Source organism: Biomphalaria glabrata, chromosome 2, assembly GCF_947242115.1.
Source record: "Biomphalaria glabrata chromosome 2, xgBioGlab47.1, whole genome shotgun sequence".
Lineage (NCBI taxonomy): Eukaryota > Metazoa > Mollusca > Gastropoda > Planorbidae > Biomphalaria > Biomphalaria glabrata.
The window spans coordinates 37,282,254-37,418,398 of NC_074712.1; the positions used below are offsets into that span (position 1 = coordinate 37,282,254).

At 33.5% G+C, this 136,145-nt stretch overlaps 4 protein-coding genes across 5 annotated transcripts; 2 read left to right on the forward strand and 2 right to left on the reverse strand.

Moving 5' to 3' along the window:
- Positions 1-3,032: 3,032 nt before the first annotated feature.
- Positions 3,033-42,202, reverse strand: LOC106067759 (cadherin-23-like). Its single transcript, XM_013227123.2, has 42 exons — positions 41,833-42,202; positions 38,094-38,141; positions 36,882-36,908; positions 36,693-36,770; positions 36,169-36,299; positions 35,738-35,818; positions 34,908-35,006; positions 34,635-34,772; positions 34,246-34,380; positions 33,217-33,348; positions 33,002-33,083; positions 32,403-32,533; positions 31,810-32,016; positions 31,351-31,515; positions 31,013-31,174; positions 30,616-30,689; positions 29,648-29,771; positions 29,408-29,527; positions 28,640-28,803; positions 28,450-28,528; positions 27,446-27,518; positions 22,232-22,410; positions 21,330-21,456; positions 20,752-20,900; positions 19,441-19,573; positions 19,045-19,242; positions 18,239-18,399; positions 17,775-17,927; positions 17,108-17,269; positions 16,712-16,904; positions 15,682-15,911; positions 15,332-15,523; positions 13,970-14,104; positions 12,376-12,514; positions 11,621-11,884; positions 10,414-10,697; positions 9,931-10,019; positions 8,069-8,143; positions 6,523-6,664; positions 5,611-5,744; positions 5,452-5,483; positions 3,033-4,090 (listed from the first exon to the last, which is right to left on the reverse strand). Exons 2-42 carry the CDS (start codon positions 38,125-38,127, stop codon positions 4,074-4,076), a joined length of 5,424 nt encoding a protein of 1,807 aa, XP_013082577.2. The 5' UTR covers positions 38,128-38,141; positions 41,833-42,202; the 3' UTR covers positions 3,033-4,073.
- A 97-nt stretch (positions 42,203-42,299) lies between these two features.
- On the forward strand, positions 42,300-97,243 carry LOC106067590 (cadherin-87A-like). 2 transcript variants are annotated; one of them, XM_056020347.1, is made up of 43 exons: positions 42,309-42,454; positions 44,982-45,053; positions 56,252-56,308; positions 57,040-57,129; positions 57,489-57,637; positions 65,949-65,996; positions 66,488-66,574; positions 68,660-68,758; positions 69,104-69,238; positions 70,193-70,306; positions 70,612-70,690; positions 71,967-72,082; positions 72,274-72,480; positions 73,722-73,868; positions 74,116-74,277; positions 74,626-74,699; positions 75,820-76,090; positions 77,159-77,319; positions 77,567-77,636; positions 79,094-79,166; positions 79,656-79,867; positions 80,094-80,223; positions 81,449-81,588; positions 83,750-83,882; positions 84,318-84,527; positions 85,055-85,212; positions 85,513-85,662; positions 87,199-87,321; positions 87,608-87,794; positions 88,016-88,239; positions 89,731-89,928; positions 90,525-90,632; positions 91,557-91,710; positions 92,534-92,782; positions 93,202-93,434; positions 93,855-93,943; positions 94,060-94,155; positions 94,275-94,410; positions 94,767-94,894; positions 95,070-95,124; positions 95,445-95,612; positions 95,794-95,956; positions 96,258-97,243. In XM_056020347.1, exons 3-43 carry the CDS (start codon positions 56,272-56,274, stop codon positions 96,356-96,358), a joined length of 5,664 nt encoding a protein of 1,887 aa, XP_055876322.1. In that variant the 5' UTR covers positions 42,309-42,454; positions 44,982-45,053; positions 56,252-56,271; the 3' UTR covers positions 96,359-97,243. The 2 variants fall into 2 exon arrangements, with proteins under 2 accessions (XP_055876321.1, XP_055876322.1); XM_056020346.1 differs by lacking the exon at positions 44,982-45,053 and having other exon boundaries at positions 42,300-42,454.
- Positions 97,244-98,860: 1,617 nt separating this feature from the next.
- LOC106067498 (WD repeat domain phosphoinositide-interacting protein 3-like) lies at positions 98,861-112,730 on the reverse strand. Its single transcript, XM_013226715.2, has 10 exons — positions 112,550-112,730; positions 109,584-109,658; positions 108,358-108,459; positions 107,898-107,985; positions 107,300-107,394; positions 106,987-107,177; positions 105,402-105,487; positions 104,479-104,580; positions 103,999-104,120; positions 98,861-102,113 (listed from the first exon to the last, which is right to left on the reverse strand). Exons 1-10 carry the CDS (start codon positions 112,614-112,616, stop codon positions 102,007-102,009), a joined length of 1,035 nt encoding a protein of 344 aa, XP_013082169.1. The 5' UTR covers positions 112,617-112,730; the 3' UTR covers positions 98,861-102,006.
- Positions 112,731-119,869: 7,139 nt separating this feature from the next.
- Positions 119,870-132,561, forward strand: LOC106067399 (transmembrane protein 72-like). The gene is made up of 6 exons (XM_013226609.2): positions 119,870-120,052; positions 127,043-127,103; positions 127,256-127,327; positions 127,701-127,837; positions 128,380-128,485; positions 128,996-132,561. Exons 1-6 carry the CDS (start codon positions 119,974-119,976, stop codon positions 129,102-129,104), a joined length of 564 nt encoding a protein of 187 aa, XP_013082063.2. The 5' UTR covers positions 119,870-119,973; the 3' UTR covers positions 129,105-132,561.
- Positions 132,562-136,145: the final 3,584 nt, after the last annotated feature.

Genomic DNA, 136,145 nt, shown 5'->3' on the forward strand with positions numbered 1-136,145 from the left:
CCACATTCCCAGCCATCCGGCTTTTTGTTTACTATCGGCACCAGCTAACGGTCCTTTGAAACAAAAGCTCACCTGCTGTTGAAACCTTAAAAACTCTTGATACAGATCTTTAGCATTCCAATTCAAGATTGGTTGCTCAAAATAAAAAGAAGCCATTATTAGATTAATAAAAACCTTTGTCTGGACAGCTTTTTAAGTTTTATTCTGACACCATGTAGAATATTCGTGTTACACAAATAACAAACTAGTGTTTAAGAGGGAAGACATTTTAGGAACTCCGTTTATTACGTAAACACAAGCGGTGTTGCACTGACGCGCTAGTGTGCAAATGTACATATAATACTATTATGTTATACTCAGAACCCCCTGGCTGCGCTCATCGAATTTGTTGACTGTAGTTTTCAGTTAGTTTGTTTTATTGGACAGGTTTGAACTTCAAAACTCTCTTGGTTACGCTCATGTATTATTTCCTGTATATATAAATTTAAAAAAAAAGCTTATTTGGAGGTGCATTTTCACGTTACTCTTCTAATAACTGTAAGTCAAAAAACAAATCTGCTATTCACTGCACTTTATTAATGGAGCCCAGCGACTGGTAGTAATTGATAACTAAAGTTTTGGCTTAGTTTTTTATTGGAGGAGGAAAGGGTAACTACACTCATGAAATTGAGTATTTGTAGCTTTGCTTTTCCTTTGTTGGAAAGAGTTTACCCCAAAACCCCTCTTTGCTACGCCGCTCATGAAATTTGGGGACTAGTTTTTTTTTTTGTTTTTTTTTAACGAAAATGGAATCTGTTAAACTTAAAACCATCTGGAGGGGATTTGTAACTCAAAACCACCTTGGCTACGCTCGTAGACTTTGGTGACATCCGCGGTGTCTAAAGCAAATAAAACAAACGAAGGTAACACTCAACGAAGGCCGAACAATCGATAGAAGTTAGTCGACGCTGATACTGAACAACAAGTTTAATAACAACGAAGGGAACCCGTAAGCTAACTCTCGACGTCCATAACCAGCTTCCTATCTCTAAGGCGTAATGGAAGTAGGCTGATATTTCGCCATGTCTAAAACCTAGTCTTGTTTTTACTAGTCACCTCATTGTCTCTAAGTAAAAAATTCCCCTATGTCCGAAACAAATAACTAATGAGGTAGTTCCGGATCTCTTCGCAGTCACGTGGGTGTGTTGTTTACATTAATGACCTCATTGTAATTTAAACAGGAAAATAGTCTAGATCTATACATCTTTAAGTAATAAAAAGTATGTTACAGTAATTCACTATTTTGTATGATTATTTAGTAGGACTACTAGATCTAGGCTAGCACTAAATCTAGATCTACATCTTATCATAGGAAGATATTGCCATTATTGCCATGTATAAGACCACAGTCACGTGACTTTTTATAAAGTAGGTCAGAGATTCGGAACTACTTCATTCCTAATCCCGCCATAACATAGGAAAGTTATCCAACGTTCAAAAGAGGGAGCCCATCATCTGGTAAACATTTCTACAATAACAGTGAGCTAATAAATATGGGGCCGGTAGATTTTGGTAATAAATCCAGTAGGCCTAACCTGCAGTTGTTAAATCATCCAAGATTGAGTCTCTCTCCTACTTTATGTGACATAGTTTGGATTAATTGATCACATATTGTTTTAGAAAAATAGGCTATTATGACTATATGTGACACCTGATACTTATGTTATAATTTTGCTCTAAGTTTCAGTAATATAAGAAAATAGATTTTACATATTTTGGATGTTCCTTCAGTATGGAAGATTGTACATCGTAGCCTAAACCTACAGCAGGGTGGCGGAGGTGAGGCGGGAAAGGTTCGAACCAGGGATCATCGAGACGAGACTGTAAACAATAAATCTAAATCAAAGGTCAGAAATATCGTCTGCTGGCTCCTTCGAACTGCAAAAGTTTAAGAATGTAGCGGAGAAACGCCTAGAAATTCTTTGAGAACGTTTAAAGAACCAGAAATGATACTTTACACTTTCCATTTCAATTACAAATAAGAATGCAATAATTTTTAAATGATTGGAATTGCTGGCATTAGATTTCAAAAATGATTAGCACTATAGTTCAGTAGAAATGTGACGATCATTGGTATAATGTTTTGGGTGTCGCCCATTCTCTCGAGAGCCTAAACGAAAGCTTATGTTAGATAAATATATTACTGATAATATTATTGTACCACAGATTTCCTTTGGAATGATTAAGATATTACTATTATTAAGATGGGCTAATAGTCAATGTTTGACACTGCCAGGTCCAAGACGAGTTAAAGGAAAACAAAACAAAGAAGTAGATGGTCGATTGGACTCCCTTCTCTTGTCTGTTAGTCCAGGCATATCCTAGTATAGGCTACAACTGAGCATTCTCTATAAGCATGAAAGATGCTCTATATAATAAAGGGCTACATTATGTAAAAGTCACTTCCCATGAATAGATGTCATTGTGTCTACTTGAGAGACACTGCTTTACAGTGTCAAGTGTTGAACTATGACCTCAGCTGTCATTAAGAATTGTCATGTTAGTTCCCAAGCAACTAGAGCAACATGTTTTCTTTTGAAATAGGAAATTCATAAGATTTAGTAGATAGGATTCTGAGTCAATTCCAGTTTACTGTAAAAGGACATTTAAATGAGAAGCTATTTCAGAAATATGAAAGCATTTTCAGAGACTAAATTAAAGAATTGAAAAAAAAAAAAAAAAAGATTATTTCTATATCATAAGCACAAGACAATTTTATTTGTGATTTAACAAGAGTTGACAGAAGTACCCAGGTAACCCAATGAATAAACAATAAGTCAATAATTGAATTAATGATTTGTCAAACACAAGTGGAAAAAAAATACATTTTTGAATGGTTATTACACTAGAATCTGCTATTTTATTTTTGTTGTTGGTTTTTACCTTTAAGTACAAGCTGTACATTTACAAATGTGGATAATGAAAGAATGAAGAAATAAATACAAGATATCAGGTATTGTATTTTAACCAAGAAATAAAAACAAATATTCATCTGTGTAGACATGATTTTATTTACATGGAATGGTATATTTGTAGAAAAAAAAACACAGAAAAATCTAGACAGTCAACACATTCAACAGATTGGATACATTGTAATTGGCTTATCAACTAATGGCATTAAGGTCATGAACAACAACAACAACAACAAAAATTCATAACAATATTTTATCTTATCCAAGTTTTTTAATTAATTTTATCATGTCTTTTTTTTTACCTGAGATCTTTGGCCATTTCATTAATTTTTTGTATGTAGGTTATTGACAAAAACCTGTTCTGCTACTATGACAAAGTATTTATGTTCCTGATCTTTGGAAAGTAAAAATAATACAAAATGTTCTCAGCAGCTAAACTGTACACAGTTGAGAAAATATTGTTTTTTGTTTTTATAAAGTAAAGAAATTTGCACTAGCTTGATCATGTAATCTTTCAAACATTCATTCCAAATATGAACTATAGACATAAACTTTACTATCAAAATTATGTTGAAAGTAAAGACACAAGTTTAGAAAGGTATCAAATACATAACACAGAAATGTAAAAAATATAAATACAAATGAAATGTACACAGAATTACATCAACACAACAAATTCCTACATGAGAGTTGAATAAGGATTTGTTTTAGGAGGAGGGGGAGCTAATCAATCTCAATGTTATCAATTTCTTGACCAATTTTATTGGACACTAATAAAACAAATTTGGGGACTTAATGTATCATCAGAAACAGAAATCACAGAAATTGTCTAAGAACAATTTACTAAGGCACACAAGGTTCAGCAAACTTTCTGAGTCAGTCATGAAGTGAAGTATCTAAACCGGTGATCCACACAAAATGTTCATTTATTCAAACATCTTCATGTTTTAGCTAAACTCACTTGACCATATATCACAACACTAATTCATAGTTCCCGAGTTACATAGGCTGAGAAAAAGACAATCCTTATAAATAGTTCTCGCTGTTCTGTCCATGAAATTCATATTCTAAAGTGGGTTGTGTCCCTTTACTATTCAACAAACAAAACAACTTGTCAATTCATCACTGGGAAACTAAATCTGTTGAGAAATAAGACACAAAAAAACAACAACATAAAGTGAATGAAAGAATAATTTTAAAAAGATAATGACAACTTAACTTACAGTTAAAGTGTATTGTAAGACAGATGAGTGTGATCATGTTATTTGAATGTGCTGCGCCTGACATAAATTCATTGTGATGCTTTTAATGTTTCATATATATAGCACTTTGTGGAATGATACACTGAAGGTGATTAGATACACTGAAGGTGTATCAACTAAATGTAGAGAGCTACAGTCCAGAGTGTATTAACTAAATGTAGAGAGCTACAGTCAAGAGTGTATCAACTAAATGTAGAGAGCTACAGTCCAGAGTGTATCAACTAAATGTAGAGAGCTACAGAGCAGAGTGTATCAACTAAATGTAGAGAGCTACAGTCCAGAGTGTATCAACTAAATGTAGAGAGCTACAGAGCAGAGTGTATCAACTAAATGTAGAGAAATACATTACAGACCAGAAAGTTACAGTTTGATTATTAACATTAACCTTAAGGGTTTTAACAGAAAAAAAAATTATAACTGTAATCACTGAAAGTAAATCATCAACATCAAAATACATTGAAGTGAAAGTTTGAGAAGCTCAAGTCCTCCCTTTAAACATTCCAGGATAAACCAGTGAGCTAATGGTAAACCAGTGAGCTAATGTTCAACCAGTGAGCTAATGATAAACCAGTGAGCTAATGTTGAAACTTTGGGTTCTGTCCACCTCAAAGTGCTTTACATTGTTTTAAAATAATTACAAGAAAATAATAACACATTTAATGATGGCTTATCAAAGAGAGCACATATTTTGAAAAAGATATTACATTTTATAACATTTCCTTTTTAAGTCATTTAAATTATTAGTAAGTGAAAATTAATGTAAAAATTGATTTTATATAAAATTGTGTCAATTTTAGTCATGAACATTTCATTACTTTTAAGAAAAATAGTCAGAGAAAAATACTATTTTTTCTAACAATTTTTTATCTAAAATTTTTTTTATTAAATTTTAGATTTTACTTTAAGTTACTAAATTGAATTGAAGGCATTTTTACTATTTCATAGGCCATCATTTAATATTATTATTATAGCTTTTATATAGCGCTACTTTCATGCTTATAGCATGCTCAGAGCACTTTTAGTCCAATCTCATTTGTGGACCGGTGGCGGGGAAGGGGTATCTAGGAGTTGGTTTTCCGTGCTGCCTTTAGGAGCTCAGTAAACACAACTCTGCCAGAGTCGGGTGTCGAACCTCGAGCCCCCTTCTAGGTAGCCAAGCCAAGCCAAGTTCAAGCGCACTTGGCCTCTCGACCACGCTACCCACCGTGAATTCCCATATGTGAATATTTAGCACTTACAAGTTTTTCTTGTGGTCATGTAACTTTTATATCTGAAATACACATAGAGAGAAGTTTAGTTAAAGACTTTGCAATATTTGAACAAAGTTTTGATTCCTTCCTATTATTTTAAACAAACAATACAGATCCTATGTAAATTAAAGAGTATTTAAGACTCACCTGTCATAAAGTATAGCAACCAATATGATCAAAATCACACAGCAGACAAAGATGAATATAGCCAGAGCAACCAGGACCCACCACAAGTCTCTCCACTTGACATTTTTTTCTGATGACTCAGAGGGGAAGCATTGCTAGACGAAATAATGGTTGGTACAAATTACTAGCTACACAAAATAACAGTTGGTACAGGTAACTAGCTAGACAATATGATACTAAAATAATGTTACTATTTATAACAATGGAGACTATTCAAATATATTTAATAAATTAATGACCAACAAGATGTATTTCAATATGAAAGAACACTTCTTAGGCCCATCAGTTTGGCCACTGTATATTCTAGTGAAATGCCTGTCCTTGAATTCTAGAAGCTCATAACTATATCCAATATTTGTACTACAAGACTGTTGAGATATTTGATATATGAGTATATAAAAAAAAATGTGTCAATCTAGAACTAGAGCAGCATCTTATTTAGAATAACCCCCTCTTTACAATCCATATTAATATTTTCCCCCACCCCAGATCTGTGAAGAATATACATAAATAACAAATTGGAACAAACGTTAAGCCCCAAAAAAGGGTTCATAAGTGCTTAAGCGGAAGGAATTATTGTTTTGTACTTTAGACATTAAAATACATAGTTAATACAAATTGCAAATAAAAATTCATTTTTGGTAAATTTAACTGATGTGGTTTCAATCTTCAAAATGGCTTACTTGTCCTAAGCTTCAATTAAGTAAGAATAGGTTAAAGGTTCATATTTTATTGTCCATGGCAAGTGGGTGAATTAGTGATTATGAGTGATCAGGAGTAAGAATTTAAATAATAGATCTTAAGTTTTCAACAAAGCCAATTGCTGAAGAAGTTCTTGTTCATTAAGTTAATCAACTCAAATCCTGTTATTACCCCTCTGTCCACTGCCTTGTAAACTGGCAGCCTCCAGACATCAGTGAACTTGTTCTGATCTAACAGATCTTCTACATCTCTTAAACTTAGGATGGCCTTTGGTTCAGAGTCAACTTTCACTACCAAGAAGCAAACATTAGTCCTGTAGACATTGACAAATAGAGAATAAAACCAGTTAGAGATTTGTTTCAAACATTGGGCCTGTAGACATGGACAAATAGAGAATAAAACCAGTTAGAGATTTGTTTCAAACATTGGGCCTGTAGACATTGACAAATAGAGAATAAAACTAATAAGAGATTTGTTTCAATTAAAAAGTAGAAAATAAAACTAGTTAGAGATTTGTTTCAAACATTGGGCCTAAGGACAGGGAAGAATAAAACTAGTTGGAGAATTGTTTAAAACTCGAGCACATTCATAGACAACAGAGTTATATCTGTTTAATTCTTCAAATTCTATTACTGTCTAATTTGTTGTTATGAACCATCATATTTCACAAAATGAAGATCTAACACACTGTACAAAAGCCTTTGATGAATATATCCAGCTATAGTTGGCCTTGCAATCAAATAGTTTATAAACATTTGATAGCTACATTTAAGATTTTTTAAAGAAGAATCTTGCCAGGTAGTTTCTCTTTTGAATATTAAAAAAAAATAATTTGATGGCTATTTTTTGTTTATAACTTTCCCTATTTAGAAATGGAGAATCAGCAACATTTAATTAATTGTTAATAAACTGTTACTTCATGAAAATTTAACTTCAGTTCTTTAGTAGTTGCCAAAAACTTTTTTTCTTCAAAAAGAACATTTGTTAATTAGATGTTATGAAGCTGTGAGTGTTTAAGTATCAGGCTCTGGACCAGCAAGTGAATGGTCAATTAGAATTCAAACTGAACTAAGCCCAACCAAATCAAACCCTAATTCTGATCAAAGATTATGAGATTATATCTATCTTTCATAAAAATGAAGAGCTTCAGGATAAAATTAATTTTTAGTAAAGTTAAAAACATTGCAATTAAGGATAAATGACAAAAATACAGAATACAGAGGAGAAATGTCAAGATAAAAAATTACTTAGCAGTATATCAAGTAAAGTAAAAAATGAAACTCCTTCTCATTGGACAAAAATCTCTGTATGTGTTTTAAAAAAGCTAATCAAAATATAGTATTATTTTAAAAATGTTTGTTGCAATTCACCTTCATAGCCATGTGGATACAAAACAGTGACTAATTTTTAAATTTAAAAAATTTGTTTCAACTCAAATCATATCATAATAGCCTGCTTTTAAGCAATTAACAAAGGGAAACTACTTTCCTCAACTCTTATGATCTTAAAAATCAAACTATTGATTAAAGCCGAAACATTACTGCATCAAAAACATCTGAGTTGACTTTTTCTTTTTTCTTCTCATTTTCATGTTTCTTTTTGTAGTTTCAATTATTGCTTCTATTCTATATACACCATATCTATAAACTGACACCAGTTGGTTCATACATTAGTTTCATACTAAGATTTACATGAAACTATTGTAGATTGCACTCACATGTCTGATGAGGAGCTGTCTCCTGAGGCTTGAATGTACGAAAAGTAATAAGATGAAGAAACCTCGGCCAGTTGTCTGAAATAGAAAGTTTCATACAAATGTAGATACAAATTGATTTTTTTTTACAATCTATGCAACTATAAATATATTGAATACAATATTAGAAAAATTTATAAATACAGTTTATTAAGATCAAAACAGAATTATTACACTTTGTCTTTATAAGACATTCATTTCAGTTTACAAAAGAAATATGAACATTTACTTCACCAAATCATTTAGACAACAAGGTTACAAAGACAGTTTGTGTGGAAACACAAACTCAAAATCGGCCCCCGAAGTGGTCCACCCAGGCAGGTATCAATATTTTCAGAAAGAACATCAGAATTAAATTCTATCAAAGACAAATGACAGAGAAGAATGGAGAAAGAAGATTGACAGATCTTGTGTGGTGCCACAGCGGTCCAGCAGACCAAAGGATAGGTGAAAGTGAATGTGAAGTTAGATGTGAACCTAGCCTAACTGATGTCTTATAATGAATATCTAATTGATCTAATTGTTTTGTAAAGGGTCAATCTCTTATTCAAATCCTCAAAAAAAAAAGAAAAAAAATATTAAAAAAAAAATAAAAAAATCCTTTAGTTAAGTGTTCTTTAGTTCTATTGTGGCACTGCAGTTCATGACATAATATGAAAACCAACTTATTAATTGTTGTTTTAAATTATGTCCAACTTATATGCATACTAAAAAGCTTTTATTCCTCTTAAAAAAAAATAAACATGATTTTTGGGTAAACGTAGTAGTTAGTAGGACAGAACTTACATAATACAAATGTAAAAAATTTTTTTGATAAATATGTTAAAAATATGGTAAATATAAATCTCCCCTACTAACGAGCTTTGTATGTTTGTTACTATTAATAGTGAATAGTTGTAAAAGTGATGTATTTTTATGAAAAAAACTGCTTGCATAAGTGATATAAAAAATAGATTTTTCGCTTTTAGAAAATAAAAAAGTAACCATTGCATGGACTAAAATATTATCCTGTCAGATTTTCACTATCTTTTCTAGTTTACAAGAGCTAAACGGGACGGACGGACGGATAGACATTTAATAATAATTTTATTTATAAAGCGCTGTTAACAAACATTTCACACAAAACTAATAGTGTCTTTTCCCCTTTCAGGGCCGCTAAAAAAAAAGAATGAAAAGTACACAGTATTTTTTTTTTTTTAAAAAAAAAAAAAACAAAGCTTATATTCAGTGTAATTATGTCAATTAGTTTGGATCTCATTTAATTATACTTATGACTAACATAATAAATCTGTGCAATTAGAAATATTTTTACCAATTGTTCTTGTTTAGATTTTAGCTTCTCAATGTGCTATATGATCCTTATCCCTTGTCTGGACCATTTAGGAAAGGGGTGAGGGAGAAAGAAGGAGGTATCTTTGTGAATGTTTACATGATCATTTTTAAATGCATAAAAAAAAAGTTCACTAAGGTTTCAAGAGTCCTCAAGGGAACTAATTCAACTTATGCCACCACATGTCAAGTATGATTTCTTTACCTTGTTCAAGATACCAAACACAATAATTAATTACCAATAGTTAATTAATTCATTGGTTAATTTATTTTATTGATTCTTTTTTTATCAGGTAAAAGAAATAATCATACACAATTTCAGCTTATTCTGAGAATGGGTGTGGGGAAAATAATGTGTACAAAGTTTTTGCCAGACAGACAGAAGAAGATCTATGATGATATAAAGATAAATACTTTGGAAGTCATACACAAATTAGGATACAGGAAATTTGTTTAAACCCTAGAATTGTATATGAAACATAATGAATAATACTGACCTGACAAGAGCATGAGATTTGGTGAATCCATCTGCAGGTGGAAGGTTCAAGATCATTTTCAAAGCTTGTTTCGAGTCATAAATAAAGATCTGAAAAAAAAATGTAATATCTGTGGTCAACTTTGCTACACTTAAATTTCTTTGATGTAGCAGACAGTTTGATAGTAGGTCAGGATTCAATGATTTTGTTGCTTTCTTACTCATTCTCACAGAACCATATAAGGTTAATTTCTTTGTGATGCCAAAGTAATGGTTCTTAAACTTTGAAAATATATCAGAAGGTTAAACTGTTAGCAGCTTTGTACATTTTGAAGAATTTCATTTCTACATTGTGTTTGGTGGTAGTAAGTAGTAGCTTAGATATTTTAATATAATTTCAATTGTAAGAATTCTAAACAAAAGTAAAGCTAACTTACGTAACAAAGTTTGTTTAGAGGAATTGGAAATATTTCTATGAAATGGAAGTACAAGTAGAAATACTTACATTCACAGTTTGTTTCGATGAAATGGAGGTATTGGTTGGATCAGAAGCAACAACAGTAATTTCAAAGTGTCCTCCAATGTAATCTCCATAGTTGGAGTAGGCTGGGTAAATAGCTTTCTTGTCACCACGAAGGATGAAGGCCCCAGTTACAGGTTTTGGAGAACCATCCACAGGATAGAAAATTGAATTTTCAATTCGATACAATATTTCATTGTTACCAGGACCATCTAGATCTACAGCATCCAATTGTAGAACTGGACCAGCCTTGGGATCCGTTTCAACAGCTGGAATGGATCACAACATGACTCACACTATTAACTAAAGCAGCAATTATTCATATTCTAAAACTATGGACAAAGTTAAAACCATGGTAAAGCAAAGCGCAAGCAAAGTTCCCCCCTTTCAGACCATGCAGTCTATAGGGCAGAAGATGTTAAGATCAACTGTATCTTTGGACAACAATTAAGGAGCAGGGTGTAATGTGACCAGCACAATGACCAACAGCCTTTACTTTCCCAACTAAAGTCAAATACCCATTAGAGTTGGGTGGACTCCGGTGCGCCCTAAAAATCCCTGGTGCGCCCTAAAAATCCCTAAGTTTAAAATCCCAGTCTTCACCGAGATTTGAACCCAGGACCCCAGGTTTGGAAGCCAAGCGCTGAACCACTCAGACACCATACCTGCCAACCAAGGTAAAGATATTAAAACTGTTGGCAGGGTAAAGATATTAAAACTATGTCATCAAATAGTGCTATATCTTTAGGTCCCTAGCAGTAGTATACTGATAGAACCGAAACTACTAAAAACATACCCAATACAAATTGTCAGACACACTAAAGTAATTATGATAGTTATAAGAGAATTAAACAAAATATTTCTGAATTGACTGTGTCACCTAAGATGTGCATTGATTCTTCATCAGTTAGGACATTAGGATTAGGATAGTTAGAGCTGTCAATAAAACATACAAACTCAGATGCTTAAATATACAGAAAACAATGAATAATACAGTGAAATTGTTTTGGATCGTTAAACATTTAACATGAACTTAGACCTAAATGTTGTAAATCATAACCAAGAAAATCAAGTTAAACATTTAACATGAACTTAGACCTAAATGTTGTAAATCATAACCAAGAAAATCAAGTTAAACATTTAACATGAGCTTAGACCTAAATGTTGTGAATCAAAACCAATACAAACTTACCACCAAAGGCATTAGGTTTTGGGAATGAAGGTCCATTATCATTCAAATCTATTATCTGTATATTCAAATAGGCCACATTGTCCAAAGAACTATTCACTTTGCTCATGTCAAATGATCTTTTCTTGCGCCCCTGAATGGGTTTGGCTGAAACTGCTTCAACACAGAGGTTATATTCTTTATTTTGCTCATAGTCTATAATACGTCTGGTGATTAGTACTCCGTTGCTATCCACAGTTATGTCAGAAATGTTGTTTTGTTGATAACCTAAATGTAAAGAAGTTACACAAAGCAATAATTAATCAAATGAATAAGGGAAACAAGCTGGCTGTTGGTAAGAGTATTTGGTTTGAAAAAAAAAAAGATGAGCTTAAACTTGGAATACTTGGTACTTGACATCTGATATTAAAAATGAACAAAAAGTCACACCATAATAAAATGTATTGTTAAAATGAATGATCTGCATATAGGAGAATTAATACAGATCTGTCTCAAGCATGGTGTGGTCCACAAAAGTACAGAGATGGTATCTTAGTGAATAATGCATGAGGGGGATATACTAGTTGACCTCAAACCCAAAAAGTTGATACTTCCTGGTCTGTACATCACTCTTCCATTCATTTTTTTTTTTCAAAAACAAACTTTTGATGTTGGCAACTACTGATGTAAGTAAACCTAATATTAGGACAATATCTCTATTCAAAAATGTGATTAAAGATCTAAGTTTCATTACCAGCAATGTGCAACTAATTACTTACAATAATCACTACTGCCGTTGTAAAGCCTATAGAGAATGCCGTTATTGCCTGGACCATCTGGATCACATGCTTTGAGTGTATACACTGAGACATTGGCTGGTGTGTTTTCTCTGACACTTATAACCAATGGACGATCAATCTGAAAGCATTAAACATCAGAAATAGAAACCTCCAAGTAAAGAACACCTATCCATGTTAATAGTCTTTAGTTTCCTTGACTTAAAAACTGTGCAGGACATTTACAAAGAAAGATTTATATTTATTTCATTTCTTTCTGAATATTTTATATAACTAATATGTATTTGTGAGTTTTGACTGATTATGTTAGTCTAGATTGTCTAGTCTAGTCTGATCATTTTACTTTTGCTTCACTGTCAATTGAAATACCTGTGACTCATCTTACAGCTCCCTTTATCTTTGTTCTATTTTTAATTCTGTTTTCTAGACATTCATAAAGAGGAGGCTAATTAATAATAATAATAAAAAATAGCACTGTTACTAAACATAATATAGGCTAAAGTCGCCCTGAAAACAAAAGAACATTTGAACAGAGTTAAAATGGCAAACTAATCTAAATAAATGTTGCACAGATAAGTCCTAATGTTCTTCTTGAATGTAGTGAAGCATAAAGTTTGTCTGAGGTTAATGGGAAGCAAGTTCCAAACATTTGATCCAAGTAATGAAAAGTATAGGGTTTGATGTTAATTAATTAATTCCCTTTTTTTTTCAGAAACTTAAGAACAATGTTTCCATTATTTCAATAATGTGAGGACTCCCTGAGAGTAATTTTTCTTTAATGATAATATCACAGTTTTTCTTTAATTTTGGTTGAAGTCATAGTTCTACCTATGAATTAGATTAGTAATGTTTTACTTTCACAGATAATAGTGTTAACTTGTTGACATTATTGTTATTTATCCTTTACTAAATGACACACTTTAATAAACTTAACAATTTTCAGTTTCATAATATTTTTTTTTAAAATATTTTGGCCTAAGTTTTTTCTTTATTTCCTAATTCTGAACATAAAATACATTCTTTTACTCCAAGGCTATTATTAGTTCAGTCATTTATGTGTACCATAAACCAGCATTGAGCATAAGATGTTTTTTTTAAAGAAACTCCTTTGTTTAGTTATTTAACTTAGATATTTTAATATTCTTTCTTTCTATAAAAAGTACTAGATTAATGGAACTAGTGCACCAGAAGTGTCAAAACACTAAAATGTTGAATGTAAAGAATGCCTTAGAAAAGTTAAATAAAATGTCATCTAGATCTAGTAATTATTTACTACTCCTTTGAACAATTATCTTTTAAAATGATCTAAATTCCCAAAGGCTGTATTTGTGTGTGGTTAGAACATTCTGGGTGAATATGTGAACATGTTCTTAGGTTTTACAAAGGATTATAGTTTCATTGGTAAGATTTTTTCACCTTTTATACAGTAGGGCCTTAATGGTCCCAATGACTCAGTGAGTAGTTTCATAACATACATTATCAGTAATGCTATTGACTGATATATAACCAGTCATCTTAAAGTGGTCACAGTGAAACCATGTCTTAAGTAATACTGAGATACAATCACATTGCATACCCTGAGACATCCTTCATAGTTTTTAGGATTAGTGAAAGTAGCTTCATTGTCATCGATGTCAGTTAGTGTAACATAGAATTGACGACCTGTTTTGTAAGCAGTTCCATTAAACATATCCACAGCGTTAATCAGCAGCTGTTGATATAAACAATGACAGTAATAATATGCTTTCATTTTAAGATACTTGGTCAATAAATACAATCATAATATGTAATTAGTGATAGAGGCAATGTAAAATAACAACATAGATTCTTTCATTCAAAACAAAGTGAAGACTGAAAAAGAGTCAAATGTTGGATAAAAGTTCCATAGAAAAATGTGTTGATGAAAACAAAAATCAAGCTTAAAATTCAGTTTCTTATGTTATAAAATACAGACATTAATTTAAAAAAGAAAATGTTTACGTCCTACACGTCATGCATGTTAACCAATGACTTAAATTCTGCCAAGTTTTTGGTTTTCCTGGCTAGCTCAGGCAACCCATTCCAAGCTCTAATAGCCCTAGGGAAGAAGGAGCTTTTGTATAAATTCGTCCTAGCATATAGAATGAGGAATTTGCCTTTATCTTAGTATCTTTCTGAGTATTTTATTAGGTTTTGTTTTTGTATTTGAAGATTATGGTTCAGTATTTTATGTATAATTGTTACTTTACTTTTAAATCTTCTATCCTGAAGGCTTTCTAAATTAATGATTTTACTAAAGGTGTTACTCTAATCAAATGTGAATATTCATTTATTATGAATCTCACTGCTCTATTTTGTGTCTATTCTAGTTTCTTACTGAGGGTCCCAAACAGAGGATGCATATTCTATTAAAGGCATAAACAAGGTTACATAAAATTTTAGTTTTATGTTCTTATTTGATTTGTAGAATTTTTTAAAAATAAACCCTGATGGTTTTACTTGGTAGACATTAAGAAAGAAACTTGTAATCAACATTCAATAAAATATTATTAATGGAGAAAATTGTTATGCTAAACATCTAGTACTATCGTCATGTCATAATGTAATCCATGGCTAGCTGCTTACACACAGGAATTAAATCTAAATGGCCAGTTGCCCACACAAAGGAATTTAAATCGAAATGGCCAGTTGCTCACAGAGTTCAATCTACATGGCCAGTTGCAATCTACATGGACTGACAAAGAGCAGTGTTTTTTTGTGACGGTAGGCACCAGTACGGTGTACCTGCACCTTTTTCAATTTGGGGAAAAAATTATTACTTTTCTTGAGTTTTAACATTTATTATTAATTTATTAGTAGTTAAAAGTTAGGCAATCCATCACTGAGTGCCAGCACCTATATTTTTTTTACAAAAAAAGCACTGACAAAGAGTATAACTTAACTTTGGGCTGAAACTTACATTGTATGTCTCTTGTTTTTCTCTGTCTAATCTGTCCACTACAGTGATTTCTCCAGTTGTACTGTTCACTTTAAAACTTTTGGCATCAGGACCTAATGGTGACAGCTCATATGTGGTGACATTGCCACGGCGAGGGATGACTTCAAAAATCTTTGTATTCCCATTGACATTCAGAACATAATTTGGAGTCTCCTGATCAACAAATACAAAAATTGTTATCTAGCAGTGATGACAGATTAAGAAGTGACTAATAATAATTAGAGCTAGATACTTTGTATATTATTAAAGAAAGACTTTATGCATTCATTTTGTGTGTAATTTAGTTCATTGATCTTAGAGTTCCTACTAACCTCAGGAGCATAAAGCACAAACCCAACAGATGGGTAGATCCACTTAGGGTTGCCGTCATCATTCTCTGTACTCAGAACATAAATGTCCACTGGTATCTGGGAACAATTTGGCACATCTCCTCCATCGCAGGCACGCACATACATGCTATACTTCTTACCACCAAGACCAAGTAGAGAACGCATCACATTGATGGTTCCAGTGTTAGGCAATAGAGAAAACAGCTGCATCCCTGAACGATACAGATAATGGATAGTTATGTTATATATTCTCTCATTTTATTGTCTGCAATCAGGTCATTTCTATGAATGACTAAATTTAGGTTAATATCAATAAATCATCAAAGAATTTTACTCAAATTGAGGATTCTTCTTGAGTCACAAGTATGACATCCACACAAATTGCACATATGTGTGTGTGTGTGGAGTTTATGCCTCCATTGTTAAAAACAATGACATTTCTAAATTTGTTAGGCAGGGGAAGATTTAGTAACTTTGAAAGGAGCCAAAGGACAATGATTTCCTAACATTTATTGTGAAAACAGAACATTAAAAAAAGGAAATAAATACAATATTCCTAGTACAAAAATTATCTGAAACTTGACATGTAAATAAGACTAGGCAAGGCAGACTCAATACAACTAGTGCCTAAAAAAGTGAGTAACTGTAAAATTACAATTGCAAAGTAGCAATTATTAGAAAGAACAAATCTCTTCTCTCAGTGCCAGCTGTAAAAGCCTATCTCCTATTTTAACTGGCCATCCAACTAATTGCTGATTGTTGCCTAAATAGATTAGCAAATGAAGCAAAAGCAAAGACAATCATTGCTATCAGAGGGTAGCCACTTTCAAACAACCTTAGAATGAGGGTAGATGCTTTAAATAAATAATACCAGTTTTGTGAAATGTGTAAACACACACATAGAGGTAAGCACACTAATGTGTAAATAAAAACAAACATGGGCTTGTTCAAGAGGATACACAACAAGAAATTAAAATTCTCTGTGATTTTTCCTAACATTACTTTATCTCACCAGTTAGACTGTCAACAGAGCCACTTGACACAAATTCGTATGTTATTTCTCCATTTCGTCCACGATCCTCATCAGTGGCAACTATCGTTGCAATGCTCAAGCCTAGCTCAGCTGTTTCAGGCACAGAAATGGATCGACTATTTTCTTTGAAGGTAGGCGAATTATTATTTTCATCTATAACAGTGATTTTAAGCTGCAATTAAAAATTGTCTGTTTATGGTAAACTATTCACAAATATAATTATGTAAACATAATTAAACTATAATTTAAAAAAAAAAAAAAAAATTTTAAAGAAAAATTGGCAATCATATAACTATAATATTAATGTATTTTTTAACAGAACTTTGAAACAATTTATTCTCACATTTGACTGAAAAAAATGTTTCAGTAACTTACTGTAGCTGTGTCATACAAACGAATGCTAGAATACAACAAATCATCATTGTCTCCAACAAGAAGGGTCAAGTCATACTGACTGCGCTGATTGTAATCCAATCTTTTGCCTTCTGCAACTATGACATGAGCTCTTCTGTTTGTTAATGCTCCAGATGGTACAGGCTGAGGAGTGCAGTCAGACATTTAGAGATGAGCAGACAATTTTCTTAAAATAATTCATACACACTTCTTCCAAAAAAATTCCAAAAATAATCAAAACATAGTTTCAAGTTAATAAGAAATTAAAATTCTTTGAAGTCTTCTTCATTGTCCTGCTAAGCCATTTACCACTCAGCCACCATGTCCTCCTTTGAGCTTTGGCTCCTTCACTATTTACTTATTTTATACATTTCAAACAAATAATTTCCTGACTTTTAGTTATAAGGAAGTGGCAGGACAGCAGTGCTGGGAATCCCCTAAATGAGTTCTATTTTTGCGCAACACTAGATACTCTGATTTTGTGCACACATTTTAAAATGATTCATATGCAGATGTGAAAAAACACATCTTATTTTATAACAAAGAAAAGCAAAAAGTTTCTAAAAATAAAATGTTCCTGTAAACTATAATCATATTTCCAAAGTTTAAAGATGCTCTGAAAAAAAGAGAGATTGAACAGTTCACTTACTTCATGGAAAAGAGAAAAGTAATCTGAGTCCACACCTCCTGAGATTGTAAACCTTAAAGGCCCATAACTCTTGCTGTCAGCATCAGTGGCATAGATTGATATAATATCAGTTGGATAGAGGGATGACTCGGACACAAAAGCTTCATAGTTATGCTGGAAATATATCAACAATAGTGTAAGCAATACAAATATCAAAAAGCCCAGTAGACTTTGGTCAACAGAGAATATCAGAGTTTCTAGTGACAAAAAATTAACTACAAGACAATGACAAGCTACACAAGTCCTGCTGCCACTGTTGTCTAAGACAGTGTCTGGTAGACAAATGTATTAATGCTAGCAGGCATACATTTTAAATAAATTTACTAATAAAAAAAAATAAAAATTATTTATACAAACAAATAGCAGTCACTTAATTCAAAAATGATTTGTATTTATTTAAATGTCACATGTATTACCAAACTTACATTTTGAAAAACTGGTGCATTGTCATTTATATCAACAATAGATATGGTGACAGAACATGTAGCACTGTTATTTCCAAGGTAAGCTCCAACCACTATCCGATGTAAATGATCTGCCATTGCATCATTCTCATAGTCTAGTTTCTTTTGCAGTACGATTCTCCCTAAAAAAAATTAACCATTGTAAAAAGAAATTTTCACATTTTAATCTAGGAAAGAGATCATAGGGATATCCCATGCATTATGTTTCTCTCTTGATTTTGCAAACAACTTAATTGCAGAGGCATCATATGGTAAACCTAAATGGTTCCCTTTCAACTTCTGATTTTCCCTTTGGTTCGCCTCAAGATGACCTTGGAATAAGGGTACTGGGTCCAAGAAGGATCATTTTAATTAGATGACAAGTTCCATCTGCTCTTGGTTTGAAAAGTGTCATCTACTTCCACTCTCATCAGTGAGAGCAGTTCTGTCTGGTTGAGTACTTTAACCACAATAGCAGGTCAACTGCTGGACTTGGTTTTGTAGAAACTGGTAGAGGCAAAATCTGTTGAGGAGTATTTTAATGATACTGGAAAGCCATTAACACCCCAGGTATAGCTAATTTGATTGATTCATTATTCATATTTAATTACAATTAAGACTAGGATTTTGTTAACTATTGTGCCTGATTTAGTTCTAATTGAAGATCCATTACATTTTTATGTGATGTGTTCCTGTGCATTCATTTACAAAACTGCATCATTGCACCTACTCATTGGGACAAAATGTTCATGTTATTAAGAAAAAATAGCTATGAGACAGTAATTTACCTGTCAATTTTTCAACAAAAAAATAATCTGATCCACTCAGCTTGGTATAGTTATTGACTGGAATATTATTGGGATCACGCACTGTCACAGTGATGGGGCTGTTGTTAATGTTAGCATCTTCATTAATAAATATTTGATTGACAGGATCACAAAAGATGCCATTCTCAGCCCTGCCAGTGATACTTAGAGCTATCTGTGCTGATTAAACAAGAGACAAAGAAATTCAAACATAAGGTGGTAAATAACAGTTTCATATCTATCTAATTTAATTTCTCTCTCTGTATATGCATATGTATAGATAGTGATAGATAGATAGAATAGATAGGGTATATATTTATATATTGTTTTATTTTTTTGAATCAACAAAAAGTCCACACGTGCATACAGTTTACTTACTATTGCCTGTACCAATTCCCTTCTGAGTGTATAGGTCACGACAATTGAGAGTGAATTGAATGTTTTGGGCCAGGTTCTTGTTCAAGGTACTTTTAACATAGATATCGCCATTAGCTTTTACATCAAAGGCATTCTGGAAAACACAACATACATACATGTATAACAACATATACAGATATACAGAGTGTGACTTATATATATGGGAAGACAGATATACAGAGTGTGACTTATATATATGGGAGGGAGGGAGGGAGGGAGGGAGAGAGAGAGAGACAGAGAGAGAGACAGAGAGAGTTTGAGAGAGAGAGAGAGAGAGAGAGAGAAAGAGAGTGTGTGTGTGTATGTGACTTCTTAGACGTGTGGAATGCAGAAGGCTAGGATGTAATGTGATCTTCATTATCTTTCTGTCCTGCAGAAGGCTAGGATGTAATGTGATCTTCATTATCTTTCTGTCCTGCAGAAGGCTAGGATGTAATGTGATCTTCATTATCTTTCTGTCCTGCAGAAGGCTAGGATGTAATGTAGTGATCTTCATTATCTTTCAATGGACAGAACTACAAGGGGAACATCTCTAAGCATAGATTTCTTGACAAGAAGTTAACTTTACTATGCCACTGTAAGCACTTTTTACAGTCAGAAACAACAGGAGTAGCCCCATTAAAACGTGAAGATAACTATGCATCAGCATTGTCAGCCCCAGGAGACAAAGACATATTGCTTAATTTAAACCTTGTTGAAAACATAGTAGATATAGATGTACAAGAAAAAGAAATCCAAAAACTATTAGCTAGTATAAATAAAGCATCTGGATTGCTCAAAGTACTAAGCCACTAGCTAGCATCAGTGTTCAAAATACTTTTTAGGCATCACTTTCTCAGGGTAGCGTACCGTGAGAATTGAAAGAAACTTTTGTTACTCCTCTATTTAATAAAAAGAGCACAATCTGATCCAGATAACTATAGACCAGTATCAACAACCAGAATCACAAGTAAAATATTAGAACACATAATATGTAGGAACATCATAAATCACAAACATAATGTCCTCACTCCATACAAACAATTTAGTTTTTAGCTAAAATGGAGACCAAAATAACATTACCCTTATTTATGTAAAAATGTAATATCTAAGCCGAGTTAGAACATCATTTACAAATCAATCATTGATTTACTGACTACAAAACACAGTATCATATTGTTATTGTTTTGGTAAGACTTAAGTTTGACTCTAAATTATTTTTTTGGAACATCAAAACAAATGAAAAGAAAAAAAAATTCAGCAGCATTAGCTTTAATACTATTGTGTCAGTACCTTGTAATTGTATTGACTGGTTGTGGTAAGCAGGTTTCCATTGCTGTCGTAGGCAATGATGGTGTTGGCCTCCACATTGTAAGTCAAGCTGTTGTTTGAATCCTGATCTGTAGCAGTTACACTCAGGATTACAGTGTTAACTGGAGTCACTGAAAGGATAAAGTCAGGCACAGGATTGAAACTTAATTTGACAAAGTTGTTGTTGTGTATTGAAAGAAACTCATATTGATTGGATTCATCATACATGCTAGGCTGCTTACATTTATCTAACATATCATTTTGGTCCTAATAGTTTTGTGGACATATTCCAGGATGTATTGCAACAGAATATAATATTTAAATGTTTATATGACCTTTATTGGTAAATGTAGAAACAAAAATGTGTTTGGCTTACAAAACTTTACTCCCTGAGCTTATTGAAATCCTGTTAATAGTTCTAAAACAAAAAAAACTAATTTTAAAATTATTGCAGTCTTTTTTTTTTTAGACATAAGTGTAATTATATTAGTAGTCTTAATCTTCTTTTATATTCTATTGGGACAAACAGTTAGCTACTTAGAAAAAAATTTAACTCCTACATTCATCAACTTCTTTGACATAAATGAGATCTTTGAAAACTGGGTCCTTATTGTTTGCATCAGTTATATACACAGTCACAGTGGCAGTTGCAGATCTCTGTGGTGCTCCACCATCCGCAGCATAAATCTTTAGGAGAACAAAAATGTTTATTAACATTGTAAAATGAGGTGAAGTACCAGTAAGTAATGCAAATTGTTCTTTTAAAAGTTATATTTATAAATATCTTTACTCAATTTTTTGAGGTTTTTAAAAGTCTCCATCAACTCCCAAGCAAAGGAAAGTAATTCTTAGACATTAAATAATATCAAATATTTTTTTTCCCAAAAAACACTCATTTAGTTAATTTCTTTTAATTAAGTAATGAAATAATAAATTTAATTTTCGAAAAATGTGTACTTTCAAAAAATTTAGAACAGGACAAAGCTTTATAAACACTCCATTTCTATGGTTGACCTTATACACTGATGTATCAGAACTTTTATAGAAGAAACAAAATGAAAATAGTGTATCTATAAATATCAATTTACTAAAACAAAACGTCTGTCTTCTTGTTCTGTATGAGACAAAAAGAGCTCTTCTAATACAAATATTAAAAAACTACTAGCATTGTACAGCATTAGAAGTTAACCAAAAAATGTAGCTTTTTTTGATATTAAAAAAAGTTGCTTTTTTTTTAAACTTTTAAATCATTATCATCATCATCATCATCATCAAAACTCCTTGTGAGTTAGGGCTTTAGAGGCTCAAATCCACTCTTCTGAGTCTTAGACAAAAAAATCTGCCTTTGTGGGCAATGCAAGTAAATTATTATACATGTCAAGAGCAGCTTCCCAAACAAAATTCAACAAGTATTTACTACATAAGCTACAGTAATAAAAATATGCAAAAATATTTTACTCACAATAAATGAATAGCTCTTTGCAATATCATAATCAAAAGCACTGTTTAAATTAACAGTAACTAGGCCACTGTTGGGGTCAACAAAGAAATTGTCTGATTGACCTGGGCCAAGCCTGTAAGTAACCTTTCCAAAGTCACCACCATCTAGATCTATGGCGGATAACTGAGCAATGGATGTGCCTGAAATTTAAACAGTCAAAATATTTTTAAAAAGTAGAATGTGTAATATTTGAAACTCTGTATTGCCTCTATTCAAATAACATATTTCTCTGACTGAATATGATAAGCATGTGAAGGATAAAAATAAATATACATTGATAAGTCATTTTCTTCTCTGTGCATATACATCCGTTATGAGTAGAGTCAGACCAATTAGATCCCATTATAACGATAGACCTACCTATAGCAGAAACAATATTAAAAGTGTCTCAAGCTAATTAAATTAAACCTTTTAAAAAATTATAATAGAACTCGTGGGCTAAAGCCTTCCCAGGCTTCACAAGCCAAGAGGATAACCACTCAGCTAGTGAAGACCGTATGAACATGGAAGATCGTATAGTTATCTATTGTTTCTATTTCATGTTTGTATTCACTTAGTCTCAGACGATGATCTATAATGAGAACTAATTCAGCTTATCATCACTTCAGTTAAGTACAACTCTTTCCCTTGTTCAAGATACCATAACGAAATGATTAATTACCAATAGTTAATTAACTTTTTTTATTGATTCTTGTGTTATCAGCTAAAAGAAATAATTATACACAAAATGACCAGACATACAGAGTAAGTTGATTAGAGCTTTGTAAAAAAAAAAAGGTAAAACAAAAAGCTATTTGCCTGTAGCCATAAAGGAAAAAAAAACTTATTTGAATTCAATGAAAAGTAATAACAATGAAAAACAACTGGAAGTGGCAAACAAAGTTCAAAAGAGAAAGTGTCCACACTTATCTACCTTTATATGTGTGGATACCTGGTAGTCAATCCGGGAAAAGGTTAGTTGGCTATCTGCCAGCCAGTGTCCCCTCAAGAAGTATCAGAGCAAAATGTTTAGGTAAATAAACAATACAGTTTACACAAAAATAACAACTTTAAATAAATAATCACTTGGCCACAGGGACATGTATTTCTGACAGTTTACAAAAAAATCAAACATGTTTTGAACATTATCATAATTATTAATCCAGTATCACAATATTTCTTTCCAAAAGTCAGATAACTAACTTTGATAATCATTTGATAAGAAAGAATGAAAACAGTTTGTTCTTTATTATTAAATCAAAAGATATGACAACAGGAGTAGTGTTGATGGAATGTTATGCCCCTTTCACTCACATAATATTGTAGATTACCCCCCTTTTAGGTATATTGTAGATAGTAGGAAGAGTTATGCCCATTCATAGGGGACACTATTCTGTGAGCCAAGATGGCTATTAAAGGGAAACTCCGATAGTTTTTCAAATTTTAGTTATTGACATATTTAAATTCTGCGTAAAAAGTTGTAATAGTAAACATTATATCCTTTTTTATTTAAATGCTCGGAAAATTTTATATTTAATAAATTAGACAGAAAATTCTTCACGCCCCCCAAAAAACGTGGTTCTGCGAGATGTTTTTAGTTTTTAAAAAAGTGATGTCACAAGGGTGCTGGCTAAATTTAGATCTAGACCTATATAACCGATAAACTCTCTAGTCTAGATCTAGACCTATCGGATCGCATTTATTGTTACGCTTCACAGCTAGATCTAGTCTCCACGTTGATTTATAATCGGTCATTGTTTATAAATAATATTCTAGATCTAAACCTCTACTTCTACTTGAAGAAAATTAAATATTGTTCTTCAGCTTGTTGCAGTACTTCCAATCCCAAAGATAAAATCAGCAAGTATGCTGATACAGAAATTAGTGTCTCTTTTCATTTGTTTCCAAGAGATGAAGTTTTAAAGGGAAAATGGGAAAAATTTATTCGCCTGAACAACAAATATTTTACAAAGGCATTAGCTAATTCCTGTTTATGCTCAAACCATTTTGAGAGAAGCTGTTTCAGCAACTTCATTGCTGTGGAAATGGGATTTGAAAAAAATTGAAGTTAATACCAGGTGCAGTACCAACAATACATTGGATTTCCAGGCCAAAGAATGAGGTAGTTCCTTATTTCTGACCTACTTTAACCAAAGTCACTTGATTGTTGGACAACAAAGAGAAGAATGGCCTTGTCTTCTTATATTTCCATTGCTGTTGCCCCTCTATTTTTACGAAATTTTACATTTACAAACATTTTAAAATATATAGAGTACATCAACGAACTCCCTGAATTTTCAAATAACTTTACGAATGTTTTCATAAAGGGCCAAGAACTGTTTAAGGATAGGTTTAAATTATCAATTTATAGTCATGACAAGCGTCAACACTTTGCCGATGATACATTCACATACAGAATAAGATGTTTTTACAAACGTTCTTGTAAGATTAAAAAAAGGCTTGGTATAAACTACACAAAAAACACACACACGCATGCACACACACACACACATTCATACATGCATAGATATATATATATTTTTTTATTTATTTATTTTTATTTATTTATATTTATAGGCCTATATATGGGATAATATGCATATTAGTTGAAACATTGTTATTTTCATAAACTTCAGCTATTTTTTAACGTTATATGTATTTCATATTCCGCTAATCGTAAATAAATTATGCACATCGATAACATTAAGAATTATTTTTTGTGTTGGATACATGATGCATTATTATGTTATTGAAAGTTCTATCATTTTTAAGAAATTCACAAAATGTTACATTAAAGTTTCAAAAATGCGTTGACGAAACAGATCTAGATCCATTTTATTACTTAGAAACCAAATTGAACAATGAAAGGGCGGGGTAAGACACATTTGGCCTGTGTAACTGTAAGAGTAGATCTAGATTTATCCTTGACTATCAGATGTGTTATTTGTTCGCTAAACAACTCAAGCCTATTACGCACAAGGAAAACTCATGGCAGTCTTTTTATCTTTTATAACAACTAGTCGACATATGGACTACACACTAGACTTGCCCTAGAGCTATCTGACCAATACACACTGGTCTGCTGTCCAACTTTTAGTGTTCTACTCAAGTTCAAGCTTGTTTACTTTTGGGCAGAGGAAAAGAGGGGGGGGGGATGAAAGTGTTACTTTTTTTTTTCTAGGACTGGTTACCCGAATGCTAAGAACTGTAAGTGTAGTCATTCATTGTAGATCAAGAAATCTTGATCTCAGTATGGCAGATTATAGGCCAACATAACTATCTAAGGTAACCAGGTATATTTCTAGATGAACAACTCCCTCCCCCTTTTATTTGTTTAGCCCATCACATTGAGTTCATTGATTGACAGGTGACCCCAAGTCAGATACGATGGACGTAAGCACTCTCTAGAGGTCACACGAGGGAACTAGGTTTGTTATTGAAAGGGGGGGGGGGGTGGACTAGACTTTCAATTATAAATTCGTATTACATACGTAGCAGCAATGTCTGGCACATTTTAAAAGCTTGTCTTGACCTTTGAGTGGTCTTGTAAACACGTAATATTCCTTAACTACGTCATGCTGATAATCTGTCTAGATGTGCGAGTATATCTCCAGAGGTAGAGATGAGCACCCCCACCTCCTTTTGTTTGTTTAGTCCATAACATTGAGTTCACGGAAAAAAGGCCAGGTTAGCTGAATCCAGTTTGTGGGACTGTTTTGATGAATTGGTGGCACAAGAAGAAGCTAGTGTACCAACGGTAGTCAAAGTACAAAGCCAGCAAGATATGGTTAATGAAGAGCTGTCCAAATACCTGAGTGAGCCACTGATTCATCGAAAAGATGATCCAGTTTTATGGTGGAAGGTTAATGCCAGTAGATTTCCTGGATTAGCAAAGGTTGCTCAAATCTATCTAGCACCACCTCCAACCAGTGTGCCATCGGAGAGACTGTTCAGCGTCGCTGGACGAATTATCAATGACTATCGTACAAAACTTATACCAGACAATGCTGAAAAACTTATTTTTCTGAAATATAACTCATCTTTAATATAACAAACAACTAATGAATTCATTTGAAACCTAGTTCTTGTCATACAGATTCATTTTCTTTTTGCTGTGCTTCAATGCTTTAACTTTTAAAGGATGTGTATATTATTATTATATTAAATTAGCATTATGTATTATTTTGTAAATAAATAAATAAATATTACTGTTGAATTACTTTTTCTAACGTGTTAACTTTAAATCTTACTCTTGTGTTATGCGTGTCTTGATTGAATCACAATATTCTTAATAATAATTTAAGAGTGTTAAGTAACTCCTCGTTATTACTGTAATTACTTAAGATATTTACTAAGCCATTATCTGTATTAGATACAAACCAGAAGCGGTTGTGGCCTTTAAAACACGAGCCTAATGACAAGTTGATGGTGTCAAATACATGAACACAAACATCTACCCACTATACAACCTAGATTGTACTTACGAAAGATTTACGCTATAAAACCAAGAGTGAACTTTACCTTTGAAAGATTTACATTAGTTACATATATGTTTATATATTCTGCATGAGTTATCCCACATTCTACTTTACAATACATACGCACACACCATCTCATGTTACAAAGATTAGTTTATGATAAGCATATCTGTAAAAAAAAATGCTGTTCATTTTAATTTATCAATCAGTGATAGAGTTTAAAGTAAGAAAGTAAATAACAATATAATATGAATATAGGTATGTTATATAGAAGATTTGCAAGAACTTCAGTAAAATGAGCTGTTTGAGTCATGTAGGTATCCGGCTCCGGCCGAATATCTAATTTTACTATCCGGTTATATCCGGCTCCGGTCGGATATCAAAAAGTACTATCCGGTGCACCCCTAGTACTAACGAAAATTTTTTTTATCAAAGATATTTTTTTTTCGCCTCCCTATCTATAGGATTTGAGTGCACACTCGTGACGTCACACAGAAATTCAGTGAAAATCTGACTGTTCTGGATGCGCAGAAAAATTATGTCACAAAAACATCAATTACTAAGTTATTCTTGCAAATAAAAAAAAAAGAAGAATATATTCATTATCTATAAATCAAAACACATATTATATCAAAAATTGTCAAAACCATCGGAGTTTCCCTTTAAAGAAGTGCAAGCAAGAATGTAAGAATGCAGAATAAATAAATACAAATATTACCAGAAGGAGCTATTTCTGAGATTGTCTTTGTAAATTGTGTCACAGTCATAGTTGGAGCATGGTTGTTCTCATCCTAAAAAAAAATAAATGTGTGAATATATAAATGTAAAGGTGAATAAAATATTACTAATAGAAATGTTTTTAGAAAGTTTTCTTAATTAGATAGTTAATAACATTGGGAAATATTGAGCATTTGGTTTGAAATCATGAAATTAAAAAAAAAAATTAACAATTTATAATTATTACTGTAAGCAATACAAAATTTAAAACAATATAAAAAAAAATTAATTGAAAAAAAAATTTTTTTATGAAACAAATAGAATCGGACAAATGTTCTATATAGTTCTATTGTAAGTCATGACTTGTATATAAAACAAAAGTATACTATTTTTTATTTAGTTTGGACCAGTTGAGAATTTTTTAGGAATAGGTTGTCAGGATGAAGTACACCTCTAGAACATTATGCAGTTTCCTTTAGTTACGCAAAACATGCCACAACTAATTGTTTTAGTTAGCATTTGTAAAGTTGGCAAGACATTTTTAGGCCTCAATTTATTAAATTCCAATTAGATCTACATGTCTTTTTTTAAAAGAAAATGTTCTATATTGTTAAGCTACATTCTAGTCCAATGCTAGGGCTACAATAGTGACTGAGAATCACAGCAACACTTTAAATATTAAACATTTTATTGAATAAACTATTATAATCAATAGTTCAAGTTCAAGGACAGTGAAAATTGGTTTAGTAAAAATATTTCTTTTAAGGTAGCATTTCTGAATTTTGTATTTCTGAGGCCCCCATTTTCCATATGAAATTGATATACACCTTCTTCCTGTCATCATATCAGCCCCCCATTGGTTGAGAATAGCTGACTTAATCAAATAATGAATAAACATCCAATAGAAAACTCAATGAAAACTATTATTCTGTGAAGATACCAATCTGAGATACATAAGTTATAATTTATAGATTCTAAATTTATACATTAGAGGACTAAACTTACAATAACATTGACTATAACTTCAACTTGATTTGTCTGTGGTGGGACGCCATTATCTGAAGCTTCAATTTTTAACACAAAACTGATAAACAAAACCAAGAAAAGAAAAAAAAACAGTAATCAATGACTTAATTTAAAGTGCATGAAAATTTCTATGATAAGAATCCTTAAGCCACACATTAGCTGTACTTACAATGACGTTCTTTTTCCAGTCGCGTCAAGAGGTGTGTCATCAAAATTGAGATAATCCCTCAGGCTCAGAACACCAGAAATTGGGTTCAGGACAAAGGCATTATTTGGACTTTGCCCACTAACTATTCTGTAGGTCACATTGGAACCAACATCATTATCCACAGCCTGGTCAGGAAAGAAAATTTTTCATTAGGACTAAAACAGAAAGATTTAAAAACTTTATCCCATTTTCAGTCAGAATGTTGCAAGATCATCTGTCATCACTGAGAAGTACAGAGAAACCTAAGTCATAAAGAGCTGGTTGTAAGTGTGAGTATGTATGTCTTCTGTGTGTGAATGTTGTTCATATTGGCATCTACATTGTTATTGTAAGTGTGAGTATGTATGCCTTCTGTGTGTGAATGTTGTTCATATTGGCATCTACATTGTTATTGTAAGTGTGAGTATGTATGCCTTCTGTGTGTGAATGTTGTTCATATTGGTTGGCATCTATATTGTTATTGTAAGTGTGAGTATGTATGTCTTCTGTGTGTGAATGTTGTTCATATTGGCATCTATATTGTTATTGTAATTGTAATCAAACTGAATTTCCATTTGTTTGGACCAATAAAATTATGTTCTTATCCTAAAATATTGAATTACTTTAAAATGAAAATAATAATCCATGATTTAATAATGCTATTAATTATGATTTTAATTCTGAATAATCTACTTGACCATGCACAATCCATATATTAAAAGAATTAGATATAAAAGCTAAGAAACCTACATGCACAATGACAGGAGTCTGGAATACCAGACTGCTTTCATTACATGCTGTTTGATAGTTTGGGAGGTCAAATACAGGGCCCTGGTCATTGAAGTCCAGGATATTCACAACAACTTGTGCCTGGAAAAAAAACAAAAAAACAAACAATAGCATAATTTTCAGTGCAGATTATACATGTTAGTGTTAGCAAAATCAAAATGCCTCTAAACAATGAAATTTTAAAAAAAGGTGATGCTTTACTGAGGCCGACTTTGGTGGATTTCCTTGATCAGTGGCATACACCATGAAGACATAGACTTGAGTTGATTCATAATCCAAATCACCATTCACTGACAATAAGCCTGTAACACTATCAATGGTAAACCTGAAACATGTTCAAACTACAGGTATTGACTCAATTCATTTTGTGACTACACCTTCAAAAAAAAACTAAGCAAAACTTTTTCAATCACTAGAAAGGAGTAAATTGCATGATAGACAAATTTGTCAATAAATTGAAAAAAAAAACTAAGAAAAAACAAAACGTTTAGATAACAAATTAAAAATTAGCTATTCGGTGAGGAAGTTGTGTATTAAAATGAATCACTTTATGTTAACATGTAGAAAAATTAAAAAGTAAAAGATAAATTATATTTGTAACTAATGAGAGATAAGCACATTACATAAAGCTAAAAGACAATAGCAGAGTGATAGTTATTTAGATGTGATCAACCATAACCAATGCAAGGTTCCCAGAGGCCATGGTTGAACAAAAGCATTGCAAGGCAGTGCTCTGGCCACTGGTGACTACTCTGGACATTGGCGACTACTCTAACACTTTTCCTGTAATAAATGGAGTGAAGCAACATTATTGACTGTAATGTGCACCTCAAAGTTAACAGATGTTGTCCAAGTTGAACAAACACAGCAATAGACATTTGATATCCCACAGATACTGGTCTTTTCAACACATAGACAAATTTGATTGCATTAGAGAAGCATTATTTTTCAATAACTGTATCCTAAATGCAAAACTTACACACACACACAAATAAACATTCATCAATTTTTTTAGTATTCATGCAAATAGCTTTGTAACCAAACCATTAATGGCAGTAAAATGACAACTAAAACATTCTGCTTTGGTGCAGATGTTTTGTATAAAAAAAAATTTTAAAGCAACATTCAATGAAATGTTAAGCGACTAAGAGGATACATGATTTACTTACTTTGGAATGTAAAATGACTCTCCTTCTAGTCTATAAGTAATATTACTATTACTTCCAGAATCTATATCAGTTGCCTGAAAAGAAACACAAATAAATATTTTCTAATCTGATGAACTTAACACTGTAACTCTTCAATATCATTGTCTTACAATATTAGCTTGATCATCATCAACACAACCTGCTGCCCTGTCTCTGAAGCTGATGTACTTGGTGATGCATGACATAAGTATCATTAAGTTTGTAAACAAGTTTGGGGGGGGGGGGGGGGAGAGAGGGGTATAGTTATAAAGTTCTCTTTTTTTTTTTTCAGTATTTCATTAAAATGCAACATTGTAACAAATAAAACATTTTTTTTTCACATGAAAACAAAATAAAGATACTTATACAAATGACTTACTTTGATATAAGAAAAATTGAAAGACTTCACATTTTCAGGTACACTGAAGTTATATGTATGTAGTGTGAACTCTGGGGCATTATCATTGATGTCTAGTAGATTGATGTTCACTGTAGTTGAACCAGTAAACTGTTCTATAGTATTGACTTCTTTAGCGAGCAGCTGAAAAAAAAAAAAATTCTGTAATACCAAGACCCTTTAATACTGCATTAAATTTTTAAAAATTTAAAGACATCAAATAGTTAAACTATTTAGCCAATACACCAACTGAAAAAAAGAAAACAAAATCAGACAAATTTAAAAAAAAACAACAACAAATGATCAAAATGTAGACTTACAACTACAGTCTGGCGTCGGTAGGCTGGAATGTCATAGTCCAAATAAATAGGGTTGTCTACTTTCAGATACATGCTCACGTTACCAATGAAAGTGATTTGAGGAGTTACACTGAATGCTGGGTAGGTTTGTGAAATCACTGTTACATTGTATCGCGCATTGGAAGGCTGAAATAGTAATAACAAAATATTATTTAAATATGATTATTATAATATAATCATAATATATTTATGTAAAAAATGTTGTGACCTATGAGAATCCCTATTTGTCCCAAGTCACGACAAAATTGAAAATTAGTTCAGACCTACTAGTGCTATTGTTTAAAAAACAACTTTACAACAGATACAAACAAAATATTAAATAAGTTCTAATGTTGTGGGACAAACTGCAGAACATTGATTTAAGATAAGTGGTGATCAAAAGGATAAAAGAATTAGTTAGAAATAAACTACTTAGCACACCTCATCAATATCTGTACAGGTAATATGCAACTCTGTCAGCTGTATTGTACTGACTGTATTGACTGAATTTATTTCTGGGATATTTATATTGTACACAGGAGATCCAAAAGTTGGTGCATTGTCATTGACATCTGTGACAAAGACAGTGTAGGTTGCTGTAGCAGTGGCAGTAGTCCGATTTCTTGTCACCTTGTCCAGCTCAGTCACCTGAAAAATGATGTTAGACTGTCATCTGATGTCACTTTTCAATTATTAGACTAAATATTTGTTACAGTATCAGTATTGATTTTGAGTTAGATAACAAGATAAAATAAAAATATCACTAGGATAGTTCATTAATTAAGGTTTTAGTTTAAACAATTTTTAGAACTACAAAACTAAACTTAATTTGATTTACTTATATAGAAATAATTTTAGAACCACTAAAAAAATTATGCTAATGTCATTTTAAAAAATCAACTCTTTTATTTACATATTGATTTAAATAAAGGAGTTGATCTTTTTTATGATTTCAACATAATTTTGTAAACAACTAAACAAAATGTATAGCATGGAAGACCACTAGGAAAACTATTTGCAATACTTGTAATTACCTGTGTAACAAATGTATAAGCTCCCTGTAGTGTCTCTCTGTCTAGCTGGTTGTTTACAATTAGTTGAGCTTCATAGACTCCATCAATAAAGGATGGCACAGTAGAATTCAGTCTGAAGGCACTTAATGAATCTTTTAAAGAAAAAAAAATGCCATAAAATTTAATTATAAATTTGTAAGCAGTGTTGCCACTAAATTAACCTTTCAAATGATTATTTAATTAAAACTGAATTCTTGGCTGATGGTTTCTTTACTCATATAGAGTTGAAAATCGGATGCTGAACTCCAAAAGAATAAGTCAAACATTTGAGAGTTAATGCTATATAAAAAACTGCTGGGTGTCAGATATCAGAAAAAGTAAACAAAATAAGTTTGAATTTTACAAGTCAACATTCTGGAATGAAGAAAGAGTCATACAGAGAAATGCTGGCTGGACAATATGAAAGAATTAACCAGTCTTCTGTCTACTATGGACAGCTACTGGCGAGGAAAAAAGGAGAAAATTTTAGTACGTAAGCTGACACATTACCCCTACATGCAAGTCAAGGATAAATGATGATGATGATAATATATTAATAAAATTTGTGTGAGTTTATTTACCATTAAGGATTTCAATTACAACTGGCCTTTTATCCCCTGTATCTCCATCTCTAGCAGATATGGCAAAATTAAGTGGGCTACCCTACAAACAAAAAAAAAACAATGATGAAAGTATAATAGTAATCAAATTACAAAAGTGAGAGATGCATACGCATCAAAAGATTTTATTATAAAAATAAGATGAGTCAGAATATCTAAGAGCACACATTACTTACGATGGTAGCACCTTCACTGACACTTGTAGAGGCTCCAGCATTGGTGAAAACAGGGGGCACATCCTGAGCATCTTGGACATTTATCTGAACGTTGACAGTAGTTGTGAATTGTGGCGTCACTCCAGGAGCATCCTATGAAGAAATCAACCAATTTTTTTTAAATATAAAAAATAATCATCAAGCTCATGGAACAGAAAATTCAACTAAAAAATGAAATTGCAAAATTATAAGCTATTAGGTTCCGCAAGGTTGTCATTGCCGGAAGTGGTAATGGATGTAAGCAATCCACTACCTATAAAATGCTTCCCAATGGCATGCGTCTCAAATAGCATCTGACAACCAGTCCAACTCCTGGCCTTCACATGTGTTTCAGATATTGAGTCCATGGCCTCACTAACATGAGAAGGGGCAAAGGCGAGTAACTGGCGCCTTAACCAGTAAGCTTCGGCAGGAGGGGCTTGTTCGTCATGGCTGGCTACCCACTTAGGAGAAGGAAATCTCTGAATTCAAACCTCTGTTGTCTTGCAGCTATATCCAATCACGAGAAAGGCTTCGGGAGTCAACCCTGAGGAAAAATCAGGAGCTGGGGACCCTAAGGCAGTGTGCAGCACCCAGTGCTACACTCTGGCAGAACCTGCAACGCCACTGACCCCAAATTGTATTACACTGCCATTTCTTTGGATATATCAGCAGCCTGGAGAGGGGGGAACTGATGTGTGGGCGACATCGTTCTGACCTAAGCTAATGCCCAGGCATTCATCTCATTTCCATGCAATGATCCATAGTTGCTTTGCAACTGAAGGAGGCCATAAAAAAAAAAATAAGCTGTTTATTTAATTAATATTTGGTTTTGACTTGGCAATAAAAATTAGACATCAAAACTTCTTTACAAGGAAATTATTAAGTAAACATATCATAATCAACCATTTTCTTATAATGAATATTATAGATATAATCAACTTTTTATTTCTATTTCCTTATATATACACATCTAAAAAGTAATGAACAATTTTCGCCCAAGCTACTTACAATAGCCACAAGTTTAGTTGTATACACAGGTCTGGATTCATAATCCAGTGGAGATATTAGACTGAGATTGGCAATGTACAGACCTTCTGATTCTTGCTTATAGTCAATTTTAAAGTGCACACATGTGGCTATGCTCTGTAAATAATTAGACATACAATGAAAGATGTTAAACAAGTGGCAATCCACTATCTACTAAAACTCATAATAAGCTGCTTTACTATTAAAGTAGGTAGCTGTTCTATGAAAAAATGAACAGTTGTATTTACTCTTAAAGGCATTTAGCAGAAGGTTAACTTTGAAGTAAAAAAAAAACACAAGTGATGCAATTCAATGTTTTTATTTGTAAGATCTTTAACTACTTTATGCCTTCAATGTCACAGTGTACTTACACTTTCAGGTAGACCTATGAGCTCATTAGAGAAGGGACTATTACAAATGATATACAGCTTATCAATCCTGGCATTCACTGTTCTGTCTAAATCTCTGATTCTTATTGATGGAGTCAAGACTGTATTTATTGGAGCATCCTGTAGAGAAAAAGTCATACTTATTTGTATCTAATAAATTACCAACAACTTCAGAATGAGGAAATCATCTGTAAAAGGAAAGCAAAGCTAAATAAATATAAACTAGTATAAATAAACATTTATAGCAAAGTTTACCTCAGGAATGGAAAATGAATAGCCATCTTTATTGTCGACTTCAAATTTGGGAGGATTATCATTAGCATCATCAACACTGATTTGAACACGTGTTTCAACCTAAAATCATAGTAAAAGTACAAGACAACTAAAACAGATTTACTAAATTAAATGCCTGACTTAACTATGAAAGAAAAAAAGATTGTACAACAAGTTTTCCTGTAACTTAACATCTTTTTAAATGTTTATTTACTAGTCAAGTCTTTTAGAATATTCAATCAAGTATCAGAATTCAGAACCAAAGTGTTAATATTCTAATATTCCTTCTGAAATAAAGATTCTTACATCCTAGCCCAATGCTTCAGCAGGAAAACAAGGGATGAAAGTTTATAGATTTCAAACTAGGGACCATTGTGATGACAGTATAAAGCACACAATACTTAAATCAAATGAGGAAAGAAATGATATCTTCTCTATTATGCTAGCTTAGGCTTAGGTATTTCGAATGCCATTTGTGCATAGGGTGGCAAGCTCTCTCCTCAGGGATTGGTAAATAAAATTATCTTTATGTTTGATATTAGTTGGGGAAAAGTAAAGGCGGTTGGTCATTGTGCTGGCCACATAACTTTTTAACCATGGGGCACAGAAACAAATGACCTTTACATTGTCTACTTAGAGAGGTCTGAAAGTGGAACTTCACCTTTTTATGTTTCTGTAGCAATTGAGGTTTTACAGAGTGGAGAAGCTAGCCCCACTCCGAACCCTCCTACTTTGCCATTCTGGATCTTTGTATACATTTATCCCTAGCAGTGTTTTATTATCCCCCATAAAACATAAAAGAATGAGTGTACCGGTATATGCAGTTGATATCCTGTAGTACTGTTAACATCAACACATGTAAATGTCAAATCATAGCCAAAGGTATCCTTTGCCTACAAACAAAGAGATGAATGAACATTTTTAAGTATGCAGAAACATTTTTAACAAATAATTTAAAAGCTAAGTAAGAACCAGATTTCTATTTGACATCCATATATGAAGAGCAACAAAAATGTAGCTTTTTAAAAAAAATAATTAATCATCACCTGCAAAATCCAAATATTAGAATCAGTTTTAAAAGAGAATGATTTGATTAAACAATTCTAAATAATAATGTCAGAGTAAAATTCTGCTTAAGAAGGACGAAAAAAGTTAGTACCCAGCAAAAAGTGATATAACCATGTCACAGAAAATGTATAATTCAATAAGTGAAACATTAGTCTACTACAAGTTCTAATTGTACCTCAAAATCCAAGGCAACAGCAAGCTTAACCTCACCAGTGTAAGAAACTGTAACTGCTTTACCAGACTTTAAATAATAATTTATAGGGTCTCCATCAGGATCAATACATTGTAAATCTGCCAGTTTTGTGCCTGAGATAATTTTAAATATACAGGCTTCAAATCTACGATTTGATTTGAACAAAGATTCTAAGTAAATATATTAATAGTAAAAATGTAAAACAAAAGCAAACACATAATTGTAATTGTCAATCTTAGTTATTTATTTGTGCTTTGGGTTGTTTTGCTGACAACTAAGATTTTTATAATCCATCCTTTTTTTATTTATAGACTGCACAAGGAAAAAACTTGTCTACTTTTGAAGAAAATTACATTTGAGAAAAAAAACTTTTCTAAAAGAAGAATTACTAATGATTATCACTTTGTAAAATCTAAAAATAATAATGTTTTATACAATAGTGATTTATAAAACATTTGCATATTGTCAAAAGAAATAGCGCTGTATCTTCTGGATGTAGTACTTACCAACTGGGGTAGCTTCACTAACACCTTGGAAAAATATGTTTACTGAGGCTATATTCCAGGTTGGAGGCTGGTTTTCAGCTATAGAGAAAACAAACTTAAAAATTACAAATACAGTAAACATTTAAGAAGTCATACACAAAGCTTATTTAATATTAGCATCTAAAATACAATTTTCAAAATCATTCTTACCTTTAACAAAAGTTGCTAAACAGACAGCTGAAAAAAAAAGGAAGCAATGTTACCCTATGTTTATGCAGTCAATATTAAAAAAAAAAAGTATTAAAGGATTCCAAATTAAAAATATAGTTTTGATAGCATAACAAATAAAAACATTTGAAAGGGAAGCTGACATGAAATGGTAGCTCTTTGAAACAACAAATTCTTTTGTTTATAGTACTTCTTTCAACTTTAGACAAAAAATATTTTTATCTTTAGAAATAACTCAATAATTTTAAGTATAACAAAGGTTGTGAGTTAATTCAACACCAACATACAAATGTCTGAAATCCAATCCAACTGTCTAGAGTTTGTTGAGAACAAATGCTATATTAATTACTAGGATACTTATAACAGACAATGCAGATCTGAACATGGTAGACATTGGTCAAGATGGTGAACTGAACGTATGTGACGATTTACTGAAAAATAACCTGAAGATGTTTAAAGAAATTGTATTAGAAGGCACCCACAGAGAGCTAGATGGAACCTCTCTGGCTGAGTATATTGTTTCTATAGTCTGTTCTTCAGCTTCGATACTTTGTCTGGTTCTGACCTTGATGACCTATGTGCTGTTTAGTGAACTGAGAACAGAGGCGGGTCTGAATAACATGTTTTCAGTAGTAGTCTTCTCTTGGCTCAAGTTTGTCTAATCATTACCTCCCATATGTAAGTAAAAACAGTTAGACGCAAAAAAAAATCATTCATTCCAAAAGTCGTTTCTTTTCTCTTTACCAGTTTTATTATTGACTTGCCAAATATGACCCCTGGTCTGCTGGCCTTAGTTTGTGTATCACTAACCTAGCAACATATTACATTACATAGCTAACATAAAATGCTGTATAAATAGGTCTACTCGATTTGTTACAAGTTTCATTCTTCAATAGAGATAAATTTATGTTGGGTTGTTTTTTGTTTTCTTATTTTAGGGCCTACCGGTTATGGGACATTAAACATTCATGCCAAATATGATCAAGATTTGTCAAACAGTTTTGATTTCTGTGCGGGACATACATACATACATCTTACTTTGTACTATATATATTAGATATCTTATTCCACCAAGTGATTTTTAAAAAATAGTTTTTACATCAGCTTAGACGTTTTCTTTATAAATGTAAACAAAAATTAATAATAATAACAACAGAAGAAAATCCTGACACACACCAAAATATGTCAGATTACCTGCTAAACTTAACAGCAATTTAATAAAATCCATTGATCTGGATATTTCTGGAAGAAGAAGAAAAAATTAAGTTATAAACAATGGCTCATGAAACATCTATTTCATTTGTATAAAAAAAATCTTGTTTCTTTTACTCATACATACAATTTATGACTAGGTGACAGATTTAGCTATAGTATTAACAACTTTTATATGAAACAAATATATAAAGAAAAAAAAAATTCTCCCAGTGAAACAATCATCAGCTTTAAATCTAATGTATTTTTTTATTTAAAAAAAAGTAAATACTTATTACAATTACAATAGACCAGTTAAAGATTGGGAAATAGTTCTATGTCAGGTTGTGAGGGGGGGGGACAGAGAAACACATCTCAGCTTCAGATAAATCTTGAATGACGATTCTCAGAATTTAACTTCAGAACCTTAGTTCAACAGCCAAGGATGGCTGCCTCTTATGCGCTTAAGACTTGATGGTCCCAGGTTTGAAACATGGCCACTCAGCATGCTACAGTTAAGTTAAAAGGAACATCTGAAAAAACATCCTACAAACAAACAAAACAAGTTGTTATGCCACTCAGAGACTAAAATCCAAAATGCCTAAAAAAAAACAATGCTTATCAAAAACTGCAAGGCAAATTTGCTATTGAACATTTTAATATCTTTAGAAGAGTTATTTTTATGGGATTATGACAACCTGATCCTATCAACTGGTTCCCCTGACAGTTCTAGTTCACTGACAATTATTATTGTATGAATCTCTTATTTTAGTCAATAAAAAATAGTGACAATAACATTATGACAAAAAAAAAAAGATATCTAAACTTTGAAAAATGAGCAGCAAGATCTACATAAAACTGGAGAAGATCTATAATGAAGTGTCAAAGATAAAGCTGCTGAAATAGCGCAATCTTGGGTTGTTGATCCTGTTTTTGTTCCACTCAATTGTGGAAAGTTAAAAAATAATCTGATGAGCCTACTGATGAGCCTACCAATGACTAGTGTGAAGAGAATATTCTAGATGCAGAGAAGACTTTCAAAATCAACAATTTAGGTCGTGACGTCAGAAACAGTTATTAAGAGAATAGGAAATACTTATTTAGGATATTAAAGCATTAGGGGATGTTTTGTGATACTGTTTGTATCCAAAAATAGTGCATGTATATAACATTAAATACTGCAGACATTTTAATTTCTCTAACGTACCCCCTTGAAAGTCAAGAAAACACTATATTTCTTTACTAACTTTCATTAAAGAAATTAATTTTTCAAAAGTTGCATTTATGTTACAACACTATAAATGACCTATAACTCTTTCGTGTAGAAATAACTATAGCTCTGAAACTGGTTCCAACTTGATCACTACACGTTTTCCTATTCAAATCCAATTAGATGTTGTTTATTTACAAAATTAATGATGTTAATTGGTCCCTCCCAGCTACTTGTTTTTATTGATTTATCGAACTGTTAAACAATGAATTGCAAATCATAAGATGCTGTCTTTACCGAAACTGAACAGTATTTGAAACCAAAAATGTTATGTTAAGAATTTGCATGGCAATTGGTATCATATTGTTACGTCTCTCCTACTATCCAGGCTCTCTTCAAACTGCACCACACGACACAACGAACTTAAAGAACCTCACAACTCAGGGCTCCAAAGTAACAGTAGCAATTTAATTTCAAATACATTACAACACTGTACAGTTGGCAACAATATTACAATAACTGTCAAAAAAAACTAGCCTTGCTCCACCTGACTTCACACACCATGCTGGTTCTCGCCTCGTACTGGTCACATTGCGAGGTAACGTGAAGTGAAGTGATTCTGACACACTCGCTCTTATATAGTGTCTCTACTGCCCTCGAACCTTCTTGACCACTCCAGTTGATCACTTTCGCAGTGACTTGTGTGCGTAATATTTACGACACTGGTCCTTGCCAAACTGGCGTGTACTGTCACTGGTCACAGTTGACAGCTCGTCCTGCGCTGGACTGTGGCGATTTGGGTAGGCTAAAAACACACAGCACTACCCCCATCTGTGTCACCACCAGGTTTACAACAATATAGATGCCAGGAAGGCTTCCAAAGTATTGAGTAACAAATCCTGGTTAATGAGATTGTGCAGTTGAAGGTAACAAGAAAATCTACTATTGAGCCCCCCCCCCCCCATTCAGGCACAGGGCCTGGGGTGGTTGTCCCACTTGCCACCCCCTAGAGCCACTATTGCCTATCATATAACGGTATAAGTATAATAAAGTATTTGATCTAACTTATTATAAAGTAGATATAGATCTAGATTCAATATAATAATGAATATTGAAATTAATTACTCCTTACACTAAGACTAGTTACACTACAGCTACAAAATACATGTAGATCTAATATTGAGCTATCTTTTTTTTTCTGTGTATTATCTATAGACTAGATCGAGACATCATAATTCAAATAATTCAATTAATTATATTCTCAGTCTGATTATTGATCATAATAATCTATATACATAATTCTCTTCATGGCTCAACCACTCATGACACCACCAAGAAGTCATGGAACAACCAGAGTTACCCCATATAACTTTAGCGGGGAAAAAAAGAGAGTCGAGGAGGGGGAGAACAAGTAATCTACTCTGTATTCACCTGTCACTAAATAGCAGGGCCGGACTTAACCATTGTGGGGCCCTATGCAAAACAGATTTCATGGGGCCAAGTTTGGGTAAGGATATGAATAATAAGTGAAAATTAAGAGTTTGTATTAGAAAAGAAATTCGTCTTTGCATTTTATTCATTCTTTACTATGTACAAAATTACTTTACGAGCCTTGCATGTAGCGAAGTCATAAAGTATATCATAAAAATTCTGTTTCCTACATAGATCACGTTCAATAGCAAGAATTACCAAATGTTTCAATCTATCTACGAGAATTGTTGACCTCAAGTAATTCTTCATTAGTTTGAAGCGTGAGAAGCTTCTTTCACCAGATTCCACAATGCCATTTTAGTTTATTGCGCTTAGGATTGGCATTTTCCATACTGAATGACACCCCAAAATGACAATTTTTGTCTATATATTTCAGGAGATTTTTATGAGTTTTCAAAAGATTTTAATAATTTCCGGAGATTTCCAGGACTTTTGCAGTGGCCCAAGGCCGGCCCTGCAAAATAGCGGCGTATGCGACGCCATGGGTCGACTAGTAATTTATTGAATAGATATAAATAGAGTCTAGATCTAGAAATAATATTGACATTATGAATGATTATCTTTACTTTATGATTATCATTATTGATGATTTACTCATTTAGATATCCTAGTCTAGATCGAGAGGTAGAGACAATGTCACTATAGTGACTATATCAATAGACAAATGAATATTCATATTAGTATTAGAGTAGAATAGTAAGATGATCATGATCTAATGATTAATCTAGAGATTCTAGATGAGTATATCATGATCTATATCTACTATCTACATCTAGATAGTAGATCTAATTGATCTAGTCAATGATAATATGATACTGTATATCATCATATGATATATCACCAGTATATGTCTGAGTGTATAGACTAAGACTCTAATTATAATAATAATAAATCTGATTCTGTTGTTTATTAAATTAATAGATCTAGATCTAGATTTAAATAATAAATCAATAAAAAAATATCATTATAAATTAAAATGATTATTAGATCTATTATTTAAAAATATTTGATAATGATAACGCAAATTAAATTTCAACTTACATGTGTATTTTTGAATAAATATGGATCTACTAGATCTTTATAAATCATGCCATTAAAACCTGTAGGCTGTACTCCTATCAACAAGCACACCCTTGTTCCAGTATAGATTCTCTGTACACACTTTACTTTTAGTTAATTCATTATTACCGGTTTGACAAGTCCAAAAATAGATCACAACATTTAAAGAAATCCATCATTTTAACTAGGGATGCTTGTTAAAAATACGAAATAAATAATAAACGAAATTTTAAAAATTAAATATTAGTATTAGATCAATAGATCTACTTTGAAAAAAATTATTTAGTCTAAAAGTATTAAAGATTTAACTAGATATATGAGGCCTCAATTAATGAAAATAAACTAGTACTTTGAACCCTATAACACGGGTCTTAGAGAAAAAAAAAGCCAATGGCGATTCTCATAAAAGCCGCCCAACCGGTTTTTCTTCCCTACCCTACATACGTTACTGTAAATAGATACCTCGATTTAGTCTCGTTTGATTGTAGTTCTTGTTTAGCTGCACGTTATAGAATAATTGTGTTTAGAAATATGGGTGTGTAATTTAATTGTAAGAAACAGTTGGTTTGCTCTAAGATCAGGACTAGTTTATGGTATGACTATGGTAAGCGTTTTATTATCTATCTCACATATAGTATGATACAGACAGAAATTATGAAGGAATTAGAATAAAAAGAATATAGATCTTAATAATATTTAGATTCTTGAATCTAGATAAATTCTATAGGCTTTTATATGTAGGTCTATAAATTACATCAATAATATTATTAATCGCTTAATGATAAGTTAATGTGTAGACCCCTATAATAAGAAGCACTGTATAGGTACGTATGTAGTCCTGCAGGCTACTACATTATTTCGGAAAATGTGTTCGATTAGTCCCGCCCTAATACATTGCAAATCACGACGTGCTCCTTTATAAAAGAATATTATAAAATATTTCCACACTTTCAAAGGGTCATCTACCTTACAAACTTTTTTTGTTTTTAACATTTTAGACTATTTAATGTATTCAAGTGATGTATTTGATCATAGGAGCACATAATATGCCTTCAAAAAAATATTTTAAAATGAAATTCAACATATTCTCACTGTCAACAACACAACAGACAATAAAATTAACATTAAATGACAGCCCTAAATATCTTGGAGTCACCTATGACCCGAGATTAACCTAGAAAAACCAAACAGATAAAACACAGAGTAAAGGCATCCAGAGACTATCTCTTATGAAAAAAATTAGCTGGCTCAGATTGGGGAGCTAATCACAACATCCTGAAAAAGACATATACCAGTTACGTAAGACCTGTTCTAGAATATGATGCCACAGCATGGAGCTCAACCAACCTAAGATAAATAGACAAGGTTCAAAATATTGGTCTAAGCCCTAAGGATAATGACAGGAGCAATCAAAACAACACCCATAAGAGCTATGGAGAATTCGCTGCCCTGATCTCTCTGGATGAAAGAAGAGAAATAAAAATCCTTTCCCAATTCACTAAATTGGAAACCTTGGAGAGGCACCCACTCAAAACAAAAATCCACAAAACTGGCACTAAAAACCGTCTCAAAAGGGCCAATATCATACAGGAATCTCTAAAGCTAAAAAAAGAACACCATTTTGAAAAAATAACTCTGGAATCCACGATACGTCATAATGATTCTCCACCTTGGGACGAAAGCTCTCTTCCTAATATAAGAGACCATATTGAAAACATAACAAAAAATCTGATTACAATCCAACCGAGCTCAAGGAAATAGTGAACTTTTTTCTACAAACTCATTATCCTAGCAATCAGTGGATCAGAGTTTACACGGATGACTCATCCCATAAAGCCACCACAAATGGAGGAGCTGGAAAACTCATCGAATGGCCAGATGGATAAAAACTAGAAAAAATCCATTGCAACTGGAGAGCTCTCTGACAACCACAGAGCAGAAAGGGAAGTACTAGCATTAGCTGCTACCATGCTAGCAAATCATCCAAGTACCCCATACAGTCACTGTCTTTCTAACCGATGCAAAAACAACCTTCCAAAGCTTGGAAAACTCTGATTCCTCTTATATAAAAAGTCTCAGGACAGCACTTACAAAGCTCAACAACAACGGCAACAAAAAATGTTATTCAATGGATACCAGCTCATATACAACTAGAAGGAAATGAGAAGGCTGACACACTCGCCAAGAGTGAGAGAACAAACTCACAATTAAACTCTGCACTCTATCCAGAAGAAATAAAGAAACTAATGGACCTCTTTCACCAATCGTAAACAAACAACATTTAGCCACGTGGTGCTTTAACTCTTCTATATAATTTACGATCTCATGTTTAATTCATTATGGTTGTCACGTGACAGTTTTATTCCATTGTTTTATCAATAAGATCACGTGACTAAATGTTGTTTGTTTACGATTGGTGAATGAGGTCCATTGTAAATAAAATAAATGAGAAATGGTCAAGCTCTCATCCACATCACAAGAAAGATGATGCTTATCATAAGCTATCCCGGCAAGATCAACATCTAATCTTTCGACTCAGGACCGGACACAATAGAATGCGAAAACAGTGAAATCTGCCCATGTGGAGTGTCACCAGAGAATGCCGACCATGTCCTCCAAAACTGCTCTCTTTACCAAGAGGCCCGTACAAGACATTGGCCCTAAAACACCCCAATAGAAAGAAAACTATATGGAGAGCTCCCTGATTTGGAAACCACTGCGCAGTTCATCTCATGTATTGGTCTAGTCATCTGAATGCCCCAATATAAAAAGGACAACGAAGAAAAAGAAGAAGAAGAAAATAATATTATAAAATATTTCCACACTTTAATACAAGTCTTAGTGGTATCAATGCGGCTCTTTCACTGTCCCTTTCGATCCTATTGGGTACCGTCCCACCGGGCATTTGCCCGAAAGCCCATATATAGCCAGTCCCGACAGTCCGTCCTTCATGCTTACCAAACAGCAGACCTACAACGACCCGTGAGTCATGTCTATTCACTGGCCCACTACTAATAGTCTATTCGGCGACCTTTCTATACAGGAATAGCATTTCTAATAGGCCTACTAAGGGTGTTTTAGTAAGCAAATGAAAAACAGATATCTTTTTTTTTATCTCTGTTTATTTGTAGGAGAGTATTCTATAACACTATTACATAAGATCTGAGCGAAGTGGTCGTCTCCTTTCCATTAGAACTAAAACAGTAAGTTTTCTTCATCCCACTGTCGGTCAGAGTGTTACAAGATCATCTGTCATCACCGAGAAGTTCATAGAAGTCTGATTCATAAAGCGCTGGTTATGAATGTGTATGTGTTTCGTGTGTGTATGTTGTTCGTATTTGCATCTATAATGTTATTGTTACAGTACAAGTTACAATTTTATACTCATTTCTTCCCGCCTTACAATTCCATCATTGATCCATATACAATTTGACCTGACTTAGACCACGTGATTTTATTAATTATTTCTCTCTTCACCAGCTGATCAGCTAGTTGTTTATATCATTTTTTTCCTCCAGGGTAAAACTTTACATCGCAGGACCCTTATGAAGAATGTTACGCAAGTGGCAGCACCGCGCTGTCTATCGCTACGGTAATCAGGTCACAAGGTCACTACCGGCTAGACGGTGTCGGTAGTATCATGTAGGCCTAATAGTTCGTGATAGATCTAGTCATTCGCTAATGATATGAAAACTCTGGATCTATATTATGTAATAAAAAAAATATTTAAAAGGCTATAAAAAATAAATAATGAGAATGAATTAATCTTTATTTTTTTAATTTGTTTTTTTTTTGTTTGTGTCACAAATGTATGGTACCGTTATCCTATATATGTACGGGTTATAGGCCTATATTTATATATTTTTGCTGACACTATTTTTTTTTCATTTGTAATGTTTTACAGACCTAAATTATTATTTTTTAATTTATTGATTTAATGTAATTTTACTTTAAAATTAAAGTAAACCATAGTCTATGAAGTAAACCAATCATATTGGGTTTCGTATATGTGCAACATATTCTTTATTTTATTTTCAAATTAAATTAAACTGAATGGGTTTCCTTATAAGTACAGATATTTATCTGAAATCCACGCATTTTCAATAACAGTAGCTAGATGGGTATACCGCTAGATGTTTATGAAGAGTAGTGTGTAGCCTAGCATATGCTCGCCCCTCCTCCTTTCACATTCTGGACTTGGAACCAGACAACGGAGGAGTTACCGGCATTTTAACTAAAATGTAACTGTTTGTTTTTTTTTATATATTTAAAGCCGGTAGAGGAGACATATGCTATACAATACAAAGGCTCAGTGCTGATGTAAATGAAATAAGTTGCAGTTGCATTTAAACCGTATAAACGAATATAGATATAAAAAAAAGAGATGAAAGCTAAGCCTAAACTAGAAGATGTTCAAATATAAGAATATTTGTGATTCAGTTCTAACGTGTGGCTCTCAAGCATAAAATTTAAGAAAGTAGGCCTACACTGGAGTCACAGTGGAAATAACACGCTAAAAATTTACCCCACAACTAAAAAAAATCCAGTTTCATTGAACAGTGGTCTTATTTCTGCCAGATCTCTACAAATCTTTTTTTTTTTTTTTATTATTTCAAGTTGTGAAATCCACCGTAAAACATACAACGCTCAAATATTAATTGTATAGAGGCTTTTGTGTAAAGAAAGATACATAGATTACCATGACCATGATGTCCACTTTTGTCTTCGGGAACCGATAATAAATGAGCGCTCGGTATTAATTTGGGATAGACATAGTTTCAAGCTACATCATTAGTTGTATGTATGAAGAATGATCTATTGAAACTAGAGCGACTACTTTTAGGTCCACATAGACTTCGCAAATGTCATAATTACATTAAATACTTATTTCAGCTACACTAGAGTGAGACTAGAAGCAACTCTAAGGCTTTTACATAAAACCAGTGAAGTGAATTGATATCAACTGTATTAATAGATAATGATAACATATGTCTCCCCATTTTCTACACTGATGTTTAAGTGAATTACAGCTAGGTACCAATTTATGATCAAAGAAATATTTATAGAGACAAAGTCAAGTGACGTAAGTTGTAACTTCCAATGTAATAAAGTAAGCATTAAGTGAATAGGAAACTATGAAAAAAATAATCAGTTGGGAAAGTGAGAAGCAGATAAGCTAACGGAATCTATTATGTCATGACATGAAACTATATGAGACAACTAAAGAATTGAAAAGATTGAAACTCACACTGGGTTTTGTATCCGAATCAATCAGGAATAAAAAAATTGAAAGCGACGATGCGATGTTCACTGTTGGATAGCTTGATAATAAACTGCCCTAACTAAAACGTGGACACGTGACTTAAGACAAACAAACCAATCATGCAAATCTGTCGTGGGTTATCCAAATGTGTGTGATTTGACCATTTAAGTGAGGGTTACATGAAAAAACAGCAGGGGGTGTGATAGGAAGGGATGGGTGGATGTTGACAGTCTAGCATGTGGCGAGGGAGTTACGCAACATGTCCATCTGTTTTATATGGCCTGCGGGCTCATGATGTATTGTATGTATTGAGTATGTAAACCTACATTTAGTACTTAAATAGATTCATGTATCTTCAACTGTATAGCTTTTAAAAAGAAACATTTTAGATATATAGACAGAGATGAGGTAGAGAGATAAAGGATAGATAGATAGATGGATAGAGAGATAAATAGATAGAGAGAGAGATAAGTTAGACAGAGAGAGGATAGATAGGTAGAGAGAGGGATAGATAGGTAGAGAGAGGGATAGATAGAGAGATAGAGATAAGTTAGACAGAGAGAGGATAGATAGGTAGAGAGAGGGATAGATAGATATATAGATAGAGATAAGTTAGACAGAGAGAGGATAGATAGAGAGAGAGGGACAGATAGAGAAAGGATAGATAGATAGAGAGAGATAAGTTAGACAGAGAGAGGATAGATAGGTAGAGAGAGAGATGGATAGATAGAGAGAGAGATGGATAGATAGCGAGAGATAAGTTAGACAGAGAGAGGATAGATAGGTAGAGAGAGAGAGAGAGAGGGATAGATAGATAGAGATAAGTTAGACAGAGAGAGGATAGATAGGTAGAGAGAGAGAGGGAGGGATAGATAGAGAAAGGATAGATAGATAGAGAAAGGATAGATAGATAGAGAGGGATAGATAGAGAGAGAGAGAGAGAAGTTAGACAGAGAGAGGATAGATAAATGGATGCATAGAAAGAGAGATACGTAGATTTTGTTTATTTATCTAGCTAATTATAAGAATAATTAAATAAAAAGTGTGTTTATTTAAATAAACTATATAAAAATCCCATTTGTATACTTATTTGAAACATTTTCACCATTTCCTATTTATTTGCTACGCGCGTGCTTTACTGCCCCGTCGGCGTTGTGTCTTACCATAACCAACGTATAGGATCTCTGTTCTCCGGCGCAATAGTTCTTCTCACGTCTGCTATCAAACTCGCTAGACGGTCGGCCATAAAACACGGACATATTGACCCCCCCCCCCCCCCCAATAAAAAGTGGGGTCAATTAGCCTGGTAAGGGGATGGTATCAGCATCATACTTACTTCTATTCGGTGCTTTTTTTTTTTTCTAAAGAAATAGGTGCCGGTACTCACTAATAAATTAATAATAAACGTTAAAATACAAGAGAAGTAATATTTTTTCCCAAAATTGAAAAAGGTGCCGGTACGTCGTATATACATTCTATTTACATACATGCGAATGTTTGCTCTTTCCCTACGGCTATGTGGCTATCGCCCTCTAATCTTGTCCACTTTTTTTTAACATATCTATGCCATCCAGCAATTAAGGTCAATCCTCTTAATACCTACGTCGTTCCTTTCCTCCATTTCTCCCCATTGGACAGTTTGGCACATGACATAGCGCTAGACAGAATGGAGCCCCCCCCCCACCACCTACCAACCCCGACCCACCCTCACAGACACCTAAGTAATAATCTCATTTGTAAGTGATACATTTTGTTCAACAGGCCTGTTTGTAACTTTGTTTTGTTACAGAACTATAATTCCAAGCTCTAAACAAAAAAAAAAATGTGGGAGGAGAAATTAAGTGGACCAATTAGATTATACTCTAAATTTTTGGCAATTTTAGGATTCAAGCATAAATTGTGAGTGATAGTCCCAAATGTATTAATACAATAGAAAATATCAGATTGAGTAAAGGTTGCAAATAGGCGACTAGATAAAGTATATTAGGGTTCAGAACTCATCTCAATTTTTACTCTTATACTGAATAATTTTGTATAAATTCTAAATTTTCCAAAAGAAAGTTTTTCTTAAAATAGAGCTAAGCAGAAAATGGAAGAGAGATAAGAAGCAATAGCGGCCATAGGGTGTAGCTAATGGGGCAAGCACCCCAGGCCCTACGTCTGAGGGGGGGGGGCGCGATCGGAGATTTTATTGTCACAAACGTGATCACTACATATTTTCAGCCTAAGTGTTTTATAGGCTACTGTGCATAGACACGTTTAACCAAGCTACGACATTAATCCGAGAGTGGGTACATGGCAAGTGGTTGAAATCCTGGGATGGCTCCAACAAAGCCCGTGGAGTCTGGCAACATTTGCGTCGCCCGGACCGCGACGATCCATGGTGGTGGCTAAAAAGGTCGAAACAATCTATCATTGCGCAGTGTAAAACGGGGCACTGCCCTGTTGGTGCTTACTTTGCCAGGTTCCGGCCAAATTTTGATGCCCGTTGCCGACACTGTGGAGAGTCTCTTCTGTACACCTGGCCACCAGAAATGATGGCTTGATAGAGTTTCTTGTGCCCTCCTTCTTTCTTTCTTCCATTCTTCCTTTCTTGCCCAGACATAAATCTGGGGCAAGTAGTTTTTTTTTTCTGTTGTCCATAGACAATTGTGGCTGTTCATCACTTGTGCTCCCCACCCGCCATCGAGTCCAACAAGGGTCAGGGCTATACCGGTGCTATTTTCCATACTGATTCTCGGTGGACACTATCAAACGCTTTCTTAAAGTCTACGAAACTGATCGTTAGCCATTATTGGTTCTCAATACTTTGTTCTATGATATTTCGTAGAACGAAGATCTGCTCTGCACATGTTCTGCCTCTTTGGAAGCCTGCTTGTTCTTCTCTGAGCCTCTCATCTACAGATTGTTGAAGCCGATAAAGGCACTTTTCTTATTCAATATGCTTGGACAAAAGTATTCAAATGCCCTGTCTTTCACCGTGACTGAGCAGGGCCTGAGATATCTGCGTTTCACCACCAATATACCCGGCAAATTCAGTTGATTCATAATGCTCTTGCTCGTATTTTTTATTTATTTATTCCAAATCAACGTTTTGACTCGTACGAAGTTGAAGAACTTTCTAATATTCAAACCTTTTATAGTGCAAAGAATTGCAAGCCTATTATTAGATGTACATGGTTGGCCATCATCATCTCATCTCTGCCTGTGGTTCCTTATGGGACATAGGCCACCAGCCAGCTTCTTCAAGGCGTCTCGGTTCTGGGCGTGTCTCTCCAACTGTCCCCACGTCTTGCCCATCTGCTTCCTAATTGCGGCGCCATATATTCCTGGGCCGTCCCTATCTTTCTCTTTTTAAGTCTGTCGAGTATGATGATAGTCAGTCTGTTGTAAATATTATCCTTCTCTTCCTCTTCACTGTCATTTGTTGTTAAGACAATATCTAAGTTAATCCTCTTCTTCACTGAATGGAATGAGGCTGTTATTATCCGTGCTCCATGCGCTTCTCATCCTATAAGTGCCCTCTGAGCCCGCTTAGACAGCATTATACCGTAATGTGTAATTCTTGGAGGATCGTGTTTCAAATCAGGAGCTTTGAAACTGGATACAACAGCTCCCTGATTGACCCTTTAGGTTGATGACCTATGCTGGTAGCTCAGCTTCAATACTCACAACGTCATCGCAGGAGACTTTAATGCTAAGTCTCAGCAGTGGGGCTATGATTCAACCGACTCGTCGGGACATAAAATCCACGAACTTCTAAATAATTCTAATTTGTTCTGTCTGCAAAATAAACATACTCCCCCAACTCTATACCATACCGGAAATGGCAGCCAATCTAGACCAGACCTTACTCTAATCACAGCTAATTTAGAATCACATACTCAGTTTCAAGTCCTAGATGACATTGGAAGCGACCATAGACCCATACTAGTCACAATTGCCCTCTCAGAGGCCAGTGGTGTAACCCCAAAAGCCCCGCGTAGATGGAGTTACACCAAGGCGAACTGGCCAGTCTACGAGGCTGTCCTGTACACTTTTCATAGCCTTTCTTAATGATTTGCCAAGCTCACTACGGTCCAAATATGCTGACGATATTGTCCTCTGGTCAACCGGGAAGAAAGCCGACCAAATCCAGGCGGCACTTCAAGCAGACCTCCATACCATCTCCTCGTATTGCGACAAATGGCAGATTCAGATAAACGTTGCCAAAACGACCTGGTCCCTGTTCAGCCTAGGAATCGACATCCTTAAGGCTCCATTCGAGCTTCAACTCGGTGGGCTGCGACTCCAGCGTGAAAATACGCCAAAATATCTAGGGGTGACCCTGGATAGAAAACTGTCAATGCTCCAGCACGTCCAGGAAGTTGAACGAAAAGCCTCGGAGAAGTTAGCGTTACTAAGAAAGCTGGCCAGCACAAAGTGGGGCGCCAAAGCTGACATGCTACGCACATTGTATCTAGGGGCAGTCAGATCACAAATCGAATACAGCTATACAGCTCAAGTATACGCTAGTAAAACTGCTCTCGAATCACTCGACCGGGTACAAGCACAGGCCCTACGGTTCATTTGTGACACCTTTAGGACAAGCCCAACAAACGCTGCTGAAATCTTTACTAACGTGGCACCCTTACATCTTAGGAGGGAGAGGGCAGTACTTACGGCCTACGAGCGCTACAAAAGGGGCGACTCTAGGCTACCCACCTCAATCTTAGTGCGACAGTGGAGAGAGAGGAACCGCATCAAAATGCGATCGTTCCTACATATAGCGGTCAATTTGTCAAATTCAGCTGGACTCTCCACTGATAGAATCCCTATTAGGAGAATCAGTACGTGCCCTCCGTGGAGGAGATTGCCGGCCCCACAAATAAACCTGTCCCTGATAGGGCAAGAGGGAGCCACCAAGAGGCGATTAACACCTGCCATTCTCCAAAATTTGGCATCCATAACTATAAAATCCTACCCATCAGATGCCATATTCTGTTATACCGATGGGTCGGTAATGAGGGACCCCGATAGATCGGGGTATGGGGCCCTTATTGTCTACCCCGACCGGACTGAACCAGATAGGCTCTCTGGTCCATGCGGCTACGCTGCATGCTCCATGGATGCCGAACTTACAGGGATAACTAGGGCGTTCGAGGCCATTAGGGCCCGAATGCTCCAACGCGAGACTAGCGCCACTACGGTGGTGTTGGTCACTGACTCTCGCTCCAGTCTCCTAGTTATGGGTGGCGGCGGGGGAGGGTCGCCCGTAATAGAAGAGGCAATCGGCGCCGCAGATAACATCCGCCGAGCTATTGGAGCTGTCGTTTTTATGCAGTGGGCGCCTTCACATTGCGGCGTGTGGGGCAATGAAACGGCAGACGCCCTCGCAAGGGAGGGTGCAATGGCAGCCACACACCTCGAAGCACCAAGCACGTACTTACAAGCAACGGCACAAATCCGAGCACTCATTCATGAGAAGTGGTTAAAATCCTGGGAGGAATCCGACAGAGCACGTGGTGTCTGGCAGCGCATGCGTCACCCAGATCGCGACGATCCATGGTGGCGACTGAGGAGGTCAGAGCAGTCAATAGTTGCGCAGTGCAGGACGGAACATTGTCCTATTGGGGCATACTTTGCCCGGTTCCGCAATAAAACTTTGACTCCCGATGCCGTCACTGTGGAGAGAGCGTCGAAACAGTGTCGCATGTCTTGTACGAGTGTCCCCAGCTCCGCGAGCTAAGGGGGGACTTGCCTGTGCAGTCACTCGACTTGTATGGTAGCTATGAGGCACTACGCCGGACGGCTAAGTTTCTTGCCAGAGCACTACGGGAGGACTAGTCCTTCCTGCTCTGATTTTTCAATAGGAGTTCATCTCAGGTAGCTCAGCTCGACCAGCCGATTGACTCAGAGCGGGCCATCTGGGCTACAGGACTAGAGGAACTTTGAACCATTTTTTTGACGCACCCTGTAGTTTACCCTTACGGCTCAGGCCCATCCCCCCCCCCCACAAGATACCCGCCCAGGTCCCCGCGCACTGCTGGATTTGAATTTTTCCATTCACTCCAAGCACACCAAAAGTTACCTAATTTAGTTGGCGTCTATAAACCTTTGCATTTTATACTAGGTTCACAAACTAGAAAACGCACAGCTTTGTAAACATTTTATAGAGATTTTTGGACGTGTATCTTAGTTTATTTCGGCTTAGCTTAGTCGAGGAGTAGAGAAAATCTCAAATATTTGGAAGTAGCCTATTCCGTAAAAAAATTATCTACTTATATGATGCTAGGGTCACTTGACCTAAACAATAAAGAACTTGAAAAACCAAACAGCGGACCTGGAAGAAGATGGATCTCCAGCTGTTCGGCGCCAGGATTATCCGACCTTCACCATCATCAGTACAAGGAACGTCAAGACCATTTACGAGACTGAGAAAACTGCAAGTGGCAGCAAAGATGAGAAACATAAACCTTCATCTTAAGAATCAGCGAGTCAAGTTAGACTCTCTCCAACTGTCCCCACGTCTTGCCCATCTGCTTGACATCTGCTTCCAAATTGCGGCACCATATATTCCTGGGCCGTCCCTATCTTGACGACTACAGGTATAAACAAATAGTTTGAGAACATCGCGCAGGATGGACAACAGGACAAACTGAGCGTGCTGGTACGAACCTCGCCGATAGCGAAAGAAATGAAGTTGCCATAAAAAAGGGGATGCACAAAAAAGCAGCCCTGTTAGATAGCCCTAAAACAGGAGCATTCAGACATACGAACAGTGGCTAACTTTGCCGCTTCGGAATCGGCTTACTTAGTAGGATCCGATTGTTCGTGGACTCAAAAAGAAACACAAACTAGTTTTTCATGTGAGTACATTATTTACATCCTTTGTCTTTCAAGACAGAAGGAGACATATTACGGTCGGCAACTTCGTCATGGTTAACAAAATGTCCATTTGTAGCGTACTCGTAATATAAAAATCCAGTTATGGATTTACGGCAGTACGTCAACCCTGTCCTGTGCCTATATTTCCGCAAACTACACATTTTTTGCTTGCATATTTAATAATTATAATTATTTTTAAAGTAGAAAAATAAGATTACATACTCTAAAAAAAAAAAAAACGAGAGCAGAAAAAAATGTATTTCAATACGTATTTAAAAGAAACAAAACAGTTAACACACGATTAGATTTATCACGATTAGATTTATAATATTATTTTTTTAGCAAAGATACGTAGGTCTGTAATTAATTAATAATATATTAATTAAAATTCCCCAATTAAAAACATAAAATACCATTTAAACATTAATAGTTATTCCAAGAATAATTTGTACAAAAAAAATCTAAATCTATATTACATAGATCTACGATTTAACGTACTAAAAGAAGAGAGAGAGAGAGGGCAGTGACCGGGCGCGCTCTGCGCGCGAGCAGGTGAGGTCACGTCAGTACGTCATCATACGTGCGGATAGACAGCTGCCAAATAATTGACCTGAAAAACTAGGGTCCTGCGATGTAAAAAATCCTGGACTTGTAAACCTATAACTCTACCCATTCATGACTGGTAATTGCAATAATTAATAATTCAAAGTTGATTAGCTGTTTATTTGAGTTTGAGTTTTTGGGACATCGGCACAATATAAGCCATAGGTCGTGCCCGTAATCCCTCAAGGGTTACTCTCCCTTCATACCACAAGAGCTAAATTTTATATAGTTAAGCCATTCAAACCAAGGTCCATTCACGGTTAAAATAGTAAAGGTAGTAAAAAATTAATAATTTAATAAAAATCTTTTATAAATATTATATATTCACGATTTCACAAATCAAACCTTCGCAGACAACCCCACCTCCCGGACAAAGCCCAGTACCTTCCTTGGGTCGCCACTGTCGAACATTGTAAGTTGTGCGCTCTAAAAAATTTCCCCCTGGCCCTGGTATCCTGGTATCTGGGGCAATCAATGGATATGTTCCACAGTGAGACGAGATTCAGCTGTTTATTTAAAAAACGGAAAAGGGATGGGGCCGTCTGATATTTAGCTTCGACTTTTTGTAATTGATTAATAGACAGTTAAACAGTACAGACATTTTTGTTCTATCTTGTTGTGTTTGATGAGCAGAGTGCCTAATGGGTGCACGGGAGTCTTCTCCCAGATACTCGCCCAATTAGCGCTCTGAGCATGTATAAAAGTTGCACTATATAAAGGTAATTTGAAATATTATTTTAAACACATGACAAAAGATTTCCTCTAGTACTGTATCTAGTGGTAACTTATTGATAGAACCACGAAAGAACATGAGTAAAGTGGCTTAGACATAAGAGGTCAAATGTAAAAAAAAAATAAAAAATTTCCAAATCAAATCTGACTTTTGCATACAATTTTCACAAAATATTGTAATGGAAAAGAAAGATAAATGTATTTAGGAATTTGTTGACTGTCAATCTGTCTAGTCCTAGATCTACCTGCTGATGGCTATGGGATTACTGAATGCTGTAAAGTGTATTTATACAAAATGGTTAAAAAAGTTAAAATCTAGCTTGTAAAAGGGCCTTTCAGTTATTGCTAGACCAGGCAGCTAATAATAAGTTATGCCCCCAATACTTTTTTTTAGTTCCAAGTGTTTCTTCTTCTATGATGTTTTATCTCTTTCTAGTGACTAGACCAGCTAACTAATAGAAAAAATATGTTCTCAATTGTTTCAATTTTGTTCTAAGTATCTCTTGCCTCTGTTTTTTTTTTTTTTTTTGTCAACACAAAGAAATAAGAGCATTTCGCATTTGAGAAAGTTTTATTTTTTTCTAAGGGTAAAAAAATGAATAGTTAGGAAAAATAAATTGATGATAATCAAATTTTATATCATTGTATTGTAGACAAATTGGCCAAAATAATTGTCTGTTTTTTTTTTATTGTAATGATGATGATGATGAATCTCATGTTGACCACCAATAAAACCTTTATTTAGAAGTAGCTGCCTACTTTAAAAGTTGTTTGGTCTATTTTGGAGGTTGTTGAAAAACTCACTATAAATTTGGCCTAGCCTTCCTTTTTCAATAAAATCTTGTACATCCCATTTTATTATTTTTTTTTTTATGTTTAAGTCTGAATTTTCAATCATTCTGATAGTTTCATCTTATTTTTGTTTCATCATTCTAGGATTACTGATTATCTGAAACATGCAGTTCATATTTATTGTGCTGGTGTCCTCATTTGGTAAGCATATTATGCATAAAAACTAAAATCTAAAAAGATGGCATATTTACTGCATTTTGTCCTCATTGCTCATGTAAAAAAAAAAACAACTATTCATCCCTGTAATTAAAGATTATATATTTAGATATTTGTCTGTACATTTTTGTAAACATTTTTTTTTAATGGTAGTCATTTGTCCATGTTCAGCATTTTTCACCAATTTGAATCAGTCAATGTTGATTCTATATTTATATCACTATTATTAACAGTTTTTTAATAATAATCTTAATATTTAAGCAGACCCGGCAGCTTTGACCACATATTTTGTCATTAGCTTAGACAATAAAGTATTCCTTAAGAAGCTTAATTAAGTTCTTTTACTGTAGTTAAAAAATCTTTGGGTTATAAATTTCTGTTATCCCAGAAACTATAAAAATACAGTCCACTTTGGTTTTCACTAGAATATAACCATTAATTGTGAATAGTTTTTATACCCATAATTGTAAATAGGCACTTTTAGGGAAGTCATTTTAGTTTTTTAATTCTCTTCTAACTATATTTCCATATTGTACATAAAAGTACATAAAAGCATTCAAGTTCAAAAGAGCTATGACCTTTTTTAAAAAACAGCTTACCAACACATCTCTAACCTTTTTAGTTTCATGTTGTAAATCTTTAAGAGTTTATGGTCATGAATATTTATGAGTGTTTGTTTTATTTCACATCCTAATCTTAATATTTATCTTTTTCAGTTGTGTTGGCATATGGGCAGAGATCAGTCCCTGTATTTTTAGATTATTCTGCTTTAAATGGCAGATTCTTATCGGAATCTCAGCCAAAAGGTAATAGTTTTAATTAATTTTATTTCCATTTTTAAATGTAATTAACATGCTAAGTCTTAAATTAGTCAAAGTTATAGAGGGTACCATTATCCCTCATACATTTAGACAAGAATGAATATGCCAAAATTAAATGTTTTGTTTCAATAAACGAACGAGCACATATTACTTTAAATTTCCAATGTCAGGAAAATCCCCCACCTCCCAATTAAATTTATTATAGGACTGGCAAATAAATCTAAAGCAAGTTATAAAAATAATTGTTTAAACTGTAAAAACTGTCAATAAAAAATCATATACAATTTTTATTATACTATTAGTTATAAGAATATTACAGTGGCTCTTATCTGTTTTTGTTTTAGATTCCTATATCGGTCAAATTAGTGCTACTGATCCAGATGGTACAAGTGTAAATTATTTTATCGATGGACAAGGTGGTGAATATTTTGCTATAGACCAAAAAACTGGAATCGTTACTTTGAAAAAACTTTTGGATTATGAAATATCTGTGGTAAGTATATCATTATTGTAGAATATTTGTATTACACAAATAACAAACTAGTGTTTAAGAGGGAAGACATATTAGGAACTCCATTTATTACGTAAACACAAGCGGTGTTGCACTGACGCGCTAGTGTGCAAATGTACATATAATACTATTATGTTACATCTCTCTTCTTTAATTCAGAAAATCTATTTATCAGAATAACTAACAAACTAGTCAACTAAAAAGTCTAATCAGTTCATCACAAATCAAGTCTCTTGGGTTTGTTAACTATTCTGCCTGAGCGTGTTACATAAGGTTCATTTGGTCTAAAGGTGTTAGAAGAAGCAGTGTGTAGTGGCGGCTCAAAATCTAGTGTAGTTTGTAATCTTGGACTCTCTAGATCTAGTGGTTCTGGTTGTTCTGAGATGTCATCTGGAAAGTCATAATTGTTGTCAAATCTGTTTGCTTTCTCAGAAGACTTTCTGATGTGTTTTCTGTTTCTTCTGTAGACCTTATTTCCACTTTTGACATTATATGATCTAGGCTTAGAATGCTTCGAAACTACTGTTCCTGGTTTCCACTTAGAATTAAGTTGCATTCTGACTGCCGTTCCGTCTTGTAGTGGATTATGACTCTTAACTCCTTTCCTCTTATCATAATAATGTTTCTGAGACTGTTTCTCGGAGTCAAAGTGTTTCTTCACCACCTTGAGATCTGGTGTCTTGGTAGGTATTAGCGGTTCTGACACATTTTGATTCTGATGTTCAGCACACCTGCTACAATCCCTAACTGTCACTTCAATGTCTGCATTCATGCCTGGCCAATACATGACTTCTCTGGCTCGCTGCTTACACTTGACTATTCCTAAGTGAGACTTGTGAATCAGATTTAGCATGTATTTACGTAAGCTTGGTGGCATGACTATTCTCAGACCTTTGTATATAATACCATCAGAAGTTGATAACTGGTCTCTTGAATCCCAATATGGCCTAACTTTAATTGGAGTCTCGCTTCTTGTGTCTGGCCAACCAGTCATAATTACTTCCAGAAGCATTGAAAGTTCCTTGCTTGTACAGTCTTGAATTTCACTGTATTTCGAATCACTTACAGAGATCATATGCACTGAATCATCTGTAAATTCACATGTCTGTGTATCAGTATTTGGTAGATGTGCACGAGAAAGTGTATCGGAGATAAACATTTCCTTGCCTTTTCTGTAACAGACTTTCAGATCATACCACTGTAGTCTTATTAGCATCTTCTGTATTCTCATTGGTGCTGACAATAGAGGTTTCTTGAAGATTTGCTCCAGAGGTTTGTGATCATTATAAACTGTTACTTCCTTACCAAATATGTAGCAGTGAAATTTGCTTGTACTATACACAATTGAGAGCATTTCCTTCTCAATCTGAGCATATCTTGTTTCTGTATCTGTGAGAGCTCTTGATGCGTATGCAATTAAACGGCCTTCCTGGAGTAATACTGCTCCCAGTCCATCTTTACTTGCATCACATTCTATCTCTATGTTCTTGTTGACATCATAATATGACAAAACTGGATGGTTTGTACAAAGATGTTTCAATTCTTCAAAACTCTTGTTTTGTTCATGATTCCATTGAAATTCTGCATCATTTTTTAGAAGCTTTCGTATTGGAGCATCTGCTTGACTTAGATTAGGAATAAATTTTGCTAGGTACTGAATTAAACCTAGAAATCTTCTGATTCCATCTTTGTCTTGAGGAGCTGGCATGTCAATAATTGCCTTTATCTTTGCTGGATCTGGTTCTAAACCTTTCTCTGACAAGATGTGACCCATATAAGGTACTCTGTTTTGCCTTATCTTGCACTTGTCATAGTTCAGCTTTAGATTGTACTCCGTTGCTCTTTGCATGACTTGTTTCAAAATGTGATCATGATGTTCAACATCTCTACCAGCTACTAGAATGTCGTCTATGATGACATATGCTCCTTCAATACCTTGAAGCATTTCATCCATAATTCTTTGGTAAATTTCTGGCGCTGATTTGATTCCAAAAGGTAATCGTAACCATCTATATCTTCCCAGAGGTGTGTTGAAAGTTGTGAGAAATGAAGATTCTCTTTCAAGCTTTATTTGCATAAACCCTGACTTGGCATCGAGAACTGAGAATATCTTCGAATCTGGAATATTAGTGATCACATCTTCAATAGTTTTCATCGGGTGATGTTCCCGTCTGATTGCTTTATTGAGATCTTTTGGATCAATACATATTCTCACTTTGTCATTCCTGAACGAAACAACCATGGTGCTAACCCATTCAGTAGGTTCATGTACTGGAGTAATAAATCCATCAGCTTGCATTTCTTTAAGTTTTTCTTCAACTTTATTGCGTAGTGATGCTGCTAAGCGACGTGGTGGATGGATAACTCCTTTAGCATTTTCCTGTAACTGAATCTTGTATTCTCCTGGCAGTGTTCCAGTTGTTTTAAGCATTTCAGGAAACTCTCTTTGTAACTCGTCTTCTGCCTTGGATTCTATGCTGTCAATCCGTTGTAGTAGTCCTAAACATTCTGCTGTGTCACCACTCAAAATGTTCTCTTGACTAATGTCTACTACCTCAAACCTTGCTTTCACCTCTTGGATATTATTTTTCAAAGGTAGCACCACTGCTCCTAAAGTCTTAATAACATGATTAGAGTAAGACTTGAGCGACTTTGCTGAATAAGCAAGTTTTACTTTGTCTTTGAGCTTTTCAAACTCTGACTTGACAAGAATGTTACATCTTGCACCAGTGTCGATACGAAAAATTAATGTCTTGCCATGCACGACTAGTTTTACAGTCCACTTGTCTTCAACGACATTGATATTCTCAATATTACCCTTTTTATACTGGCTACTTGCAGTGCTAACAGGTATAACAGGTTGCGTCTTTTTCTGCACATTTGAAACCAGTGGTTTTTCTTTTTGCAGAAATTGCATGTGGTTCCTATTGCTGGACATTTTCCCTTTTCGTGGTTCTTGCCGCATTTACTACATAATTTATCTGAGTTGTCTTTAGACTTCTGCTTGAGTACATTGTGTGACTGTCTCTTGATTGCTAGAACTTCTTGGCCCCTAAACATTTTCACTTGGCTTTGTGACAATTCATATTGTTGTCCAATTTCTATAGCCTTGCTAAGGGTCAACTTCTGTCCCTGATCAAGTAGTCTTAATTGTACCTTTTCGTGTATGACTCCACTAATAATCAAATCAATAAACATATCGTCTGGGTTGTCATACTCACAGTCCATAATGAGAAGCTTTAGGTCTTTAACAAAGTTATCAAAACTTTCTCCTTCTTCCTGCTTTCTCTGATGTGCTCTAAATCTAGACACTCGTTTATTTTGTCTTGGCCTTATGTAGTCTTCTATTTTTTTTAATAGCAATTGCGGATCTCCCTCTTCACTATCAGTAATATTTAGAGTTTTGTAAACTTCTCGGCCCTGTTGACCTATCCACATTCCCAGCCATCCGGCTTTTTGTTTACTATCGGCACCAGCTAACGGTCCTTTGAAACAAAAGCTCACCTGCTGTTGAAATCTTATAAACTCTTGATACAGATCTTTAGCATTCCAATTCAAGATTGGTTGCTCAAAATAAAAAGAAGCCATTATTAGATTAATAAAAACCTTTGTCTGGACAGCTTTTTAAGTTTTATTCTGACACCATGTAGAATATTCGTGTTACACAAATAACAAACTAGTGTTTAAGAGGGAAGACATATTAGGAACTCCATTTATTACGTAAACACAAGCGGTGTTGCACTGACGCGCTAGTGTGCAAATGTACATATAATACTATTATGTGACAATTATCATGTTGCATTATTGATTGTTAGCAGCTATACAGATCAGAAAAAAAATATGTTCATCACTCTTTGAAAGTCAATATCTTAAGAACAAAAGAAAATACAATTCTTAAGAAGAAAAAAACATAAATTTTTGCATAGGTGGAGAAATATTGAATATCACCAAAAAGCCATCCTTTTGCGTCTGTTCAAAACCAATCAACATCTTTCAGTGTCTCTGGTGCGATAGCGTCCTACAACTCTCTGTTATTTTCTTATTTCATATTAAGTGTAACTGGCTTTCAACTATAAACTTTATTTTTACTATTTCTTCAATTGCTAGAAGTTAATAAAAGGTACTGAAAAGTATGTCTTAAACATATCTATCTTGCAGGTAGATTCTCATTAAAATAAGTTTAAAACGACAAGTAGGCTGGAAACTTGCACCAAGCAACAAAAGAAGAAAAATTAAACTGAAAAAGAAAATCCCTGTCATGCGACTGGCCACTTGGAATGTCAGGACAATGTGTCCTGGTCTCACTGATGATCTAAGGCAGATCGATGATGCAAGGAAGACGGCAGTTATAAACAACGAGTTAAAAAGGCTACATATTGACATTGCAGCCCTGCAAGAAACCCGACTGGCCGAAAACGGCATGCTCCGCGAGACTGACTACACTTTCTTTTGGAAAGGGAAAGCACAGGATGAGACTCGAATACATGGTGTGGGCTTTGCTGTCAAGAACAGTCTTTTTCCCATGATAGTCCCTCCAGTTGGTGGCTCGGAACGGCTACTAAGCATAAGTATGATGACAGCATCTGGAAAAGTCACTCTAATTAGTGCCTATGCCCCCACACTATGCTCGCTTCAGGAGGACAAAGACAAGTTCTATGAAGACCTCAAAGAAGCCATTGCAAACATTCCTCAAAAAGAACATATGATCCTTCTAGGTGACTTCAATGCCAGAGTAGGATCAGATCACACTACCTGGCCAGACTGTCTTGGGCTTTTTGGAATCGGAAAGATGAATGAGAACGGACAAAGACTGCTTGAATTCTGCACATACCATAAGCTCTGCATTACCAACACATACTTCAGAACAAAACCACAGCACTGTGTCTCATGGAGGCACCCTAGGTCTGGGCACTGGCACCAGCTGGATATGATACTGACACGAAAAAAGGACATTGGAAATATACTGCTGACACGTAGCTACCAAAGCGCGGATTGTGATACTGATCATACTTTAGTGTCATGCCGGACAAGACTGCTGCCAACTAAGATCCACACTTCACAGGGAAAAAGAAAATCACGCCTGAATACTACTAGCACAAAAAATCCTGATCTTTGCACCGAATTTGAGAACAAATTAGAGGAAGCTTTTAAAAACTTCTCTGCGACTGAGGTAGAAAAAAGCTGGACGTCTATGCGTGATACAATCTACCAAACATCATCACTGGTCTTTGGAAACAAAACCAAGAAAAGCGAAGACTGGTTTGAAGCTAGTCTACCAGAAATGGAAACTGCCACTACGAACAAGAGAGCAGCCATGCTAATCTACAAGAAGGATCCCACCCCAAGCAACTTAAAAAGGCTCAGAGCTGCACGTAACAATGCCCAAAGAGTAGCGAGACAATGTGCTAACAAATACTGGCAGGAGCTATGCGAAGATATTCAATCTTGTGCCGACTGTGGTAACATAAGAGGACTATATGAGGGCATGAGAAAAGCCTTTGGACCTCACACCAGCAAGTGTGCTCCGCTCAAGTCAAAAGATGGCTCAATCATCAGCGATCGTGTGCTGCAAATGGAACGATGGGTAGAACACTATGCAGAACTCTACCAGATTGAAAACGCCATCTCACCAAATGCTGTTTCCAACTTCCCATCACTTCCAGTTTTGACGGAATTAGACGAAACGCCCTCAGTAAAGGAGCTGAGCATTGCCATTGACATGCTTGCACATGGGAAAACACCCGGAGGAGATGGCATTCCTGCTGAAGTAATTCAGGCTGGAAAACATGCCCTAATCAAACCACTCCATGAACTGCTAAGCTTGTGCTGGGAACAAGGAATGGTCCCCCAGGAATTGAAAGACTCCAACATTGTTACAATTTATAAAAATAAAGGCGACCGCTCTGATTGTAACAATTACAGAGGCATCTCACTGCTTAGCATAGTCGGAAAGGCTTTTGCTAGAGTGTTACTAAAGCGATTACAGATCCTGGCAGATCGTGTTTATCCAGAGTCGCAGTGTGGCTTTAGGGCAGGAAGATCTACAACAGATATGATTTTCTCTCTGCGGCAGCTACAGGAGAAGAGCAGAGAACAAAAGCAGCCCCTCTTCATAGCTTTTATTGATTTGACCAAGGCCTTTGACCTTGTTAGCAGAAGCGGTCTGTTTGCTGTACTAGAGAGAATCGGCTGTCCAAATAAGTTAAGAAAACTAGTGTCAGCTTTTCACGAAAATATGCAGGGCACCGTTCAGTTTGAAAGTTCTTCCTCCAGGCCATTCTCCATTAAGAGCGGTGTAAAACAAGGATGTGTACTGGCCCCTACACTATTTGGCATCTTCTTCTCAGTCGTACTATCCAGTGCTTTTAAATCCCTGGAAGACGGAATATACATCCATAGCAGATCCGATGGAAGGCTCTTTAACCTGGCACGTCTTAAAGCCAAAACGAAAAGGCGTCGTATCTTGATAAGGGAGCTGCTGTTTGCCGATGACGCGGCACTCGTATCTCACTCACAAGGAGGTCTACAGAAGCTAGTGAACGCCTTAGCAGCTGCTTGTCAAGAGTTTAGCCTTACTATAAGTCTCTCCAAGACCGAAATCCTGGCACAAGACGTTGCAGAAATACCTATAATACAAATTGGGAACCACACCCTTTCAGTGGTGCAGGAATTTACCTACTTGGGTTCAACAATTGTCAGTAACCTAGACTTAGACATCGAGCTGACAAAAAGGATAGGAAAAGCTACCACAGCATTGGCAAAACTCTCCAAGCGCGTCTGGGAAAATGGTAAATTGACCACAGCCACCAAAATCCTAGTCTACAACGCCTGTGTTGTGAGCACTCTCCTTTATGGCAGTGAAAGCTGGTCAACATACATGTACCAAGAGCACAGATTGAATAGTTTCCACTTGCGCTGCCTGAGACGCATAATGGGCATCTCTTGGAGGGACCATGTCTCCAATCAGGAAGTTTTGAGATTGGCCAATATGAACAGCATGTATGCTCTCCTGACACAAAGGAGATTACGCTGGCTCGGACATGTCACCCGCATGCCAGATGGTAGAATCCCGAAAGATATCTTATATGCTGAGCTTGTGGAAGGAGTCAGACCCAAGGGCCGCCCAAGACTAACATATAGAGATGTCTGCAAGCGAGACATGAGAGCCTCAGGCATCAGTGAAAGTATGTGGGAAAACATAGCCAAAGACCGGAGTGCATGGAGACAGACTGTGCGTGCTGGGACAACACTTGCTGAGAACAAAAGAATTGAAGCGGCTTTAATCAAGAGGGAAAAAAAGAAAGCTGCCCTGTCTGCTAGCCCTAAATCAGAGGCATACAAATGTACGAATTGTGGCAAAGTCTGCCGTTCTAGAATTGGCTTGATTAGCCACACCAGATTCTGCCCCGTCTCAAGATTTAGCCAAAACCAGTGACTCACTTGGGCGCATCCATTGCCTTTCGAGACAAAAGGAGCCATATATATATATATTAAGTGTAACTGGCTTTCAACTATAAACTTTATTTTTACTATTTCTTCAATTGCTAGAAGTTAATAAAAGGTACTGAAAAGTATGTCTTAAACATATCTATCTTGCAGGTAGATTCTCATTAAAATAATCCCTTTATTTTATTGTTAGTAGGATAAGTTAAAATCTAGTTGGCGAAATCTTTTGAACATTCCAAAAAATTGTTTGGATTGAAAGCAAAAAATTTATGTTTAAAGCATATAAAATACTTCCCGCAAATTAAAGTAGACTTTTAGTTTGAATTCTTTGGCTGTAATTTAAATTCATTCTGAGATTTTCACATTATATAGTTTAAGCTAAGACATGTTTTCATATCACTATCTGCATGTTAAATGTGTGTCACAAACCATTTTTAAACCCATGTGTAAGAGGAAGAGTCCACTGGGTCATAGATATATTGCAGGCTAAGAAATTGGTAGGTAAAGGCGATGTCAATAATGTTCTGTGGCAAGTTTGGTCCAAATTATTTGTTAGTGAAAATGAAACTGAAATTGAAAACGGAAACCTTGATTTGCAAATCTTACCCTCATGAAAACTAATTAAAAAGTTTCTCCCTAAATAAGCATTGTCTCAATATTGGAGTGTTTAGGCTGTTTATGTCAAAGTGAACTACAATGGTGCTTTTATTTCAATGCTGGGCACAGAAACAATGTTGATTGCTGACCTACATTTAATGAGAACTTTTTATGCTGTATGTCATTAATTACAAAAGTAATGTTGAGACTTATATAATGGCTTAACCTAAATTTTTTTTTCATTTCTCAGGAGATCAAGTTAACAATTAGAGTTGTGGATGGAGATGGTCAAACTTCTGTAATTACCAACTTTACCTTTTTAAAAATATATATATTTATAATTCTTAAGTGTGATCACAGCCCTTGGGTAGAAATTAAAAAGTTGAATATGTTTTTAAAATGCTATTATGTGTACAAAAATATCATTAGTGTTATATTCTTGAGAATTATTCAAGTAAATAGTTGAAAGCATTGGGTCTATTGTATAGGTTAGCCTTAAGTCCTTATTCTAAAGAATAATCAAGAAGAAAAATATTTTTAAAAGTAATTTTTACTAACCCATTTGATTGATAATAGGATATAATTAAAAATTACACTTTTGATGAATAAGAAACTTAAAAACATCCCTTTTTAACTTTTTATGCTAACTAAATCTAGTAGGTTTTATAACTTTTATATCTTAATACAAAATTAATTTTATGTTGTTAAGTCTTTTTTAAATAATAAATTCTGCTAAGTAATTCTAAAATTCAGTTACAGTTCTACTTTTCAAATCAAATTTTTTTTCAGTCTGTGGAAGGAAAAGTATTTGTTAATGATGCCAATGACAATGCCCCTGTTTTTAATGATACAGCAATTTTTCGAAGCCTTCCTGAGGTAATTTTTTTGTATGTGATATAATAGCTTTGAATGATCATTATGGAGACAGCTTGCCGCCCAATGCGCCGAACGGCGCGGGAGGACCTAAATTCTAAATTCCTAAAGCTTTGAATGTGAAGGGGAAAGGGGCAGAATCTGCTTGACTAAACAGGTCAGTTTTGAAGTGACCAACTTTGATAAAGTTTGTGCAAGATAAATCTTGTCTAAGTCCACTTAGGGCAACTTTATTCCTCCTGTACATGGACATCTCAGTCCTTTTTTCTCTGTGAGGACTACACCAGAAAGCACAATTGGTCTTTATACTGTCTGATGTTGGTTCTGTTTCCTCCCACATACTTTTATTGATAGTCAAAAATAGGTGCTGATAGTTAGTGATGGATTGCCAAACTTTAAAGTACTAATAAATTAATAATAAAAGTTAAAATACAAGAAATGTCATAATTTTTTCCCCACATTGAAAAAGGTGCAGGTGCATACCCTCACAAAAAAGCACTGGCCATAATTCTTACAGATATAGCTGTATGTTAAACTGGAACATCCCTTGGGTCTCATTTGCTCCTCATAAAGAATTTCCTCTCACTTACATAGAGCAAAGTACTCACAAAACAGGCATTGTAGTCTAGATTTTGGTTGCAGTAATCCATTTGGCATTTTCCCAGTGACACTTTGAGTGTTCTGTCATGTCATATATAAGGCTAATTTTTCATGCATTACCATATAGGTGTTATGCAGATCATGCTTTTCTCTGGTATTTCTGCAAGAATGTTGTTTTTATTAAGACTGACATACTTCTGCCAACTTACAAGCTAAAGTCACATTTGAACTGTAGCATTTTTTTTTGTACATGCTCAGCAGTATTTTTTCTGTAATTGTTATCTGAATGTTCTTTTTGTAAATTTTTACAATGTTTGCACGTTTTAGATCTTTTTGGTCTCTTCCTAAGTAGTTTTTGAATGGCTTTTGAGCATGAATAATCTCTGCAGAATTACCATCTTCTCTGGCCATTTTCTGTTGAACAAGCATATCAATGGCTGGTTTTAGTTTTAGCATAGTTGACAGAAAACCTATCCCAGTTTTAAAATAAGATCCTTCATGATTGTTAAGGCTGTGAAGCTGGACATGGCTATCAGGGAAATTTCATTTTCAATCTCTTCCCATCACCTCTTTTGCAACACATGACAGTCTGGGATGACTATTCCAATGCTTTGACTTAGCAGGCATATTTGCTTTCTCATATTCTCATACATTCCTCTCATGTTATAGGCTTAACAATCATCACAAGACAGAAGTTCTTCCAGGCTTTGATGGCACATTATCTCATAACTCCTTGGATATTACTTCTTGTAAGGCTTAGCACTTGGAGATTGCTTTGATTGGGTTCTTTCATATATTTCAGCAAAGCCTTTAGTAACAGTTTTCATCCTCGTTTTTCTTTTCCTTTCTCCAAAGACCAGTGATGATGTTTGGTAAATGTATCATGTACAGATAGATACTAAAGAGCAGTGATGATGTTTGCTAAATGTATCATGTACAAATAGATACCAAAGAAGTTTGTCAAAAACCTTTTCAGTTGTTTTTTTTTTTTTGGCAAATTCAGTGTGGAGACTGAAATTAACTGTGCATCAGCTACGCATATGGGGGTTTCTTTTTTCCTGACATGTAGTTAGCATCAGTCTTATCTGACAGAAAACTAATGTATGATCTGTGTTAGTCAGTACTTCAGCAGTTTTGTGTTAGCATTATATTGCATATTTATATGAAATATAAGAGCTTAATAAGAGAAAAAAAAAGTTCCCCTTTCAGACCTTGTGATGTATAGAAATTAGGTTAACAAGCAGTATGTCATGTTTCCAGTACAACAACCTACCGCCTTTACTTGCCCCAACTAAAGTCAGGTACCCATTAGAGTTTGGTGGACTCAGGGGTGCCCTAAAAATCCTGAAGTTCAAAATCCTAGTTTTCACTGATATTCAAATCCAGTACACCAGGTTAAAAAGCCAAGTGATTGATGACTCAACCACAACACCCTCTATAAGAGCTCATTAGCCAATGTTTATATTTTCTAAATGTTTGTTTTCTCAGAATACAACTGTTGGCTCAAAAGTAGCTTCTATTGATGTCACAGATGTGGATACAAATAATGCCATTCTAAATGTGTCTTGTGTTAGAGCTACTGTCTCTGTAAGTGTTGTAATGATAAACTTAACTGTCACTTAACCACTGTAATTATTTTAGTTTTAATTACATGCCATTTCCCACAATATTAAAGACTTTTTGGGGGGAAGGGGAGAGTGTTTAGCTGCTTAATGTAAACTAGTTTTAGCATAGTTAACAGAAAACCTATCCTTTTTTTAAAATAAGATCCTAGTACTCTAACGATAAAATGATAACTCAAAGCATAGTTGACAATAAAGAAATATGTTAATTCAAAGCCTAAATCAAATGCTCTTGTTTATCTAATAATATAATTTACATGAGAGTGTTACAATCTCTGTGCTTTTATTAATTGCATTTATCTCACTACAGCTGATTGAGTCCTGCAATACTTTTGGTCTTAATATGACAAAAAACAGCAACAAGTATTGGAACGGTGATTTAATACTTATCAAACAGCTGGACTATGAGGAAAAAATATCTTACATCATTCAGCTATTAGCTTTTGTAAGTCCTCTATAAACTTATGTAACTATAAGCTTATGTAAGCAATCTTTTTGTTTCACTCTGTAAGCCATCATTCAATCACATTATGTAAGATAATCCCATTATGTGAGTCTTCATTCAAACCCATCATGTGAGTAATCATTCAATCCCATTATAAAAGTCAACATTCAATCACATTTTGTTAGTCATCATTGAACAACCCATATAATGTTTAAAAACATATGAAGTCTCAATGTAATGGGCAAACTCTCCCTTTCTCATCTCTTGCATCTATCTGTCTCTATGTAATGGGAAAACTCTCCCTTTTCTCATCTCTTGCATCTATCTGTCTCTATGTAATGGGCAAACTCTCCCTTTTCTCATCTCTTGCATCTATCTGTCTCTATGTGATGAGCAAACTCTCCCTTTTCTCATCTCTTGCATCTATCTGTCTCTATGTGATGAGCAAACTCTCCCTTTTCTCATCTCTTGCATCTTTCTGTCTCTATGTGATGAGCAAACTCTCCCTTTTCTCATCTCTTGCATCTTTCTGCCTCTCTTATAAATAAATAATTTGGATGTTTCTTTTATTGATGAATTGTTTTGACTGACCATATTTGAGTGTAATTTTCTTACAGCATACATTTTTTGTCTTGTTCATTGATCTTGTGCAGTAAATGGAATTAGTGAAAAAAATGAACAAATACAACTACACAAACTACTTACATGTTTACTTTTCTTTTTTTCTTTATGAAATTGTTCATTTTTTTTTTACCCAGCTCTTGATTATGATTATCTCCACCTACTATTGTGTATTATTTGTGTTATGACAATGTGCTTTGTAATTTTAAAAGCACTACTGATCTAATGGTATTTTTGGTATTAGATATTTATTAGCAAAGTATTTTTTTGTTTGTTTATATAAATTGTACATTATTATAACTATTTCTCTTTCTGGTTACTTGTTTTTCACAGGATGGTGTCTTCAGTGTAATCAATGAAGTCCACATAGAAGTTTCTGACATCAATGACACTCCACCTCGATGGACATTGCCTGGACCTAAAACTATAGATGAAGAGCTTCCTATTGTTAGTGTTTTTATTTTCTTTGAAGCTTAGCCAATCAAAATCTTGCCCTAATTACATTGCATGATCCTAGGCATCCTTAAATCTTTTTTTTTTTCATTTAAAAAATCATTTTAAAAAATCATCGTGTCAAAGTGTCAAAAAGGAAATTGTAAAAATTTACTAATTGGTTGCCATCTCATGGTGCCTTGCATGAGGCTAAAGTAAGGAGACAGTATCTGACAAAATTATACATTGTCAAAAGCTATGTTGTGATTAAGTATAAAACATAACTGAGAATTTTAGTTCTAATTATTTTTGTTTGCCAGGGTTTTGTTGTCCAAAAAGTCAGTGCTGAAGATCCAGATGTGAATTCTAAACATGATATTTATTATGAGCTCATAGGCAGTAAGTGCAAGGATTTTTTTTTTATTGTAAAGTAATCATATTTAAACATTTAATAATTTCTCATTGTAAATGATTTCTTATTGTAAGTTCTTATTAGCATTTTTTTAAGAATTTTTCTAAATTATTTACTTTAAACTTTACACTTTTAATCATCTGCATGGGGGATTGCTGTGTGGGCAACATTGTTTAACCCTTAAAACATGTGTGGTAGTTTAGCCTCTAAACATCAGAATTGTAATTCCATTTTGTATGCACTCATTGTAAAACAGCTCAGCACTTTAAGGGTTAACCATAGCGAATACCCAGGTATTCATTTCATTTTTTATGAGATGATCCATAGTTGCCTTACGACTGAAGGAGGCCATAGAAAAATTGAAACTCACATAGAAAAGGTCTGACTAGCAATAGTTTATATGATTTAAGAATGAGTTTTATTTTTTCTTAATGAAACATAAATGGAGTTTGAAGCTTTTAGTACTGAAACATGTTATGAATAACCATGACATGTAACATCTAATAGCAGCACTAAGATGCCAAGGTTATTGAGAGAAGAAGGAGAAGAAACTATGGGGAAACAAAGCTAGGCCCAGACGGGGATTCCAACCATTGACCCCCACCATGACCTAGCAGCAACCAAGTACCAAGCTAACATCCACTTTGCCATCGCACTCTCCAAAGAAAGAGTTAAAATGAGTGTAGTTATTTGGTCCCACATCACTACCCAGGGTCATGTGATTATACACCCCCACCTAGAGCCTGCACACATTCCTATATTTAGGATCAACACATATTGGAACCCTAGGCTTCTTCCAAAACCAACAAAGACCCAAATTTAAATACAACAAAACAACAGGATGATATTAATACATAACATATAGATTATTACACTCCTTAATTTTTTTCTTGTTTGACTTTGTCTCCTGCAACCATTTGAGTCAAAAAATGTCTGTTAAAAACACCAGTACATGCAAAGATTGTTTTTTTTGAAAGTAACAATGAGTATGATACCAAACAATATTCTCTGTGTGATTGTTATTTGTCCAGGTGCTAATGTTATTAAAGGTAATGTCAAACTTAATAATTAATTAATTAATTAATAATGTTGTTCTTGAGTTGTGCTCTTTGTTCTGGTGACCAGGTCTAGTCAGTTAGCTCCCATTGAAAGAGTCCCACCTCCCCCAAAAAATTGTTTTTCTTTGAACTCTCTTTTTATATATTTTGTTCAAAGTCTTTTTTAAACTTGTGAGGGATATAACTTAATAAAAATTTTTTTCAGATAATACTGACACTTTTGGTATCAATAGTACCAATGGAAATATTTTTGTCAAAAAACGAATAGATTATGATGATCCTAACTATCAGAAAGAAGTTCCATATGATTTAACTATTAAAGTAAGTGCTTTCAATATGTAAAGACTTTTTGCTATGGAATATTTTTTAATGTATAGCCTAAGTTACTTTTGATTTACATTGATTACTTTAATGTATGTCTTCTCTTTACCATTTTGTTTTAAAGTGTCAACTAGAAAAGTAAAGCATTTTACTCTTAGTCTTGAGATGATACATTCTTTTTTTTTTTTTAGGCCAGAGAAATTTTAGACAAAAACACTCTCTTACTGGGAAATGATAGTTCCACCACATCCACAATCACCATCAGGATTACAGTTCGAGACATCAATGACAATGGACCAGTATTTAATCAAAACACATACGAAGCTTACATTGATGAAAACACAATAGCTGGTGCTAATGTACCTGTGCTACAGATGACTGTTACAGATATTGATTCAGTATGTTTATTTCAAAATTTTAATACATTGTTACTAGTGTATGTTCGTATGTGTGTGTCTGGATGAAAATAAGTAATGAAATTCTTATCCTTTTTTTTAGAAAACATTTTTTTCATGATTTGGTAAATAATTTAAATACAATGGCATTCCAATATGTAATATTTCTAATGCATTGGGATATCATCATTCATACTTGTAGCTCTAAAACCCATGGAAGGATTTCTTTATTCCTATTTCATCATCTCTTCTGATGTAATACTAAGAGCTGCAATGAAAATTGTGAAGAAACTTATAGCCATGAGACAGACTATTTTGAATCAGAGAGAGGTTCACCTTTCAATGACTTGGACATTCTTCCATTTTGAAAAATCTATGTGTGTATTTTTTTTTATTCTTCTTATATTGAAGAATAAAAAGTTGTACTGTATATCATTTAGTGTCCATATATCACTGTTGATTTAATGTTTGTAGTCTTAAACTAGAGCACACAAAATCTTTCTTTTTATTGTCTTAACTGTTGTTTTCTTAACATTTGATGGTTGTTTGTTTGACTGTATGTTACACATTGTTAGGAATGGGTCTACCATCAAAGTCACACGTAAACATAAATTTGACCATACAAATAGTGTCATTTTCTTACAGTTGTAGTTTTTTCTATAAACTTTGAATAATTCAAATAAATTTAGCTGATTTCTGGAACTTTTTATGACAAGGTGGCTGAGCGGTAAAGCACTTGGCTTACAAACTGGGGTCCCAGGTTCAAATCCTGGATTTTAAATTTTGGGATCTTTGATTGCCCCTGAATCCATCAAGCTCTAATAGTTATCTGACATTATTTGGGGATAAGTAAAGGTGGTTGGTCATTGTGCTGACCACATGACACCTTCGTTAACCGTAGGCCACAGAAACAGATAAACTTTACATCACACTATAGATCACAACGTCTGAAAGAAGAACTTTTTGTTTTTACTTTTTATTGATCATTCTACACAAAATACTTTGTAACTCAGTGACCCCAAAGGGTTGAAGTTATACTTTTGATAATTCTGTAAAAAAGACCATTGTGAAACTAATTTCAGCCTAAGAAATTCTTTTATTATCAACTAGGCCTTAAAATTTCATAGCAAAATAATAGCCCTTCACAGTTTTTAAATATTTTTTAATATACAAATATTTAGAACAATTAGTAATGGAAAGAACATTTTTTTTTAAATATTTTTACCATGTCATTTTACTAACAGGGTACCTACAATACCTTCAGACTATTTTTAAATGACTCAACATTTGGAATTCTGCCAGAAATAGATAGCAGTTTCTCTACAGCATCAATGTTTGTCAAAAGCAGTAACTCAATTGACTACGAAAAATTACAAACCTATGTGCTTGTGGTAAATGTTTTTTTCAATTTTTTTTTAAAAAGGAATTAAATATAGTCATTGTAAGTTAAACTATTAAAATAGTATTTGTCTTATAACATCCAAAGAAAAAGATATGTAATGACAATTTTTTTCAATTATTTTAGGGGACTTAGTAATCCTAGCTTAGTTTATTGATTACAAATCAAATTCTATGTACTTGACGCATGTTCATACTATTTCAGCGCATTAACCTCTTAAAATTTTAAATAACACATAGGTGAATGCATCAGACACAGTGGCTCCATTCTTCTCCAGCTCAGCCACTGTTACTATTCATGTGAGGGATGTCAATGATATTACTCCTACCTTTAGCCAACTAAGTTATCAAACTTCTATTTCTGAATTAACGGCAATGGGATCATCTATTATCAAAATAGTGGTGAGTTGGTTTTTCCATTTTTTCAATGGCATGCAGGTATTCCTTAAATAAAAGCTAAAGTACCAGTAACAAAGGTTCTGGCTTATAAATGAAGGGCCTTTAGTTATAATTCAACATAAAAAAGGAACTCAATAGCAAGCAGTGTGCTTTGCCAAAAGGATTACATCACAATATGGTCTGATTAACTGGTATTGACTATTATTAGTATTAGAGGTTTATGTCAAGGATTAAAGAAGTAAAGAGTGCACTTAAAATGTATTTCTCTTTGATAATTGAAAGTTGACAGCCTTCACTGACATATTTAGTTGCTTCTAGTATATTATGTACATAAAATAATTTTCTTTAAAGGCCACTGATTCTGAGCAGGGACTCTTTGGTACAGCAGGAATAGTTTACTCTCTCTTTGGAAATATTCCTCCACAGTAAGTATGACAGTTTTGATCAATTAATAGAAACAAATATGTTAATAAAAAATGGATCATTGAAAAACCATAAACTTCTATATGATAATATCTACCACACCCTTTGATTATTTTGGTTACTTCTGAATCAAATTAAGTAATACTGATTGCAGTTTAAAAGGAGTGTAATTAAGTGGCTAATGCAGGGATAAAATAGAATAAGTACTTTTCTTTTTCTGAGTATATAAGCTATCAAAACTTTTGTAAACTTTGGTGGTGGTGTACAAGTTTAGGATAATCCATTCATATAATACATCTTTCTCATCTTCACATAAGCAAGTGGCTATAAAAATAGAGACCTATTGAATAACTGAAATATGGGAAATAATTTTTTATGATTCACTTGCTCAGAAGTATGGAAGTTTGACTTTGTGGCATTTTACGGTTCTTTTCCCTTTGCAACTTCTTGTGCGACTAAAGACCAACAGCCACCATTGCATTTTCACTTTTCTGTCTATCACTGTTGTGTATGGCATCTGCAATCCTGGACCCTTCTTTTATGCTCACTCTCCATGTGCCACTTTTTCCCAGCTGTTAGTGTTGATTTTGAAGTGCTTCATGGCACATTTGCATACATCAGTACCATATACCTTAACATGGATGAAGTTTGACTATAAAGCTAACAAACATTAGATTTAAGTTCTTGATACTTAGTCTTTATTGACATGTATTTGTGAACACAAAACTTGACTAAAGTTGAGACTTTCCATAAATGGTGATTTCATATTGTAAAAACTGAACAGATCATCCTATGAACACTTGTATTAATGTGACTTAGTAAGAAACTAAGCTATTGAAAACATTTCATTCAGTAGTCTGTACACAGTCAGCCAAAAAATGAAAATAGATAATGTATAGTTATATATGACCTTCTCACAAGTTTATTTAATTAAACAGAAATGTCCATACATGAAATTAAAAAAAAATGTCCAATGAAACTTTATCTTATCTTATCTTATATAATACAGACATTACTTCAAAAAAGAAGATGATTACTTTAAGATTGATCCCAGTATTATGTAAATTCACATTAAAAAGATGTCATTATACTTTTAATTGTTTGTTGTTTTGTTTTCATCAGCTTTGCAATAAATCCTAAATCAGGGGATGTTACTGTGGCTTCGTGTAATGGGAATGTTGGTGTTGGACCAGAATGTATAGACTATGAAAGAAAAAAAGTCTACAGTTTAACTGTATCAGCAACTGACAATAATGGCAATGGTTTAACTCGGTCTGTACCTCTGGTTATCTACATCTTAGATGAGAATGATAATGTTCCTAAACTAGAGACCAGTTATGTCCGATGGATATATGAAGGACAGACAGTCACAATAAACCCACTCATTATCAATGTAAGATTTTACAATTAATTATCTTCATTTAATATTGCAAAAGTAATTCACACCTAGCCAAAAGTATGAATATGTAACTATTATAAGAGTTTTCTAAATGAAAAGAAACTAATCAGAAAAGACTAATATTAGGAAAAACTATTTGTAAGTGTATATTTTTAAGCATTTTGTACAATTATTTTCCATTTTGAATTCAACAAAATTTCATTGATAGCCAAGGAGACCAATCAGCTATACATTCCACATAATGCAGTTAAAATTTAAAAAATGTAAGAATCTCTTTGTCAACTCCTCTCTTTTATTTAGAAACCAGCTTTCTGGCTTGTTTTGTGATCTATCAAAAATTCTTTTAGATTTCCATGTAAAGTAATAAAGGTTAACTTAGTTAAATTAGTTTTCTATTAAGTTGTGACTACTCAATAAAATCCATTTATTGTATGTTGTTTTTTTTATAGTTTTTCCCGTAATTTTAAGTGTAGTTTTTGTAGATGTAATTCAAAAAAATAAATTTATAATAATCTTATTTAAATATCATCCAAATTGTGAACATGGCTCATGGAGGTTATCAAAGTGGCACTCTTCTTCTTAACAAAATAATTCAAATTGCTACATTTCATTTAATTAATAGTTTAATTGCAATTAATAAGATCTATACTTATTTTTAATAACATTTTAATAACATTTAGAAATAAAAGTTTTAATTATATTTTTTAGATATTTTATTAGAAACCATAAACATTATTTTCAAAAACATTTACTAAGAATTATGCTACTATAAAACTGAAAACTGTTTCAAAGAAATAAATCAATTTTGTTTCTTCATAATAGTGTAAAAGTAACAAAATTCAATTCTCTGTAGGCCATCATAAAGCATGTTTCAATTATAGTAATTTTTAAAATAATTAAAAAAAAAAAATCAGTATATGATATTCAAATTTTTTTGTGCTTTTATATGTATTAAGGAGTCTATGACTTAAAACATATCAGTTTTATCCACTTTATTCAGAATAAGTTATATCTATTCTCATTTAAGTTATGTTTACTAGTGAAATGTGTTTTCATTGCTAGGCAACAGATCCTGACAGTGTTGGGGGTCCACTCAGATACTACATAGAAAGCGACAGCTCAAATCTATGGCAGACACCATTATTGGTAGATTCAACTAATCATACATATGCCAACATCACAGCTCTAAGAGCTGTCCGTTACTCTGATACCATAAATGGAGCGTATGTTGTTCTCTTTTGTTTTTAGTATTAGTTCATTCTTTGAACATTTGTTACAAGAGATGGAGACTGTCAATGTTCAACATTTTCAAAATCACTCATTTCTAACAAATTTTTTTTTTATTCACATTAATAATGTTATCAAGTCAAAAAACATACACATGTCACTTAAGTTTGAATTCTATATTAAGTTTCAATCACAAAGTAACAGAAAATGTTCAAGAATTTTTAAAATAATTTTTGTTCTCAGCTTCAATTTCGTTGTTAGAGTAAGAGATGCTAAAAATGAAGTTGCTTCCCCTGTCACTATTTATGTTATTGTAAGTACTATCTCTAAGCTGTTGTATTGAAGTATAATTAATGTGTTTATTACACATATAATTATGCTTAAAATATAAATATTTATTCAAAGTACTGGTGCATGTCTACAATAAGAGTCAAAATCACAAGAATTGGGAAAAAGTGGTGTTTTTTTTAGTCTATCTTGTTAGGTAAAGCTCAGACATTACTATAAAAAAAATGTTTTCAAAAATGCTAATTAGGTACCTATATCCAATATGGCCAGTAGAGGTTGGAATATAGCATTTTTATCAAGCATCTTAACATATTTGAATATTAATATATTGTCATAAACATAAAACTCTTGTAGAACTATGACAAACAATAGGAATGAACTAGAAAGTTGTATGCTACCTTTTAAAATGAAAAAGATTCAATTTGTCTATTTTTGACCCCAAAAATTTTGATTTTTTTACTATTTTTATCAAAGTTGAAGGTCAATATACAAAATTTAACTTAATATGTCAAAACTTGTCTAGTTCATCCCCTTTATATATTTGTACACAACAAATATGCAAATTGTAGACAGATTGAGCTAAAACTAAGGAAGATATCATATATGAAGGAAGTTCAAGTGGTGAAAAAATAATTATTTGAGAACAACAAAAACTTACAAATTAGCTTCTCAAAACCTTAAAAATACATCTGTTGGCCTGCAGATGTTTACAGATTAATCTGATTGTGTGGCTTTTATTTGCAAATCTTATTTTCATTTCTATTAGGGGATTTTCTGTATTTTTAAATACTTAATGTGAATCAATTTTCAGTTAAAATTTAATAATGCAGAGTGCCCTCATCATGGGAGAAATAATAGTAATGATTCTAAAGACAGTAAAATATAAAATATAAGAGTATATTGATTCACTAAATACTACATGTTCTTGCTTAATTTACATTATATTTTCTGCAAAAAGCTCATCCCTACTGTCACTATCGATATCGGAAATAAATGTTTTTTGGTCTATTCTAACGTGCAAATTTAAAACTTGGCTTTGTACAAAAAGTTACTTTTTTTTTAGTACAATTTTTATTTGAGAAGGATGTTGCAGACAACTGAATCTGAATGTAATTCAATGATTTCAATTCATTAGGTTAATGTCAATTATTGCAGAATGCAACGTCATGCCATTGTGGAATCATACATATTATTTCTATGGTTAAACTAATTCTTAATAAAGATGAAATTGATTTAAAAAATGGGGAGGGTGGTAATTTGAAATGGTTGTTAAAGAGTAAACAATACATGCCCCACAAACTTTCAGAATAATTTTGAAGTACTTGTTGGGTTATTTACATGAAATAAATTTAAATTATAGAAAAATGATTATAGTATCAAAAAATGCAAAGGAAAAAAATGTTTTTGTCAATTCTCATCACTCTTATGGTAGACATGTACCCTAATACTATTAATCAAAAATTTATTTTATGTCTTGACTAGGATGTAAACAACAATGCACCAGTATTTATCTCATCAAGTTTTATTGAGAACATTTACGAAAACACTAAGGGAGGTCAGTGACTAAATTTATGCCAAACATTAAATAATTAATATTCATTAATTTTTGGTTTTAATGTTTATGCTTTATTTTGCTACTTTCATAATCCTATGTATGTTACAGCCAGAACGAGAAATTTATTAGAATGGAAATTGTCCAGCCAATTGAAAAAAGAACAACACTTTTAACTGACTAGATTTTTAAGTTTTTTAAATTTTGTAATGCATCTAGTTAATTTGAAAAATGGCAAAACTTGAGGGATATAAAAGTTACAGGAAGATTATTGTTGCTAAGTACAACAGCATACTTTATAGATCTACAGATTATTGATTATAAACTGATTAACGTACACAAAATTAATAAATATAACTTTCCCATTCTGAAACTGGTTGAACTTTGGGATTCTTATTATAGTTTTCTCTTTTTTTTCTCTTCATCCTGTAGAATATCACTGGTGTTAAGTCTTTTTTCTGCATTTATGAGATGATTTGACTTTTTATTCAGATACCTTTGTGATTACTGTGACTGCCAGTGATGCTGATTCTTACACTACTGGAAATGGTCAGATAGACATTTCCATACAATCTGGTGCCTTGGGAAAGTTTACTGTCAAAAATGTTGCACTAAATAATGTGACAGGTTTTTATACTGCGGATATTTACACAACCCCTGATGCTATTTTTAATTATGACAATCAAAAACAGTATGTAATGCAGGTATAAACTTTTTTCTTTTTTTTTATAGAATAACACTAGATCTACTATTTAATAAATAGAGATAGAAACTGCAGAATTTGAATCATTTGCAATAGTTTCTATTATTTCAAGTCTGATTTTTCTTTTAGAAAAACAATATAAAGCACAAATTTTATATAAAAAATTTTATGTTAGAAATGGTTATTTATTACCACAAAATGATTCTTGTTTTCTTAACTGTTTATAGCTGCTTGCAAGAGACAGAGGTACACCATCTTCAAAGTTTGGCACATCTACTTTGACAATAAATATTTTAGATATCAACAACAGGGATCCCAGAATAAACCCACTGTCACAGTCAGTCACTGTGTCAGAAAGTATGCATGTTTTCTGTATCTATATTTATTTTTTTGATTAAAATAATTCCAGCGACTTATCAAATTTGTCAAATAAGGCTTGTCCTCAAGTCCAAAGATAAAGGAGGAGTGCAATATTTCTCTTGGCTATGCAGACCTAGCTGTAAACTACATATTTTGCTACATTTAATGCAGACAAAGCCGGCATTTTTTGCATATGTTGATTTCATTCTCTTTTTGCCATCTACACCAGTCATGGCCGATAGCTTTACTTTTAATCTCAAATCTGTGGCATGCTGCCTTTAAAAAATGCGGCCATATGTGTTCTCCTCTATGCCTGTAAAGGCAAGCTGGCATCTGAGCTGGTCCTTAAAGTATTGCCAGGCGGCATCTCTGTTATGATGTTCCCTTTAAGCTCACCTAAAAAAGATGCCTTTAGGATACAGTCATCCCCCATTGACTAATTCATGCATCAAGTCAGTGTTTCTCAAACTGTGTGGCTGGGGTAGGGCCCTCTTATAAGGGGCATGACATACTGACCAAAAATGGGGTGGGGAGGTGGATCAGGTCAATTTCTTTTTCTCAGGGAAAAAAAATGTTATTGCAAGTATTTATAAATGTTTGATTATTACTAAAGTAAAATGACATTAAATTACTAATGTTTAACAAATTACAATACTTTAAATGTTGTTTCATGGTTTTTCTTGTAATAAGAACCTTTTTAAATGTATACCCCTTTCACAAGAGGCATCTGCAACAATATCAACTAACTTTTTGAGCAAGCATTTCAAAATGTCTCCACAAATATAATACTTCTTGACTTTTTTTTTTAGAATGGTTGAGATTCTCCCATCTAATGTAGCTACATCTTAATGTTGACAACTTTTGTATGGCAAAAATTAAAAGGGCCACAATGATAATATTATGACTATCACACCCAATACAGAAATACATGCGATATATGTAACTCAAATAATAGTATTGGCCAGTAATATCAGCATGCACCATCCTTTTTTTACTTAACTTTTTTTTTAAATTGTGCTCTTCTTACTATGAGACAAAAGTTTGATAGACACTGCATCAAGCCCATAATAAATATCTTATGAATTTAATGTTTCACATGGTGACAGTAAATTATACTTGGTTTGCACATGGTTTAATAGTAGCTATTATAATATATTATTATTATTATTATTGTATATATATATATATATTATAATTAAAACTATTAAAATATCTTGTTTAGATACACCAATTGGTACATCCGTCTATACAATATTGGCTGAAGATCCTGATGCTGGCAGCAGGTTGAAGTATTATTTTACACCAGAGAAGGCAAATGATGGCACAGGAAATGTTGCAACATCTACAGTTTATGATTTCAGGGTTAGTATACTTATATATACACATATACATATAGAGGTCCTTGGGTTACAAAGTTGATCCATTCCTACATCATGTTGTAAACCAATTTATGATCCATTCCTACATCACGTTGTAAACCAATTTATGATCCATTCCTACATCATGTTGTAAACCAATTTATGATCCATTCCTACATCATGTCATAAACCAATTTTTGGTATAAGTCAGAACATGCATATGCACTGTACGTAACTACTGTAAGCACCAAAGGCTGTTGATTTTCCAATCAAAGCACTAAAAATCTTTCCATCTCTGTATCAAGACCACTATGCTACTTTGTTATCACTCTGCCCATATCATAGGAGCAGATTATGTTCAAGGATACAATCTTTATCTGTATTATCTGTATAATCATAGTGGCAGTTGAATGACTAAATTCAAGTGACAATCAAAAGTTTATCCCTGTTTCCCCTTAGTAGATTTCTTAATGATATCTAATTTCACTTCCATAGTGATGGCTTTCCTCTTCTTCAATGCACTGCCATCCTAAGAGTCTGTTTTTTCCATTGGGAGTGAAGAACGAAAGGTTAACAAATTTGGAACACACACACAAGAGAGAATGGTGAAGCAGCAAGCCTAAATGGCATACAATGTGACTGGCATGACACTGTCTTCCACCATCATGGCATATTCTTCTGTTGCACACAGCAACTAGCTTCTGCAAGCAAAGTTTGTGTTAAGTCGAAACAAGGCTTTATATAGAACTAGCAGAACACATTGATTTGTTCCCTAGCTTTATATTGATAATTATATCCAGAATACACATTTCTTTTTTGTTTTAGGAATTATAATAAATGGACCACATATTAACGATAACCTAATTTATTTAGCCTGTGAATCAGTGTACCAGTTACAATGAAATTTTATGGCCCACTCTCTTTGACCTTCTCTCTCTCTCTCTCTTGCTTTTCCACTCTTTGGAACCCCATTCCACCATTTTATTTTTTTTTAACCTGTGCATTGCAGTTTCTCCCACATAGACTTTTAACTTGACTTGATTTGGACAGGGCTGTTTCATAAAGCACTACCAACACACACACACTCATAATTTGCGCCCTTTAATTCTATTTGCACGATCACTTATCTGCTTCCCCCCCCCCCCCCCCAACCAAAAACAAAAAGTTAGTCCTTCATACATTCCATGACTTTTCTTTGGCTTCTCAATTCAATCTATGTTATATTTTGTTCTCTAAATGAAATATCAATTTGGTTTTATTAACTGTAGTCATTTATTTGATGCCTTTTAAATGTAGCGAAAGGACAATAGATCTAGATTTATCTTTTCAGTGCTATTAGGATCTAGTTGTTTTTTTGACAGTGTTACAAAGTACCATTCCTTGCTCTCTCTCTTTCTCGCTCTCAAAAAAAAAAATTTAAAAAAAGACCCTAGATCTATCTTATTAATGCTATTAGGATTGGGTTTCTTTTTTTGTGAATAGCAGACAACAGGCTGTGAATCTTTCAAAACCGGTTCTTAGCAAGTGCCTAGCAAATAAAAGAATAAAAGAAACCTGTGTATGAAATTTCAGGTGAATTCATATGACAGTTTAAGAGATTTCTTGATCAATGAATGAGTCTGTGGTATTTTTAAAATATATATTAGATACATGAGATGTGTCATAACCATGAAACAAGACTTTATATACTATATATAGTATATGTAAGATGTATCCTAACCAAGAAACATTGTAACTGGGGACTGATATAACTTGATAACATCCTGTTGTTTATTATTTTACTTGTAACTTTAAAAACAAATGAACTGCTTCATAAATTTAAAAGTGAATTTAAGTGAGAAAATTTATAATGTATTGTCTTTGTTTGTGTAAAGAAGACTGATCATGTTTTGTGTTGATAAAAATGTGTTGCTTATATCAACAGTTTGTCAAATAGATTGCTTTCTTTATTTGATTTATTCATAGCTAGTTTAATTGGCAAACGTTTTTTAGAACACACATTTTGTTACATAAAACTTCAAAGACAGCAGACAATTTTTTTTATTTAAACTTATGTTCCACTGATTATTCTTTATGAAGTTAGTTTGTTTTGTTTTTTTAAATAGTTGAGTAATGTTATATTTAGTCTTTCATTTAAGTTTATCCCCAATTAATCTATTTTTCAGACAATGTTCAGAATTGATTCTGACAATGGTCGCATATTTGTCAATTCCACCTTGGATAGAAAGAGTGTAGCTAGGATCACTTATTCTGTAAGAGTGCAAGATGTGGCTGCCAATCCTGTACAAAATGGAACTGGTGAGTTCTTACCAAATACTAAATAGCTTTTAACATTTCTGATAATACATTGTTATTTGTTTTATACAGTTTTGTACTACCTTAGGCTGAAGGCCTGATCATGGAATATGTGTTATGGATTCTGTCATCACAAAAGAGATTTGGGCTAGGATGTAATCATCTTTATTTCTGAAAAAATGTCTGAAATTGTAAAACAGATCAAATAATTATTAATGTACTATAGTAGATTAAATCTCATCTTTTTACAAGATCAGGTTCACTGCTTATTATAGTTTTGTTATCAACAAATACTTTTCATTATTGTCTGTACATGTGTTATATTTATTTTATTACATACAAATTATGCATTAAATTTGTATTATTTTAAGACATCTTAAGATGTTTTGTTTTTCTGACTTTCATTGTTTAATAGATAAATATTTTGTAATTTCTTAGGGTCATTTTTGATCTACATCCTTGAGTACAATGACCATGCACCAAGGTTTGACCTCCCACTGTATAACATTAGCATTGATGAAGAACAAAATGTCAATGCCTTTGTGGTCAATTTAAACTGTCGAGATGATGAAGATAAAATATCTGGCTATACACTGACCCAAACTAGTCCAAGACTTCCTCAATACTTTTCTTTGATACCAGGATCAGGTCAGTAAGAATCTCTGTTTGGTAAATTCCTTGTTCAATATTCAACTATTATAATTTATGTCTTAATTGTAAAAGTTGTACTTATAAGCTATAAGAAGACATTTCACATAATCATTTTTTTCTTGTTTTAATGTGATGCAGGCTTGTATAGCTATTTAGCAACACCATAATTCCCTGGATGTACTAGAAAACATTTGTAGTGATTTACTTTTTTATTAAATTTTTTTTGTATTATTCAACTTTTATGCTTATTGCATGCTCAGAGTGCTATGGTCCAATCTCTTTTGAGGACCATTGGGGGAAGGGGTATTTGGGAGAAGCTTTCCATGCTGCCTTGTCATAGGGTTTGAGTTCATCTTGAGCCTAGTTGTTTGGTAACCAAGTGGCTTTTGCAACACATCCCATATCTTTCAAATAAAGAGTTCCACAAATATACTATGTCTGAAATGTTGTTTTTTTGAAGCTCTTATGTTTACATAGCAAATCAGCTGATTACTTGCATACTTTTGTTAATGTTTTGCTACTAGGTGCAATGATTGTGTCTGAACGAATTGATTTTGAAAAAATTGAAACAATAGAGCTGATTGCAACATGTACTGACAATGGACAACCCAACTTATCGAATACAACCAGAGTTCTTGTCAATGTTATCAACATCAATGACAATTCTCCAATTTTTGATCAGGTTTAGGATTTGATAGTTTTGTTTTCCTTCTTTAAAATAGTGAAAAGTTTTTATTTTTTATCCTCATTTTCATTGACGTTTCCATTTCTGCCATTCATATTTTGTACAAAGAAAAAAAGATTTGTATTATAATTCTATTTTCTAATTTAATTTTGATCTAAATATTCAGAAATAGATAGATAGATGAGCTAATTTTTTTTTTTAAACCTAATTTTGACTTTAATTATTTAGTTACACTTTTGATAGTTGAACTTATTTTAATTTGAACTTTAAAACAATGACTGTTGTTGCATTTTTCAGCCTATTTATAGGATATATATATATGAAGGAACCTACAGTGGTCCTCTGAACTTGACTGTCAATGCAAAAGATATAGACAAAGGTGACTACGGTGTGGTCCGCTATGAAATCCCAGATAAAACTGTTAACTTCACCATTAATAGCACCACTGTAAGTAGACTTTGAATTAGTTTGTTTATTTTAATTACATAAAATTAATGCTTTATATTAAGAAACAATATTTATTCTGTAAATTCAATGGTGGCCTATCTTAGAGCTTATTTAAAATGATGAAGCAAATTTTCAGTTTGGGGGATTATATAAAATGCAATTCGATATTAAGTATAGTTTTTAAAGCAATTATTTATAAAAATCCATTTTTAAAAGCATCTGTATACAGCGTATGTGTTTGTTTTGTTTTTATTTGCAAACTTTTTAAATTAACTCATTCAATATGTTATTATTTTCTTATTCTTACTGAATTATTTTAACGATTCTCTTTTTTTTTTCGGATGTGTATTTTTGTAAATATTATATAGTCTCTCCTATCAAAGGAAATATATGCATTTTGCATATGGAATTGAAAGTCATTTAATTTCATTTAAGGTTTTTACTTTACTCTAATAATACTTTGCCAATTTAAAAAAAAATGTGTTTATTAAAGAAGAAAAAAATTTTTGTTAAAAAAATTAAAAATTTAAATTTAAAAAGTCTCACACTCTGCCTTTTTTTTTTTTAAATTTCAAGTACTGTGTAAATATGTCTCCAATTCTCAACTTTTCAGAGTCGAATTTGAAAAAAAAATAGTAGGCCTATTTTCCATGTAATTAGTTACTTTATTAAAAATTAACTATTCACTCCATAAAAAAGTTAACTTTTCACTCCATTTAAAAATATACAATGTATAGGTAGAAATGTACAAATATTGACTTTCCTATCATAAAAAATTCATACATGTTGAAATTGGAATTGTTGGGAATTAAATTCCCTACATGGATCTTAGTTCTTATAATAATTTCAATGTGAAAACACTTATCTAAACTAACTAACCCAAACTAAGAAACAAAATTATGTTATACCACAATGAAAATCACAATCAGCAAAACTAGAAAATAACAATTTAAAAAAAAAAAGACATTAAACCTAACTCGACCAAACTAGAGCTAACAACACTTAAAACCATCAGTCACAAACCACTGCAGCAGGAATAGCAGTGACAAACTACTGCAGCAGGAATAGCATTGACAAACTACTGCAGCAGGAATAGCATTAAAAAACCACTGCAGGAATTATAGCCTGCAACATACAAAAATAAAAAACAGGAAAAAATCAAATGATGAACCAGATCTTACACAAGATCTAGGCCCAGTACCTAAACAAAAATAATTCTAATTCTTCAATATTCTGACTATTTGAAAGAAAGCATTCATCTAATACTTCTTACTCATCTAAAGAAATACTTTTTATTCATATAAACAAACACACAATGCCTAAAAATAAAATATTTACTGATCTGAAAACTCATAATTTGAAAACATTCTATTTACTCATCTATAAATATACTCATAACTTATCTGAACATATACACCTAATCATATGAAGAGACAGTCCACTCAACCAAGAGGTTTCTCTTATTCACATGCAAAATAAATGTTATTTTTTCAAAGAGAAAAAGATGAAGAAAAAATTGTTTCTCTTGTATTCCAGGGAGAGATCTACTTTGTTCCCAATTCCATGTTTGACAGAGAAACCAATGCACTAGTAAGCTTTCAGGTCACAGCTTATGACAGTCCTTTGAATTCAGCAGTGAGAAGGAACACCACTGTTGCTGTAAGATTTTAACTTATAGCAATGCTAGATATCTACTAAAATGAGTCCAAACAGACTATGTGGCAGGTTTTGAATGTTGATTAGCTATGTGGTGCTAAAGCATTAGTTATGGATTCAAACACTTCCCTGAAAAGTCAGGATTTTTTTCTTTTTGCAATGATAATTTGTGCTGAGTTTAAAAGCTATGTAAACATGGTGTGGGGCACCCAAGTTGCCCTTTAGAAACTAAAACTTTGTATAATTTGTATAGATCTGTGGTCTGGAGAACTTTCTATTCTATTCCTAGGTGTATGTCTACATCATGGATGTCAATGACAATTGTCCAGAATTCTCTCAGAAATCATATTTTGGTAAAGTGCCTGAGAGTGCAGGACCTGGCACTAATGTCCTTGACCTTTCTGTAACTGATAAAGACATTGACATTAACGGGCAATTTGATCTTGCTATAAAACCTAACAGTTTCATACCTGCAGGTTAGTTCACAGATATGTAGTCAATCAAATTCATTTTACTCATGACAGTTTTAAGTTTTATCTTTCCCATAACTGTTTTTGTACAACAGAAATATGCTTCCTCTTTTTTTTTAAATTTAATTAAAAAAAATAGCACATTGTTTGAGACTCGCTGTAAATACTAAAACATGTTTCTAGTGTTGTTTTCAATTCAATCATAGCATTACATATTTACCATTTAGGTGCAGAGTCATTGTTTGCACTTGGCAGCAATCGTGTCATTGTGGCCAACAGCCTAAGGACCAAAGCTGGAAACTACTCCTTCTATGCCACTGCTACAGACAAGGCCACAACTAACCGGTGCACTAGGGAAGTCCCTGTGACCATTCAGGTCCTAGTGTCCCTTAATGATGCCCCCATCTGGGTGAAACCACCCAATCGAGATTTTGTCATTAGTGTTTTGGAGGTAAGAAACAGCTAGTTAGTCTTACAGTTAGTGGTTGATTTACTTCAAGGCTATGCTAGTCTGTTTCTAAAAACATATTTCATTCAATGTACAATATTATCTAATTCATACAAGTAGTATTAAATTAAATATGTTGTATATTTTAAGTTTGGTAATATCTAAGACATCTGTTAGTTTAGAAAATCAGATGAAAGGGAAGTTAAAAACTTACTGAGACTGACACAATTAAATGGAAACAAATATCAAACAACCACATAAAAAATAACAAGATGTACTGTGTACTAAACAAAGATAGAAAATATACTTTGATTATTATCCACTGACATGCACCTTGGTGATTAAAATGAATAATTTTAACTACTTTTTTAGCTCCATTATCTCCATTATTATCATTTTAGGAGGATGTGTACTTTTGTATGTCATGAAATCATATAGAATCATTAGTTTCTTCACTAAGTATCAACACCATTTGGACCATAGCTAATGCACAGGCATATTTATTTCATTTTTGAGATGATCCATAGTGACTGTAGGAGGCCATAAGAATAAAACTAAGCATGTAATAAGCTAAAGTACAAAAGATACACCTTGGTACAAACCCTAAATAGACACTACATGTTTTGGAGAAACCAATTTTTAACCCATACTTGATTTTTTTAAATATCTTCTATAGAAAAAACAAACTATATGTGAACTGCAAATAAACACTACATCTATAGAACAAGTAAAGGCATATAAATATCTAGGCGTTATCATCAACAACAAGCTTTCATGGGAAGACCACCTTGGAACTCTGACAAAGAAAACAGCCCAGCAACTCTTTTTTCTATACAAACTCAACAGTTTTAAATTAAACAAGAAGATCCTTGAGACATTTTACGGCGCAACTGTACAAAATCTGCTAACATACGGAATAAGTTGTTGGCAAGGCAACGCCTCATCTAAACTGTTGCAACGTCTAGAAAACATCATTAAAAAAGCATAAAAAATTACACTCACAACATTACCACATTTAAAGGAACTTTTTGAACAAACGTGCCTAAGAAAAATCGAAAAAATCTTGGAAGACAACGGCCACCCGCTCCATCAGAACTACGCCAGGTCGTCGCGAAGTGGGCGACTGCTGTCAATCAAAACAAGAACGGAGCGGTACAAAAACTCGTTCGTACCTCACTCGGTCAGACTCTATCACCGCCACTCATTGATCAGGGAACATGAAATGCACCAAGATACCTGTGTGTAGTCGCTGAATGAACTCTTCATGTTGTCTGTTGTATTTATGTGTATGTTTCTGTTGTTTTGTCTTTATATGAGAAACGAGTCCTTGTAATCACAACAAATTTCCGTAAGGATCAATAAAGCAGTCTTAGTCTTAGTCTTAGTCAGTTTTTATCAATTCCACACAATAGAAATTTAACTCATTTTTTTATGACTTCTTTCATGTATTCAAAATTTCAACTACTAACAGACTATAAACTTTTTGATCCTTAGAGTCAGTATGATGGCATGTTAGTGTATGGAGCCAAGGCTGTAGATAACAACACTGGACCCAATGGTATTGTTGACTACTTCTTTGTGGTCAACCAGAATGAGCTTGTGTCAGCCACTCCAGAATTTAGAATCAACCAAGTAACTGGAGTGATTCGTGCGGAGATAGTGTATGACAGAGAACGAAGAGACAGCTATTTTGTAAGAACTCTTTTGTTATACTTCTTTGGTTATCTCTGAGTAATTTCAAACTTCATTTTAAAACAGTGTTACCTCACTTGTTAAGGTCATTTAGTTCAAAAAAGTTATTTTTCTTTATCTGTTTTCACTGATTAAAATACATGACTAAATTGATACATGAAACATGTAGGGTGTAATTGTCTTCTCTTTTGAAGTAACGTCTGTAAATTATAAGATATGATATTGTAAATTAAAAAACAAAATTCAACTAGTAGGATTAAGCTTAGAAACTGATTACCTTTAAATCATCCGCCTCTTATATCTCAAGGTCTGATAGGGGAACTTTAATGTACTTTTTTTTTAGTACGATTAACAAAAATATGTGCCTTTTTAACAAAATATTTTAAAATAAGTCAAATTGTTTATATCATTAGAAAATATTTTTTTTAAATGTTAAACAAGGCAATATATTGACAGAGTCATAATGTGCATTGCAAAATGTGGGGGTCAAAACTGTGTCACTCAGTTTGCTGAAATCATGTAGGTCAGCATATTGAATTATAATAGCTCTATATCTCTATTTGAAAATAATTGTTTTTGCTTTTTTAATGCAATAGTTGACTTTAATGGCCAAAGATCGAGGCACACCATCAGCTTCCTCAGAGACAACTATCACTGTCATTATATTAGATGTTAATGATAATGATCCGGTTTTCCCAATGAAGGTAAGTCAACATCTTTAGAAACCAATTGTCAAGTCTGGGATTAAATAAAACATTTTGACATTGCCATCCAGGCTTGTACTTCCTGACTCTGTCTTCTCTCCCTTCCCCACCCTTCATTGTACACCATCTTCAGTTTCATTACAAGTTTTCAGGCTCAAATAACAGGTCCCATAGCAGAGATAAACTTTGTTGTGGTTTCCAAATCAGTTTTCCATGCAATGGCATTTGTTGCTAGTTCTTCATGAGCTTGTGTGGTCTCAATCTTTTATTCCCTGTATTGAGGGGATTTAGATTTATTGGCTAATTGGTAAAAGTTCAAGTATAAAGCTTAAGCGTACAAGAAAGTTGGGAAAGGATGCTGAGTGATTAGGCGCTTGGCTTCTGATTCTGGGGTCCTGGGTTTGAATCTCTGTGAAGACTGGGATTTTGAATTTCTGGATTTTTAGAGTGCTCCTGAGGCCACCCAACTCTAATGGGTACCTGTTGGAGAAAGTAAAGATATTTGGTCGTTTTGCTGACCACATGACACCCTGCTCATTAAATGTTGGCCAAAGAAACATGACCTTAACATCATCTGCCCTATAGACCGCCTGGTCTGAAAGGGGAAGCTACTTTAAATTATACGAGAAGGTTAAAGGCACCTTGTTACTAAGAATTTAATACTTTCTAGGCAAATGTGTAGTGTTTTTCTTTATATCCCCTCCTGAGGAGGTGATGTATATACAATACTTTAAAAATAACATTCTTTTTACATAACTATATTGATGGGACCTGACCTATACATAGAGATTGTACATGCACAACTGATTGTCCCCTCTTGCTCTAATGTTTTCCATATAGCCTTGATTGTAAAAATCTTGTTTTGAATTGCATTAGGTGAACTATTCTTGTCCCTATTGATCTTATCTTGAACTCTTGTTTCAGGATGGTGTTGTTACACCCCTTGTCTTGCCTGATGCAGCCTATGATATTGGAGAGAATGTTGTGATTCCTAGTGGTGGTTTGAAATTAGGTACTTGCAATGCAACGGATGCTGATTCTGACACTGCCAACAACAAAATCTATTACAAAATTCTGAGTAAGTTTTGAAGAAAAATTTGTAATTAGTGGTTACAGAGACACCACCCACCAGCTTTATATATATATTACTATTGGTTTCAATTGAAGTTTCTGTATTTTCTTTTTTCAGTTTACTCCAAATGGTGTCTATCTACTTCTTACTCTTGACTGTACCCTCAGAACTATAGTCTCTATTATTACTTTATCAACACATTAATAAAACAAAAACTTCACACTACATATTACTTGACTTGAGCTGTAACTCCCAAGCAGTATCATTTGAGCTATAACTTCTTGCATACTTGAGCTACATTCATGTCACTATTTCATTTCACTGTGCAGTGGATTCTTGTTTCCTAATTTATTCTTGTTGTCTCACACTCAACCTTTCTAGACCCTGCAAACATTCCAATCACTGACTTCTCAATGATGAACACTGATTATCATAAACATAAACATGTTTCTTTAACTTTGCAAGAAGTCTAAGCAAAGTGAAAGTACTGTATGGCATTTTGATTTTTTTTCCTTTTAAAAGAAATAAGTAGTTAAGGTTGATATGAAACTGCTTGTCTTCTCAAACATAGAAATTGTGTTAGTTCTAAACATTACTTACTAGAGCAACTTAGTGGCTTGTTAAAACCATGCTTGTTAAAACCATGTTTGTTAAAATCATGTTTGTTAAAACCATGCTTGTTAAAATCATGTTTGTTAAAACCATGCTTGTTAAAACCATGTTTGTTAAAATCATGTTTGTTAAAACCATGCTTGTTAAAACCATGCTTGTTAAAAACCATGTTTGTTAAAACCATGTAGTTAGAGGTCTATCTTCTCTATTTATTCAGGTGACCAAGTCAACATACTGGACTACATACATGTCAACAATGCCACCTGTGACATTTACTTAATCAAGAAACCTGACTATGAAACATCTCCTGAACTTTATTTCAACATCTATGCTTACAATGAGAAAAACAATGACAGAGTCATCAGAAACAAACGAGATGTGGATCCAAGTATATTGCCAGTTATTGTCAGGATCAAAGACAGCAATGACAACCCTCCAGTATTCACTCAGAGTTCTTATTATGAATGTAAATTGCCCATTTTTTCTACATTGTCAGACATAATGATTATTTTCTATTGGTTACAGCAACCAGTTGTTTCAGTATATGATAAATGGCTACCATACATGTAGAAACATTAAGTAAAGATAAGTAATTTTCCTTTCATGGGGCAGGTTATGTAAAACTCATCTCTTTCTATGGTTAATGATGTGGCCAGCAAAATGACCTTTGACATGTTTTCCCCAACTTTTGTTGGAAATAAAAATTGATTTTAAAGATAAATGAGTTGGATGTTTCAAAAATATCTATTTAGACAATTATTTAAAAAAAACAACCTTTCTTTTTGTTTAAAAAGTCTATTTGTCTTTGGATCTATTTGTCACTTGAAGTATACAAAATACCTTAAAACAATTTATGAACTGCAAGTTTTATTTATCTGTCATCAGGTGTTACAGTGGATGCCCCATTCAATGACAATATCTTAGAAGTGTCTGCAACTGATAAAGATACAGGAACCACTATTGTATATGGCTTGAGTGGTACATCTGCCTTCACTATTGATCCTGACCTGGGCATTATCTCTAATGTGATTTCATTTCAAGGTTCCAATGTACCAACAAGCTACTCATTCAAAGCGGTTGCTTCAGATGGATTGTTCAATACCACTGCTGATATTACAGTAATTTTGTTTTCACATTTCTTGTCATACAATGTCTATTTGTTAGCTATCGTATCAACTTCCAGTGGCTTCACTTTTAAAATGAATCTTGACTGTATTTTTGTAATATGATTCAATGCTAAATTCATTGTATATATAGCTTAGCACAAAAACAGATCAATACAAGACTATGCCTCCTATATTTTAAAATGCTTGTGCTAAAAAAATATTTAAATAATAGAATAAATCCAAAGCAGCTGTAAGTTTTATCACAAACTTTAAAGTAGAGGAGCAAAAAAGTTCCTTTATACAAAAAAACAAAGATTAAAAATTGAGATTGACCTTAGTACTAATGAGTAGGTTTTCTTTAAGACTTGTTATACATAATTTATAAATGACATTTATATTACAAGATTTTAATTTTTTGATTATTACTTGTAGATTGTTGTAGCTTCCTCTTCAAATCTTGCAAGCATGAAAGTCAACAGACCATTACAGGACATAGAACCATTCAAACAACAGATTGCTAAGTATGTCATGATTCATTCTAGTATTTGACTAGGCCTCCCTAAATGTCTCTGCATAGTTTTGTCTGCTACACTAACCCACTGTTTGATTTCTGTGTTCCATTTGTTTATCTCAACAGATCAATTACAGATTCAAATTCAAACAAAATCAAATTTGCTTGCATTGTGGACATGAAGAGTCATGTGGAGGATGATGGGACATTGAATGCACAAGTGTAAGATGGTGTGGAAGTTGTTCGATAGGAAATGAAATATTGTCTTTAAATACTTTACAACTATTTTAACCTTCAAACATGAGTTGTTTCCTCTTCATTAACATTTTGTGTGTGTGTAGCTCTGATGTTCTGGTTGCTGCTGTCAATCCAAGTACAGGCCAGTTGTATTCAGCTCCAGACTTGGTTTCAATTATCCAGAGTGACAAAAATCAAGCCAACTCTGTGTACAATGCTATCTACGTGACAGATGTGAAGGTAATTGTCAAGTCACATTCTCTGTAAAACATAGGACTTAAATTAGTATTGTACAAAAGAAGCAATCAAATGATACTTTTAAATTCATTCTTCTTCTGTGTTCTCTTAATCAAATTGAAGGTCATCATTCTCTAAAGAATTGTTTTTCTTGTTTCAATTTTCAGCTTCAGTGTCTAGTTGTTTCATTCTGTTGTGTTCTGTTTGGAGTGAAAAAAAATGATTTGTTGATAGTATAAGGAGAAATTTTAATAGGCAGTTTCACCCTCAAATAAGTTATTGATTTGTTTCTTGCATCAAGATTCCTTTTTTTTTTTAAGTTGTGTCCCTTGAAATCCAAAACATTTCTTCTTTTACAGGCAGATCAACCAAAAGATGGATTTAGTCTCAAGGAGGATGCTGTATTGGCTATACTTATTATAACAATTTTACTCATTTTCCTGGCAATCCTTTTGTTTATTATTGCCTGCCTGTGCATTAGACGTTCGTGAGTAACTATTTGTATTGAACTATTAACTCTTACTTCTTAAGCTAATAATCGGACATGTTTTTGTAGATACTCAGTATTATTCATATCATATAAAAATGTTATTTTATACTTTTTATTATATTATCTGATTGAAGATATTTGCTCATAATTTTACTTTTGTTTTTTGTTTTAGAAAAAAAAAGAAGACTAAACAGTATCAGTCCAAGTCATTGGTCTATCCACCTCAGGTAAGCTAGACAGGTTTAAAATAGCTTATAAGGGAGATTACCGTATTGTATAACATTAATAGGCCTACCTATGATATTCTTTGGTTTTGAAAGGAAAAAAAAGTTAGATTTTAATTTTAACCTAAAACAAAAGTAAAAATAAAACAAATGATCACATTTTTCAAATTGATTTATTATTAATTTTAGTTTTAAAAATCTAATTGCAAAAAAGATATAGCTTACATACTTTATTTTTGGTCATTTGTTTTATTTTTTAAAATATGGACATCTATCTATGTACTGACATATCTATGAATGTAATGATCTCTCTGATTGCTTAGCCTGTGGAGCCAAGTCATAACCCTGTCTATGTTAGAGATGTCCAACCAGAGGACATGTACACATTGCCCAAGAAAGTTCCAATCCATCATGTGGAGGAGACCCACATGGTAGTTGTACCTCCAGTGATAGTACCAGCTGAAGAGGAACTAGTGTATCCTCCACCAGAGGTAAGATATTATGAAATAAAGGGAAACATATATATAATTAAAGGTGAAACATTTTTAATGATATAGAAACAGAGCCAGTATTAAAAACTGTACCTGCCTATAGTTAATGAAAGGCTTTATCACTAATCTTGCTACAGAAGATGGGTTTTATTTGTAGTAATTGGTGTATTGCTATTTGCAGCCTGTAAGAAACTACCTGAACACTGAGCCAGAACCATTCATTGAGACAGAACTGGAACCTTTCCATGTCCAGCATTTGCCACCACCTCAACCACTAGAACCAGAATATGAGCCAGAGTTTGAAGATAAGTTGGTGACTGAAGTCATAGATGACGATTTACCTGGTTAGTAGTTAGAAACTGACAATGAATTACACTACACATTGCTCGGCACTTTAGAGGATAATCATTTATACAATGATTTAACTAATGTTACATGAGGTTGAGCCACTCAACTCACTAATGTTACATGAGGTTGAGCCACTCAACTCACTAATGTTACATGAGGTTGAGCCACTCAACTCACTAATGTTACATGAGGTTGAGCCACTCAACTCACTAATGTTACATGAGGTTGAGCCACTCAACTCACTAATGTTACATGAGGTTGAGCCACTCAACTCACTAATGTTACATTTCTCCACAGCTCCTATTCTAGAAGGTGAAATAGAAACAGAGATAAGAGATTCACCAGCCTCTAGTGCATTACCAAGTCCTGCTGGCAGCAGGAAGAGTAACTCTAGCTAAACCAGTTAGGAGAACTTAACTCTGTAAATACACCAGCCTCCAGATGTAGCCTTACTTCCATTATTTATCTTAAACACATTGTATGAAGGTGTGCTGTTAGACTCTTGTTGCAAGATAGTTTCTTTTTTTCTTTGAATGGTAGAAAAAAAAATCCAATGTAACATTGTAAGAAAAAATAATTTAAAAAGAATCCTTATTTTTAATTCAAATTATTTATGGTATTTCTAGATAAAAGGTGTACAGACATATGTAATTCAAGTTAGTCAAAGCATTTTGTACAAGTCAGTATAGGTATTTTAGTAATTTTGTGTATACAGTTATAATAAACTATTAGATCCAAAGTTTGTATCAACAATGTTCTTTGGTACATTTGGATGTTTGTTGAAAGAAGATTTGGAGAAATGAGAGTGAGAGAGTAAAAATGATTTCTCATTTCCCAGACATTTATTTTACCTCATCGCTGTCACTGTCTTTCTTGTAGACTTCCAGACAGGATCATTCATTTTTCAGATGGCTAATTATTCAGTTAATGTGCTCTCATATTTTTGTTGTTTTATTGGTAGACATGCAACATAAAGGTCTTAAAATGGGGAAGGAGATGTTAACCAGCTCTCAATAGCTTGTACTATCATTTTCTTTAGATGTATTGTTGCTGTTACATTATCCAATCTTAACAATGTTGATACTTTGTTTTGAAAAAAACAACTGTTTCTCAAGTATTTATGTTTACTTCTGTGACACATTGGTTGTGACAAGGTTAAATGTTAACATGTATATTTATTATTTGATTTACTTTGATAATGTATTTACATTTTTGAACTTCATACCTGGATATTCAAAACTTTTGATAGAAATAATTCTATATTAAAAATGAATTTCTTTGAACAGGATTTTATTTTTTTTTTTTTTTTTAATTAATCTAAAACATAATTTGACAGAATTAAATTTGAAGAAACTGTTTGCATTTAAAATTCTTAATAATGAGTGAGAAGAGATCAATGTGGAGATGGGCATCTCTAAAATAAACTTTTCTAAACTAATGTCAGGCAGTCAGTGAGAATAGCATAAAATTTAAAGCCTAAGTATAGACCTGTTGATGAACTTAAGATATCCAGTTCGGCAGGTTCTCTTGTTCTCCCATCATCAAATGTTCTAATCAATCATTAGGATGTCTGTCTGGTCATGCACTATGCCGGTCTGGTCATGCAGTATGCCGACTGGACTGTGTTCAGTTATCTTGATGGTCCAAGGTTCATACCATATCCACTGCCATACCCAGTTGTCCTGCGGGAGGTTTGGACTAGAAAGTAAATAGTCTGAAACATTATTAAAGCCTAGCCTGTGTCTGCACTCTAGGCTAATGTTGATTTGAGCACTATGTGCTGCTGGTTAAGTCTTGAACATTTTGAGGGTATTCCTGTATGAGCATCCTAGCAAGTTGATTCTTGTAATCACTGGATGCAGGGGAAAGTATAAATAATATATGTGGAAATTTCCAGGGGAAGTAACTAGAATAGTTTAAATGTTAAGGATTGTTTTTACAAATTCATTTTAACATTATAAGATGTAATGAATGCTTTTACTATTTTGTTGGTGTCAGGTAATTAAGTCTCTGCCTAATTGAAATGACTGTTCAGAACCGACATCAAATTCTTTGAGTTTAATTTAGAGCAATGTTCTGGATGTTATTATTTAAATCTTATTTAAATGTTAACGAGTCCTAAAAATAAACTTTCTAGTGTGAACTTTATACTTTTATTTCAGACAAAAAATTTGAGTCTTGAAAATGAGATACATTTTCTTATTGGATAGTTTGCTTTGAGCCAAGCATTTATTGACCCTTTTTTACACGAGGGCATTAAAAGATGAGCCATTTTGAGACTAACTACCAAATTAAGTTGTGTTATAATTAGATTTTATACATTAGATATATACAATAACTGATTTGTTATATCTCAACAAGGAAACATTTTTTAAATAATAAGTCTAAAAAAATTAAAAGAAATTTTATTTTTCTAACTGTAATTTCTTTTGTTAAGATAAGGCTTTTTTGTAATTCATTTGACTTCAAATAAGAAGAAATGACTATGCCTAACAAACAGGACAGTATTAACTTCCTACCCCGCAAAGAACAATCTACAATTTTCCAACTAAGAACAGGACACACGCCACTATTAAATTACCACCTGAACAAAATAAACTCCACACAATTCCCCCTTTGCAGACACTGCACTCACCCCTTTGAAACAGTAAACCATATCCTCTTTGAATGCCCCTCCCTAATCCACCTTAGGCAGACCCTACTTCCACTACAGCCCAACATAACCAACACCCTGTATGGCAGTGCTGAACAACTGAAGAAAACAGCACACTTTTTTTCCTTGGCACAGTCTGCAAAAGAGCTCACAGCTCAGCAGCAATAAAGCTGGCTAGAAGAAGAAGAAGTAATTCATTTGAATTCATAGAGGCTTATGAGCTTTTACAAAATGACACACTCTCAGCAAATGTGTTAACATTTTTACTGTGTAAGCTCAAGTTCTAGGGCATTGTTACATCAAAATTGATTGTCACCAAACATTATGGGAAAAAAATATTAAAAAATAATTGTTACATAAATGATTATTTAATATTTTTTTTTAATAAACGAAGAATGCATATACATTTTTATAAGCTAAAACATTTTCTTCATTCATACACAAGCAGACTGTAATAAATTCAATGTTTCTGGAATGTACCCCGAACAGTGTCAACAAAGCAAAATTTATCTGTATGGCATCAGAAAAAAAAGATAATACAGATACAATAAATGTAGCCAATCTTATCTCTACAGTTTGATTATTAAAACAAGAGTGTTTTTATCTTGGCATCATTTACTTCTTAAAACTATTGGTATCTGTTAAGTTTAAAATAAGTTTTTTTTTAATATAAACTTACTTAAAGATAGACAAAATAAAGTGAATACAATCTAAAAAATAATCATATAAGTAATTTTTATTAGCCAAGAAACTGGAAATTTGACTAGTTCGGAATAAGTAACATTTATAACTTTAAAAAAACAATTTTACAATCTTAAATACTGAAATTCAAAATAAAATTGTATATGTGACTGATTTAAGTTAAGAAATTCTGAAATCTGACACATATGTAAGCAATTCTCTTTTTAAAGAAACAATGGTAGATGATGTAGAGTGTGAACATAAAGGCATGCATAAAAATTAGTGGTTGACATATACAATATATTGAATTCAAGCATAAAATACAAGTCAGATTTGAAATTCCTAACAAAAAAATGAACATCCATTCAACCACTAGATGCCAGAATAAAACTGCAAATACAAGTTGAACACATAGTTCAGTTAAGAAACGCACTAAAAAAAACATTGGAAAACTATACTTAGTAGGGCAAATCCTATTTTGAATTAATCTTTATTTGGCTTTAAAATAAATTAAAATGTTTTATTCAGCCTTGTATTTATTTACTACTTTAGATTAAAAATGACAGAAATGCTTCATTTTTTAATAGATATGTAAGTTTGATAAGTTTGTTTGTTCAATGATTGCTAGAAAAAAATATTTAGAATTTATAATTCAGATTTGACAAATGTTTCCACCTAGATTTGGCAGTAAGTAGAATCCACACTTCATTATCCCTGTATTGGCAGCTCTCTACCCAGTCAAACCATCAGGAAATATGAAGTGATTTTAAATTGAGCACATACAAAAATAGTTCAATTGCGTGAAAAAGTTGATTTCCTTTTCTTGGGCTAAAAATAAGTCAATGGGGAAATAATGAAAAGGTTAATTTTTAAGTGAAGGTAATTAAAAGAAAATAAACACCATGCATGACATGGTACAAGAATCATAGATTAAAAACAAAAGCTTCACTGGATGAGAAATGTGTTTCATTATTTTATAAGCACATCTGTGTATTTACAAGACCTAATGATACTCAATGAAAGTAAATTGCAATAGAGAAGACAATCTTTCAAGCCAGAAAAACAAATATTTTCATTTTCTCTAAAATAATTCTATTATTGGTTACAAAAAAAATACAAAATGCTTGAGTAAAATATTGAAACACTAATGTGTTGTTTTTTTTGTATTTCAGTATTAACTAATTAATTATTTCACATTAACTATTTTTAAAGGAAATAGCAACGCTATCTACAAATCTATCAAGTATTTCCTAGTAAGCAATTCAATGATAGATAAATGTTTTAGTGGTATTATAAGAACTTCTCTTTTAAACAACTATAAATAAAGGTGTCTTATAGTCAAAATATGCTTGAGCTTTTTAAATGCAATATGAACTAAAATTTGTTTCACTGGTCATTAAACTTTTGTATATCTACATGAATTAAAGGAACTTTACTCTGGGTCCACTAAAATGTAATAAAGCAAATGTGAGAAAGCTGTTGAATCTCTGCTGAAGGGACCTCTGCAGTAATAATATATATATATATACAAAAACACTTTATACTGTATACACTATAAAACTACCTGGCTAAAATCAGTGAAAGAGGCTTAGTATTTTATAAGAGTCCAGTGAATCCTTAAAATCGTTCATGCAACACAATAGGTTTATTTATTTTACACACTGTTATATTTAGCCCACATACAAAATGTTAAGTATCACATAAAGAAATCATTCACAGTAAAGTTAAAAGCACAAAAAGAATAAGATTTCAACATGAAATAATAATGTGTCCAAGACAATCCTTTCTCTTTCAAGGTCAAGAATAAAATAACTTAAGCATAATATCTGTTGGACACTACAATCAACTATTATACAAGCATCACTTATACATAATCCAAAATGCATTTATACCAAATCAGGCATTATTATTAATCATCTCCAACTTTTGGGGATTAATTACTTTTTCAAAACAACTATAAATTCACCTGGTGAAAATGTTTCTACAAATTTAGACTCTACGTGTACACCAACCAATTGTTTGCTGGCTGAAGTTTGACCGTAGCTTTTGTATTTTTTGAAACCATTTTATGATTTTATGACATTTCAACTTTTAAAAACTTTAAGACCAAATGAAGACATTTTTTTGTCACATTTAAAACATTCATGTTAATATGCGACATGTTCATGTTTAACTAATATAAAGACAGGTTAACTATAAATTAAAATATTTCTTTATAAAGTTTTGACTTATGAAAGATAAAAAAGATTAATTTAGATGTGCAGGTTTTATTTCTACATAGTGTCCTTTGTACAGTAACTATACATGTCTATTTATACACCTATAATAAACATCCCATATATTTAGTTGAAATGGGCTCATTAAAAAAAAATAAAGAAGCACAAATAGTTTTTAGAAAAAAAAAATTTAAATCTCCATGAAAAAAAAAACAACAACACAGTTTTGTTAAGTATTAGGAGTGAATATCTTCCTAGTAAATGTTTGTGGTTATTGCATAAATGCAACATTGGTAAAACTTACACTTTATGTTTTTGAGAATCAAGCATTACTTATTTCTGTACACTGCTGGCATTCAACACAGTTATTATATTAGTACTATACAGACACAATAAAGGATACATTGACTGAGTATATGATAGGACATTCACATCATAGCCTAGGTAGTTGAAGAACAGAACTAAATGGTATTGTGTTCAATATGGTGTCTTCTCTTCAAGATCGGTCATCTGTCATCTCTAGAAACTGTGCATAGACATCCCGGGTGCACTCCCCTTTAGCATTGAAGATAAATTTATAGTAACTGCCATCTGCACAAATAACTAAATAGAATATAAAAAAATATAAGTTATAACGTGCAGCAAACAAAGTGAGAAAAAATTAGCTACTGGTGATTTACAAGGTATACTGGTAAAATAGACAGCATTGATTGAATATTATTCTATAAAAGTACACTGACATTATCAGAAAGGTGATAGATCCAACCAACAATAAACTAAGTTTCCTTGCCAGCCAATAAATGAGTCCTAAGTGCTTAAAGACCAAAACCTCCAGGGCAAAGGGAATATTAACAATGTAATTAAAGAGAATGTTAACAATGTTGTGTTTTGATAGAAAGAAAGTAGTTCCACAAGAGGAAAGTTCAGGACTTCATCATTTCAGCACAACTCACGAATGACAAGACTAGAAGCTTTATTTTTAGTCAGAAGCTTGTTCATGAGCTCATTAAAAAGTGTCTATACAATATATGTGCAGTGATGGGAACAAACTTTGCACACATTTAGGAAATTTTCTAAACCCATGTTAGTGAACTGCCATGGAATTTTCTTTAATTATGTAGAAATTTATTAAGTATTTTCTTTAAATACAGTTACAAACGTATAGATTACACTATGTAAGCTTTCCTGCACACATACACACAAAATGCATGCAAGGCACTATTGTTTGTACATTTAGATAAAAAAATTTCATAGTTTTTGGAATTTTCCTCTATTGCACTTGGCATCTAGATTTGTATATCTGGTTCAGGCAGTCTGAACATTCAATTCAAGGATACTGGTATTATGTGAACTTCTCTTTCAAACAACTATAAATAAAGGTGTCTTATAATCAAAATGTGCTTGAACTTCTTAAATGCAATATGAACTAAAATTTGTTTCACTGGTCATTAAACTGTTGTATATCTACATGAATGAAAGGAACTTTACTCTGGGTCCACTAAAATGTAATAAAGCAAATGTGAGAAAGCTGTTGAATCTCTGCTGAGTTCTTAAACAAGAACAACCAGATGAAGAGCAATGCTTTAGAAGGTGAGCATATGTTCAATAACAGAACTACATACTGAGCATGTTCAATAACAGAACTACATACTGAGCATGTTCAATAACAGAACTACATACTGAGCATGTTAATTTAAGTTTTACTTAGGTGTTAATCTGTAAATTTTGTTTTGAGTTTTGCTTCCAAGAGATTTATGATCATTAAATGTTATATTGTTGTCAATAAAATCTAGAACTAGAAAGTCTAGACCTAATCTATAATCTATTGATCTCTTATCTACTCAAGATCTCTCAGCAGATGATAATATTTAATATAATATTCTTGATCTTGACTTTTAGTCATACTAGGTCAAATAAATCTATTTATTAGACTAATGTAGAATCTAAACTTGATTTAGATCTACATCTTGATCCAATCTAGATCTATTCTATAGATCTAATTCCCTATTCCTTCAGAAATCAATCTAGTAGGCTATCTAGATAACTCCGAATCTGCAAAACTCCTAGACGACAGCAGGGAATAAACCTGGGAATGCTTGTAATTGGGGGCCATTGTAACAATGTGCAATAGCAAAGCACACACCATTGAAGGTCTAGATCAAAAGTAATCACATTAAAGATTCTATTTTCAAATCACTGGAAATCTAGATCATCTAGATTGACTAGATCTAAACTTTAGACCTAGACAAAACATGTTTTTTAATTAGAACTAGGTCTATATAGACCTAGAAAAAAATCTAAGTAAATACTAAAATAGACCAATATCACATTCTTCTAAAAATGGAAAAATAATAAAATAGCTTTTTGTCAGAGAATATGGGGGGAGGGAGGGGTGTCTGAAAAAAAAGATGGATCAGATGAAATTTACAGAATTCCAGAATTTTTTTTTTAAATTCCCATCACTATTTTAAAATTTGTCCTGTAATACCTATAACTGTGTTAGGCTCTGATCCAAAGGCACAAATACAATGAGCACCCCCGGGAACTTGAAACTTGGAGAAACTCCATTTGGAACTAAAATATTTTGGTAAGAAACTTGCAGATGCCAATCTGAAAAAAAGCGAAGTAATACAAAATTTAATCATTATTAATCAATTTTTGTTCTTGCTATAAAGAACAACTTTCAAAAAACATTTTATTAAGCAATTGCATATCTTTCTATACTATACTAATACATCTAATGATCAAAATGTCTTCTATTTTGATATAAATAATTTATGCAGTGATTAAGGGACATAACTTGGGGATTAACTCTAAAAAAATTGCAATAAGAATGCTAAATTCTAATAACATAATGATCATTGCTTCCTGTTACCATCTCATTTTCTCTAAAATTGAATAGGACATTGACATTGTATTTAATATTCAATTAAAATAACTGGGTTAAAGACAACAAAAAATGTATTACGATGATTGTTTGTTCTTTTTCTCATCCTCTGTAGAAAATATGTGCACAGTGCCATGATCACTGGAGACACACAGCATCGTGGAATCTGAATTAAAGCTTATGCTGAAAAGATACATTGGAGATGTCTATTAAGTAAAGATACAAAGTTTTATAAAGTTATTCATAATGGTAGCAGGCTGTTAAAGCATGTGCTAACATTTTACAAAGCTTATATCAACTCACTGTCTGGTAAAAAGTTTGTACACATTTTTTCTCCCTCACCCAATCTTGGATTAAGCTGATATTTTGCACAATTATTTCTTTTACCTAACAACACAAGAATCAATTTTTAAAAAACTTAACCAATAAGTTAATTAACTATTGGTAATTCATTATTTTGATTGGTATCTCGAACAAAAGAAAGAAATTTTACTTCACCTAAATGGTGGTATATTTGAATTAGTCCCCTTTATAGGTTGTCACCTGAGGCTTAGTGAATACAAACATGAAATAGAAACAATAGATAACTATACAATCTTTTATGTTCATATGCTCTTTGCTAGCAGAGTGGTTACAGTGTTGGCTTGAGAAGCCTGAGAAGGCTTTAGCCTCTTGAGTTCAAATTTACATAAATACCTTTAAAAAAGATCACCCAGATACCCCGTTCTTTCTCCCCCACCCCTTCCCAACTGCTCCAGACAAGTGATAGGATCATAGCCTATTGAGAAAGCTAAAAGCATAAACAAAAACAATTGCTAAAATATTTCTTATCGCACAGATTTATTATTATTAGTCTAGATCTATTACAAATTTAATTACAGGACTGATACACTTAATATAAGCTGTATTTTTTTTTTAAATATTATTTTTTTAGTTTAGGCCTACTTATTTTTTTATTTTCAACAGATTAAACATTTTTAAAATATATGTGATGAATTTTTTACCAATAAATATTTGCACTGTTGGCACCTCGTCGTAGTTCATGTATCTGGTGACCAGTAGCTGTGTCAAACACCCGAATTAAAGTACCCTGAAAAAAAATAAAAATTATCTGTTTCATAGGATTATATAATCGTAAAGCTTTTACTGGGAAAAACTATCCTACAATTAAGGTATGATTTCAGTGAATTTGAGATGTAATGTGTAGTGACCTAGTTTGTTTAGAGATTACATTAGGTTTGTAAACAAATATATTGTGTATTGTTTTCAGCGACAGTAAAAGTAGTGACGTAGTCAGACTGACAAATGACATGGCAGACTAGGCGTAAATGGAGAACGAGATGGCTATAGTTTAGAGAAGGACGAATAGTGATAGAGACTGATAAGACAACGACAGATAAGGAGACAAGGCAATCATCCCATCAGTAAAAGTAGTAAGAAGTCTTGAGTATGTCTGTCTTGTTAATTTTAATGTCTCTTGGCTAGTTTAGACTGGTTGAGTGAAATAGTATTGGATTTGCACAGCACACAAAAATCTAGCCAGGAAAAATGTTTGAATTTAATGCATAGCACCTTTATAGGAGATTTTCATTCATAAAGTGAAACATAGTAAAATTAGTAATCTGCTTTTTGTTAGCTATATGATTTTTAAGATCTGGTTAACATTCTTTAGGACATAAAACAAAAAAAGAAGAGAAAGTGACATTGAGAAATATAAGGATGAAATAATGTAACCTAAAGGAAAATGTAAAAAAAAAAAGAAAAAAAAAGAGGAAGATTTGGAGAGATTTTGAAATAAACACAGAATAAACAATGTCGAGGACATCATATGGCTAGATTATCATTGCCAACTAAATAATAAAAAATACTATGTGCTACAAACGCAAGACATTGTATTCTGCAGTGCTAAGAGTGCAAAAAAAAATTATTATTAACTTTTAAAAATACCACATAGCTTATTGGTACTGTATTTAGAATAAACTAATGACTATTTAATATGATCATTCCATGTAAATTGCCTGTAGTTAATTGGTGCAGAGAGGTGTAAATACTTGGGGTAATATTATGACACAAAATAAGAATGATTTTTGGGAGAATACAGAATGAATGCCTGCCACCTTTGTTATTGTGGACTTTTTAATTTTAAAACTACACAAGTCGTATGATTATGTTTTCATTGGATAGATTTACAACAAAACATCACATTCTAAATAACAAACTAACATCAAATAAATGTTTCACTGAATGATTTCACCCTTCAGATAATGAAAAAATGACCGGGGAGGGGGGGGGGGGGGAGATAAAGTCTTAAATTAGTTAAGATAATGCTTGATCCCTGTTAATGATGTGGATATGATCTTGAAAGCTAACATGAAATGTACTGGAAGTTAAGGTAAGGTGTTATAGAGGTGAAATCTTAAAGTATTATGGAAAGAGGTGAAACCTAAAGTTAAGGTAAAATGTTACTATAGAGAGTAGGCCTAGGTCAAGATGCCATGTCATAGAATGAATCAAGGTTTAAAATTAATTTAGCTATGAGAAGCCAGAAGCTAAAATGAAGTAATGCATTGACACTATTTGAAGATAAACCTTTTCTGATGATGTGGCTAGCTTTGTTCCCTGCATGTTCATAGCCATACAGCTGAGATTGGCCTCGTGGGCAGCAATATCTACGGGGGACTTTTCTGTGTCTGCTAAGTCAACTATCTGAACATGACCCATCTTCCTAGCAGGGAATGAGAGCAGCGAGTTGTTGCTGTTTGGGCACATTACACACAGACCTTTACAGAAGAGACACACAAACAAAAATTAGAATAAAACTTGTGTCAAACGACAATACATCAGCAATAATCAAAATCATGAAAGAACTATGAACCTGCATAATGATTTGTTTCCTATTTACCTTTTGTATTCAAGCCAGTCTCAAAGACATGCAACTGTTGTGGATTTTGTGTGAAAGTGTAAACTTTGATCATTGTGTCTAAGGCAACAACAATTCTGAAGACAAAGCCAAATAATGAGATATAATACAAACAAAACTGAAATAGCATTCAATTTGTAAATTCAATTACAGTTAGGGATGTGCTTAAACACTGTACAATAAACATATACTGAGTGCCTAGGAACTAATAAGGATGTCATACTGCCAGATTGAGATAGTACAATACTACTTATAAGCAGATAGACTACTCCAAAACTCATTTTAGTAAATATTTCTTCACACTCCTTCAAGCAATATAACACATATTTATGATACAAACAATAAAGTAAGCCCCATCAACAAACGACTATCTGGGAGAAGGTTTTCATGATGCTTTGGGCCCTCAACAAACACAGCTCAAGACAAATCCCAATTAAAATTCCAGGTTAGCACTGGAATTTGAACTCCAGCCCCTGTGTTCGGTAACCAAGCAGTTGATGCCACTCACCTGCACATCTCACATGCTGTTTAGACAAGCCATTTAGGTTTTTGGCAGTTAATGACTAAAGAATGTACATACCTGTCCCGCCGTAGCCGTACACTTCTTACGTCAGAAGAAAACTCTAGTTCTATCACATGTTTTTTCTTTAAATCATCCCAAACCATTACTGGCATGCATAGAAAAAAAACAAGCAAGGTGAATTATTTATTTTTTTTAAATATAAAATTATAGTACTTAAACTTATACAGCTTTATAGACTTTCTCCTGCCACACTTCTCTTTGTCTCCATCTTCTAGCCAAATCACAATACTCTCTTTACCCAATTACCTGTAACTGAAACCTCAATGACATATAACTGAAACCTCAATGACATATAACTGAAACCTCAATAAAACTTAAACCTCGATTATAAATAACTGAAACCTCAAATACATAGAGTTACATATATCTTTTTTTTTAGGGGGGAAGGGTGAGAAAAGGGTGGTGGTGAATCAAAATGAGAACTACAAAATAGACATTTCAATTGTAATGTTTTTACCTTTATTTGGTGGGTACTTTGGGTTTTTGCCTCCTCCAACAAGAGCTAAATAGTTGCAGCGAAATAACATTTCTACATGACCAATGCCTCCATCAGAAAAATCTACAAAGAAATTATTTTTTCAAACATAGTGAATACAAGTCTTTGTGAACAGCCTTGCTCATGTTATCCTTCTTTCAATGGTTAGATATGTTCTTCTTGAACATAATGATTACAGACAAAGAGAACTACTATTGAAACGGTGGACCTACTGATCTGTGACAAGAAAAACCAAAGAATAAAACAATTTGGTCTAGATAAATGACAATAATAGGAACTTCAAAGTAGCTTTTAAAGCAGAGATTTCAGAACAGACTGATAATCCCTTTATGACTAATGTTCACATTTTCAAATCATCATACCATGCCATCATACCTTTATTGTTGCATTCCAAACTTTTTTTTTCAACACAAAAGAAACTATTGATTAGAGAATTGTTTACAGCACAATCAAATATTTGCAACCTACTTCATATACTAAGTTTTATCTCGCTAAAATAAACTTGAGGATTTGACCCAATGTTTGAAGTTGTTTTTTTTTTTTAATATAATAGTTAAAGTGATGTACCATAAGGAACTGTGACATGCATGTGTCTCAAAGATTGACCTCTTTCATCACATCAGACATTGCAGAGGGAAAAGATTGTTTTCTCAAGAGGTTAAACAGTTGAGCTTATGATATATGTAATGATGGCTGACTCAATGTAATTCTATAAAATGGGTATGAAACAATTTTCAGGGCTTAAACGTATGTACCACTGAAAGAGATGGGGTGAATCTCAATATTTAAAAAAAAATGTTAATGTGCATCTTTAAAAAAAAGTTTAACAGATTAAGGTTATAACAAATATTTTATGATTTAACTTACTGTACATGTACAAGAATAGATGATAAAAGTGTGTCATGCAGCTCTTAATGATATGAAAAAAATGTTTTTCTCTATAGTACTACATTTAGGCATTTAACTTACATCAACTATTGATTACTATAAATATCTAAAACCTATTTTAGTCAGTAAATTAGCTACATTTAGGTATAAAAATATCTAATACTTTTTATGAATATCTAAAACCTAATTTTGTCAGTAAGCAACTTTTATTTAAAGACAGGTTAGTTGACTTTAAATTATTAAACATTAAAGATTTATGCACTAAAAGCTCAATACATTCTGGAACAGATAAAACAAACCTTGTCTTTCTTTTTCTTTTAAAGGGTCGGCATTGTAAACTCGAAAACCACTTTCCATTCCACATGAGAAGCACCCTGATAACAATAACATTATTTTTGTTAACAAATAAACACATGATTTGGTACAAAATTAAAATGAGTACTAGTTCCTGACTGAATCAAATACCTTCAACAATTCAAGTTTGTAAAAAAAAAAGTCTGAAATAAATATTCTTATTGCTTTAAGTTATAGATGTTCCTTCAAAACAGAATATAATTATTGTATTGTCAAAGTGGATTTTACAGGTTTATTTAGGGGATGATATAAATAACTAATCGTGTTCCCCCACCTCAATAGGTTAATGTATTAATCAAAGAACAGCAGCAAATCAAGTTGCATAATAACTGAACTGTAAATAAGTGGTCAACAATCATTGAACAATACCAATATTTAATACTAAATATCTATACTTAGTATTCAGAATACGTAAAATCATGTGATAAGTTTATGCAATATTAATTGTACAAATGAAAATACCTCACACACGCACACTCAGTTCTTGCCACATGGCCCAGTACCTCCAAATACTACAACACGGAGATGCAATGCTCAAACTAATCAAGAGTCATTCATGGTGAGCTCAGAACCTCACACTCCATTCTAGCCCCACGCCTAACACCCCAGTTAACACAGGGAAACAGTAAAAATTGTAGTGAAGAAGGAATCTACAGCCAGAATGCCCTCTCCACTGAACTATGAAATGAAATAAATAATCAAATTTTATTCACTTTGATTATTAAAAATGCTTTAGCTCTATGTGCATCCATTTTACATACTTAATTTTAAAAATAAAAGCATTTATGTTACCACCTCATAGTTGTGACGTAAGCAGAGAACCCCAAACAGTATTATGATTTAGTATTCACCACAGCCATGAGCTAAGTGAACGATTCTGAACATGGCAGTTGGGATTGAGAGATTCAATGAGAGCCACTAGTCAAGTTGGTACTGAGTCAGTAGTCAGTTAGTAGTCAGCCCAGAATGAAGTAAATTATGTTACATTGGACTTGTAGTATATTGTGCATGCATGTAATTTCGTGGATCAATAACTTATGTATCACACAAATTCAAACTATGTGGTGAAGATGAATTAGTTTATAATAATAAACTTATACATATATACTTCTGCTATACAACAAGATTTCCTACTCATTTAATGGTAAACTGTATGTTTGTGAACCATAAGTTCTACTCAAACGGTCATCCATCCTAACAAAGATATGCATGTACATCATCAACAAATAAGAACACAATGTCACACACATAAAATACAATGGTGACAATTTATTTTCAGAAGATCAAAAGTTACATTTACATGAAGCAAGTTCAAAACATTTTAAGATATGTACTAAACTGAGTCTAACTGCTCAACAGTGAACATTGCAACTCAAGAAAAAGATCTGCAAGTAATATTTTCCATTTTACTTAAGACATCCTTTCGAGATCTAGGCTTTAAAGTAAACTAAACTAAACCATAGACACTGAAATTGAAGGGGGAAGAGAAATAAAAATAACAAAACCCTGATTTTTTTTTATATTTAACGATTTTTTTTTTTTAAATTGTTATTTCGAAACAATGATTTCAAATATATCTATTCCCTAGAATTATGAATCGCAAAGTTTCCTATATTGCCCTGGTAAAATAACAGCAGCCGAGTCAGCATGAAATCTAAGTAGCAAATGAAATAAAGCATCTATACATAAGTAAGACATTACATTGTGGGGATGGACAGTATGGGACATTTTAACAATATAAAGAAATGACAGCATATTTGGAGAGGGTCCAGAAAGGAAAAATAGGGCCCTTGCTAACCATCCACACGGCCACATGAACAAGTAAATTGTATTCACCCCCACCCCAATAGATAGTTTATAAATTATATTAGTAAGTGCTTTTTTTGTAAAAAAATAGGTGCTGGTACTCAGTGATGGATTGCCTAACTTTTAACTACTAATAAATTAATAATAAACGTTAAAATACAAGAAAAGTTATAATTTTTTCCTCACATTGAAAATGTCGCCGGTATGCCTGTGCGTACCATCACAAAAAAAAGCTCTGATAGTACTTAAATGTTAGTAGCAGTAAAATTTTTTTTATTAAAATGAACCATTTATTTAAATATCAATTATCAATAGAGTTGATGATGTTAAACTCATGTATCTTTTTTTTTGTCATCAACAGCTTTCAAGAAAAGCTCTATATCATGATATTGTCTCCAGTTAATGACAACATGGTACCTAAGAACTAGTTAGTTAACTTTTTTATATAATATATATGTATACAGACAAATCTTAAACTTAAAGCTGTAAGTACACTGTCCCAAACTCCATGCTTTGAGAATCCCAGTCTTCATCAGAATAATAATCAACTTAAGGGCATAAATCTAAATTTTATCTATCTAGAATCTAGATCTAGATTTACTTTTCAGTGATGAAGTGATGATGATCTAGAATTGATCTACTAACTACTTGAAACACAAAAGCAAAACCATTCAAGTGCTTGAAATAGAAATATAAATTTGATTACTAGAGATATTTTGCAATAGTGACTTATCGACTTATGTTATAGTTATAGTGCCAATAGACTATAGAATAGGCTTTATACATTTATAGTTTATATAGAATATAGAGATAGTTATTAAGTTATAATATAGATTATAGACTAGATTGACTAGATCTAGAATCTAGATATACAAGTTATCTCTCATGCCCATGCTACTCATAGCATTATTGATCATTATTCATTATCATAATGATTATGATCTGTTAGAGTTAGTAGTAAATAGTTAGTATAGTCTATAGTCAGACTATAGTAGTGTTAGTGAAGAAAGGGGGTGGGGCTTGAAATGGTAAAATAATCATCAGTTTTAGATCTAGATTCTAGATCAAACATTTTTTTAAAGCTTTAAAATTTTATTTTTTTTACCATGGTCCTGATTCCACCCAGCAAATAATAGTCCATTTGTGTATGGACTTGTTGGTCCTAAATTCATTTTCCAGTGGAACCTTGTTTATTTTTGGTTGATCATGTCCGATTTTGAGATTTTTATTGTTGTTCACGGGAAATCCTCTTATAGCCTCGAAACACACAAAACGCAATATTAAAATGAGAAAGAGTGATGGCCCATGTCTTTCTATACTGAACAATTCTGACTTTTTCGGAAATTTTAAACTGAAGAGGTTTTTGTTCAATATTGAATTTGCATCTATACATAGAATCTATAGGCCTATTATCTAGATTCTATGTTTATTAAAAATAGTAATAAGATCTAGATCTAGAAGGTGTTGATCTAGAATCTAGATACATGGCCGAATGTACACAAGCTATCATGGGCGTAGCCAGGATTTTTTTTCGGTGGGGGGGGGGGTTAGGGGGGATTAGTATGTATGTGTGTGTGTGTACATAATCTTTATTACATTCTGACCCTTCATTCTTTCGGAACACGTTTATTGTGCCCTAGAATAGGTTCTTCCTTTAGTTAGTGAAAAAATTGTTGACTCCCAGCCATTGCTATATAATAGCAAGGGGGTCTGGGGGAGCGCAAGGAGCTCTCCTCCCCCCACACCGCGGGGCGAAGCCCCGCCGCCAAAAGCACTATTTCTGGTATTGAATGGCAACAAAATGCATATTCTGGGGTATCTAAAGGGCATTTTCCTGCTATTAAAAAGTCTTATTTCAAATCTAGTGTGCTATTCTTACTGACTTAGACCCTCCCGCACCGTTCGGCGCATTTGCCGTCAATGTGTTTCCACAAAAATCTGTCACTGGTAATGTCTGAAGCCTCTTACCACCTGCTCTGAGGACCTCCATGAATGTGTTTCGCCAAGTTGTACTAGGATGTCATCCCATTTCTTATTATGCGTAATTCATTTTGTCGGAGAACATATGTCCCGCAAACCTCATGCGACGCTCTGTCACAATCTTACTAAGGGGTCAACTTCCAGTTCGGCATAGGATTTCCTTGATTTAGACCCGATCTCTATAACTGACTCCTAAAATCTGTCTTAGCCATCTTTGTTGAGCCACATTTAGTGTTTTTCAATTTCGGCAGATGACTATTCACTGCACTTTATTAATGGAGCCCCGCCACTGATAGAAATGTGTAACCTCTCTTGAATACGCTCTTGGAATTAGGCGACTGTAGTTTGCTTTAGATTTTTTATCGAAAAGGGAATGTTTATCGTCAAAATCATCTGTTGGGGTTTTTAAACTAAAACATCTCAGGACTTACTTTGTTGTTGTTTTTTTAATTCAAAACCCCATTTAGCTACGATCATAGAATTTGGTAACTGTAGTTTGCTTTAGAATAATATTGAAGATAGAGGTTTTCAAACTCAAAATGCTCTGTAGGGGGGATTTTAAACTCAAAACCATCTGGAGGAGAGGAGTTTAAACTCAAAACCCCCCATTGGTTTGGCTACGCTCAAATAATTTTAGTGTTTAATTTGCTTTTTTTTTATATTGAAGAGGTTTTTTTTAAGCATCAAACCTTTCTGAAGAGGGATTTAAACTCAAATCCTCTTTTGGCAACGCTCATAGCATTTTGAGTGCGTAATTTGCTTTTTTTTTTTTTACATTGAATATGTATTTTTTAGCTTCAAATCCCGATGGCGGGGGGTTTAAACTTAAAACCCCTTTGGCTACGCTTATAGATTTTAGAGTGTGTAAATTGCTTTTTTCTTTATTTATTGAAGATGTATTTTTTTGCTTCAAACTCCACTGGAGGGGAGTTCAAACTTAAAACTGAGTCAAAACCCATTTAGATACGCTTATAACATTTTGAGTGCATAATTTACTTTTTTTTCATATTGAAGAGGGGGTTTAAACGTGATAATTCTGTTTCCTACACAGATCATGCTCAATAGCAAGAATTACCAAATGTTTCAATCTGTCTTTGAGAATTGTTGACCTCAAGAAAGTCTTCCTTAGTTTGAGGCGGGAGAAGCTTCTTTCACCAGATTACACAATTACTGCTTATGCATAATGCCGTTTTTATTTATCGCGCGTAGGATTGGCGTTTTCCATATTGAATGACACCCCAAAATGACAATTTTTGTCTATATATTTCCGTATATTTTAAGGACTTTTTCGTATATTTTGTAATTTCAGGAGATTTCCAGGATCTCTTGGTAAATCGACAGGAGGGAACGGGAAATCTGTTTTAAGTTATAAAATGGTTTAATGTAATAATTTGTACACCTTGAATTAGCGCGGGTCCTATGAAAGTGCGGGTCCTATGAAAGTGCGGGGCCCACTGCGGTCGCATAGGTAGCTGTGGCCTAAGGCCGGCCCTGCAAAATGGCGGCGTATCAGACTAGTAGGCCTACGTATAGAATTCTCTTCATGGCTCAAGAGTTAAGGACACGCAAGAAGTAAAGGAAAGATCACTCTTTTATTTAGTCGGACGGACTACAAAAAAAAAAAAGAGGGAGGGGGAGAACAATAGTTTTTACCCGTATTCACCCGTCACCGGACTTAACCATTGTGACCAAGAAGTCATGGAAAGATCACTCTTAGTGTCCGAAGGCCAGCCCTGCAAAATAGCGGCATATTCTATGCTGCAGGTCAACTAGTCTTATATAATACAGACGTTACTTAAGAAGATGATTACGTCGGATACGTCCTACGTGTCATGCATTTTAGTCATCGAGATAACCGAACGACAGTCCAGAGCGCATACTTCACGACCACGCAGCCTTGAAAAGACGAGAATGTTCTAAACAATTTTAGATATGGGACTCAGATATTAGGCCTATATTTCGGTGCTAAATATTTCTTGGGGATCCTAAGATATAGCTTGCATGGGCGTAGCCAGGGGGGGGGGAGTTGGGGGTTCAAACCCCCCGAAATGAAATCCCCCCCCCAGTAAGGGGGGGGAGACGGACTTAAGTGACTGATTTTTTGCTTTGATTTTGTTTATTTTAGGTGAGATTTTAATGCTAAATCATCACTTGTCCCAGCGCAGCCAAGGGGGTTTTGATATTAACACCCCAACGAGGAGGTTTTGAGTTTAAAACCCCTTACCAGGGGATTTTGCAGTTAAATTTCCCTCTTCGATAAAACAAAACAAAAAATGCAAACGACAATCCCCAAATTCCAAGAGCACAGTTAAGGAAGATTTTGATTTTAAAACCCCTCCAAAATTTACGATAAACCCCCTCTTCAATATGAAAAAAATAGCAAATTATGCACCCAAAATGTTATTAGCGTAGCCAAAGGGTTTTGAGTTTAAAACCCCTACCAGGGGGGTTTGAGTTTAAAACCCCTTCCAGGGGATTTGAGTTTAAAACCCCTTAACAGGGGGTTTTGAGTTTAAACCCCCTCTTCAATATGAAAAAAAAAGTAAATTATGCACTCATAATGTTATAAGCGTATCTAAATGGGTTTTGACTCAGTTTTAAGTTTGAACTCCCCTCCAGTGGAGTTTGAAGCAAAAAAATACATCTTCAATAAAAAAAGAAAAAAGCAATTTACACACTCTAAAATCTATAAGCGTAGCCAAAGGGGTTTTAAGTTTAAACCCCCCGCCATCGGGATTTGAAGCTAAGTTGAATGAATCCCCTATAGCCTGCCTAGAGGAGGTTTGAGCCCTAAATGAACAAGTTTTTTTAATCTTAAAAAAGCGATCACGGTGACATTCCTCCAGATACCGCCTTCTTCCCGTACCCTTTTACCCGGGCCATCCAGGGCTGGCCTCAGGCCAGGGGCGGACTGGGTGTCAAAATCGGCCCGGGCATTTCTATAAAATTCAGCCCACAAATTCTCTATCATGTGATGGGCATCCATTTCTAGGTGTATCGGTCCTTAAAAATCATTGTTAAGTTTGATAATGTATCGATATGCATGCATACAGTGAACTCTATATTTTAATAAGCAATATAGCGTCTTTTTAAATCAGCAATTATGTAGGCCCTAAAAAGATGAAGCTTACTAGTAGCACTGTCTACATTCTACATTTTATTTTCGGAAAATGTGTTCGATTAAAATAGTATTACACTGTAATGTCTGTGAAATATTTGTTTAAACACGACGCTCAGATGGCCTGTTATACAAATAATAATAATAACATAATAAGAATATTATAAAACCTTTAACAACTTGATATGTGCCATAGTGACTTTCGATCAGGCCATTTCGGTGGCCCTACCGGCCCATTAGGGTACCGGCCCACCGGGCATTTGCCCAAATGCCCATATAGCCAGTCCGCCGCTGCCTCAGGCCCATTTCACCGATCTCAGAAATTGGGCCCCGTGCCTGGCAGGGGCCCCGGAATTTTTAATTTAGCATATCATCAGCCATGTCTCTTGACACAGGCCAAGATTTAGGACTAAAAGAGTTAATATATTTATTGTATCGTACGATTGAGGTGGCTTTAATTAACTGTTGGCGCCTATTACGTTTGAGGTGTTAATATAATTATCTAATGAATACTATTAGTTGTTATTGTAAAAAAAATAAAAGAGGGCCCTTGCAGATATCCATTTAATACACACTCAAAATTCTATGATCGTAGCCATGGGGGGTTTTGAGTTTAAACCCCCCTCCTCAAGAAAGCTTTAAGTTTAAAACCCCTCCAGAAGGATTTAAGTTTAAAATCCCCCTACAGACAGTTTTGAGGTTAAAAACCCATCTTCAATATTATTCTAAAGCAAACTACAGTCACCAAATTCTGAGCTTAGCTAATGGGGTTTTGAGATTTTTTTAGTTTTAGCCCCCCCCCCCCCAAGAATGTTTTGACGAAAAAGCTTTCCTTTTCGATATACAATATAAAGCAAACTACAGTCACCAAATTCCAAGAGCTTGGCCAAGCGAGAGGTTATACATTTCTACAAGTCGCTGGGCTCCAATAATAAAGTGCAGTGAAGAGCATGGAAGTCATCTGCCGAAATTGAAAAAAAAGGCTAAATGTGGCTCAACAAAGATGGCTACGACGGATTTTAGGGGTCAGTTATAGAGATCGGGTCTCAGTCAAGGAAATTCTATGCCGAACTGGGAGTCGACCTCTTAGTGAGGTTATGTGACAGAGCGTCGCATATATATATATATGAGATTTGCGGGACAAAATAAATTACGCATACCAAGAGTTGCGATGACATGGAGCCATTACGAGGAAAGCGCAAACAGGGACATCCTAGTATATAACTTGGCGCCACATTCTTATGGAGATTCTCAGAGCAGTGGACACCAGGTGTGAAGAGGCTTCAGACATTGCCAGTGACAGATTTTCGTGGAGATGTCGACAGCTTGCCGCCCAATGCGCCGAACGACGCGGGTACTGGATCTAAGTCCTAAGTAAGTAAGAATATCAATTTAGGTTTTTGAACTAAAATTTTTAATGGCAGGATAATGCACCGTAGATAGGCCTACCTCAGAATATGAATTGTTTTTGTTTTAAATACCGGAACTAAGAAATATTCTAGGGTAAAATAAACGTCATCCCAAAGAATGTGGGGTCAGAATGTAATAAAGATTAGGCTAACCATCGGAGCCAGTATTTGCATGATAACGGCATAATTATGGTAATCCCTAATGGAAACCCAATAAAATTTACATTACTAAAACATTGGGGTGCCGTCAGTATGAGGATGATAATGGCACAATAAAGGTAATCCCTAATTGAGCCCTAATATTAATTTCAGTTACAAATGTAAACCATAAGGGTCAGCATCGGACCGATAATGGCACAATAAGGGTTATCCCTAATTGAGCCGCAAACCTCATGCATCGCTCTCTCACAATCTTACTAAGGGGTCGACTCCCAGTTCGGCATAGGATTTCCTTGATTTACACCCGATCTCTATAACTGACATCTGTTGGGGGTTTTCGTACCTCAAAATGCTCTGTAGGGGGATCTTAAACTCAAAAACAACTGGAGGGGTTTTAAACTTTAAAAAAAAAGCCATCTGTAGAAGAAGGGTTTAAACTCAAAACCCCCGATTGGATTGGCTACGCTCAAATAATTTTAGTGTGTAATTTGCCTTTTTTTTTATATTGAAGAGGTATTTTTAGCATCAAACCCCTCTGAATGGGGGTTTAAACTCAAAACCCCTTTTGGCAACGCTCATAGCATTTTGAGTGCGTAATTTGCTTTTTATCTTACACTGAATATGTATTTTTTAAACTCAAAACCCCTTTGGCTACACTTATAGATTTTAGAGTGAGTAATTTGCTTTTATTTATATTGAAGAGGTACTTTTTAGGTTCAAACTCCACTGGAAGGGAGTTTAAACTCAAAATCCCTTTGACTACACTCATAACATTTTGAGTGTATAATTTGCTTTGTTTTTATTATTAAAGAGGTATTTTTTTACCTTCAAACCCCGCTAAGTGGGTTTAAACTCAAAACTGAGTCAAAACCCATTTAGCTACGCTCATAACATTTTGAGTGCATAATTTGCTATTTTTTATAGGCCTATTGAAGAGGGGGTTTATCGTAAATTTTAGACGGGTTTTAAAATCAAAATCTTCCTTAACTGTGCTCTTGGAATTAGGGGATTTTCGTTTGCATTTTTTGTTTGTTTTGTTTTATAGAAGAGGGGGAGTTAACTGCAAAAACCCCAGGCAGGGGGTTTAAAACTCAAAACCCCTGGTAGGGGTTTTTAAACTCGAACCCCTCATGTAGGGGTTTTAAACTCCAACACCCCTGGTAGGAGTTTTTAAACTCAAAACCCCTTTGGTTGTGCTGGGGCAAGTGATGGTTTAGTATTAAAATCTCACATAAAATAAACAAAATCAAAGCAAATCAGTCACTAAATTCCGACTCCCTCGGGGGGGGGGGGGATTTTCATTTCGGCTACGCTTATGATATATATATATATTATAGTATGTGTGTAGGCTATATGTAATTAATCTTCATTACATTCTGATCTGTCATTCTTTCAAACGTTTTTTTTCTACCCTAGAATACTTTCTTCCTAAAATTAGCGAAACCCCGGAACCAAGCATTATTTCAGTTATTTTAAGCTTTAAAAATGCATATTTTGAGGTATCTACAGTGCAATTAGCCCACCACTCTTCCGCTAAAAAAAAAATCAAAAATAAAATCAAATGCCCTTATAGCCTGTCCGCCCCTGATATCGATATATATTTTTTTTACAATCCTTTCATTAACACCAAAATTAAACACGTAAAACAGCATTTCATTGATTTATATTGTTTACAAAGTCTTAGCAAAAGCAAAACAAAACAAGTGACCTTTCGAGTATAGTTAACCAATGAATGATCGAGCATTGACCTTTGATTAAAAAAAAAAGTTTCCGGGTCATAAAAAATCTAAAAAAGAATGCATGCGAGGTCTTCTACTTCAAACATGAAATTTTTGAAAATGTTTTTATAATAAAATCTAAAATATGGAGAACAGTCGTGAAGAGTGTTGCTGGAAGAGTTTGGTTGTGGCTTGTCGTGTCTTGGGAATAATAACAGCTTTAGGTTGGTGTTTGTTTCAACTACACTACAGTTAATTGAGTTAAGACTTAAAAGAGTCTCTTACTCTACTCTTAGTACCTCTAGTCAGTAGTCAGTCTAGTCACACTCTTAGTTTCACTCTAAAGTCTCTAGTCTAGATTGCTGATTTAGATCTAGATCTAGACATCTAGATCCTAAGATAGACTCTGATAGAGGTTTGATTTTAAAATAAAAATTAAATCAAGTTTATTATCAAGTCCAGTCTGTGAGTCTGAACTGAGACTCTGAATCTGATTCGTTCCATTTAGCTGTCTTTTTATGTGAGAAAAACGAATTTCAAATTTGTAAGTCAGGTTGTTATTTTTTCCTATGTTACCAGGATGACTTTACCTCTTCCTAGGGTTAAGACTATATTTTTTGATTGGCTAAGTCTATACTAATGAGCCCGGCAATATTTACTCTGTTTTGGAAATGATCTTATATTATATTTGTTCGTTTGTTGTTTTTTTTAATAGAGAATAAATGGGCAAATGTTTGGGGTGAGCTTGGTACATTGAATGAAGTTAAATGCTTAGATCTAGACCTACTAGATAGATGTATGCAAACATGACATGAAGCTCTTCAAAATCGACACTAGCAGCTGGGAAGAGGTGGCACTGGATAGATCCACATGGAAAGAGAGCATAAAGGAAGGGTCACGGATTGCAGATGTCATACACAACCAGAAGCAGAAAGAAGGGTGAAAATGCAACAGCGCCTGGTGATTACATTATATATGCCCAACCTGCGATCGCAGCTGTGTATCAAGGATTGGTCTCTTTAGTCACACAAGAAGTTGCAAAGGGAAAAGATCGTCTCTCGAGACATAAAATGACACAGACTAGATAGATCTAGATTTATATAGAGAGAATATAGAGGATTCAGTTAGGCAAGAAGGGCTATCCTAACCTGTACTATACTACAAAATTTAGAAATTTATTAAATTAATAAACAAAAAACACAAACATTCAACACACATCTAATCATGCAAACATAAAATAAGTCTAAAAGTCTGTGTAGAAATCACTATCCCAGTGACCTAATTTAGGTAGAATAAGTGTGTTCATATATTTATTTTTTGTGTTCATATTTATGCATAATATCAAAACATCTTAATGATTTAATGTGAGGGGCTAAGCCTGGGGATCTTAAAATTTAGTTATTGTTAATATAGAATTAAAATCTGAGTTTATTGATGCCTAAATATAGGGACTGTCCGAATTAAATTATGGTGTCCGGAATCAAATAATGTGGGTCAAATTTGTCCGAATTAAATGAAAACACACGGCCTCTTTGACCTTAAATATAATAACAAATATAGGTTAGGGGTACAAATATAAGTAGTCCTCCTTGTTCTCCTTAAACTAAAGAAGATTTTGATACTTCATTTTCTTTTTTATGTCAAACCATTGTCAAATAATGCGCTGTCAAAGTCAAACTTTCAAATTTGGGCCTATAGATGTCCGAATAACATAAACTACTCTAGATTTAATCTAGATTCTATATCTAGATAGGCTAGAGTCTATCTTAGCTATCTATAATCTAGTTTGAATGTAGACTGTAGACAGTGTAGACAATAGATCTGATCTAGATTCTAGATGATAATAGATCTAGTAGATCTAAATCTAAATTATTCTAAATCAATCTAGTCTCTAGAGCTAGAATAATGTAGATTCTAGAGGTCTAAATCTAGTGGATCTACTGATCTACTCTAATTAACTTTTATTTAATAAATTTAAATAAAAAACTACACTGACTACACACTACTAGTATTAGTAGTAAGTGTCACTAGGACTACAGACTACACTACTACAAAGTCAAAGTACTAGTCTACAGAGTAATTGACTTATTGAGGGTTGTTATGAACATAAAGATAAGAGAGTCCAAAAAACATGTCTGTATAGTATGGCTTTAATACACTGAATGACTACACAACACACATTTTGTGAACACATTCTCACGGACGAGTTACAAGCACATGTAAACATAAGAACGACAACCGATACAGAATATAATTTTCATAACATTCACCCCCGGTTCAAATAATGCTAACTAGTATTATAAACAATGAAAGAATTAAGTAAGTGCAGAATAATAATAGAGATTCAAGTAAACAAACAATGTATAATAGCATGACATAATGTAACATGTTGATATAACATGGTAAATCAAATAGCTTATTAAAATATATCATGATAGATCAAATATCACATTAAAGTCAAGTCAACAAAACCAAGTGAAAGTAGTAAAATAAACAAATGTCATTTTGGAGACAAAACTGAATGTCAAAGTAAGAGCTCTAGTAAGCTGATGAGCTTTTACACTTTGTAGTTGGGCCTAGTTCTCCTCACTCTAAGATTGTATGTATGTGTAGTTTCATCTGCTTGAGTTTCAGACGGTCTGGATATGTCTTCGGTGGTGCTGGTGGTTTTTTCAGGCATGATAGAATCAGTAGGTTGATTCCTGGGAGGTGAGCTTTGGATGGGGCAGCCAATATCAAGCTCTGTTCTACTCTGATTCTCATTTTCTATAACTTTTTGTTCCTCCCTAGGGGCTAACATTCGTAATGAGACAGTTTCCTCTCGACCGTTTGGTGTTCGGATTACAGCGTACTGAGGGTTGCATTTTACCAAATCAACATCCTCTGTTATGGGATCATATTTAGATGATCTAACGTTCTTCTTCAGCAGGGCCAGGACTGGTCAACCATGTTGGCAAGGATGTCCCGGAACCACTTCTTCGGTTGAACCCAAGAAGTCGTTCATGTGGTGTCTTGTTAGTTGCAGTGCATAGTAATGACCGGATGGATTGCAGAGCATCATTTAGCTGTGTCCAATTCCTTAGAATGTAGAGCCAAGGTGATGGCTTTCCATAAAGTCCCGTTAAGTTTCTCTATTTGTCTGTTTCCTCTCGGACTGTAAGGGGTCGTTCTACTGGTTGCAATTCCTCTCTCGTGGAGGAAATGCTGCACCTCTGTAGACATAAACGAAGTTCCCCTGTCAGTGTGGACATACGCTGGAAATCCAAATAGGGCGAATAGTTCATTGAGACATTTAACAACCGTAGAGGAAGACATATCGGGACATGCAAATGCAAATGGGAATCTAGAGAATTCATCTATGGTAAGTAGATATTTATTTCTTGAAAGAGTAGGGAGAGGTCCCTTGAAATCCATACTAATTCTCTCAAAAGGTTGAGTTGCTTTAATCAGTTCTCCGGTCGGCTGTCAAAAAAAACGGGGCTTTAGTTCTGCTCAAGCTTGACATTGTTCTATTACAGTTCTGACGTCATCACAGGAAAATGGAAGATTTTTAGTCCTTACGTAGTGCAATAGTCGAGTAATGCCCGGGTGGCAAAGACTAGTGTGCAGCAATTTAAGGTCATTGCGAGTGATGGCAGATAGATAGTTTCTGGTAAATGTATCAGCTACAGTGTTCTGCTTGCCAGGGCGATAGATGACATCATAGTGGAAACACGAGAGTTCAAGTTTCCACCTTTGGATTTTTTCATTTTTAATTTTTCCTTTGTTTGACCTGTTATACATGAAAGAGACAGATCGCTGATCCGTAACAAGTGTGAACGCTTTACCAACTAAGAAATGTTTCCATCTCCTCAGCGACTCAACAATGGCATATGCTTCTTTCTCAACTGAAGAATGTTTTCTTTCACTTTTTGTTAATGAGCGAGAGAAGAAAGCAACGGGTCAGCCATCTTGGTTGAGGGTAGCTGCAATGGCTATATCAGAAGCATCCGTCTTAACGGTTAAAGGGCGATTCGGATCAATAGTATATACGGCGTCTTTTTCAAGCTCATTTTTCAAACTTTCAAATGTTCTTTTGACTTCTTCGGAGACAGGAAATTGTTGATTTCTTGTTAACAGGCTTATTTTTGTTGAAAAGTTAGGTATCCACTGTGAGTAGTAAGCCAGAAGACCCACTACTCGTTTATGTTCACTGGTACGGGTAATTCCCTTAGAGCGCGAAATCTCTCAGGATCCGGCTTAAGTTGTCCTTTGGAAATCTCGTATCCTAACAGTCTCACTTTAGCAGTGCTAATTTCACTTTTTGTTTCATTAAGAGTGATTCCATACTTCTGAGCACTATCAAGAAATCGCTGTAGGTTTCGGTCGTGTGATTCAGAGTCCATACTGCAGATGGTCACATTGTCCACATAAGCAAAAGTGTCAGTGAGTCGTTCGTCTTCGATGATTTTGTCAATCGTACGCTGAAAACAGGCGACTCCATTCGTAACGCCAAACGGAATCCGGCGGAATTGATACAGTTTCCCACATGCTTCGAAAGCTGTGAATGGCCTTTCCTCTTCTTTTATAGGAATCTGATGGTATGCACTTTTCAGATCTAAAGTGCTATATACAGAGTATTGCGAAATCTTCTCTGCCAGTTCGTCAATTTTGGGCATAGGGTAGGCGTCTAGTAGAGTGAACCGGTTTATGGTTTGGCTGTAGTCCACAACCATTCTTTTCTTATGTCTGTCATTTGTTGTGACTAGGACTTGTGCACGCCAGGGAGATTTAGATGGTTCAATAATTTTATCCTTTATTAGTTGTTGAATTTCCTTCTATATAAACTTTCTATCTGGAACTGAGTATCTGCGAGACCTTGTAGCCACTGGTACAGTTTGGTGACAGATTACTAAATAGGCTAGGAGCCTCTACCTTCGCTGGCTGGAAAGTACTCAGGCATAACGATGGTTTCTGACCATCGAAAGGAATAAACAAGTTTTGGTGCAAACTTATAAAGTCAAGTCCAAGAATTACGTCAGAGCATAAATTGTCTAGTAGAGAAAGTCTAACTCCCTCGTATCATTCATTTTTGAGACGTATGTTAGCGTAGATATGTCCTTGAGTGATTCGAGATAGATGGGTGGAAGCCATGAAGATTCTGTTGCCTGAGGAACATGTCTGCCATTTGTGCTTCTTAGCGATGTCCGTCGAAATATAGCTTTCACAGCTCCCAGTGTCTACTAGGGCCTTCAATAGCACATTGTTGATGCAAATAGGTATTGTAGACTTGTTTAGATTTATAGGCTGTACAGTAGCGATAGCCGAAACTGTTGAAGCCCTAGATTTGCAAACTTTCTGAAAATGGCCCTTTTTGGAGCACTGGTTGCATGTGGCTTCCCTTGCAGGGCATTGAGAGCAGGGATGTTTAACCCTGCCGCAAAAGTAGCACTTGCTAGCTAATGCATTTTGAGGAATCCTTACATTTGGCAAGGGTGAGACCGAAGAATTGGTGGGAGTAGTTGCCACGCTATTCATTTCCGGCTGTGATGATTCATACTGTAATGAGTGCTGATAAGCATGTTCTAGTAAGTGAGCCTCCTCGAAGGCGTCCTTTAAACTCAAAACAGTCTTTTCAAGTAGACGTTTTCGAATGCTGTTGGACACTAGTCCATTGATAAACGAATCTCTAATAGCCTCTTCTCTGTGTTGTTCAGCAGTCACCGCCCTGAAGTTGCAATCTTTGGATAGAATTTTTAATTTCTGCATGTAGGCGTCTATAGTTTGACTTTGCTCTTGTTTGCAAGTAGCTAACCTGTGCCTAGCAAACACCTCATTCTTTGGTTGAATGTAAATGCCATTTAGAGTCTGGATTGCTTCATCAAATGTCTCTTTATCAAGTATCATTTGATATACAGCAGGAGAGAGATAGTTATCAGTAGTTTCTTAGTATCAAGATTATCTACTGATACTACTGATATAAAATTTTTAAAAGTTTCATACCAGTGCTGCCAATGCTCTGCTGCTTGAGGTGATGTGGGCTCGATGTCAAATTTATCTGGCCGAAATATCCTATCCATTTCGAGATTCTTACAACTTCACAGTTTTGGATTCAGTGTATTAAATTGTTATGAACATAAAGATAAGAGTCCAAAAACCATGTCTATATAGTATGGCTTTAATACACTGAATGACTACACAACACACATTTCGTGAACACATTCTCACGGACGAGTTACAAGCACATGTAAACATAAGAACGACAACAGATACAGAATATAATTTTCATAACAAGGGTAAAACTTCCCATATAAGGCCCCTTTTGATGAATAGCTATTCTATGGTATGCAAGTGACTTAAGGTCACAAGGTTACTACCAGCAGGTAGCATAGTGCTGTCGGTAGTATATATATATAATGTAAATGTAACAGTTCATGAAAGTGAAATCTAGTCATTTTATATTTTAATTAGCAGAAAAAGGTCAAGATCTATATTACATATAATATATATATATATGATATAGCATCATATAGAATTTAATACATCTAAGATTTACTACATGAGGAGAGAGAGACAGCAAAAGGCATAGATTTGTTGTTCGGATTACAGCGTACTGAGGGTTGCATGGCATAGATTTGTATAGCTCTACAACATTAGAACTTAGGCTTTAGCAATATTTCTGACAGCACATTTGTAGATGATGGGATGATCTTCATAGTTTTATCAAATTCTCCTTTCTTATTTTTTGGACTCATTTACCTTTATAAAGCGGGTTTATTAAATCTAGTTGTGTCATAATTATGAAAGACAGACATGAATGAGGGGTCCTTCAGTCACAGATGGTGATCACATAATACATGTATAGAAAAAAGGCTGAAAATTCTGGAGCGTCTGGTGATTACAAATGCAGAACTTGTGAGCATGAATGTGCATCAAGAACTGGCCTTTTAAATATCAAGAACTGGCCTTTTAAATCACATTAGAAGTTGCAAAGGGAAAAGATCCTCTCTCGAGACTTAAAATGTCACAAATTTTATTTCTGTTGTAAAAATACAAATATACATATACACGTTGCTTAATATAGTGTACTGCAATTTTTTGTTTAAATTAAACTTTTTTCATTTATTTCAACAATTGAAAATATCACAACACTAATATAAAGTAATACTCAAATTAGGTTTGCAATAAGTAAAAGTTTGTAACATTGTTTTTATCCTAAACTTAATTTATTGCAGTTTTATGGGGTGTTGGTGTTGAGTATGTTTTCCATGGAGCATTGTTTGGAATATATTATTTGTAAGTATTGCTACCAATGTATGCCATGTTTTAGAACTTTGTGCTCTATGTTATTTGAGAAGACTAATACATTTCAGTTTCTGTTTAGTTCTTAGATATTGTTTTGTGAGTTTATCTACCACTTAAAAATGTATATTTTTTTAAATTTTCAGAATCATTGCTATTGTTGTCTCATTTCTTGAAGTTGTTTTTCTCTTAAACCATGTTGTGGAGCTATGTGTCAGGTGAGAGTCTCACAATAAAGTTAAAATTAGCCTTCGAAGGCCTCTAGTCAATAGTAAATATACAGAACTCAACTCATTTAGGGGTAATATGGTTTCATGTTAGTATGAACATCCTTAGCTATTATCATAATTATTTATATTTGATTAATTTCATATGTTGTGATTGGTTGTTTTCCTTTTGAAAAGACATACTCATACTTAATAATTAAAAAAAATAGATTCCCTTAATATCATCAACTTTAAAATAGCTACACATCTTAAGACTGACCATGTAGCAAAAATTTCCAGACGTTTGGAAATCTATAGCTAAAGATTTTTTAACACTTAAAAAAAAAAACATTTTGACTATTTTGGTCTTTTTTTTTCTTCATAGACAAACCAGCCTGTTTATGAGAATGTGGGACATTGTTTTGTGTTTAGATGACTGGAAGAAAGGGGGTCTCTATTTTGTGGTGTTTTCACCACCTTGTTTTGTAAAACCAGCAGAAGTTGAGTTAGGCATTCCTGCAGGTATTTTCATCCAGCCTTTTTTTTCTAGTCAAATGTTTATTTATTAAACATTATTCAATTGATTTTTTTTTTACCTGGAATTAAATATTTCTATACATGGATCTGAGAAATTGAAGTTTGTAATGCATGTGCAAAATGAGTCTTTGCTTGCTTGGAGGGACATAATACAAAAAAATTAAAGTAATCCTAATGAAACATTAAAGTTTGTTAAAAACATATTAAACTCTAAGTAAGGCAGAGACCTCTGACATGTGCACAGGAAATAATTTAGTCAATTTTTTAGCCTATTATGTAGCAGCAAATAAAGGCCAATGTTGGAGCTAAAGTCTCCTCTTAGCACACTGATATTAAAACCACTCTTTTTAGTCAGCACCAACATCCCACAGCAACCCTAGAGTTAAGACCTTATCCTGAATCAACAAAAGCCCAATCCTTAATTGGCACCTTGTTTCTCAGCTTCTTCAACCAAGTCCAATATCTTACAAAGAAATGTTTTTTTCCTTAGCTATCTAACAACTTTTTTTTTACTTTTTCCTTTTCAGGCTGTTTGTTAATAGTTACAGGCATCCTGTATATGTTGAAAACTTTAAAAACCAAACGTGATGAGGAAAAAGAAGATAGAATGTTACCTAACACTCCTTATGACAGGTAGTCAGCTTCAGTACAAGTTTACTTTTATAAAATATTTTTTTAAAAAAGGCTATATACCCTCCTTGACATTCTGTTAACAACTGCATATTACAACAAAGTAATATGGGCTTTGATAACCTGATTATCAGATGCTTTTCTTTAAGATGAATTTTATGGGTTTGAATCATGGTAGAGATGGGGATTTTCTCTCCATGTTTTTGATGATATTTCTGAGTTCACACCCATAGCTTGATTGGTTAACTGACATCTGTTTGGTCATTGTGTTGGTCCCGAAAAAAACTATTGACTAATGAAATGGCTGAACTTTTGTTTATCTTCTCCATAGTAGTTAAAGTCTTGATTTGTTCACTTCATTGTATTTGTTTGTACATATTGTCTTCCTACTATTGAATTGAAAGTTTCTCAGAGCTGAATGGTGAAGCAGTATGTAGAAATAAATATTAAAATATTGTCTTCAAGAGATGCTGCTGCATTATGATAGTCTAATCCTAGTTTAACATTCTACAGGTTTGAGGATGATCAGGAATACATTGAAGATGACATCATCAACCCTACCAACAATCTTAGTGTGGGCATGACTAGTGTGGCTGATCAATCAGAGATATTGGACTTGTAGCAGTACAAGTGTGTACTTAGAGACATGGTTAAAGTGGTTCTGTTTCAGCTGATAAGTGCATTGGAGATTGTATTGCTAAAAGTGCCTACAGTATTGTCATTTTTTCTTGAATTCTTAAAAACAAAAACAAAATTCCTAAGATATCTCTTTTATTGTGTGTTTGTAGATTTTATATCAAATCATATATGCATTTTTGTGTGTAATAGTTACTATATTAGTTTTTTAATATTTGAATACATGGCTTTTGTGATCTTAATGAAGCAGCACTAGTTCTTACCTTTATGATTGATGGTATTGAAATTACTGTAGGGTATGCTCTATAAAATTGATTTTAATTATTTAGTCATGCAAGATCTATTTTAGTAATTGTTTCTAATGTAAACTTTTATAATAATATATGTACTATAGTTAATTTAAAACTATTATATAAATAGTACTAATCGCCATATCTATAATTATAGCCTATGCATTGTTTTTGTTAAGCATTTTACACTGAAACTTTTGTTGATGCATATTTAAAAATGTTATTGCTAATTCATTCTGTTAAATTATTTTATACGTATCTACTGTATTGGGAATCTCAGAGAATTATTTATTTTTTTTTGCTAAAATTGTTAAAACAAATGATATTCATGTCTTCCTTTATTATTTCTTCATAATTTTCCAACCTAATAGATTCTTTAAAAAATTAACTGAAGCATTTTCTTTCCACATATTAAGGTGATCAAATAATATTTTTTTTTTTGTAATGTAATATTTTAATAAATGTAAACAAAAAAATAATTAAATAAGCTGAAACAGTATATTTTGTTCTTCAGGCCATTATTCAGTTGTTCTACATGGGAAGAGGTAGGGCAAAAGTCCTAAATTCATTCTTTCTGCTACAGTTTTAAATGCTACCATGAATTGTGTTAATGTCGTACTTGGCAGTTTAATTTTAGATACATCTCTTTCATTTTTGCTATAAGTTAACAAATAGTGCTTTCAACAGTATTTCACATGATAACAAATGCAATCATCATGCTTATAAGAAAGATTATTCTGTTATCATTGAAATGAAATTTTGATCATATCCTGTGAGCATAGATATATCTATGTTCATGGTTTTATTTATTCATTTTTTTAAAATTTAGACTAAAAAGGCAATGTCTTCTCTTTTTAAGGTGAAGGAAGAGTGCAGAATTTTACATGGTTATTGTAGCTTTCATTCTATTTCCAATAGAAGCATGATACATTGTAAGAGACAGGAAGAAGATTCTGTTAACCTTACATAAGATAGAGAAACACTTGACCAAAGTTTTTACTGTCCAGCACAGCTGGTAGTTTGATTAAAATAATTAACAGCAGAGCATTGTGGACAAAATAGTTGAACTAATTTAAAATATTTTAAGGCTTTTTATTTTCAGCTCTACAAACTTAACATTGTTAATTTTACATGTTGTGTATAGAATAGACATAGATACTGTTTGTGGTCCCACATTAATAATGATTTCATAATCTATAACATACTTTGTTTAGATTGACATTACAATATATATAGATGTAATTTATAAGACTCTTTGTCTACATTCACTTGAATGTTTGGATTATTTTCTTTAAAAAACCAAAAGCAGCATAATCTCAATTTTTCTCTAACTGAAACCTTTTACCAATATTAATATACAAAGGTCAATTGTGTTTTATTTTAAAATTTCAGGGTGGCTCACAGAAAAGTTTGTCCACCCGGCTCTGAATTGAGGAAGTTGGGAAATCCCTTTTTTCCACCAATATTATCCCATGAAGAATGGGTTGTGGCCAAATAGATGTTTGGCAGACAAGATCAACAGTAATTGGTATCCTCCAAGTCCAAGGCACATACTGGATATAAAGGGCAGGCTACTTTTTCATTGGACACCTGTATTATGTTTAGAAGTTAATTCTTAGTTTAGTAACCAGCAGTTAATAAATAGTTAGTTTAATGAGACACACAAATTGGACATTAGTTTTCATCCAATGGTGCAACATGGGTTCACATTTGTATTCGAAATAGCTCTGTCCATCAAAGACATTGTAGTGATAGTAAATAGTCCTGGCCTCTGTTTAGTCACACCTTGTTACTAAGCTCCTCACAAAGACTGCCTGACATTATTATCTATGAACTTATTTTACGTTACTACTATCTGCTTTTTGTACTGTTGAAATGTTTCTGAATTATAAGAATCTGACTCTTCTGATATTACAATAAAACCAAATCTCCAAGCATAAAGCTTGCCATAAGTGCTAATAATTGTTTTTCTCTTGTTGCTAGAACTATTTAGTTTCTATGCAATAATAATACAGTACCATAATCTGAGCTCAGTGTAGTGTTTGTATGGCTACTATTGTAGTTTTCAAATGAGCTTTCAATATATGTCATCTATGAGATAAGCCTATATTTGTTGCTTATTGTTTTGTTTAATATAAATCATTTTCCTGAACCATTAGCTTATTCTATAATGTTTCAAATATATTTCTTTTCTACAGATACTTTTGTGTAAGTTTCTAGTTTTTAATGAATTCCACTATCTTTTCATTTGTTTATGTAATGAGGTCTGATAATAATTCATACAAATAATCTGAATTTTTCAGTCATTATTGTTCTTTTTAGTACTTGTAGTGTTGTTGTTTTTTTAAGGATTATAATGTAATCTTTTTTTTTAATATACATATATATATATTTATGTATGGTGCAATGCAGTGATTCAATAAAAAATTCACTATGGGACATGTTAGGGGGGATATTAAATATTGTTTTGTATCATAAAATTGAGATATCACTTAAACACATTTAAAAAAAAAAAAAAAAAGGCATATCAAAAACTAATCCTTTGATTTCACACTTAGCTATGTTAGCAGTTGTGTTGGTGCAGGTGTGGGAACAACTTAGGCCAAAGATAAAAAAAAAACAAGAAACACCCAACCCATTTCCATGAGCCCATTTAAGGTGGTGTGTGACCGGTGATATCCTGTTTGCCACTTATGTACATATCCTTTATGTTTACATGTCTGACAGTTCTTTCAGACATTTTTTGTTAGTACAATTTAAAGAAAAATTATCAGGTGTATTGTATTTATTTATATTTATGTGTGTATTGATGTGCCATTTGTCTTTGCCTGTGTGCCTTCTAAATTGATGAGTCTTCCTATTGTATTTGTTGCTGCTGAATACATATAAAATATCAACTTCAGACTGACTAGCTTGTTAGGGTAATGATAAAAGATTGTATTGGTTATTGCTATTTGTGATTGATAATGATATTTTGGAAAGTAACCTTGGCTGCATTATTAGATTATACTATTTAGGAGCTGCTATTATTGGTTATAAAAACATTTCTAAACCTAATTTTATTTGATCCAGTTCTTCCATCAAGTCACACTTGATGTAATTCTGAAAGTTATTTCAATAATATTGATCTAATAATAAATTCAATATGATATATAGCATGTGTTAATTACGTTATTTCTGCCTTTTTTTTTTTTTTTGGCTACAAATGCCAATCAACTAGTGCTTTTGTATATTTCTGAGTAAATTGTGCAACAAAACCTGATTTTAAAGATGTATCTCTTGTGCCAATGAGAAGTTACCTAAGGTGATAAGCCTGGTTTATTGATCAATACTTCTTTGGGATGCTTGGCTTTATACAAGTTGTATGGGAACAAAATTGTCTACATTTGTTGAATGCTTCATTTGACTTGACTCAGATTTCAGTACAACACACATTAAAGGGAAACAGGTTTTTCTCTATTTTGAATTATTGACATATTTAAATTCTGTGTAAAAAGTTTTAATAGGAAACATTTTTTATTTAAATGCTTAGAAGACACCGGGTGGGAGGAGGCTTCAGACATTGCAGATCTTTGTGGAGACTCTTGCCACCCAATGCGCTGAACAGGACCTTAGTCTAAGTAAGTAAGACAGTAAATTCTTGGGATCTAAAAAACAATTTTTTTAAATTTTTTTTTGGAGATTTTGGTTAGACATACCGGTATGTCACTTCACTCAACAATACTGAAAGCAAATCTAGATCTAACCAATTGTATCACATCATTCTTACAGTGGTTGTTAGGCTTTGTGACAACCTAGTCCATAGCTATGGTGCAGTTATATATATATATATAGATCTAAAAGTATTAGGGTAACAAACTCTAGAAAACAAAAAGTAAACTATCCCTAAAAGTAAATAGATCACTTGTCTGATTCTAACAAACTGGCCAGTGTAAGGCTAGCCTAGGCTATGTGTAGTCGGTCATTGGGTCATGACAAGTCAACCAAGCAATTGTGCTTGTTTTCTGTTGAGTGGTCAGGTGAGAAAATAAATACTGCCATGGTTAGTCAAGCAAGTAAATCTACTCTTAAAACAAATTATTTTTTTCTTTACAAGATCTAGATCTAGTTCTTTTTCAAGATTGTAACTTTACTGTAATATAGTTCTTTTTCAAGATTGTAACTTTACTGTAATACATTAAATCAATAGATTAAATCAGTGATGGGAACTGACTTTGCAAAAATTTTAGGAAATTTTATACACCAGCGTTTGTCTACTCGCGGCGTACCGCAGCTGCTTCAAAAAAAGAAGCTGATGAATATTTTTTAAAAACTAAACAGTACATTTATAATGAGACTTTAAATAATGTTAATAATTACACTATGCATGATATAAAATAAGATTATTTATTTTACAAATAAAGACATATACTTTAATTGTATCCACAATGATATAAAAAAAATATAACAGAGTCTGAGTCATCATTTGGTTCTTATCTTTTTTGAAGTTGTTGGAGTTGAATTATGAGGTTTCCTTTTTTTAGGCAAAGCTCTGGCTTTCAACTTTGATTTGATGTTTTCAACCAATGCATGTACATTTGTTTTACTATGAACAATCTTTTGTACATTAAGATGGGAGAACTTAGATTTTTTCTCTTCTTGCTGAGCCTGGAGTCTAGTTTTATATCTGGTCCATGCAGTCTGTACATGAAAAATTAATGCCTTATCAACAGGTGTTGTGGCAACATCTTCTCTGTGGAACAACTTGAGAGAAGTTGTGTGTTTTGATTGTAAAAAATATCTGACTTTTTGAAATGCTTCATAAGTTTGACACACCATTCTGTTTGTTTTTTTAGTAATCAAACTGTTCATAAATGAGAAGGAGCTCTCTACTCTGGGCCCACTAAAAATACTTAAGCAGCCACTAATCATTTTAAAAAAAAGAGGATATTGGTCTGGGTGGCTTTTAAAATAAATGGCCCACCAGTGATCAATTCTGTCCTTAGCAAAGTCTTTTGACTGGAGACTGCTGTCTATTTGGATCTGTCTTATCTCCTCTTGAACAGCAGCAACTTCTTCACAGTTAAAAAATGGCATTTTCTCTGCTAGTTGGCACAACATCTTCATATTTTGGGAGTGTCCAACTGTACCAGGGTTTATTGCCCTGAGTAATCTAAGAGTTTTATTTTTTAAAGCAAACTTTTGCAACATATATTTGGCACAGTCTTTGTATGCCACTAAAAGCTGATTGAGAAACATTTCTGAAACATTTACTTTAGATTGTCCAGTATACAGTAATGAATAGTTTAAAAAAACATCTTTGTCTAAATCAAAATCTGCTACTTTGGAAAAATCAAAATCTCTAACTGTCTCAGGTTTTACAAAACAAATTAAAAAATTTTTGATAAGTTGAATTTGCTCATCAAAAAGCAGATGAATTCTTGGTTCTTTTGATTCAAATAACAATATAAAAGATTTAAACAATGGCAAGACTCCCAAATACAAATTTAAAAGCTGGTCCAGTTTAGGTCTAGAGAAAAACAATTTTTCATAAATTCTAACTTTTCTTGTTTTTCCTGCAGGTGTTAATGTTTTACATCTCAAAGAAGACAAAATTGAATAAATATTTTTTCTACTGTCTTTAGAAATATTCTTAAGAATATTAATAATTACACTATTGTAAGCCATTTTATCTTCAGCTTTTAGCCAGGCATAGTAGAAAACTGTTAGAGGTTCCAGGTTATCAACAAGATCTACTGAACAATCCAATACAGATAGCCACCTATGTGGAACTCTTTCCTTTGGTCTGTAATATTTTTTACCTAATGATAATGATATGTCTTCTAAGAAAGAATTGAGGTCACTACCAAAATTGAAATCAGTGTGAAGATCATCAAGTAGATTTTCTACAAATTTATCAAAATGTTGACAAAACAATTTCACAATATTGTGGACATGATGACAAACATCATTATCAATATCTAAAAGTTTTGGAGCAATGGTCTTTAGCTTAATTAAAAAACCTTGTTTACATCCAGTCATGTAGCTAGCTGAGTCAGTAAGACATGAAACTAAATTACTAACTGGAATGTTATCTTTAGTGAACTGCTGCATAACAGCATTGTAAACAGTGGTTGCATTTACTGTAGTTAAATGAATTGAGGCATAGAGGTGTACTACACTTTCTTCCTTATTGAAAAATGATACCAAAATGTTGAGAATCCGTTGTTTACTTCCTTGACTGGTTGCTTCATCCAGATTGAGTGAAAATGGATATCTGTTTAGAAAGAAAAGATGTGATCTTAGTTGCATTGAAAATTTTACAATAATTAGATCTAGAATAGTTCTAAATTAAATATAAAAGTTACATTCTTGAAAGAAATAAAATTAACTTACTTTTTCATATCAGCAACTAATCTTTTGTGAAACACAGAAGAAAGTCCATCTCGAAGTTTGTAAGATGTAGATTTTCTATCCATAGACAATTGTGACAGAGCTTTAGAATCTCTGCTGAGTTCTTGAGCTAGAGCAACCAAGTGAGGAGCAATGCTAAGTGGCAGAGAATGCTCAGCAATAAAACTACATAGTAAGGCTTCCTGGTGTGACACCCTATCTTTCATGCTTACATATACAGCTGTTGCAGGCTCATTACACAATGTAGAACACTGGGCTTGTAAAACATTAGGTGCTAAACCATAGATAGTTTGTATTGGCTCAGTCACTGCCTGTTCAAGATTTTTTCTGTTTTGAAACAATGC

Excerpts from the sequence above, each read along its gene's own strand:
- LOC106067759 (XM_013227123.2), bottom strand. The coding sequence starts at position 38,127 with ATGGATTTTATTAAATTGCTGTTAAGTTTAGCAG. Across the intron at positions 34,381-34,634 it reads TCATAGGTCTACCTGAAAGT|AGCATAGCCACATGTGTGCA; the intron begins GTAAGTACACTG and ends AATTATTTACAG. Across the intron at positions 19,574-20,751 it reads CCAGTCAATACAATTACAAG|AATGCCTTTGATGTAAAAGC; the intron begins GTACTGACACAA and ends TGTGTTTTCCAG.
- LOC106067590 (XM_056020346.1), top strand. The coding sequence starts at position 56,272 with ATGCAGTTCATATTTATTGTGCTGGTGTCCTCATTTG. Across the intron at positions 65,997-66,487 it reads ATGGAGATGGTCAAACTTCT|TCTGTGGAAGGAAAAGTATT; the intron begins GTAATTACCAAC and ends ATTTTTTTTCAG. Across the intron at positions 70,307-70,611 it reads TAGATGAAGAGCTTCCTATT|GGTTTTGTTGTCCAAAAAGT; the intron begins GTTAGTGTTTTT and ends TTTGTTTGCCAG.
- LOC106067498 (XM_013226715.2), bottom strand. The coding sequence starts at position 112,616 with ATGAATTTAGGACCAACAAGTCCATACACAAATGGACTATTATTTGCT. Across the intron at positions 109,659-112,549 it reads TGGGTGGAATCAGGACCATG|GGTGCTTCTCATGTGGAATG; the intron begins GTAAAAAAAATA and ends TATTGTTATCAG. Across the intron at positions 104,581-105,401 it reads AACAGTGCAAATATTTATTG|CATAAGCTTTAATTCAGATT; the intron begins GTAAAAAATTCA and ends GTATCTTTTCAG.
- LOC106067399 (XM_013226609.2), top strand. The coding sequence starts at position 119,974 with ATGGAGAACAGTCGTGAAGAGTGTTGCTGGAAGAGTTTGGTTGTGGCT. Across the intron at positions 120,053-127,042 it reads GGGAATAATAACAGCTTTAG|TTTTATGGGGTGTTGGTGTT; the intron begins GTTGGTGTTTGT and ends AATTTATTGCAG. Across the intron at positions 127,838-128,379 it reads TGAGTTAGGCATTCCTGCAG|GCTGTTTGTTAATAGTTACA; the intron begins GTATTTTCATCC and ends TTTCCTTTTCAG.